Here is a 140,404-nt window from a genome sequence, read left to right as displayed (position 1 = left end):
TTCCTCGTTTATTGTTTTTCTCCATCAGTTAACCGACGTTCTTATTCTATTAGTACATTTGGAAGCTTGTGAATTTACTGCATTCCTCAAACCGATCCTGGAAGTATCCATTTTCAAATATAGATAATATGTATCTGATTCACTGTTGGATGGATGCGAGTATTTTGAATGGACAGCTTCAAATGCGTTTGATACATATTTAAGCCATGGCCTGTACAAGGATGGACACTATGCTCAAAGTTTAGCCTCGATCATTAGCTAAGTAGCAGTCACGGTTCTCACCGGGCACGCACACTACGGCGCTCACCGGCGGCCAAAGTAACCAAAGTCTACAGCCCAGTCACGGGTCCATATTATCACCCCTGCGAAGAGACACACAGCTGATACGTCCAAAATTGCAACCGCAAATCGTAACGGTTCACACTCCAGTAATCCGTAGACGCGAAATTTATAACCGTGTGTCCGATTCCGAGCAATGGCTTTGGGGAGTCTTAGCTCCCCCGTGGAGAGCTCCGGGGTTCCGATAACCGATTGTGAACGGATTTTGTGTGATTGATAAGATCCGATAACGATATAACAAAATCGTGGCCCACGAAGCACGGTCCGGTCAGTGCTGTTCCAAGTGTGGCCGAAATCGGTACGCTGCCTTCATACAGCAAGTGTAAAAACAGTGAAATCAAGTTGGGTGTGGATTGAAGAGTTGCTTCCGGAGACCGACCGAGGATCATCTAAACATGATCCTGCACGCGCTGATCGTGGGTGTGGTGGTGTTCGTGGTGATCACGCACCTGATCGAGCGGAGAAAGCTCCAGAAGATGGCCAAACACTTCCCTGGGCCGAAGCCACTGCCGGTGGTGGGCAACTTGCTGGAGTTTGCCCGACTAGATATTCCCGGTAAGTGCCGAATTCCTCAACTTGGACGATTATTACTCGTTAGATGTTCCTTTTGCCCCACATAAGTTGAGTTGCATAGTTGCATACCGTACCCGGGGTTTTCATTGACCGCCGGCTGAAGGGTGCCAGCCAACGGGGCACCCGTTACGAATACGATGCGATAAAATTAACTTTTCCGACGTGGACGAGGATAAGCGCGGTATCAAGGGTCCATTCTGCTGGTTCTGCTTCGTCATCGTCCTTAGTGAAAGGGGGCAAAATGTAAACACCCCGCACCCGGATCTCTTATCTTAAGGCGTCCACTCGAAAACACAGCACACGAAGAGCGACGCGCCTTACGCGTGCGCTTCAAGAAATCATTTCTCATCTAATCTGGCTTGACTAGCGGCCCTCGCAGGGTGGTCAAAGATGACACCTAGAGTCGAACGGTCAGTCTGCATCATTCTCATCGGGTGGGTTTTTTATTTTTTTCGCTTTCTTCATGGCTGCCACCGGCACGTAGGCGTTTTCGAACGGGTTGTCAAACTGCACGAGGACTACGGTCAGGACTACATGATGTGGTCACTTTTTAACTGGACCATCATCCTGATGACTAGCCCGAAAAACGTGGAGAAGGTGCTGCTGGCGAAGAAGACGGAAAAGGCTCTGCTGTACCAGTTCATCGAGCCGTGGCTGGGAACTGGCCTCTTGATCTCGAGCGGCGAGAAGTGGTTCCAGCGGCGCAAGATCATCACCCCGACGTTTCACTTCAAGATACTGGAGCAGTTCGTGAAGGTGTTCAACACCGAAACGAACACGATGGTGGAGTTGCTGCGGAAGCACGTCGATGGAAAGGAGTTCGACATGTACGACTACGTAACGCTGATGGCGCTGGACAGTATCTGCGAAACGTCGATGGGCACGACGGTCGACGCTCAGCACAACCCAGACAATCAGTATGTCCAAAACGTCAAGAGGTTAGTGCCCGTAAGGTGTCTCGTAGTCGTATCGAACAATGTGACCCCCGTATGCTTCCCCCATGCTTCCAGAATGGCTGTCCTTGTGCTACTCCGCACGCTGAGCATCGTGGGACCGTACCCGACACTGTACGACCTCTTCCACCCGAACTCCTGGGAGCAACGGCGGGTCATTCGGGAGCTGCACGCGTTCACGGACTCCGTCATTCGTAGCCGCCGGGAACAGCTGGCCAAGGACAAGCAGGAGAACGTGAACTTTGACATGAACGAAGAGAATCTGTACTCCAAGCGTAAGATGACGTTCCTCGATCTGCTGCTCAACGTGAACGTCGATGGCAAACCGCTCAGCGATCTGGACATTCGAGAGGAGGTTGATACCTTCATGTTCGAGGGCCACGACACTACGACCAGCGGAATCTCGTTCACGATTTACGAGCTGGCGCGCAATCAAGACGTGCAGGAGCGCGTGTACGAGGAAATCGTGTCCATTCTCGGCCCGGACCACAAGACCGCCGAGCTGACCTACCAGAACCTGCAGGATTTCAAGTACCTCGATCTGGTGGTGAAAGAAGGTCTCCGAATGTACCCACCGGTGGGCATCATTGGCCGGGCGCTGGTCGAAGACTTGGAAATGAGTAAGTGGCACACCGAACGGAGGTTGACCGTATAACCCGAACTGTATCGTTTTTCCAGATGGCACCGTGGTGCCCGCGGGACAGAATATTCTTGTTCCGATCTACGTGATCCACCGGAACCCGGAGATATACCCGAACCCGAACAAGTTCGATCCGAACCGGTTTTCGGACGAGGCCGAGTCGAAACGTGGCCCGTTCGACTATCTACCATTCAGCATTGGGGCACGGAACTGCATCGGCCAACGGTACGCCCTGATGGAGATGAAGGTGAGCCTGATCAAGCTGATTGCCAACTACCGGATCCTGCCGGGCGAGTCACTGAAGAAGCTGCGCGTGAAAACCGATCTCGTACTGCGTCCCGATATCGGAATTCCGGTGAAGATTCAGCTGAGGAAGTAAGCTCTAATGGGTAATGAACACTTGAGAAACCTTTTGTCGAATAAAGTTAAGACCAACCGTTAAATCTGCTGCCAACGGCACGAGTAACACAAGTTTGGTCCTCTGGATTAAGGGGGATAAAGTGGGCGTCCGCAACGTCTACTCACAGGCCACTCAACTCGTGTCCTTGAAGAAGATGATTGATTACCGTTCCGTATTAATTAAATAGCCGACCAGCATTCGGTTATGCTCGGTTCGGCGACTGACTCAGCAACAAGCCATTGCGGCGCTTCCGAAAAGCCTGAACCGCGACCGATTGGCCTTTTCAATCAATAAAAATGATTAATAAATTTTACGCGCGGATCGGGAGGACATCGACGATACATCGGCCTGCAAGGGATGATGACATGATTCAATTAATGATTCTCGCTAACGACTCCCACAACTTACCACGCGAGCGAATGTGGCGAGAGATTTTTGTTCATTCCCCTCCTTTGGGATCCCTATCGCCCAAAACGGGGCCAATTACATACCGGATTTCGTGGTCCTTCCGGTTCGATACGGTCCATTGTATGCCGTTGCCGATTCGGACAAAAATTAATTACTTCCAACATCATCGACGTAATTATGAGCTATTGGAGGCTGTTGCCGGGGCCGATTAACTCTTCGCACTCTGCAGTGCTTTTTGCCGTTTCCGCCACACGATGACATATATTAAAATGTCCCGGTCGCCGTGCTGGTAGACCGACTACAAAGTTGAAAGAGTCACAACGATAAATTATGATTGCTGTAAACATACCGTGAACGAATGAAGTATCCCGAACGCCCGTGAATCGTTGGACCTGCGGAGCAAGCCAGGGCACCGTGCCACCGTGTGGGGCATTTTAAATTTATTGACCGGTAAAAGCCAACCGCTAGTAAACGTGCCTTGTACGAGAAGCAGTCAGGGCAATTTGAGGTATGTTTATGACCGCCTACCAATGACCGATTCATCATTCTTATACAACAAACCATACTTAACGGGCGAGAATTCGGGACGTTAACGTATCGTAACTTGTTCGACACACTTTATTAATTTAATCACCTGTCTTGATTGATGAAAATTAGGAGCATTGTTTACATCTACAACCACCGAAACGAGTTGGGCCAAGTATCAAGATCAGAGTCCCTGTCGGAGCATTGAGGGTCCAAAGTAAAAGAATAAGAAACCGGGGAGGAGTCCGATTCGCTGGAAACAGAAAATCGATGAGACAACTCCTCTGATTCGGAGGCTGACTCCGTCGAATTCTCGGAAAGTCCTGATTCTGTTGAAAACTCTGGTTCTGAAGCTCCTGACTTTGACTATTCACTGTCGGACAGATCAGGTGACCCATCGGAACTTCCTTGGGAGCGTAATAAATCTTGCCAAACGGAGTCGGACTGCGATGATAGCGAAGACGCTGCAGATGCTGAAGATTCTGTCAAGGAAAATCTTACTTTACAACGACTTTTCTGCTGATGATCGTCCCGGTCGGTGCTTGCTTCGTTGCTCAGAAAGCTACTTTTAGCGCCGTCAGAGAGAACGCTTCCTATTACACTACTTTCGAAAAGCAAGACAATTAAAATCGATTTTTCAGTCACTTCAACAACTGCTGCGTGTATATTTCGTCTGGATAAAACCAGTGATTCGCACAACTCACGGTACACCCGGGCTGGGTGCAAAACTGCTGTTGTTGCTACTGCCGTTGCTGCTGCAGCAACAACAACATGTGATGCAGTATTTGCTGCTGTTGTTGCTGCTGCCGCTGCTGCCATTGCTGGTGCTTTTGCTGCTGCTGCTGCTGCTGTTGTTGTTGTTGCTGCAGCATCAACAACATTTGGTGCAGTATTTCCTGCTGTTGCTGCTGTTGTTGCCGTTGCTGCTGCTGTTGCTGCTGCTGTTTCCGCTGCTGTTTCTGCTGCTGTTGCTGCTGTTGTTGCCGTTGCTGTTGCTGATGGTCTTGCTTCTGCTGTTTCTGCTGCTGTTGCTGCTGTTTCTGCTGCTGTTGCTGCTGTTGTTGTCGTTGCTGTTGCTGCTGCTGTTGCCGTTGTTGCTGCTGATGCTTCTGCCGTTGCTGCGGGTCCGTTAGCGTTTCGAACGCTTTAACGAGCACCTTGAACGCGTCCACTGCCCCGGGAGCCTTGTTTTTGTCCGGGTGAAGCTGTAGAGCCAGCTTCTTGTAGCATTTCTTTACTTCCGAGTCCGGTGCTTCTTGTGAAACGCCCAGCACCTCATAAAAGTCTTTGCACTTTTGCACCCGCTTCACCACGTCCAACTGGTCCTGGGTGTAGTCGATGTTCAGTTTCGGTTCCGATGGCTTGTCCGCTGCTTCCCGATTCACCGTTCGTCGGCGGGCCGATGAGCCACCGTTGGCAGCACCGGGCGCTGTCCCGTTGGTGGACTGCGACTGCGTTTTGACGCGTTTCAGCAACACTTCCGCCTCCGGAAGCGGATACACCTATCATCCTGGCCTCCATGTGACTTGTTGTAGGTGAAGCCGCCGTGATCGTCTGTAAAATGTCACTTCGAGGAACCCGGTGAAGGTCTTGCACGGTCCACCGGTGGGTTTCCACCTTCGGAAGATCCACGACTATCGTAGTCTGCTCGCCGCTCATCGTCGCTCAGTGTTGCGAATACCTTGTTCACGATTTTGTAAGCTTCAGCCGACCCAGGGGCTTTAGCTTTGTCCGGGTGCACCTGTAATACTAGCTTCTTGTAATGCTTTCTTTCGATGCGTCTATCACAACACACAACACTTCGTACAAATCTTTAGACTTTAGCACGCGCTTCACGATGTCCGCCGGCTTCCGACGGCTTATCTCCTCCCGGATTTGCCGTTCGTTGGCGAGGTTTATTGCTGCCCTTCCCATTCTCCGTTCGCTGCCGGGGAACCGACTCTTCACTCGTTTGCAGTGACGTTCGTGTGCTGCCTGACCCGGAACTGGACGCGGTAGGCTTCATGCGCTTCAGCAATGCTTTCGCCTCTTCCAGCGGATACATCGATTGGGATTTTTTCAGCAACTTCTCTGCCTTTACTAGATTTCCTGCATCAAAGGCACCCGTTGCCAGCTCAAGGCAACGTTTTGCTTCGTCTTTGTTAGCCTCCATTTATGCTTACTACCGTAACTGGCTATTGTAACACTTGTGCACTCCGCTAACCACCGTCGATTAGAAATGAATGCAAACATTCAATCGGAACACTCCTTTAAATAGTGTTGATAACAGCACCGACCAATGGATAACGCTAATCAACAATCCTCTATTGTTGGCGAGATAAAACGTAACATAATAAAAACGTGAATGAACACTGCTGTCGCCTGCAGTTCTAATATACATTTCTGAAAAGGTGTGTCTAAATTGCAAGATTTGAGCTACATCTTATTGGTTAGATAGTAACCAACAAGAATGAATGGATCCTTAATCGGCTAACAACTCCTGGTAACCATAAAGCTGTTTTATTGCACGAGCTATTAAATTGAAAAATTTGAGACGATAAGCAACTGAACTGGCCAGAGGATCAATGGGCGGCGAGAATAACGTTGATTCGAGCAATGGTCATCGATCAGTCGGTGATTGTCAGTGATTGGAACGTTTTCGTTCGAATTGACCGGTGATAAATACGCTCCTGGGACGGAAGTAACGACGGAAGTTACACTACTTTCGAAAAGCAAGATAAAAACGAATTCTCAGTTACTTAAATAACAGCTGCGTGTATATTTCGTCTGAAATAAACTAGTGATTCGCACAACTCACGGTACACCCGGCCCGGGTGCGGAACAGCTGCTGTTGCTTCTGCTGTTAACGCTGCTGTTGCTGCTGCCGTTGCTTCTTTCGTTGCTGATGCCGTTGCTGCTGCTGTTGCTGATGTTGTTGCTGCTGCTGCCGTTCCTGGTGACGTTGCTGGTGCCATTGTCTCTTTCGTTGCAGGTGCCGTTGCTGGTGCGGTTGCTGCTGTAGTCGCTGCTGCAGCACCAACATCATTTGTTGCAGTATTTCCTGCTGTTCTAGCTGCTGCTGCCGTTGCTGCTGCTGCCATTGCTGCTGCTGCCGATGCTGGTACCATTGCTGTTGCTGTTGCGGCTGCGGGAAGCCTCCGCCGAAGAATATGTTGAACGAGTCGTTCGGGTACCCCTCCGATTCAAAGTCCGGCCGAAAGGTGAACTCGTTCTGGCCATAGGTAAAGCCAGCCCTCGGCCTTTTACGGCCCGGCCCGGAACCGTTGTTGGTCGTGCGGTTCAGATCGTAGGCTTTCCGTTTCTTCGGTTCCGATGGCTTGTACGCTGCTTCCCGGTTCATGCGTTTCAACAACAGTTCCGCCTCCGGCAGCGGATACAGGGTTTGTGACTTTTTGAGCAGCTGTTCCGCCTTTGCCAGATTTTCTGCGGTCAGCGCGGCCTTAGCCAGTTCAATGCAACGTTCCGCTTCGTACTTGTTTATTTCCATCGTAGCACTGTCTGGAAAACGGGCCACCCTCGGGCAGTTTTGACAGTACACCAGTTTCTGCGAATCGTGACTTGGTATCTGTTGAATTTCTCGTCGCCAGATGTTATATCTGTATGTATTTTTACTAAGTAATTATGGCTTGGTATTTTATGATGCAACACTGAGTAGATCGTAGAACAGCGTCCGGTGCGCACAAGATCTCTGAATTGAATTCCTCAGAATTCGGTTGTCAGTTCAACACTGTTGCCAGTCCAGTTGAAATGTGCTTTGCGTTTTTTTTAATATTTTGACGCCTGATAGCGTTCCTCCGCCAGCGGGCGCTGGTGTCGCAGGAGGGATCATTTGTTGCTGTCACGCGCACGAGGAGATCGGCGTCATTGGCTGATAGTATGATGCAATCCGGACAGCGATTCTGATAGGTCACATCGAAGCCTGCGTTGTGCGGATTAGAGACGAATGTTAAGCTATTGCAGCTCAAAGTCTCTATAATCGATAAGAAAAAAAAAATGCGTTGTGCGGATAGCTACTTTTAGCGCCTGCAGAATTTCTTCGTGGAGAACTCGGTGGAGGATCTACGAAAGGTGGAGGTGATCGTCTCGAAGACCTTGAATGATCGCGTCTATTGGTTTACCTATCGTCCTGGCCTCCATGTGACTTATTGTAGGTGAAGCCGCCTTGATCGTCGGTAAAATGTTATCTCTCGTCGCCGCTCCTCGTCACTCACCGTTGCGAATGCCCGGCCCACCATTTTGAAAGATTCAGCCGATCCAGGAGCTTTATTTTTGTTCGGGTGTAACCGTAATGCCAACTTCTTATCATCGGTTTCGATGTGTTTAACGAAACACTAAACACCTCGTACAAATCGTTACGCTTCAGCACGCACTTCACGATGTGCGTCTGTTCCTGGCTGTAGGTCCTGCTCGGAACCTCGACGTTCAGTGTCGGTTCCGAGGGTTTATTTGAGCTACATCTTATTGGTTAGATAGTAACCAACAAGAATGAATGGATCTTTAATCGTCTAACAACTCCTGGTAACCATAAAGCTGTTTTATTGCACAAGCTATTTAAATTGAAAAATTTGAGACGATAAGCAAGGGAACTGGCCAGAGGATCAATGCGCGGCGAGAATAACGATGATTCGAGCAATGGTCATCGATCAGTCGGTGATTGTCATTGATTGGAACGTTTTCGTTTGAATTGACCGGTGGTAAATACGCTCCTGGGACGGAAGTAACGACGGAAGTTACACTACTTTCGAAAAGCAAGATAAACACGAATTCTCAGTTACTTAAATAACAGCTGCGTGTATATTTCGATTAGATAAAAACAGTGGTTCGCACTACTCACGAACAGCAGTAAGTGGAATCTATAATTGCAAATGCCCAACTGGTAGTGATTGGTCTCAACCAGGAAAACATCGAAAACGAAAGGAACGTAACAAGACATACATATTTAGTGCTGGTACAACACTCCCTAACTGTCCTAATAATTCGGCCTGCCGATGCCTAGCCGGTACAAGATATCGCACGAGGGCATCTTCATTTGTTGCGCTTGCTGGAACTGAGACCGGCCGGCCATGAGGCTCTTGGCCCGGCCAATCATTGCATCACGGTAGGCTCGTTCGTTGCTACACGCCCGCTTCATATACGTCACGTACTCTTCCTCGACCGAATACTCGAGCCGCCCGAGTGATCCCTGGTAGTCGCTGAGGAAGTTGGGCTTTACGTAGTACGGGATCTTAAGGTTGAGCGTATGGCGACCGACCGAGTACTTGGTGGTCTGCTGCAGAGCGTAGAGCGGATCGGTGGCAAACAACGTCGACAAAAGTGATACGACAATGAAGCACAGTATCAACCCAAAGACCAGACTAGGCTGGCTGCCGGAACCGTCACCGTGCTGTGAGCTACGCCCAGTCCGGGTGCGGAAGTAGTGGTGTTGCTGCTGTTGCTGCTGCGGGAAGCCTCCACCGAAGAACATGTTGAACAGGTCGTTCGGGTTTACCTCCGATTCAAAGTCCGGCCGGAAGGTGAACCCGTTCTGGCCATAGGTAAAGCCACCCCTCGGCCCTTTACGGCCCGGCGAAGAGGAACCGTTGTCGGTCGTGCGGTAAAGATCGTAGGCTTTCCGTTTCTCTGGATCCGTTAGCGTTTCGACCGCATTACCGAGCGCTTTGAACGCTTCCATTGCCCCGGGGGCCTTGTTTTTGTCCGGGTGAAGCTGTAGAGCCAGCTTCTTGTAGCATTTCTTTACCTCCGAGTCCGGTGCTTCTTGTGAAACGCCCAGCACCTCATAAAAGTCTTTGCACTTTTGCACCCGCTTCACCACGTCCAACTGGTCCTGGGTGTAGTCGATGTTCAGTTTCGGTTCCGATGGCTTGTCCGCTGCTTCCCGATTCACCGTTCGTCGGCGGGCCGATGAGCCACCGTTGGCAGCACCGGGCGCTGTCCCGTTGGTGGACTGCGACTGCGTTTTGACGCGTTTCAGCAACACTTCCGCCTCCGGAAGCGGATACAACTATCATCCTGGCCTCCATGTGACTTGTTGTAGGTGAAGCCGCCGTGATCGTCTGTAAAATGTCACTTCGAGGAACCCGGTGAAGGTCTTGCACGGTCCACCGGTGGGTTTCCACCTCCGGAAGATCCACGACTATCGTAGTCTGCTCGCCGCTCATCGTCGCTCAGTGTTGCGAATACCTTGTTCACCATTTTGAAAGCTTCAGCGGACCCAGGGGCTTTAGCTTTGTCCGGGTGCAGCTGTAATACTAGCTTCTTGTAATGCTTTCTTTATATGCGTCTATCACAACACACAACACTTCGTACAAATCTTTACACTTTAGCACGCGCTTCACGATGTCCGCCTGCGCCTGGCTGGAGCTCTTGCTCGGAACCTCGACGTTCAGTTTCGGTTCCGACGGCTTATCTCCTCCCGGATTTGCCGTTCGTTGGCGAGGTTTATTGCTGCCCTTCTCATTCTCCGTTCGCTGCCGGGGAACCGACTCTTCACTCGTTTGCGGTGACGTTCGTGTGCTGCCTGACCCGGAACTGGACGCGCTTCAGCAATGCTTTCGCCTCTTCCAGCGGATACATCGATTGGGATTTTTTCAACAACTTTTCTGCCTTTACTAACTGCCTTACTTCCTGCATTGAAGGCACCCGTTGCCAGCTCAAGGCAGCGCCTTTATTGGCCTTTTGCTTCGTCTTTGTTAGCCTCCATTTATGCTTAATGGTCCGGCTACTGTAACACTTGCGCACTCCGCTCAACACCGTCGATAAGAAATTAACACAAACATTCAATCGAAAGATTCTTAAAATAGTGTTGATAACAGCACTGACCAATGGATCATGGTAGTCAACAATCCTCTGTTGGTGGTGACTACATACTTACGGTTACCCGACATTTCTGGTGGCGCCAAATTGGCGCATTTTATCGATAAATTATTCCCCGTATTCACCTGATCTGACACCCTGTGACTTTTATCTATTCGGAAAACTTCATTTGCCAATGAAAGGAAAACGTTATCCTGACATCGATGCTTTTTGGGCACTTTCCAAGGCATACTTGAGAAAACAAGCCAACCAACACCATTGAAATATTCGCCAAAGATTGGAAGAAAGTGCCCAAAATGATCGGAAATCGGTCTGTACAAAAGCTAATGCGTAGCGTTCGTTCAAAAGTTCGATCATTGGCATACCGTTAACAGAAATGTAATTTTGTAAAAACGTACTGTTAAGTTAGATAACAGAGCGTTAAATAATGAAAAAAAGTGGAGTTTACTTATAATTTTAATTTTTGGCGTTCATTTAAAATCGTGCTTAGACATAATGAAACAGTCTATAAGTCAATGGCAGCGAACACTGACAATCCCTCCATCTTTTAAGTAGCAGACCAACAAATTGACTAGGTAGAAACCATTCAATATCGTATTAGCTAGACAGCGCCTGATGGGGGTACCAAGAGCGATATAGCCACACGAATCAGGAAGGCTAGGGTTGCCTTTGCAGGACTACGGAATATTTGGCGCTCAAACCAGATCACTTTACATACTAAAACCCGGATATTTAATTCAAACGTTAAATCTTTATTGCTATACGTCTGCAAGACGTGGTGCGTATCGACAGAAACAACGCAAAAACTGCAGGTCTTCGTTAATCGCTGCCTGCGTTATATCGTTTGGGCATGGTAGCCTAACAACTGGATTGGAACGAGGAACTCCAACGTCGATGCCAACAGCGACCGATTGAAACAGAAATCCGGGAAGCTAGATAGAGTGGATCGGGCACTCCTTAAGAAGAGGAATGAACGAAATTTGCAGAGAAGCTTAACGCAGAAGAGGCAGACCCAGAGGCTCTCGGCGACGAGGTTTGGCTGTTCACGCCGAGTTGACGAGGTTTGGCTGTGAGGCTGTTTAAAACAATATTTCCTGGTGCCAAGTGAAGGCAATAGCGGGTAATCCTCAGCGGGTTGCTGATATAGCCACTGCAGCACCAACAACAATTGTTGCTGGAACTGCTGTTGCTGCTGTTGTTGCCGCCAATTATGGCTTGGCTGTTGCTGCTGCCGTTGCTGCTGCCATTGCTGCTGCCATTGCTGCTGCTGTTGCTGCTGCTGCTGCTGCTGCTGCTGCTGTTGCTGCTGCCGTTGCTGCTGCTGTTGCTGCTGCTGTTGCTGCTGCTGTTTCCGCTGCTGTTTCTGCTGCTGTTGCTGCTGTTGTTGCCGTTGCTGTTGCTGCTGGTCTTGCTTCTGCTGTTTCTGCTGCTGTTTCTGCTGCTGTTTCTGCTGCTGTTTGTGCTGCTGTTTCTGCTGTTGTTTCTGCTGCTGTTTCTGCTGCTGTTTCTGCTGCTGTTGCTGTTGCTGTTGCTGCTGTTGTTGTCGTTGCTGTTGCTGCTGCTGTTGCCGTTGTTGCTGCTGATGCTTCTGCCGTTGCTGCGGGTCCGTTAGCGTTTCGAACGCTTTACCGAGCACCTTGAACGCTTCCACTGCCCCAGGAGCTTTGTTTTTGTCCGGGTGAACCTGTAGAGCCAGCTTCTTGTAGCGTTTCTTTACTTCCGAGTCCGGTGCTTCTTGTGAAACGCCCAGCACCTCATAAAAGTCTTTGCACTTTTGCACCCGCTTCACCACGTCCAACTGGTCCTGGGTGTAGTCGACGTTCAGTTTCGGTTCCGATGGCTTGTCCGCTGCTTCCCGGTTCACCGTTCGTCGGCGGGCCGATGATCGACCTTTGGCAGCACCGGGCGCTGTCCCGTTGGTGGACTGCGACTGCGTTTTGACGCGTTTCAGCAAAACTTCCGCCTCCGGCAGTGGATACAGAGTTTGTGACTTTTTGAGCAGCTTTTCCGCTTTTGCCAGATTTCCCGCCGTCAGCGCGGCCGTAGCCAACTCAATGCAACGCTTCGCTTCGTACTTGTTTATTTCCATCGTAGCACTGTTTCGAAAAGGGCCACCCTCGGGCAGTTTTGACAGTACACCAGTTTCTGCGAATCGTGACTTGGTATCTGTTGAATTTCTCGTCGCAAGATGTTATATCTGTATGTGTTTTTACTAAGTAATTATGGCTTGGTATTTTATGATGCAACACTGAGTAGATCGTAGCACAGCACTTAAAGCGCGTCCGGTGCGCACATAATCTCTGAACTGAATTCCTCAGAATTCGGTTGTCAACACTGTTGACAGTCACCCTGCGTCCACACTTGCAGCAAGTTGGGCCAGCTTTTTGCCGTCACACTAGCAATTTCTAGACGTCAAATCTGTGAGCTCCAGTGAGTGAAATGACAGTTCGTTTGTTTATGTTTTTAATTTGGCAGTTCACCATTTCATTCTTTTGCCAATTGTAGTTTTGCAGCGAATAGGCTTCTTCGAATAATAAAATGTCTTTTTAAAATAATAAAAACAAATCTAAATCGCGAAAACTATGTTTAGTTGGTGCGTCTGTGCTTGTTGCATACGCTCAGTATTTGGATGCTGAGCGTGTATCACGACGTTGTTGGACGCGAGAGCTCTTCGCGGAGGCTTCGCACCACGGATTACATTTAATCGACCAGCTGAACGATGGAATAGGGTTCCGGAATTTCACCCGAATGACCGCAACAGATTTTTGGCGCACCGCTTCCATTGGTAGCTATAGCTGGGCAGTGGTTCCTCAACAATTCCGTTATGGTTCGCCATTCTTTTCTGCGGATAACATGAACAACGACTTTTTCTTGTACCATAAAGCTGTTTTATTGCACAAGCTATTTAAATTGAAAAAATTGAGACGATAAGCAAGGGAATTGACCAGAGGATCAATGCGCGGCGAGAATAACGTTGATTCGAGCAATGGTCGTCGATCAGTCGGTGATTGTCAGTGATTAGAACGTTTTCGTTCGAATTAACCGGTGGTAAATACGCTCCTGGGACGGAAGTTACACTACTTTCGAAAAGCAAGATAAAAACGAATTCTCAGTTACTTAAATAACAGCTGCGTGTATATTTCGATTAGATAAAAACAGTGGTTCGCACTACTCACGAACAGCAATAAGTGGAATCTATAATTGCAAATGCCCAACTGGTAGTGATTGGTCTCAACCAGGAAAACATCGAAAACGAAAGGAACGTAACAAGACATACACATTTAGTGCTGGTACAACACTCCCTAACTGTCCTAATAATTCGGCCTGCCGATGCCTAGCCGGTACAAGATATCGCACGAGGGCATCTTCATTTGTTGCGCTTGCTGGAACTGAGACCGGCCGGCCATTAGGCTCTTGGCCCGGCCAATCATTGCATCACGGTAGGCTCGCTCGTTGCTGCACGCCCGCTTCATATACGTCACGTACTCTTCCTCGACCGAATACTCGAGCCGCCCGAGCGATCCCTGGTAGTCGCTGAGGAAATTGGGCTTTACGTAGTACGGGATCTTAAGGTTGAGTGTATGGCGACCGACCGAGTACTTGGTGGTCTGCTGCAGAGCGTAGAGCGGATCGGTGGCAAACAACGTCGACAAAAGTGATACGACAATGAAGCACAGTATCAACCCGAAGACCAGACTAGGCTGACTGCCGGAACCGTCACCGTGCTGTGAGCTACGCCCAGTCCGGGTGCGGAAGTAGTGGTGTTGCTGCTGTTGCTGCTGCGGGAAGCCTCCACCGAAGAACATGTTGAACAGGTCGTTCGGGTTTACCTCCGATTCAAAGTCCGGCCGGAAGGTGAACCCGTTCTGGCCATAGGTAAAGCCACCCCTCGGCCCTTTACGGCCCGGCGAAGAGGAACCGTTGTCGGTCGTGCGGTACAGATCGTAGGCTTTCCGTTTCTCTGGATCCGTTAGCGTTTCGACCGCATTACCGAGCGCTTTGAACGCTTCCATTGCCCCGGGGGCCTTGTTTTTGTCCGGGTGAAGCTGTAGAGCCAGCTTCTTGTAGCATTTCTTTACCTCCGAGTCCGGTGCTTCTTGTGAAACGCCCAGCACCTCATAAAAGTCTTTGCACTTTTGCACCCGCTTCACCACGTCCAACTGGTCCTGGGTGTAGTCGATGTTCAGTTTCGGTTCCGATGGCTTGTCCGCTGCTTCCCGATTCACCGTTCGTCGGCGGGCCGATGAGCCACCGTTGGCAGCACCGGGCGCTGTCCCGTTGGTGGACTGCGACTGCGTTTTGACGCGTTTCAGCAACACTTCCGCCTCCGGAAGCGGATACAAGGTTTGTGACTTTTTGAGCAGCTTTTCCGCTTTTGCCAGATTTCCCGCGGTCAGCGCGGCCGTAGCCAGCTCAATGCAACGCTTCGCTTCGTCCTTGTTGACTTCCATCGTAGCACTATTTCGTAAAACAGCACGCTTCAGTCAAGCAGATTTGATTGAACAAAATCAGTGCAGCACTTTCTGCAGATCGTGACTGGGTGTTTGGTAACTTACGGCGAAACGTGATTGTTACACGTGTCCTTAAGCCTTAGTAATGTCTGACAGTATGATGAAATCCCAGCGCTAGCCAAACAAACCGAACCGAGCGAGTGGTTTGTAAAAATCGATACCAATTACATTCAGTTACACGCACAGGCTCGCACCCTCCTTTGGTCAAGGATTCCGATGGGTCACATGGGCAGCTTCGCAGTGAACAACAAAACAAACAGGCGGTTTAACTGCCAGCAAATCGTTGCTCCTTTCGGACTGCTGATTGTCTCTGAAATGTTCCAAACCACTTTAGCAATACATTTCGTCAGAAATTACTTAACTTTACTGAATTCAATTGAATATTGAAGTGGAATTTCGTTCGAGTGACAGCAGTAAACAACACAGGTCTCTTCGTATATACTGCTTACTTCATTACTGAAAACAGGGTGACACTGTGAGCTCCTAGTTTTAGAACACGAATCAGAGCCAAGACTTGTGTACCGATGGGCAAAATATATAAAATACTTGTTTGAGCTCAGTAAACAGATTATTGTGCCTTATTAGTGTTTCAAATGCAATTATTATTACAAATTGTTCATGGGTTCCCAAAGGCAAAGCTCTGAAAGCTTTGAAAAGCTTTCTTTTTCGCCTTCGGCTAGAGATGCCCATAGCAATTGGAGATATCGATTCAGCATCAAATTTTATATATGGTCATCCACTTCAGAAATTATAAAAAAATACCAATAAAGTGCATGAAAAATGCAAGATAACTTCTGTGTGCTAGTTTGTTGGTTTAATTGTGAATTTTACGTTAGTGTTAATTAATTTCAACAAATGTGACTACCACACCCACGATCGCTAAATGTGTTCACAGAAATTTAAAGTGATCGAATTAGTCGCATTTATTCTACTTTTTACGATGGAACACATCAAACTTGGATGGAACAAAGCAAAGCATTAGGATGTATGAAATTCGATCTGAATTCGCAAATCATTTTATTCCAACCTAAGGTCACCGACTTACACTCGGTACACTTGCACTGATCCATCATCGATGACTGCTTTCTAACACCCGTTGATCGATGACGACACTCACACGACACGAATCTCTCTTTCTCACTCTTCACTCTCTCGTTCACTCTCTTTCTCTCTAACCCTATCGATCTGTCTCTCTCCCGCGCCCTCCTGAAGATGTGCTCTCATATTTTCGTCATTGAGGGATTGAGGGATTGAGGGGTTCGTCATTGAGGGATCTCGCTCTAGCAACGCTTTTCATTGTTAGCCGTCTCTTTCGTGCATCAGCTTGAACTGGAAAGATTATTCAACGGCGGTTCGGTACAGCTGCACCGGGCAGTTCACGGCGCGACCAGCAATCAGCTGTTCCAAGTACACTTGTACCGAACGGAGGGTTGACTCACGCCGCGCGCTGGTGTATTGCGTCGTCGTTCCCTCGCGTTTATCTCTTTCCTGCATCTCGTCTCGCATCTCATTCCTGCTTCCGTGCTGCGTACCCAGGCTTCGAGATCGTCGGTGTATGCGTCAGAGAAGGTTTATGAAATTTTATGATGCTTCCACCAGAGTGCTAATGGCCGCGGTAGGTCAATGAAAAAAACAAACTCTTGGATGACTGAACAGAACAATAAACCAGACTTCGACCTCGTAAGGGTAAATTATTTTTTTTAACGAAAAGTCGATAACCTTATCCTGTTTTTTTTGGGACGAAAACTTACCCGAAAAGTGTTACATAATTAAATAACTTGGCCGTATGCGTCTGCTTGAGCTTCTGCGAATACAGTGCTTTACTCGATAACGTTTCCTTTGTTAAGAAAACATCCACATGCTCGGTCTGCAAACATGGTACGTCATTCGCAGCTTCCGCCGCGATTAGCTGACGGCATTCCGCGGAACGAATTCGCGAAAGCAATTGCCAAGAACTCACGCAAAGCCATCCAACAAAGAACAAACCCGAGAACTAGTACGGGGAAGGCGAAGCGAACGCAGCAGTTAACCCGGACGTATCTGTTGAACTGCGAGACTGGGATGATTCAGCTGATTTCGTTTGATGATCGCCTTCACGGTCGGCTCGTCGTCTCGCACGAACTTCCTCTCTTCTCAGCGACGACCCCCGCAACACACAACACAGGGAACCTGATGCCCGGATAGAGAGTCAAGAGTTTTCCGTCGTTGAATTATTTTGCACACCCCACATCAGGAGGTCAGACACAATCAGGCGAATGGAGTTGTTTTTTTCTCTGCTAATTTATCGCACATCCGAGAGGACGATGATAGCAGCTCAAGGCGTGCTGCTAGGCCCGTAGTAGATGAACACTTTGGACCGTATTCCGGCCTCGACACGCCCAAGTCGCTGAACGACCGTCAACCGGTACAACGAGCTTCCAGGAACGGATTTCTTTTCGTGCACTTTGCAATGCAAAGAAATGCAAATCATTACCATCCTTTTGACGACCCGTTTTAATACGATTCTTCTGCTCAAGCAAAAAGAACCGTTTCCATTTGGATGGCAGATCTGATGAAACCCTCGATTTCAACTTCCGAAAAATAAAATATCGTGCCAATTTTACAATACCTGCACTTTGCATTTGAACTTTGAACACAACGAACGCGACCTTCCATCAGGGCCGCCGCACCCCTCAAAACGAAGGGCCACTTCCGTCGGCTGGACTTTGGACCAGCACCGTACGCACGCACGACACGCACGCCACACGCATCATCTCGTCGCACCGTCGTCCGGTTCGTCTTGTAAACTTGGGCTAAATTAACGTCAACCCGCATGCCACCGTTGAATGAAGTTATACCAGCATCGTGGATGGGAAGTTTGATTGGCCCACTACCCCAGATATTGGATAGAGCTATTTTAATCAGCACGAGCACTACGTTGTTTGCGTATCCCCAACTCGATGCCGGCAACGATTGTTTGTAAAGCAAGTAAATTAAAATTGTATGGTATTGTGGTTCATTGCAAATGGAAGCGAACGAAAATAGACTCAATTCGCTGGACTAACAAATTCCGAACGTTACACAATGCGTTGCATCACCGTCGGAAATGGTTAATCGGTCGGCAACCTCCGCGAATCTCAATCTCAGTCTAACTTGATATGATGCAACACAAAGCCCAGGGTTGTCGGGACAGGGCAGGAGTTGCCTTGTGACACAAACAGAAACGCCCCCACGAGGATCTGAGGCTGATGGTCCAGGCGGCAACGGAAAGAAACAGTTCAAGTAGTCATGTTTACGGGTTACATCAGTCCGGGGTGTGATTGTGCTCGACTTGTTGCACAATCCCTCGGAGGATACGCCTCCAAACACGAGCCCTCCTGCAGACATCGTTACTCCCAACGCTCCCAGAAATAAACACGGAACTCTTTCACACCCACTTACTATTGCCATGGCATGTCAATTATGGTTATCTAATCGCAAGAAAAGGACATCTTTTCCTCGTTTATTCCGAGAAGTATTGTCCGTGTCTCTGAAAATAGCACAGAACGAAAGGTGTAACAGTTTGGAATGCCGATCTGGCATTCATTGGTTGTGCAAGGACGGACTGTCATAATCAGCTGTTTGCGTGCTGCAAATGTCACCGATTTCGCTTTCGCGACGTTCGAGATCGACCATAGATAAGGCATTCGAGGAGACATCATTTTCAAACTATTCACATCAATCATTTGCGAGTTTTTAAGCGGATGCAATATTTTACTCGAGAGCGACACGGAAATGCTAGGACCCTTGCCTTGGGACATTAGCATTTCGAAGTAGTTGCCTCAGTGACTGGATCCATCGAAAGCAGAAAAAACTGCAGAAGCCACGAACAAATCGTTCTTTGTCTCGAAGAGCTCCACATTCCGTGCAATGGACGCGCCTCATCTTAATGGGGGTGGGGAGAATAAATTGTCCCTCACTTGCACTGTGATTATGTTTGCTCCACGCTACGGTTCTTGAGCTCCTTCGAAGGCGCAATGCACTCCTTCATGGGCGTCGGTTGGAGCTTATCTGTACCGCCGAGCTTAGGTGGGATAAAAATAAGGGCAACTTTCGTTAATTAAAACCACCAAACGGTGCTGCTGATGATGGTGTTAAGCATATCGAACAGGTCAACCCGCACAGCCATTCCGGCTATGCTCTGTGTTCACCCAAGACGGCCCAAACAATCCGTGGACGGGTCAGTTCAAACGAAATAACTGCCGCAGCTGTCCCGTAAGCGTCCTTGCCGCGGAGGGGGCATGCGCGCCGATCGCGCTGTTGCTCTTTCTCGCTCGCACACACCGGAGCAGATTGTGTATCTTTATTAATACTAGCAAACTCTTTACTCCACGCAAAGGCCGCTTGGCGAATATGTCCGCTCTCTACGTGTTTATCGTGGCTCTCTTACCAACCTCTGCGTCTGTGTGTGTGTGTGTGTGTGTGTGTGCGGCGGTGCTAGCCAACCCGCGACAAAACTCGCGACTGCGAGTGCGTTTGCAGCTTTCGTACTGGAAAGCCGCCGTCGTCAGAGCGGCGCGCGATCGAAGAAGGCAAACGGACAAAGCAGGCGCTTCTTTTCGTCTCACCTCTCCCTCTCTCGCAGCGTGTTTGTCACACATTTTCACAGTGAGCTAGTCCACCTGTGTGTGTGTGTGTGTGTGTGTCTATTGGGAAATGGTAAGTTCCAATTCCGTGTTCCTCGTTGTGCTAAAGAAACTGGATGCTGAACCGTGTTTCCGTCACAAAGCACTCCGTCGTGTTTGAACCGTGTGTGTCTGTGTGTTTATGGACCCTTGTTTTCTTGCGTGTGCGGATTGTGGCTATCCTGTTCCGTCTCGTCTATTGTTTCCGTCCCATCGCAGACGCACTACTTGCTATGCTTAGTTTGCTGCAGTTGTGTTCCTCGTGTTCCTCCTGAAAGTGTCCTCCGCAAGTGGGGTGCCTGAACAGGTGTGGCCATAAAACAAGGATAACCGTGTGTGTGTTGGGTGGGGTGGTTAGCACGTCAATTTTGCGGAACCAAACAGTGGCCGCCGTGTGCATTAGTGGTGATTATTCTTGCGTTTTTTTTTTTCGCGTGCATCAACTTTTTTGTTTTCCTTCCGTCTACTTTCGGTCGCTGTCTCTCTGACGCACTCTTTATTTAAGCTCTCTCAGCTCATAAATTCTCTCCGGTTCTCTCCGACTCTCTTGCTGTCCATCTCACTAGCTTTGCACCGTTTTCTCCTGCTCGAAAAGGCAAGCCTTCTCTGTTGCGCTCTCTGTTTGTGTTTTTACTCTTTTTCTCCGCCAAGACATTGCGCCGAGACGCGAACGGGTGGTCCGCGAGCAAACTCAACTCACACGTAAATTATGAATTCAATATGAGAACCACGGTGGTTTTTTTCTACCGTTTCGCCTGTTCCCCGTTTGCCGCCTCGTCTATCCCGTTTCGCAATCTTTCTTATTTACTGTGGCTGTGGCTTGTGGCAGGATTGTTTGCTGCCCTCAACTAACCCATTCGCTGGCTCTCCCTCCCTCTGTTCCTGCTCTGTCAGCTGGTTCAATCGGGATCGGAAGGCACACACTGAAATCATCTGCTGCACACTGTCTCGCTCTCGCTCGCTCCTTCAGTTCAGCGGTACACAACACATTGATACCCACACAATGACAGCCACAGTCAGTTCCCTTCGTGAGATGAGGCAAATTTTCTTTCGAGAAGGATGATCTTTTTTCCGCTCATCCCGCTTTTGTTGCTCACTCCCGCACGTGACCTTCAGTGGAAGAAGTGTGTGGCGGCGGCCACTCTCACACTGATGACGCGCTGATTTTGATGATTCAGTAAAAATGTGGAGTTTCCTATTAAACGCTGGTTTTTCGCGGTTTTCGGAAAATTGATTGCCACTTGTGCGATCAAGGCCACCGGCGTCCGAGCGAATGCGCTGCGACGAAAAGGAAAACTCTTGGACCACGGCCAACAATCATGTTCAGCTGGCGAATATGAAGAGGAACGTATTCCGTGGCCGCGAGACAACAGATTATAATTTTTTGCTTCCCGAGGATGATCTTTCTGTGGGCGGTTTGGGATGCCCCGCGCCCAGATTACGCCGTTCCGGTTGCAAAAATGCAAAAATGGTGTGTCTAAATTATGCCCTCGCGTGTGACTCTCACAGAGATTTGGTTCTCTCCCTCGCCGAGAGACTCTCGAGGCGGCGGAGAGTCCATTTTTATGTAGTTCCCCACCGCCCAGCCGAAGATGCTTGCCTAGCTCCGAGTTCCCGGGTGGGGTGGCGGTGCGCTAATGATCTGTCAGATCAGAATTTGGGTGGCCACGAAAGAAACCAGCCTCCACCGGTCTTCCCGGTCCCCGATCGGCCGGATAGTGCTTCGAACGCCGTTTACAAACGTGACTCACGGCAAACACAAACACGGTGCAGAAGAATTGCGGATCTACCAGTGTGCTGCTGGGTTGTGTCAGTTCTCGCCTCTCAGCCTGAGAATCACCTAAAGCATTGCTCTCTCTCTCTTTCTCTCTCTCTGTTTCTCCGTTTGTCCTGACGCCAGAGTGCGCCCGTTGGTTTCCATCAAAGTGATCGCCGCCTGATGTTGCTAGCCAACAGCTAACCCTCGTGACGTTCTTTCCCGTGTAGAACTCCGTCCGTCCGTGTGCAGGTCGAGCAGGCCGAGCAGCGTCGTGCGAAATCCTTCGACCATCCGCCGCCGCCGTGCGATGAAAAGTTGATCGAAATCGATTTTCCCGGATTCGTTACACACACCCGCACGTGTGTGTGTGTGCCTCCGGTGCAATGTGGTTCCGGACGACGACGGATACACAACACAGCGCAGCGCGCGGTGAACCCCGAAAGTGATGTGTTGAATGAACGAAAAATGAAGTGGTAAATCTTTTAGCCCGGCCTAGTGAGCCAAAAAGAGGTCTGTAGTATATTGCCACGTTCTTGTTCGTCCCGGCAAACATGGAGAGACAGTAGTGTAGTGTGTGTTTGTGTGTGTGTGTGTAGAGTTCTAGTCCTACATCTACAGTGCATTGCCGCTTTTCCCGTAGCATACTGCGGTTAGGAAACGCAGCCAAGCTTCAACTCGCAGCCAGCTACCCAGCGGAAGTAGTTAATGTATGTGCGCGTGTGTGTGTTGCAGTGGCCTATGTTTACGCGTGAAAGCGTTTAAATGAAAGATCATCATCTTTATATAAATAAGAAAAGCAAAAAGTTCCCCAAAAAGCAAACGAGCTGCGCCACGGGCCCGAAAACGGAATACAAACTCTGCGCGAGTCTGTGTGTGTGGATCTCACAATCTGACGCCGAAAACGTCGCTGGTTGGTCGGGGTGCAAACAACAACAGCAACAACCGAACAACAACGTAAGTCGTGTGTGTCGCTGTTTATTGTTGCTGAAAAGTAAATCAAGAGGCTCAGTGGACAGTGGCCGACCCAAACCGGCCCAAACTGCTGTGGTCGGGGGGAGGGGGGTCGCAAACGTCGGGGAAACATTGACGATGCGTCGCTAATTAAATGGCCACCCAAAAGGGGGAGAAACGCATCGGGAAGACGCGGAACACGAGCGCGAAGACGATAACAATCGATGGGCCGTTACGGCCGTAACCAAGGGTGGCAGTTATGCGTGCGGCTCTCTTACGCCAATCGTGTGTGTGTGTGTGTGTGTGTGTGTGGGAGGGGTGGGTGGTGTGCTTATGGGCGGTGAAAGCGGTGGCGACTAAGCAACAAAGTTTCAGCCGCAACGAACCCGAGTACGGTCAACCCAGTGACCATTGATTTTACAGCATTTCTTTTCTGGTCTCTTTCGGGGTAATCATAAAATTAGCTCAATTATGAAGCGAAGCGCAGCATAAAATCCACAGCCCTCCTGTGTGGGGCCCCCAATTCCAACGGCCGAACCTTCATAAACGCAAATTGTTGCAACCCGTAAGCGTTTATTTGCATAAAAAATGCGCGTTACGTGCGTGCCTAGGAACGGTGTCATCGTCTGGTTCCTTTGGCCTCATCACATCACATGCCTGCGGTTTGCACAGCTGAGTTTACTGAGCGTCTTCCGTTTGGTTAGGCCGTCTTCGCTCGGATTTGTCGTTCGGAGTGTGGCTTTCGGTCCCAGGTTAAACTGTCGACAGGGGAGAACTCACAAACACAAACCTTCCTGTGGCATGCTCTTCGGGTGTGTCCTTCCGGGTTCAGACCTCAAGCGATCTCTCGAACACGACCGCTTCTCGAACCGGTCGGCAATGAAATGCAATAAAGCGAATTTCGGTCAAAAAAACAATTATCAGTACAAAGTCCCGAAGTAAAGTCCTTCAATGTGCGCGGTAGTAAAGGTCAATTCGCGTCCCTGATCGGCCACCGCCATCGGCGAGTACATTTTGATAAGCCCAAAACGCCCCAAACCTCCCTTCGCCGGATTGCCGGGCTGGCCACCGGAGCGAGTACATTCGTGAGGTTTATCAGGTTATCACACCCCATAAACGAATCGTGCTAAAACTGGGACATCTTAATTGCACGCCCGGCAGGTGTGCACGGCGTGTCCAGTGTCCGTTTGTCGATCGGCGGCAGATCGGGCTTCCCCCGATAAACCCCCAAAGGTGTGCGTCTGAGATAATGCTCCTGACGTCGACGACGACGCCGATAACGAGCCCCCCAGACCGTTTGGTGACCTTTGCCTATAGGCCGAGTGCACGGTGCACTCACACGCGGTGGCGTTTCCGGCGTCCACAGACTGACAGCTGACAGAGCGGACTGATAGGGCGACGCCATGGTGCCCATCTTCACCCGGTTCCCACGCACTCTTGACGCGGGCGTTTGTTTGGGTTCCTTGGGTAGCCACGGTGAGAACGAGACAGATAGCAAACAGATAACGCCTGCGAAAGAGGGACCCACTTTCGTGGCACACTTTGCGGCCGGCTCTTCACCTCACTACTGATAGCTGGTCGAAACACGCCGAAGCAGTTATCGGAGAGAGTTATGGGTCAAAAGCGTGGCCCGTGCCGACCATTAATGGCCACAGGAGACCACCAACACGCCAATCGGCGGTACATGCGATTCCACTCTCCTCAAGAACGATGGGTTCAAGCACTTCGTGACGGATGCACGGAACGGAACAAGTTCCGTGTCAGCCGGTGGTGACAGCAAATCGATAGTGGGATTGCGCGTTTAACTGCCCCTCCGTCGATCCGATGGTCGAATAATAACGACCCCACGAGTGTCTGTCTAGGCTGGCAAATCGGTGCTCGAAATGGGAAAAGTTGTAAATCCAGGCTCAAGCGTGTCACACGGCAGAGGCCGTGGCTCCGATGCCAGGGCTTCGATTGGATCAAATTCGATTAGGCCAGGCTCGTGTCCGTACGGCCCGAAACGTGATCCTTCCGGCCGCTTCGAATCACTTCAGTGAATCAGGACTCCAATCCGCCTCTCAACCGGACGACAATTATCGTCCCGATATCCGTCCGGGTTCCGACAACTAAACAATCGGCGCCGTTTGCGCGCATGATTGATCTGAGGGGCAACCCCCGAAAAAGGCTCCAAAACGGGTTGCCAGCGCCGTACGACGGACAGCACGCGGTTACCACGGCCGGCCGTACCGTAATCCGTAGGTCTGGAGGAAATGGCGCATTAATCGATTTTCGGTGTTCGGCATCGGGCGGCCGATGGTATGATTTATCAAACCAATAATTCACACTCACACCAGTGAACGTCTGATCCGGATGATGGCGTCTCGTCCGTACGTCCGTCCGTTCCGATCTAATACCAATTTCGCTCAACCTTACCTGTCAACAATGCGCACTCGCCGATGATGGACGACTCTCGGGGTGACGCTGATTGACTATTGTTTTCGCCCCCTTTCCCCCCTTACCAGCCAGCCAGGACTGTGGCCAAATGTTCAACGAATCCGCTTCGGTTCATGCTCCCGAAGTTGGGGGCCCTTTTGGTCACTAATCCGCTACATTTCGCGAACCACTTCGCGGGAAGACCTTCCCGATCGGTGAGTGCATTTGCACTTGACACACACAGAGGCCACGCGCGGTGCCACCTTTCTTTACGTAAGTACGCCGGCGCTTCCCGGTTTCATGGTGGGAGACGGGTGTGGCGCTCGCGACGTAAGTGGCACGTTGTCTCGTAAGGCAACGTTTCGCGCGGAAGAAGCCCTCCCATGTTCGGTGCTGTGTACGCAAGTAATTCCTTTTTTGTGGCCGATTCGGGTACGGTGCGCCAGCGTAATTAAGTGTTTGGCGGCTCGGCAGTGGGCAACAATATTACGCCATCGGCCTGTGTCTGTGTCGTCCATTAGGCGAGAACGACTTCTTGGAGTGGTTGGTTCAGCTAGGACTAGGAAATGTCTTACAAGTGGCTTCACTTTCTATAATTTTTTGCCGGAAACTTTTAACATGTTGCTATCAGTGGCTATCAATTTATCTTGACTCGTACGCAAAACCCACGCCAATGGCCACTGAATGCAGTTCCTTTGAACATTCAACAAGTTTTACATCAAATGTATCGATCTCAAGCAGGACGAACTTCATTTGAATTCAGAAGCACAATTCGAATGGCAATAATAAAGTAGGCAAACGACTTTCAATTGAAATATAAACTCTTTACGATAAAGTCTACATCATAATACCTCAAAACGATGTTTTGGCGATCGCTAGAGTCAGTTTGTACATTGTCCTGCTCTTCGTCCAATAAGCTCTATAAAAGGATTGCGAATAAAGGCTCAACTCAACCGTGTCCGTTCGGGAGAACAGTAAAACGAGAGCATAATTTAAGTCACACTGCTCCATATCAGCCGCCACAAATTGGTTTAAACAAATGAGGGAAGGTGGTGAAAAGACATAAATTAATTTGCACTCCACCGAGCGCCACCGATATTTCACGCGAAGGATTGAATACCCGCTGCCGGCCCGGTGGAAAAGGTAGCACTCGAAAATCCGAGGACTGGAGAACCAAAAAAAAAACGACAACGACGGAAAACCCATAACCAACACATGGCTCTGCTCTGCTGCCCAGCCAACCGTCGCGACCAAATCGCGACCAATTTATCGTCCGAGACCAAAAAAAACAGCCGCGCCACAGAGCCAACCGCTAACCGGTTGCAGCGGTGCAAGTGCACTTCAAGTAGGAAAAAAGAGAAACCTAACCACCCGTCTGTGTGTGTGTGGGGCGGGGCGAGACCGGAGACAAATTACTCGCTTCGCCAAACGTTAATGATTCCCGAGTGCCACCGGGCTCGGTGTTCCGGCTCGACACGGCCACCCGTCCTCCACCACAAAGCCGACTCCACTGGCGTTCTGTTGCATCAGCTTAAAACTGCAGCTGGTGCAGCTTCGATGGGGATGCGCAGTCGGGATGATAATGCAAGAATGCACTTGCGTCGTGTGCAGCTGCCGGGCATTGTGGAACATTGCAACATCAGCGCCCCAGGCCATCCATTCAAGGCCACCAACTCAGCGTGAGCAACGGCCCGATGCAGCTGAAGTTTTGCTACTGGAGCTGGTTCGTAGTTCGTGTTTCTAAAACGAATCTTACTTTCTATTAGCAATCTGCTAACGAGTTTTGGAAATTAGTCAACCAACGCTAATCGATCGCTGGGTCCAGATCAGTCCACTGACGTAGAAGTCTCCCTCAAGGTGATTCTAAAAATCCATCAAAAACAATCTAGGTTAATGAACCGACCCGTGTCCGGAGGATGATCCCCGCGGACAGCGTATTGATTTTCCGCTCACCTTTTCACCATCAGCTGCCGGTTAGACGCGGGAAATCACGAAGGTGTTAGTCGGTGGGAAGCAAAAATCAATTTAAAATTTCCACTTAACTCACTCGAGGACGTTTAAATATTCACCGGTGTCTTCCCTTTGTCTTCCATCAGTGGCTTTCTCTTCCGGTTCGCCTTACAGACATTAAAACTTTCAAAGGGGACCGCCTGGTTCTCGTGGCTTATTCGGCTTTGTTTAGCACCTTTCGAAGTTTGACTGACATTAGCAGGAGCGCTCAAGAACGAATGGCACCCTCGCGGGAATTTATCATTGTCAGTGTCATTCAACCACTTCGGGCTGGAGTGGCGGCTCCGGCTTCTGGTTCTCCGGCTCCTATCGAATGTCTGTCAGCCGCACCGAGAAGTCCACGGGAGGAGATATACGAATATGCTGGGAAAAGGTCCCGGCCGACTCATTTACATCTTTAGGGTCCCCGCCAGCCGTTGCTTGTCAACCTATCGGTGAGCGAGGATTATCCTTTATCCGTTTCTTCTTTTGCCGTCACTCGTTTGAGCTCTACGGATGTCCTTACCATTTTTTTTCGGGAGTTCTTTTCAATATTGTGGCGGCAAACTCTTTAAAGTTCATCGTTCAAGGGCGGGCCCCAAAGAAGGAGCAAAAACCAGTCTTTTCCAAAACCCACACACGGCGCGCTGCATGGGAAATGTTGTACCGAGCCAGCGCGGATGATGTCGAGCAAAGGACGACTTCCCACGACGCGTGTTGTGGGTCGTCTTCAGGTGATTCGCGTGTAGGCGTCCACGCCTTGGAACCGGGCAGAAACTAGGCCACAGAACGGCTACAGAATTGGCTCCGTCGCTAGCGTCGAAACGCAACGTCGCTTCCGGCCAGAGCAAGGTTGAAGCGACGAAAAGTGTCCCTCAAAGAGCCATCAGAAATGCAGGGAAAAAAGGATGCGCTGACGATAGAGATATCTCCCGCTCGCAACGAGCCGCGTGGGAGCCGCGTAGATATTACGGGCTTCATTTGACGGCTCTCGGTCCATGAAAAGTGGAAAACGGTAGACAGCGCCCTTTCCTAGGCGGATAATTACGGGCACAAAATTATATTTTTCAAGCTATGATTTCGGCCGCCGGAGCTTCACTGGAGACGGTTTCAAAACCCTCCAAGGGATCCCTTTCCCAAACTGGGAGCGCCCTGCATTCAGTGGCAACCCTTATGTGCAGCGTCAGCCGGAGGCCGAAGCTAAATGTCACCACACTCGGGGCAAGTAAATCGATATGCAAATGCCGACGACGACGCGCCTTCTTGTTAGTTTTTCGTCTCGTCCCCTCACCGGCGGTCACCGGTTCTGACACACGACGGTACACCTCCCTTGAGGGATCTCCCGGATGGCGAGCGCCGGATCGGACGTAGCTCACTTCGGCCCAAACTCCAACGGTTGTTCGCCATCCGTTTAATGGATGGCATTTCCGGCCGTGCAGGAAGCGCCCTGCGAACCGGTGGCCCCCGGAAGCGACGTCCACCATCCGAAGCGCATGTAAAAAGTCGTCCCCGCGGCCCCCTCGGGCGCATCCTTACCACGGCACGACGTAGACGAAGGTTGGGCTCCCCTTTCTTCGGGCACCGGTTTTAATACCACCCGGTCTCCAGCAGCGAAACAGCGAGCGGCCAGCAAGTTACGTGCCACGGTACCGATGCCGGGCCCGGCACAGCAAACAAGTAAAACCGAAAAAGGCCACATTAAACGGCGGCGGCGGCGGCCTCGCCGAACTCGGGCACTCGGGGTAAATATAGATGCCTTTCGTTATCGCAAAGTTTTCCGCTTCAACATGACACCCACCGGGCCGGCGGTTCGAGCTGTTTTTTTTTTGGGGGTGGGAAACACGGACGAAGGACACCACAACGACGACGACGATCGTTGCCACTATTTTCCGGCCACTAAGGCCATCCGGTCCTGCACGCGCTGTCGCAGTGTCACCCGTGTCGCCGTCCACTTAACGTCTCGCTGCGGTGACGTAAATATTAAGCGAGCGGCGGAAAAATTAGTGGAAAACCAGCGCCGGATGGTGCGGGAAATCGGGCCAAAGTTTCGAGTGGCGATGCAGCATGCAATCGTGGTCTCTCTCTCTCTGTCTCTTTCGTTTCCATCCATTCCGATCACCAGCGGGGACACCAGTTGAAGAAGTTTTAAGTCGTAAAGTTTGTCAACATTACTTACATGGCTTGTTAGCTCTGTTGGAAGCGGATTGAGTGTGGCTTTCCGACGTTCGCCGACGCCTTTGCTATGAGGGTGAGAAACAACAAACCTTGATTAGAGCGTCGAGACATTAGTGCATTCATTGCCAAAGTTGTGGAAAAGTTCATTCCAAAACAGCTCAGCAGAGGTGCAACTGAATTATTCAAGATGTATAATTATTATTATAATAAATATTCGAATCACTATTATAAACTGTAAGCGCAGTGATGCTGAAAGAGGAGGATTATCGCAAAACAAAGTTAATTTCATCATAAAACCTGAGTTTGTTCAATTTTTAAGTAAAACAAGGTTCATAAGTAAGAGATCGGATTCTAGGTTAGGTCTAAACAAGTCAAACTGAGCAAGGAGTGTCGGCAACTCAGCACTGGATGTCAGAATCTTAAATGCGACCTGAGCTGACCCTCTACGATGCTCAAGTGACCTACGGCCAAGTGTAAGGCAGCGCGTGTCATAATGAGGCAATTGATTAGCGTCCGTCGTCGGCAGCCAGCGGCAGTGCTTTCTACTGCCCTTAGGTGTTACTATTGACCAGTCTGTTTTAATTGAATAAGCTAATTCGGTTAACATGGAAGTACTACATGGGAGTCGATGGGCACCTCCATGTTAGCTCGATGGTTGAAAGGTCTGCCTATAGATTGCTCCATGGTCCGGTTAAAGGGTTCTAAATCTCCTTCCGGAATGTTTGCTTCTTTAGTTTACGTAGGATTTTCAGACTGGCCAGTGTTTATATTATTAAATTTCACAATGTTTGTTGTTTTACTTCAAAGTCGGACGAAGTGGTTCCCCTCAAGTCTTACCCTGTGTCGGCAACTCGAATCGATCCCAGTTCCGTGAAGCTCGAAACTCGTTGACCACATCACGTAGTGGTCATCTCCACGCTGCTAATGAGCCCCATTAGCAAGCACCGAATTCGACACTTGTGGCGCCGGGCCTTAATGTGATGGCAAGGTGGCAATGTGGCAGCAACTCGTCGAATCACGCTTGGCTTTGAAGCAAGCTTTTCGTGGCATTTCGGAAGCCTCGCATTATTTGTCGACGTTACGACGAAGGGTTTCGAAGGTAAATGACGTTGCATGGATCGGGACTAATCGCTGCATCGCATTCAATGAATCGGCAAACGATGTTGAGTCACACGAAAGTCACATAAAGTGTTTGGGGAATAACTCGGTGCTTCAAAAGATAAGGTCTTTCGTAGAAACTTGCAATCCAGAAGTGACTCAAAACGGAGGAGGAATAACGTCCTGTTTGATCGAGTCCATTGGAAAGAGCCACAACCTACCCTCTAACGCGTACGCCATTTTCCCATTCCTCTAATTCACAGCCTTGAACGGGAACTGAGCGAAGCGGACAACGAGCCCGTTTCGAGCCCGACAAGGAGGAAGACTCAATAAAATAATCGGAAAAGCACTTTCCGAACGGACGGCGACGATGGACGGGGATAGAATGGCCGGCAAACCGAACAGTGACAGTGCCATGCTCGGGAGCATAAGTCATGGCCATAGCCATCACTCACACAACCACCCTGTGCCACGCCATCCCTCGCACCAGCAGCAGCAGCAGCAACAGCCGATACCACACCATCCGCACCATCACCACCACCATCACCACCATCACCAGCATCACCATCGTCCACCCTCGGACAGTCTGACGGAGGTTTCCGTGGTGGACATTAACGCCTCGTTGGCCGCTTCGGCCCCTCTGATATCAGCCCACGGTGCGCCGCCGGCCGCGTGCCCGCTTCTCACGTCCAGCGGGACCTTGGCCGGCGGTGGCCCGGTTGCGGTCAGCTCGACCAGCACCACCACCGGCCACGTGCCCGGCTTCTGCAACATTCTCAACGTCTCCAACAGCACCGACCTGCAGGCCGTGGCGTACAACTCGCTCACGCAGAACGTTCGCTGCAAATCCCCACCGACGCTGGTCGATAATCTTAAGAACGGTACAATCGGGTAAGTGCCAACGCGGTTCCCGGGGGTTCGCGGGGAGGAATTTTGCAGACTTGAACGATACCTTAATTGACTAGCTCTACAAACGATACTCTTCATCGTTTACATAGCGAGGTTGCCATGAGGCAGCTTAACTAGCCCAAATCCAACGAAATAAATCCTTAATAAACCTCTCTTATCAGTCAGTCCTTTCGCGATGGGGTCTTTTGATGTACCGGCAATAGTCACGGGATCCGCCACGAAAAATCCACAAAATCCGTGAGGATGTCGAAATCTTTGTACGATCGTTTGTTCAATGACAAAAATGGCCACTCCACTGGGCACCGAAAATATGATGCAATCCACCTTCGATAGCTGGTTAGATTGATATAACAGTGTCAATTGGCTCCGAATTGTGGTTGGTCCACACCAATAAATGATAACGCATGCCTCCGAAAGCCCGGAACACAGAACCGAATGGAGCCGCCTGGTGCCCGGTAGACTACGCCGGGCGCAGCCACCGAGTTTGTCGCCAGACACGTCGCCACTGCCAGGCAGTTCCCATTTTTCATGCTAACTGCATTTATGGAACCAGGGTTTCCTGGAACGTCACAAAAAATGACCGCCCTGCGAGTAGCGCACTCGCCGACGGCGGAGACACACAGTGGTGACTAACGACTGACACTGAGAAGCTTCTGGGCCTAGGCGGGGATACCAGCGGGACGGTTTCGACGACCAACCAGCAACCGCGATTCCCCAGCAGCTCCGGAAATTATGCCGGAGATGCGGCCAAGCGATACCGGGCCCGGGGTAGGTCAAAGCTGACGCACGGCGGTTGCACGGTGTGGTGCAAGTGCAATTTAATTTAAAGTGCACTCGTGCACCCGGTCACGGTGTCTATCAACCCGGGGAGCTTCCCGTCGAGAGCCGCATATCATAGCGTTGTTGGAGCCGAGCCATAACTCCTTGCAGTTGAGGGCATTCGGGGCGAAAAGCTTGGCCGCCCGGGACAACTTTTTTCCAATAATGCGGACCCGCCGGATTGTTACTTCTGGCGTGCTGTTCTTCTTACAGTAAGGTATATAATTGCCCATCTCTCCGCGAATCGGAACTGGGTTCTAAGCATCCAAGACACAAAGGGTACTTTCTCGGCCTCCGGTCGAATGTTTATTGAAATAATGATCCTTTCGCCTTGCAGCCAGCTATTAAGGTCAACAAATTGCACTCCACTCTACTGGAAGCTGTTTTGGCCTGGGACTGGTCTTTCTCGGCGACCGAACGCCAGTCAGCTGACAGGTTCTGGAGAAACCTGACCCACCATTAGCACTCACCCGGTCCACCCACTCCGAGGCTCGGTGGCGCTCCGGTGATGAATTAAATCGTAATTGAATTTAATTGACTCGAACATCAGCGGCTGGGCGTCGGCCGCCCTGCCGGTGACAGTCCCGCAAACAAAGGTGCCGTGTCCGTCAGATGTCAATTACTTTGCACCGAAGCATCGCCGAGCATCATCCGTTGCTTGTCCGGCACCGGGAGCTAGTTATGGTGCTAGTTGCCTGCCTAGCATCTCGCCTCTTCCTTGCTCAGACAGTTCTCTCGAAAACGCGATCCGGACACCGAAGAAAACCAGGCCTCCCCCTGGTTGGCACGCTTAATTGAATAAAACCAAACCGAACCGGACCATCGGGGCCGGGATCGAAGATCTAGAGATCGTCGAATTGATGTGGGACCCCGAGGGCTGCATCGGCAGGTCCCGCAGTCAGTCGAACGCTGGAAGCGACGCTCGATGGTGTTTAGTTCCGTGTGTCGGGTTTACTGTGACCAGCGCCGAGTGTTTCGTACTGAGAAATGGCCACCGAGCGGACGGTTGAGGCGGACGACGGTGACGAAGTGTCCGGTCGGAAGTGCCCTCCGGTGGGTGCCCTGTTTCGCCTCGGACCGATGCCACCGCCGTCGGGCTGCAGCAGTCTGGAGGATTTGGATGACAGCGTCGAAGGGACGACCATCTACCAGCTGAGCTGCGACAATAGCTACAATCTGAACTTCTACGCCAACCGGTGCGACTCCGGGTCGGAAACGGGCAGCCTGAAGCGCAACCACAAATACCCGGTCGTGTGGGTGAAGAGGTACGGACGGACGGAGCTGTTTATGTTTCGGGGTTGGCCCCTTTATATACACGAAACTAAACACACAAACTCGGAACTCAATCGAATTAATCACCCTTCAAACGAAACGACCGCCAATATGCATAACAACAACAGTGAAGTTGTGGTGCACCGGTCGACCGCTTTTTGGACCGAAATTGGGGTAATGGGTGAGTCAGTAACATTCCGCGGGCCACCAACAGCGGCGACCTCCAGAAACGGCGTCGCGTTGTAATGCAATAAGCATGTGCCGTATCGGGAGTGTGTGTTTATCGAGCGATGGCGTAAGAGTAACACAGTCAACAGGAACATCACGGAACAGGCAAAAGCTCTTCGGAGTGACCCTGCTTTAAAAGACACTTCACAAAAGCCATACCCAAGTCGTGGTGTTCGGTTACCCAAGAGACACTTTGGCGGTCAGATTGCTGAACACTAAAGCAAAATGTTGATAATCCGTTTATGTCTCAGAATGTCTGGCGAAATTGGGTTCTCAAAGATGGCTTCCTCGATCGTTTGACTGGTCTCGGATTCGCACCCGGAATTCGGTGCTAAAAGCTGACCTTATAATCATTATAAGACCCACGCAGTTGTCAAAAGTTCTTAAACTTAAACTGTTGTGTTGTGTTTTGTTTCCGCCCCAAATTTGACCCCATGCCATCATGGAAAGGTGAGCTCAGAAGTGGTACGCAGAAGCTAACGCCAACACTACTATGCCGAAGGACTGCAACCTTCCACACACTTCACAGAACTGTCCATCTCTTACGATCGTGCAGCGTATACGAGTTCTATTCAAAAAGTATCATACGATTTTTGTGTTTTTTCGAAAGTTATTCGTTCGTTCGAAGTTCGAAAGTTCATGAATATCTTTTTTGTCCCCTTTAAATTGATCCTTGATATTATACACTTATGTCAGCGTTTTTTGCAATCCTCGAACCACTTGTGAAGAAAATGTTTGTGATCTTGTTCAGCGCCTCCGGCTATGCAGTCTTCATCTCCTAAATCGTAGCGTAGTGTCGTCCTTTCATGGCCCCTCCGGTTCCTGAAACAAGAAACAGTCACAGGGACCCAGATCTGGGAAATACGGTCCCTTTGGCATCATTAGTATGTTGTTTTGGCCAAAAATTCGCACAGAAACAACGATGTGTGATCAGCGCCGCAAAAGTCAATTTTTGTTTTCCAACAAATCCGGGCGTTTGTGGCGGATTGCTTAGTGCAAATTGCTTCGTATAATGTGCAGGTAATATTCAATATTGACCGTTCTATCCTTTGGCAGCAACTCGTGATGCACCACGACTCTGCAATCGAAGAAACCTTCACATACGACTCAACCCAACGACCCAATAGGCTTGGCACGGCGTGAGAATGGCAGACGATGAACTATTTCGTAAAGTCCTTCTCAGGCCGTTCCGGAGGACAAACGGGACTCTGTTGCAGACTAGGACCTCCCGGCGGTTGTAGTTATCGGATAAGTGAATAAGTTCCAAACTAAAATGGAGCTGTTCTATTATTTGTATTTAGGAGGTTTATGGGGCCCTTTCTCCGCCTGGAGTGTCGAACGGTGATTGAATCGATCGTAAGGAATCGAAATAATGAAATCAGGCATGCTTTCCTAATAATGTTCGAAGATGCCGGTTCTAGTGTGCCCGAGTATCTCACAAACACAGCCGCCGATAGACGAATGAAAACACGGCGGAAATTAAATAATACCGCAGATTCCGAACGAACGAAATACCAAATCGCAACGCGCTGCTGTAAACAAAAACACCCCAAAAAAAGAGACTTTAATCGATTTTTATGACGATCACGATAGCCCAGGCGCGGACCGACCGGCATCAGATTTCATAAAATACCTCTTGGCACAGAGGGTGGCACCTCTGGCACCGCGGGAATGCCACTCTCTGCCATCAACGAATGCACCGCACCGTGTAGCATGAACAGCGGAACGAATATTCCCCAAAAATTCGGTACCAAGCCGCCAGAGCGAAGGAAGTTCGCGTGGCGTGGCTCAATTTTCGGTGGTTTATTTTTAAACTCACCAACCCGCGTCTCGCGTCTCGCGCGGGAGGACTCCGCCTGGCGAGCGGGCGTGCGCTGAGTACAGCTGTACCCCGGGACGTCATTAGTCCGACCACGTTGTGCACTGTCGACACACACACGGTTGATAACTCGCGGTGGCTAAATACACTCGAAACATGTAAACCCCGAAACGAGTTCAAATCCGTGCCACGGTCGTGTGAGGGTCGCCGAGTTCGCTGATAGCCGGCCATCGGCGGTTACCAGCTTCTTCCTCCGAACCTTCGGCGGACTTTGTTTCCCACAACTGGGTAATTTTCGGCTTATCATCTCGGCGGCGGCGGCGGCAGACCCTTAAACGTGTCACGAATCCGTCCCGTAGCGGCCAATCGTTCCTTTGTTCCCGCTCGCTTCGATTTCGATTTTGGTGCACGAGAACCCGAACCGAATGGGGAATTATTGCTCGGCCTTTTGTCCACTGTCACCAACCAGCCAATGACGAGGGCAATTCTCCGACAATTCCGGCTGTCGGCCGCGGACAATAACTCATCAAGCAACCACCTGGCAATCGTTTCCCGGAGTGCTATCAGTAGCAACACCATTGGACGCGTCATTACGTCATGATGATTATCGGCCCTGAAATCTGAGCCCTCATCGCTGGGACCCCGTCATTATCCCCCGCCGTTCCGTTCGGAAGAAAATCTGTGGATGACCGTGCTCCCGTGCGCAAGAAGCCCGCTGCTTCCGTGATGCTCCAGTTCTGCTCGCGACGATCGTACGTTCAGTTCTCGGGCGACTGCTTCACGGTGCGGACAGATCCTACTCCCCGGGGGTGGCCAAGGTTGCGGCACAATGTCCAGTGTTGTTGTGTATGTTACGCGTCTCGAAGCCGTACCACCGCTGCCGCCAGCTGTCTATAGGTAACACCGCAGAGACAGAGTCAAGTAGTGGCCGGCGATGGACGATCGATTAAAATATTAAGTCACGTATCAGGATAATCACTTAAGCTTTCGGCTTCCTGTTAATTAATCAACAATCGGAATCCCAACAGTGTAACTGGACCACGGTCAGGCAACTTCTCGATGTGCTCTGCTCGATCTTTTGGTGATCTTCAACCCGGTGTTGCGTCAGAAAGTTCAGGAGCTTGGATGGAAAGTTTTAATGCATCCACCGTATAGTCCGGACCTTCCACTAAGCGATTGATACCCTTTTCGCACATTACAAAATTTCTTGAGTGATGAAAAACTGAGATCAAGAAAGGATTGTGAAAATGGAAAATGGATCCTCGGAAAATGGATGGAGGCGAGTCACTGAAGACGTGCGTAACATTTCGTTGTCCTGGTGGAACACAAAACCTCTTCCGTTGGCCGATTCTGGTAATTTTTGGTCAATTGCTAGCTTCGAACGGTGCAGTAATTGATAGTAGAGATCTGAATTTAGTGTTTGGCTACACGGAAGTAACTCACAATAAACAGTTCCTTTCAAGTCCCACCATATACCTAGTAGAACCTTCCTAGCCGTTTTTCCTGGTTTAGCCACCGGTTAAGCAGCTTACCACGCTTAGACCCCGACCGATTTCACACAATATTGTCGTAAGTGACCCATTTCTCATCCCCAGTACCCATCCGTTTAGGAAATGGGTCGATTTCATTCCGTTTGGACAAAATTGCGAAGATGGAAATTCGAGCCATAATGTTTTTTTTATGTAAATAGGTTGGCGCCAAAACATTGAGCTTCTTTGTGAACCCAGCTTTGCGCAAATGGCTTAAAACTGTTTGATAGTTAATCTTTAGCTCCTGGCTGATGCCCCGATTACTAAACTGCTGATGAACTGTGGTTATTTCTGTGATTTTATCGACATTTTCGATGGCGGGTCTGCCTGTGCGAGGTGCAACTTAAACATAAAAAAATAGCTGAAACGGGTCAACGAAACCAAAATTTGACCTAGCTAGCTTATAAAGTATCGGCACCACAAACACCATGCACAATTTCAGCGGTCTAGCTTGAATTTACACCGTTTTCTAAGAAAAACTGTAAAATGTACCGAATTTTCTCTTAGTTGACCTCCATTGTTTACCCCCGGCAACTCACAAACTAATGGAACAAACAATAAACAGTGAAAGCAGTTTTTTAAGTGTAAAGTATCAGCTTTAAAACGAGCCTAAACTTGAAGCTGTACGATCGATACTTCACGAGATATCGATCACAAAAGGCAGCTGTTGTGGAAAACGTCGATTACTTTTTTCCCAACCTGATATTAATTAGAAATGGTGTCGCTTCCGTAAAGTTGTGTAACGTACGCGGAATGGTGTTCCTCGCCACGTGTGCCATCGACACAAACGGACTCGGGTGCGGATATTTAATCACCTCCGGTCACGATTGTTGCTGCTGGGTTTTTTTGTTTACGGTTCCTAATGCCCGCTCGCCCAAGAAGCACCAACAGGGTGCGATCGTCAGTTGATTGGGGCACACGTTTCAGTGTTAATTAAAATGGTCCAACTCGCACCGTAACCGCTGCTGTCGGCCTTGAAACTGATTTGCCGTAGAACGTGAAGGCACGCAGCAAATCGATGGCCTTAATCTGGGGCTTGTGTAGATTGAATTACATGTGACACCTCAGGAAAGTGTCTTTAAAAACATTACGAGACTGCGGGGCGCGCCGTGTTATGCTGCCGCTTAAAGTATCGATCGGCTGTTAATTTACTGTCCCGGGCGTCGTCTACTCACTTTTAAAGGCGAATGATCGTTAACGAACCGTCTTCCTTCACAGAAACTCCCAAAGCGCTCTCTGCAACGGAGCCATCATGACAAACGGGCAGACGAAGGACTCCAATCTGGCGCACGGGCTGGTGCGCAAGGTGCTGAACAGTAGCGACGTCAACGGGCAGAAGAAACCAATGGTGAGTCAAGCCTGAGTATTGAAAAGACTTACGAAACTAACCTTTTTCCTTTCCCCCGGTGAAAAAGGTATCACTCACGCACCTACCAAAGAGGCCCCCGATCGATATCCAGTTTATCGACATGTCGTACTCGGTTTCGGAGGGCCACAAGCGGGGCTACAAAACGATTCTCAAGGGCATCAACGGCAAGTTCCGGTCCGGGGAGCTGACCGCCATCATGGGACCGTCCGGTGCCGGCAAGAGCACGCTCATGAACATCCTCGCCGGTTACAAGTAAGACGACGCGTGGACCACCGCAAAGGAGACAACCTAATGAACCTAACCGTGAGCGTCGTTTTTGTTTCCCAGAACATCACACCTCAGCGGGTCGGTGCTGATCAATGGCAAGGATCGTAACCTGCGTAAGTTCAGGAAGCTTTCTTGTTATATCATGCAAGATGATCGGCTGCTACCGTATCTGACGGTGCGCGAGGCGATGATGGTGTCCGCCAACCTGAAGCTCGGCAAGGACATCTCCGTGTCGGCGAAGCGCGCCGTCGTCGAGGAGATCATCGAAACGCTCGGCCTGTCTGACGCCGCCACCACGCTGACGCTCAACCTGTCCGGTGGCCAACGGAAGCGGCTCTCGATCGCGCTCGAGCTGGTCAACAACCCGCCGGTGATGTTCTTCGACGAACCGACCAGCGGCCTGGACAGCTCGACCTGCTCGCAGCTGATCGCGCTACTCAAGTCGCTGGCCCGCGGTGGCCGCACGATCGTCTGCACCATCCACCAACCGTCGGCCCGCATCTTCGAGCTGTTCGACAATCTGTACGTGCTGGCCGAGGGGCAATGCATTTACCAGGGACGCGTCAACGGGCTGGTGCCGTTCCTGGCCTCGCTCGGCCTCGAGTGTCCGAGCTACCACAATCCCGCCAACTATGGTAAGTCCAATTAACTGGGTTCTCTAGTTCCGACACTGACCGCACTCGTGTCCTTCCCACTCTTTCCAGTCATGGAGGTGGCGTGCGGTGAGCACGGCGACTGGAACAGCAAACTGGTGACGGCCGTCAACAACGGCAAGTGCAACAACTACAATCAACCGCTGGCCCAAAGCAAAAGCTCGTCCCAGAAGAATGTGTCCCTGGAGCATCCGGGCACCCTCCTCCAGACAACGGTCGTGTCCGCGGTGCCGGCACCGGACTGTGAAGAGGATCTCGCACTGCTCAAGACTGTTGTCGCCACCGGGGGGGACTACACCGCCATCAGCATGCCACCGCCGTCGACCGCCGCTGAGGCGCAGTTAAACAACGAAAGCAAACCACTGTCCGCCGGCGACCGAAACAACCATCCGAATGGAGCTTCTACGGGGAGCTTGGACGCACCCACCGCCGCGGCAACCGTCACGATCGGTACCAGCGCCGGACCGGGAACGGATGCGGCGACGGGTCCACTCCTGCCGACGGCGACGCTTCCGCTCGGTACAACCATTGTCCCTATGGCTGCCAGCACTTGCAGCAAGGCCACCTGCACCACCTCGCTGCTCGACTCGACCGAAAGCGTCAGCATCACGGTGCCGAAGAAGCAGGCCGGCTTCCCGACGTCCGGCTGGATGCAGTTCTGGATCCTGCTCAAGCGCACCATGATCACGATCATGCGCGACCAGACGCTCACGCAGATGCGCCTGCTGTCGCACGTCATCGTCGGCGCGATCATCGGCATGATCTACTACGACATCGGGAACGATGCGTCGAAGATCATGAGCAACGCCGGGTGCATCTTCTTCACCACCATGTTCACCATGTTTACCGCCATGATGCCCACGATACTGACCTGTAAGTAGCCCCAGTGTTTCCTTGGTGTGCTCGATGCTAATGCGCCTCATTCCGGATCTTTCCAGTTCCCACGGAGATGGCGGTGTTTGTGCGGGAACACCTCAACTACTGGTACTCGCTGAAGTCGTTCTACTTCGCCAAGACGATCGCGGATCTTCCATTTCAGGTACTTCCCGGGCACGTCGTCGTCGTCGATCAAGCCCTGACTCACTGACTCACTTTCCCTTCAGGTACTGTTCACCAGCGTTTACGTGATCGTCGTCTACTATCTGACTTCACAGCCGATGGATCCGGTGCGGGTCGGCATGTTCGTGCTAATCTGCATCCTGACGTCGCTCGTCGCCCAGAGCCTCGGGCTGCTGATCGGCGCCGGCATGAGCGTCGAAACGGGCGTCTTTCTGGGGCCGGTGTCCACCATCCCGATCATCCTGTTCTCGGGCTTCTTCGTGAACTTTGACGTCATTCCGAGCTACCTCCAGTGGGTGACGTACGTCAGCTACGTCCGGTACGGCTTCGAGGGCGCGATGGTGTCCGTGTACGGGATGGACCGCGCGAAGCTCGCCTGCACCGAGATCTACTGCCACTTTCGCAGCCCGAAGAAGTTCCTCGAGGAGATGTCGATGGACAACGCGGAGTACTGGATCGATGCGACCGCCCTGTTCGGGTTCTTCATCTCGCTACGCGTCATCGCGTACTTTGTGCTGCGCTGGAAGCTGCATTCCATTCGTTAAACCGTGACCGTGACGTCAATCGTCCAGTGCGCCGCTAGTGATGTTCCGCTTGTAGTTCACGCTCACCGGCGGCGACCACGCTCGCTATTGAGCCCCTTACTCTCTCTCTCTCGAACATGTGATGTGTGCTTCTTGTGCTAACCCCCCGTTCTTGTGGTCTCAACTGCAACGTCCCCGCCGAAAACCCGAACACACCGACAGACACACCGTAGACAGCAACGTAGCAGCAACAACGTAGTCTAGCCCGCACGGCTCCACGGCCTCTTATGGACTGCGCAGCTCGGCCCGAAACACGCCCCGCCCGAGTAACAGACCGCACCCGGCCACCAAAAAAGACACCTCTAACTCTAAGCTTTCCGCGGACCCTATCTCGGTAGATTGATGTCGATTTTTTGCTCGTTTTCCTGGTAGAGTGGTGTGTATTAACTACAGTTTTACAACCGTATACAGGCCAATCCCCCAGTAAACAGTGGCTGCAGCAGCAGCAGCAGCAGAGACAGTCGGTAGACGGATAATATACACATCTTTTCCTATTCTCGTATACAACAAGCGCGCTAGGCCAGGCTTTATAGTGGATCCTCGCTAGCTTTAGCACGTAGAGGGCGTAGGGCGTAGGGCAATCCGTGTCGTGGTCGTGACTTCACCCTTCCGAACACATTTCCCCCAAACGCTCATACAGAAACACACTGTACAACACACACAGACACACCCTCCAGAGGGTCAGAGCCATCCACAGCCATCACTCTCAATACGCAATCGCAATCACCCCGTGTCGGTGTCCTTTCAAGCAAAAGTATTACTCCCGTAGTATTTATACACACCGGTCCTAAGCTCCTGCCGAAAGCCTAGTCCGTGCCCCGAGTGGCGCTGCGCAAACGCAAGAAGAGCACGTCGCGCTGCTTAGTCAAAAGTTCTTCAGTTCCGCGGTGCTGTACTGAATCGAAAGCAGACGCGTCAAATGGGAACGCAAACACTACACAAAATTAAGGCGAATTAGTTACTAATTAGTGTGCAAAGGCAGTTACGTTTGCAAAACCCAGCGCTCAACGGGACATTAAATTCGGACAGCCGCTTGCGCAATTGGAAAACAACACTTCTCGGAACCAACCGTCAACGGGGGGTGGAACTGAGAGAGAACGAACGGCGCAGGCAGGCAGATTGTGGAACACTTGTTTAACGCGTGGATGATGATATCAGGAATCGCGCCGAACGCGGCTCGGTTCCAATTTAGTTTAGGAAAAGTTTAGTTTAGAAAACCTTAGAAAACCAATACGACACACAACATCACGAGAAGAGGCGGCCACCCCCGAAAGCGTGCGAGACGAGCGTAGGTTTTTAGTGAACGAGGCGAATTGAGTTCGGACCGGCGAGAGTTCGGGTTGATCCCGGATGAGCATAACGTTCATTCTTCGCACCACCTAGCACAGTGGTCCGAGACGTAGATGCTGGGCTTTTATGTTTATTTTCCGGGCTGGGAAATTGAGGTATTAAAGCTCATTTTATGCTCTTCTCTCACGACTCTTTTTGTTCCTTCTCAGGAGTGATAGTATTTTTTATTTACACCAATAATCAGAATCAGTAAAGTGGCTCCGAAGTGAACGACGTGTGTGCGTCGGAGATAATAAGTGATATTATGTTTCTTAATCGATAAGGGAAGCTCCACCACTTGACAAAGTGTCCACCGACTCCACCGGTTTACCGACCACCCAGCCGGAGGTCCTGGCTCGGGACGGTAGCATACTCTTATCGTACCGCACCGAATGAGTGGTTTTTAGATCGTATGAGTTTATATTGTAAATTTTTGTTCGTTTTCATCCCAATCACTCTCGCGCTCTCTCTCGCTCTATCTATCTCTCCTTCTTTGTCTGGGTGATGAAAATTCGCTTGCTCGCGTGGATGATAATGAGACAGAGTGGAATAGAAAGGGGGTTGCAGTTTCTTTCGGAAAAATTACGGCCATTCAAGAACACAAAAATGTGAAACGAACACGAACTGGGTAGGTTAAACCGGAACCGGGGGACACAGCTTAGGAATATGGGAATTTAGAAACGGATGAAACTACTGGTGTGTGTGTAAGTGTGATAAGTGATGTGATTTGGCGTAAGAAAGGAACCGAAACCCGTGGGCGTGTTCGCCAGGAAGCGCGAAGGAATGGCGCACCGTGGGTAGGCAGCCCCCCGGGGTATGGATGGGAAAATAAAGAACTCAACTTTTGAAATAATAATACGCTAAACGAGTCGTTATTTTCATTCGTCTTCGGACATCCGCATCGGAATGGTTTACATAAGAAATGTTGACACCCGTCATTCATTCACATCCATACATCCAAAAATAATCAATCAATAATCTGTTCCGCTAACAATAAGTACGAAAAAATATTATCGGCGAAGGGGACGCGCATCAGGCAAACCCACGCATCGAAGCGCCACGATCCGGGGACGAATGCTCCAAGCGGCAATCTGTTAAGCATGCCTGGCCGCACACGGCACCCGTCAACGACTTTGGTCACGTTGCACCAGACGTGAACCGCGGCACATTTTTCCACCGTGCCCTAGGCGACACGCCATCACCCACCTGAGGGTGCGCTTTCCTGCTGGAAACCCACACACACTGCCCCAGGGTTACCCTTGGCAGTTTGGCGATACATAACAGCTCCAATGCCGGGAAGCAATACGTAACACAGATCGTATTCACCGTTTACTGTGCTAATCTTCCCAATATCATGTTCATCCCTAGGGTTTGGCCCATCCTTGAGGGACGCCATACGTTCCCTCCAGGATTTGGTCTAAATTATTACCATTTACAAGTATCCGTCGGATCCAACCAAAACTTTTGCCAGCTGAGCGGACTAACGATTCTGTCGAAGTTCATCCCCGAAGCGATGAACATCGCCCTTTCTCATTCGGCCGCACACTCCAGCAGCCTAGCTGAGCAGTTCCTGCCTTTCATTCGGTCCGGTTCATTCGCAAACATGGTGGGCATGCGGGCCAGAAACGTGCAACTCGCAACAACGCACTTCAACAATCGTAGCTGGTCGTAGTCGCGGTCCGTTGCGGACTGATCAGTTTGCGGTGAATGTTCGCTCGGAAAGGATCGAAAAATTTTAGTGAGCACGGTTCGTGGAGCTACGGGTAGGTGAAAGGACTTCTTCTAGGACTCTCCGCTCGGTGCTGTTAATATCTTCGTTGTGTGCTGTGTGCCTTGAAAAGTGTCTTAAACATAAAACTGCACAGGTTCCTGTTTAAGTGACATCAATTTAAAACAAACACGGGTCAGCTGGCTGCAATCCTGATAAGCTCACCTCTTGGTGGACTCTGCGCTGTGGCTCATGCGATATTCATGCCAGAAGGCTGACTGGAAGTGATATAAGCGACGGACGGTTTATGAATGGATACCGTTTCGATTTAAAACGGAACCGTTGTGTGTATTTGCGACAAACTCAAGCCACCTCCAAACGAGTTGCCCATCTACGGTTGGGAACGTGCAAAAAGCAAACGAATAGGTTTGCATCATATTAAAGGGTGGTTTGCCATTGCGGGTCCCGGTTAGACAGTGATGAAAGTTGAATCATTCTTAGCCTTATGTTGATCGTGACGTTGGGAAGACGGTATGAAGTGACTGTTCGTAGCCGACAAGTCGGGCCAGTCGGACCCCATCGTGGCCTCCGTCTGCTACTAGCTGGTTGAATTTCAAATTAGGATCATCTCCAGTTTGTCTTCCGTATTTCATTACAAAATACGCCGTGCGTTGGAAACTGCCCCAGATATCGTGCTTGTGAAGAAACGGCGAATCATATTGGACGTTTGTACGTGATCACTTCTACAGCTAGACATTAAGCGTAGTTTGTTCACAGTTCCGTTGTTATGTGTAAGTAAAAAAATCTGGGATTTGGGGTTGGAATATACAGGAAACCCCTATTTCTTGCCATGGCCGGGGACGGGACAATTTACAAAAACCCTCATATTTTGACAAAGCCAGACCAAAGGTCTTTAGGGCCCCAGAATGTAATCAACGGTGGGAACACCTACAACGGAACCGCATCAACTTCTCGTCTGAATTTGCTGCCATTTTCTTAAAATAGCCCTGAAACCATACTGGAAGAAGTTTAGTTTTGTTTAAACACCAGAGAACTTTTCCGACTGAAATGTGTATGTAAAAAGGTCCTCTTACGAGACACAGCTCAGAAAATAGAACCGTTGCGGTGTTGTTGCATCAACCGTGCAGTTGGACGTTCGGTGTTCGAGTCGGACAATTTCCCGTGTTCATTTCACCCGGAAGTGGGTGGCACAAACTGTCGCCACGGCCCCATCCTTTCGGTCGTCGTACGGACAACGGTTTGGTGCACGAGGTTCAACATGCCTTTTTTGCCATGTTTCGAGCTCGTGGGGCGGTCCGGCGTTGAGCCTACCACCACCCCACCCGTGGGCGTAACAACCATTGGCACGTTTTCCAACCAACGCGCTCGTTGTCTAACAGCAAGGGGAGGGAGACAGCCAGGAGACAGATAAAGAAAAGGATCGAATTGCGTGGCGAAATCAATGGTAAACCGACAAAACAGTTACGCTGAAATCCGCAATAATCCGATTTGCGCATCGAAAGCACAAGGCAGAGAAATTTGTTTTTAATACTTCGGTTTCGGTGACCGAAAATTGAAATGAAAAAAAAAAATATTTTGAGTACCTGGAGGCGCATGGTTGCTCACCTTATTTTAATCTCATTGCGTCAACTATGGTTAATAATGGATACGATTTCTAATCAATATTAGGTCAATGCTGGATCAGCTTTAAAGCGAGGTCTGTTAGACAAATCTATTCTACAGATCGTTTTCCAATTATCAAAGGGCGTAACTTGCTCTTAAACCCTTTTTAATACTCATTTTGAAGGGATGTTTTCTAGCTAATCGAGCCAACTGAATTATGTATTCCTCTAATTTATCAGTTTATTTTCAGTTTTAAACACTTTTCAACTCGCCTGCCGACGACTGTCTTAAATAATCGAAGCATAAGATTTGGTTGATGAACGCTTTCGAACGTACAATTTACATTCGCACATCGTTTAACATTTAAATATACTAGCAACCTTGGTACGAGCAGATCCTTGTGAAGATCGTGATTTGGTAACAGTTCCATTGATCGATCGGTCCAGTATCTTGGCATCGACGAATGTCTCTCGGGCAATTATTTCAAACCTTCACGCCGGAGGTCGTTACCGACCGACTGGAACCACCGCGGCCGCCACCGCCACCATCCCGCGGGGCCATATTCTCCGCGGAGTCGCATTACGACAGTCTCTCGTGGGACAACATGTGACTGGACCCCGCCGCCGGTCTAGCACCCTCAGCCCCCGACCGACCGCGTTGAACCAAAACAAAGTGGAAAGGCCTACCGGAGCCCCCCGAAAGGCGGATGAGCGCCGAGCGCGGTGGGTACCGGAGCGTCTCCCCCTTTGCAATTGTTGACTGTTTTGTTATTTGCATGCTGTAGACGTGTGTGCGTGTACGTACGCTTCCACGCGATTGTAGTGTCGCCACCCAACCGAGGGGGCGACTGGCATAGACAGGGTGTGGGCAAACTGTTATGGCCGGCTAAAGTTCACTGTGTCGCGCGCGAGTGTTGGTCTTTCCGGCGGCGAAACGTGCATCGCCAGCGCCGACAGTGCACATCGGTACGTCGTTCAGTTCGGAAGTCTTTAAAGCTCACCGGAATGATGGGATCGCGGATCAGCGTGTGTTAATCGTAAGGCTTTTGTGTGTGATATTTATCATTTTTCAGAACATACAAATGTAAAACAAATGTTTAAAATTTAGTGCTGGGCCGTCAAACGGACAGTACAAATACTGCTCTTGAGCAATTTTATCACCCGCCGATCATGTAACGCGGCTCCGGCTTAGTCAGCTAGCCCTCGAGGCCGAGAAGCCAGGGTGCACATGCCGCGCCACGTGAGATGACGCGCGCGATCGGCGTCTCACAAACACCTACGCGTAGTCTGCCAAGCGCCAAACGCATACGCGCACTGCATCGTGGCACAAATTCCACTTCCCTGGTGTGTCACATATTCTCACGCCCGGCTTGGTGGCAGAATTTCATGGTTAAACGGTGTCAGGCCGTTAGACAATTGCTCGCTGGAATCGCTGGAAGGACGCTTCGGTGTATCAACTGCAAACCTGCATTGCATAAGTGCAGCAAGTAGTGCACTCGAGGAAATAAATGCAATTGCAAGATTCACGTGTGCGCTGCGTGGTTCGCTCTGCTCGCGATGCGTATCACGGCCCAGAACCGTGTACTAAATGTGTTGCGATATAAATGTAGCGATATGGTGAACAAAATGTTACCGTCCGACTTTTTTCCTGGTGACTTCCGTGTTTGGGCACAGTGAACTAGTCTCTTAACCGTTACCGTTTCCTTACGTTCGTTCTCATTCTGGCCGTGTGGTGTCGTCATGTTTCCGTAGATCCTTTAAACAGATGTTCCATCCAGATACCAGGAATCACTCCAAATGCGCAATGCGTAAGTGTAAAGTTTCATAAAGACAAACGCCTGAAACAGTGAAAACAGCGAAAAAACGGTTGAGCTATCAACGTGCCTTCAAAAAAGTCACGTTGCCGTGAACGGGAGCACGGGCTTGATCCAGTGGCCGATGCTCGCAAAAACTAAACCTACGATTCTGTGAAGCGTTAGAAAAGCATTCAACCAAAAACACTAGAACGAAGAAACCAACGAAGTGGATGTGAAATAAAAAACACTACAGCGACGAAACCAGATACAAAATGTCCGCCACCGGAATGGAAAACTCGGAGGGGGCCGAATCGACGCACAACACCAAGGTGTCCGATTCCGCTTACTCCAACAGCTGCAGCAACAGTCAGTCACAGAGAAGGTAAGCATAGGACCCACCTTAATAGGGTGTCCACTTCGGGTGAATGGACTGGAGCCGTGCAGAAAGTGCCTCACTTTGTGCATAGGCTTTGGTTAACGTAGCATATATGTTTTCTTGTCCTTTTCGAAAGGTTATTCAGTTTCTTAAAATTTTTAATGTTCAAATAAAACCATTGTGCTGTTAATGATTCTTCGAAACGAAAGATAGTTGAGTTGAACTAAGGGAAAGGCCTAGCTTCTCTCCTTTCCAACATTGCGATCGAAGCGGCCCTCCGAGGCTCTGAAGCGGAGATTTCGGGGACCAAGCTTACATAGGCATTGAGCAAGCTGCGGACGGTCTGGAGATAAACGATGACTAAATTTAGTTTACCATCCGTGGCTTGCTCGTCTTGACCGGAATTGAAGAAGGCTTTGATTGAATACTTGCTAACGCTGAGTGAGCTAATGAGATGAGTTTCGTTCACAGCTCACTTTCGGTGAGAAAATACTGACTGTTTCAAAACCTAAAATTCACTCCGCTTGTTGATGTGCATTTCAGTAAGATGAATAAACGACGAACTGATCTTTCAACTAAACAATTGTATTGTAATCCCCAAACGTTTAGCGGAAGTTCAAAATCACGCCACAGTGGCAGCAACTCGTCCGGCAGCAGTGGCTACGGTGGGAAGGCGTCAACCCAAGCCAGCAGCTTCGCCCCTCTGCCGCAGCCGGCCATCAAGCGCACAAAGGAGAAGGACCGCAAGAAGAAGAAGCTGAAGACGTCCACGGACGGCAATGGCGTGTGCGGCGGTGCACCATCCTCGACATCGACGGTCGGTGGCGGGGTCACCACCACCACGATCGGTCCACTATCTAACGGGAACACAGGCGCAGGTGAAGACGACGACCAAGGATCATCGGTTGGGCCAGCACCGGGGACCACAGTGTCAGCTGCTGGTGTGTCGTCCGTTCCCAGCACCAACAGCGAGTCGTGTGACGGTGCCGCAGTCGGAGGTGCGAACGGAAACTCAGCGGTTCAGCAAATGAACCACGAGTCCTCGGCGGCCATGTCGACGGGCCGTAGCAGCCCGTGTGACGGGGCGTTAGACGAGGAGATGAAAGCGGCCGCAGCCGGCGCTGTGGTTTCAGCTCAGATCATGGGCGAGGAGCAAGGTAAGCAAGCAACTCCTGCGCCACCATCGCCACAGTGTCAGCATTTTGCTTTTTCATCACATGGCACAGGCAAGGGAGACGGTCAGCAGACGGCACAGGATCGGCAATCGTCGGTGGGTGCGTTCGGAATGCACTCCTCGGCAAAGCTCGCCCATAGCATGCTGCCCGGCCCGGCTACACTGCCGGCCGGGGTGGCTTCGATCGTCAACTCGATCGCGGCCGGTGAAGCCATCAAGCTGCGGGGCTGCCAAAGGCACGGCCCCGCGGCGGAGCTCCCGGGATGGAGTGGCGGTGGCGGGCTACTGATGCGGGACAAGCAGCAGAACACGAGCACACAGCACGGGGCGCAGAGACAGCAGTACCTTACCCCATCGCTCCAGAAACACGTGTCGGCCCAAGACAAGGTGTCACAGGATAATCTCCATCACCATCATCAGCAACAGGGACACCAGTCGAAGCACCAGCAACAGCAGCACCAGTCGGTTCCCCAATCGAACACTCCACGAACCAACAAACCGGAGGTGGAGGACGGATTCTGTTGCGTGATCTCGATGCACGACGGCGTGGTGCTCTTCACGACGCCCAGCATCACGCACAGTCTCGGCTTCCCGAAGGACATGTGGCTCGGGCGGTCGTTCATCGACTTCGTCCACCCGAAGGACCGGTCCACGTTCGCGAGCCAGATCACGTCGAAGGTGGTGGTACCGCTGGGTGAGTCGAAAAGCGGCCAAAAGGACCAGAAGAACTCGCTTTACGTGATGCTGCGCAAGTACCGGGGCCTCAAGTCGGCCGGGTTCGGCGTGACGAAGACGTCGGTCAGCTACGAACCGTACCGGCTGGTGCTGACGTTCCGCGAGGCGCCGGTCGAGAACGCGGAGCTGGTTAGCGGCCGTAGCATCCTGCTGATCGTCTCGGCCAGCCCGGTCAAGAGCGTGTACCGCGAGCCGAACGAAGCGCTGTGCGAGCGCGAGCTAAAGTTCAGCACCCGCCACACGACGTCCGGTGTGCTGAGCTACGTCGACGGGAACTCGGTCGAGTCGATCGGCTACCTGCCGCAGGACATTCTGGGCCGCTCGATCATGGAGCTGTACCACCCGGACGATATGCCGATACTGCGCAAAACGTACGAGACGGTGATGGTGAAGGGCCAGACGGCGGGCGCCTCGTTCGTGGGCCAACCGTACCGCTTCCTGGTCAACAACGGGTGCTACATCGTGCTCAGCACCGAGTGGACCAGCTTCGTGAACCCCTGGTCGCGCGAGCTGGAGTTCGTGATTGGCAGCCATCGGATTTTGCAAGGCCCATCGACGGCGGACGTGTTCGCGTCCGGCTTCTACGCGCAGGACCAGTGCCCGGACGAGGTGCTGAAGGAGGCGAAGATGATCGAGGAGCAGATCCTGCGGCTGCTGAAAGAACCGGTGGCCAAACCGTCCGACATGGTGAAGCAGGAGGTGTCGAAGCGCTGCAAGGCGCTTGCCTCGTTCATGGAAGAGCTCATGGACGAGGTGGCCCAGCCGGAGCTGAAGCTGAATCTGTTGAACGAATCGGACTTTACCTTCTCCGAGCGGGACTCGGTGATGCTCGGGGAAATCTCGCCGCACCACGAGTACTTTGACAGCAAGAGCTCCTCGGAGACGCCACCCAGCTACAACCAGCTCAATTACAACGAGAATTTGCAGCGGTTCTTCGACAGTCGGCCGGCGATGAACATCGAAGAACCGCTCAAGATGGACTCGTCCGGCGGCGGCACCAACACGGAGACGATCGACGACCAAACGCACGTCAGCCCGAACCAGCGGTTCAGTGCGAGCGGCGGTGGCGGTAGCGGAGGGTCGGCCGGAAATTTTAGCTCCGAAAGCAACGCGCAGATGGACAGCACCACCAACACGACCAGCAACACCGGCGGCACCGGGACGGGCACCTCGAGCGGTGGCGGCAGCTTCCAGCCGCCGACCCTGACCGAGGAGCTGCTCTGCCAGCACAACGAGGACATGCAGAAGGTGATGCTGAAGAAGCACCGGGAGGCCCGCATGGTGGCGCGCGGCACCGAGAAGAACAAGAAGGGACCGCCGGACAAAGCGTACGCCTCGAATGCGCCGCACGGCGTCAAGCGCGGCTCGTCCCACTCCTGGGAGGGTGACCCGCACAAGGCGATCAAACATCAGCACAATCCGGACGGTGGTGGCTGCGGTGGAGGGACACAGCATCAGAAGGGACCCGTGGCTTCGCAGGCCTTACAGCAACAGCTTCTGATCCAGCAGCAACAGCAGCAGCAGCAACATCAGCTTCAGCAACGGCATCACCATTCGAGTCATGGCCTACTGCTGCAGCCACCGCCGATGCAACAACAGCACTCGTCCTCGGCGCTGCACCAGCACGCACAACATACGCCGCAGCATCAGTATCTTCAGCAGCAGCCGTTCCACCAGCAACCACCACAGCAATCCACGCTTGGGGGCCATCAATCGTACCTGGGCGAAGCGATGGGCAACGGGGCATCACTGCGGCAGCCAACGATGGCCTACGGGTCCAGCATAACCACGGCCACGTTGAACGCCCCCCAGATGAGCTATGCCACGCACACCGCCGGGCGCACCGGTGACCTGTGGCCACCGTTCAGCGTGAGCGTATCGGCGATGCAGGGCTCCGCAGGGGCCACCAGCTTGATGCCGTCGCCCAGCATCTTTCCCACGCTTTACTACATTCCGGCGGCAGCTGCTGCGGCCGCAGCCGCCGTAACTCCGCCATCGGCGGTCTCGACAGCAGCCACCGTCAATCCGGTCACGGTGCCGTACATGGCGGCTGGCGTGATGTACCCACATCCGCAGCTCTACCAGCAGTCGATGCTCTATCCGCCGATGATGTACCACGCGATGCCGTACCAACCATTGCCACCGCCCTGTGACACACGAAACGTAAGTGTTTTCTCCACACGATCCTAACCTCAACCCGGGTTGGGGCTTACTAATCGTGTCCACCCTCAAACCTACAGCTTCAACAGCAGCAACAACAGCAGCAACGGCACCAGCAGCAACAACAGCAGCAGCAACGGCAGCAGCTCCAGTCCGACAAGCAACAATCGGGCGTGAGTGCCCCGTGTCAGTCCGGGGGCGGCCCATTAAGATCCGGTTCCGGACAGCAGCAGCAACAGTCGCTAGACGACGCAGCGGGCACTTCAGGCCCTGGCGGCCTGGCCGGTGGCGGAAACAAATGCCCCGGACACCACACGGTGCCACCGTCGGCCGGTAGTGGCTCGCTTTCACAAACCCCCTTCCAGCGGCCCTCGTCACAGGCCACTTCGGTTAAGGCCGAACCCGGTTCGGCCCTGGGCAGCATCGCGTCCACGTCGATCGTCGTCAATCGGGTAAAAAGGAGGGTGCCACAAACTTGCGCTCCGTGTGGATCGGACCGAAAGTCTAACTCTGGTTCGTTGCCGTTTGGTAACACATTTTTTTCCAGGCATTCTCGGAGTCATCGAAGAAGGACCTCATCGACTCGCCAGTCATATCGATCGTGGACTGTGCCGACTGTGCCCTGGACGAAGTACTGGACAAGCGCGGCGGTGCTGGTGCTCGAGGTAACGGTTCCTCTGTCGGCGCAGGACGCCTTCTGGCCGGGGAGAAGGGAGCGAATCGCGATAGCCGAACGGATGGCGGACGGCGAGAAGCTGGCTGTGCGGTGGTGGTCGGGGGACTGTGCGAAAACAGCGACGATATGGACGAGTCGAGCTTTTCCAGCTTCTACTCGAGCTTCCTGAAGACGGACAACTCGTCCGACGGGCACAACGGGACGGACAAGAAGGACTCGAGCGAGATGTGCTGGGAAACGAGCTCAAACAATGCGCTCAATGCGATCGGCGATGCGGCCGGTGCGGCCTTGCCCGAAGAGGGTGGTGCCTCTGCGCGCAGCAAAAGCAGCGGCGATGGCATCCTCACACGGCCCGCTAACACCGGAATCGGATGCCGAGCGAAACGGCGCCCGAATCCGCCGTGGCTGGATAACGTCTGCCAGACGAAGGACCTCATCTACCGGTACCAGATCAACGAGCGGTCGCTCAAGGAGCTGCTCGCTTCGGACAGTTTGGCGCTGAAGAAGATCAGCCAGGTAAGTGAGTGATTCGGCGTCGTGTGGTCGCCGCCCGTTTGCTGCCCGTACCCCGTTTGCTTACCCTCTCCGTTTGCATGCTTGTCCGCGCGTTACCACGCGACAGCCAATCCTGGTAAATGATCAGCTCGGTCAGTTGTATCTTGACCTCGAGCTGGAGGGCCTGTCGGCGAAGCTGTCCCTCAGCGAGGCAACGTCCGGGAGCAGCAGCGACGATTGCGACGTGAAGGACAAAACCAGGGTGGCCAAGCGCAACATGAAGTACAGCAAGCTGGTGATGATCTACGAGGAAAACGCCCCGTTCCCACCGCCACCGAACGAACCGTGACAACCGTGTGATGAGCGGCCCAAACCGGCGGCCCGCCAAATCCTCCGTCTGGCCGTTGGTGCAGTATTTTAGACAGCTAAACCCAAATGGCGCACACTTTAAATGATGATGCTAGCGAAAGTAGCCGAAAAGTATCCGGCCGAGCCGTTGATCTCGAAGGCGCGCGATCAAGAGCGCGTGATCGCAAAGAAAAGACTTGTTATTCGAAAAGGTCCGATGGCGACGTTACGTTAACAGTGATAAAGCTTAGCAAAGCATGTAAGAGTATTTGGAATAAAGTAATATTTGTAAGAAAGTTGAAATTTAACACTTAGTCTTCTTGCGTTTCTTCTCCGGAACTTGCTTCCCACTGTCGGGTGACGTTTGCCCGTTGCGTTCCTTGAACTGACGAAGATCCGAACAGAAGAGCACCGTTTGTGCCCAACCAGCGCAAGGTCCGTAAATTTCACGAAATTTGTCCGCCACCAGCCCGTACTGTTTGTCTGTGACGGCTTTGGCCCCCAGCCCGGGCAGGTAGTGTTTTGCCAGCTGAAACACGTGTGTATCAACCGGAATTGCCTGCAGGTGGTTCAACGACATCAGGCAAATGCAATCGGCCACCTTTGGGCCGACTCCCGGCAGAGTCACTAGCTCCCGGTGGGCCGATTTGTAGTCCAGCTCAGTGAGCCGCCGGAACCAATCGAGGCCCCCGAGGGAAAGGATCTTTTCTGCCGACCGTTGAATGTACTTGGCGCGATACCCGAACCCTAGCTCCCGGAGCTTGGCTTCCACCGATGCGTCAGCCAGGGCAGCGATCGACGGGAAACTCCAGTAGGAGGTGCCAGCGTACTTGCCAATCAGCACGCCATAGTGGATGCAAAGCTTCTCCACCAGATCCGAGATTCTGCGAAAGTTAGGAGAAGCTGATGAGTAACGCATTTTTGATCGCAAAAAGCCGCAGCAGCGTTACCGCGTGATGTGGTTGTTCTGGGAACAAATAAAGCTGAACAGATTCTCAACCGGGTCCTGATCTAGCTGACGCACGGCGTAGAACTGATGTGCGCTGTTGGCAAAGTGTTCGTGGCATTCCGTCCACTGTCGGTAATGCTGCTCGAGGTCGACATCGAGGCGAAAGTAGATTCGCAGCAGCTGCTCATAGTACGACGCTGGATACAACAATTCGCCGTTTGTAGCTTGTTCCTTCGGTTCTGACAACTTCATGCGCACCTGGGCCACTTTCGGGGCCGCATCCACCGGAGAACCGGCCGTTTGTCTGTCCGAATCACTCGGATACGGCTGCTCGGCCACAACACGGTACTGCAGCTCACGCTCTGTTTGGCGCAGAATCCATACAATGTTGGCAAACACACCGATAAACTCTGCGTCAACCACTTCCGGGGACGGATGCGGTTTCCAACTGAAACAATGCCAGCTCATGGTGAGAAAGATTGTGCAACGTGATCCGATCGCTAACTTACCGAAAACTTTGGCCACCCAGCAGAGTTGCTTTAAGTTGCAATTGCTTGCACTCACAAGAAACCGATCGCCATCCGGGGGTGGCCATACTGGAAAATGCTCTCCAGAACGTTTTTAATGCGCGCACGTGCTTCAGGTTATTAAACGGGTTTTAAAGAGATGATGCAACGAACAGAATCCAGTAGAGTTTTTTATTTGCGCGCCCTTTGCAAGTAAACAAACAAACGTCTGACGGGCGCAATGTCAAACGGAATCCGAACGTCGTACATTGTACACAAGTTTGCAACCATTTGTGTACAAGCGCTAACGTCTTTTTCTAAACGAGAATTTTTTTTTCTATAATAGAATTTTACAGTATAACATGTACGACCGTTGTAAATAGATAAAAATAGCATATATGAAATGATTGGAAGTAAATACAGAAACACCAAACGCCTATGTTTCAAGATTATGTTATTCGGGAGTATGTTTTTTCTTGTATCTTTGCAACCTTCAAACGTCAAATGGGTTGGTTTGGTTCAAAGTTGAATGGTTTGAAGTATAATCAATACACACGAAAAACATGATTAACGTCTTAAGTTAATTTGTATCGTTCCACTGGTTTAGATGGCAGCGTGGCCGAGTGGTCTAAGGCGCTGGTTTTAGGCACCAGTCAGAAATGGCGTGGGTTCGAATCCCACCGCTGTCAAAATTATTTTTGCATGCCGTCTCATCAATCCAACTGTTGGATGATTTGAATGCGGAACACACTCTGGCATAAGTATTCGCCCTGCTATATTATATTCCTCTATTGCTAGCACAAAACACGGCGGCAACTACCAAGGAATTTCGATTTTGCACATCACAGACGCTTTAGAATGTTACTAAAGGAACAAAAATTGAACCAATGTCTTGTGTGGAGATACCGGGGATCGAACCCGGGGCCTTTCACATGCAAAGCGAACGCTCTACCACTGAGCTATATCCCCCCTTATCAAACTTCTTCAATTATCAAGACGGGTCGTCGTTCCATTGTTAGCGTCTTAATGTAACAGAGATAGAAAGTTATGTAGAAGAATCACTATCTTAAAATGTAATTTTAGCTAAATTTATAGATTCTTGTACATCTTAAGTAAGATATTAAAAAAGGTTCAGCTACAGATACAAAACATAGCAAAAAAAACAAAACATAGTACGTGTTTCATCATTACAACCAACACTCGTCTAGCATAAACCACAGCCAATCAACGCAATATGATGAATTTACCAACCGCGAATACACACACAGCCATTTGCTTAATGTTTAGGACATATTCGTATTGGTACCATCGATGCAATGGTGTTTTAGAGAGATAACGTAACGAGAAATTGATCCCTAGGAGAGCAGCCACATGAGGTGAACTGCAGTTGCCCAAGAACAACAACGTTAATTGTTTCCAGTTTCAAACCTCTTTAAATTGCGAACAGAGAAAGAGAAACAAAAGCAGTAACAGATTCTATTTCATAAAACAATTTATTCAACTACACATCTTTCCTATACTTAACATGAGCATTGTTTTCAGCTTGCCCAAGAGGGGATGTAGCTCAGTGGTAGAGCGTTCGCTTTGCATGTGAAAGGCCCCGGGTTCGATCCCCGGCATCTCCAATTCTTTTTGCTCCCTTTCGACGACACAATTCGAGGAACTTACCCACTGTATTAAATAATATTTTGCCGTAATGTAATAGTTGTTTTCATGAAAATAGGATCTGACATTTACATTTCAGGTAATTTGAACATTTCAACGACGATGAAAAATAAGCTCTACTTTAAATGAGAATAAAAATCCCTACACGTTAACTCTCCCATATGGTCTAGTGGCTAGGATATCTGGCTTTCACCCAGAAGGCCCGGGTTCGATTCCCGGTATGGGAAACTTTTTTGCCTCGTCTATACTAAATGGATGACAGAAACCTCTTCCTAATAACCGCAACCAACATAAGCAAACAATGCCAAACATCCTTTTGCTCAATAACCTTCGGCACAGAAACGCTATGGCAAAACGTAGAAGGCCTGTTTTTGTTTTAATTTGAAGCCAATTCAACAACACAGTAAACGTGCTCTTTACTTTCGAACCGACTGATGTTCTTGAAACCGATTACAAGCATTAATTTCGTTGGTGACCAACGAAAGTCCGTTTTTATGTTATAACTGTTAACTGTATAACTGTTATAATCTGGTCAATGTTCAAGCATTCCTTTGATCCTACCTTGTGTCTGCAGTCGTTGTAAGGACCTCAAGGGCTTTATGCACATATTCGGTTCGGAATAACGTTACGCGCATGTGCCCAACAATCCCTAAAAGGCTCCTCGACACAGAACGGAAATACACAGGACAGAATACGCCACGCGCCTTCTACCTATGAATATAAATCGTCACGGCCAAGTGCCACCAACGCAGAGCCTACGAACCGGAACACCGGCTATTTTCCGGCACGAAGGAGTGACAAAGGGAATTTGTCTGTTGTAAAATACAATAAAACAGAATGTGTGTATTGAAAGAACAAACATCTTAACATTTAGCTGATTTATTGTAAAACTAGATAAACAAGCACACAATCCAACTTTCCAACCGCTCATGGTGATTGTTTCACATTAAGAGGGAGATAATTATACGTATTGTCTCAAACAGGATCACGTAATCGGTTGGAAGTTCGGAAGCACCAACCTACGGAGGACGCGAGAAAAAGTAGAAGGGACATTCCATACTTACAGGTCTCGACGAGGGTGGGGGACCGACGAACCGGAACAGTAGGCGATAATTTTAATTACCGCATGGGATTTTCAATGCACAGCGCACACACATACACCAAAACCGTAGCCATTGCCTGTATAATGTTGAGCGTCGGTTTATTTTTAGTATGCAATGTCTATATTTGAACACGGAAACATACATCGCAACACGGTCCTGTGGCGCAATGGATAACGCGTCTGACTACGGATCAGAAGATTCCAGGTTCCAGGTTCGACTCCTGGCAGGATCGCGCACTTATAGTGTGGTGGTAGTCACACTTTTTTGCTCCGATCGTACAGCTTTCGCCGTTTTCTCTATAAACGCATTATTTTTTTACTCACTATACGTTTTAGATATTTTTGCTGAGTATTGAGCACTAATCTTCGCGCACTACAAGACACATTTTTTGCACTTTCATGGCTTCATTTACTGCGAACTCCTTAAATGACTGGCCATAAACCAAAGAATTAACTATTTGAGTTACACACGACGTCTCTTCACGAATATTCACGTATTTGGAACCAAAGCAGAACAAATATGAACACCTTACACACGATTCACCGGACGTCGCAGCAATACCTTTGCGAACTATTTGTGCGATATGTGACCCGAACGATACAAATCGACACCTCGTGTGCAAATGATCCGGAATCGGAATCGTAGCTTACCTGTGAAGCCGGCGTTTCCAAGAATGAGCGAGACACCGATACAATTGGTGTACCGATCGGCTAACCACAGACCACAGATATGACAAACCCACAGAGCGGCAAAACGAATCAGTGCCACATCAGTCTGCGCCGAGAGCTTCCGTCGAGGCCGGCGCAGCAAGGTTATCACTTTCTCCAGAATTTTTATCCTTGGTTCAGCAAAGAATGTCCATTTGTGTGTCCCGGTTACTAGTAGAGCGTTGGACGCTAGGTTTCACGTGTCTGTAGTGAAAACTTGCTCTGAAACTGAACAATCCGCACTAAAACAATACTAAAACCGGACCGTGTGCGCGTGTGTTGTGAGTCAATTGGTTCCGTTCCGAAATTTCTTTATCATAACCTCAAACGAAAGCGAATGGCGCGTGTAAAGGCCAACGGGTTCTTCGCTACGCAGCAAATCGTTGGCGAGATATTATCACGCAGAAAAGTGTCGCTTCATCAGCACACTACCACCGAAGCCGAATGGCAGCCATGTGTAAGTAGTCTCAATTACGCACCGAACCATTTCATTAGCAAGCTGTCAGCCGCGGCCGATTGAAGCCGATCTTCTGCCCTCGGGGCACAGCATGTGCAGCTCATTTACATGACCTCGGTGCAGAACGACGCGGCCACCGAAGAGGACAGTTGCCAACGCAATGCCACCTCGGTACTGGAGAACGTTTTCGGAGCGTCGTCGATCGAGTGTCCCCGGGCCGAAAAAGCCCAACCACACCTGTTGTCGTCGTCGTCGTCGTCGACATCGGTGCGTTAATTGTGGTCCGGTGGCGATTGTGACACACGCCGCCAACCAGATGGTCCGTGCTGTGCACCGTGGCACCCGGCTTTGGGCCGTAATAAGCGTTGAAGAATGACGAAAGTGCACCGAAATCCTAAGCATCTCCAGATCGCCGCAGGCTGCCGACAGCAGTAGCGCAGGTGCTGTTGGCAGAAAACCGAATACGGCCCCAAAGGGCCCTATCGCGCCCTACAATCATCGAGACCAGATTCTCTAATACCTGGGAGAGGAATTTTCCGAATCGATTACGCATTCAATCCACCCAATCGTTGTAGACGGACGGACGAGGCGGCCATGCCTTTAGCAGTTCTCCGCCGGCTTTGTGCGTTTTATTGCGTTCGGTTCGGGACTCCTAAAATGGCTCCGATGGCTCCAGCACCATTAGCTGATGTCACCAAATAGCTCTGGCTTTGTCCTTGCGGACACTGCGCGGGACAGTAATTGTGGAAGTAGTTTTGCAGGTGCTTTGTCACATAATCGATAGCAGTCAGTGCCACCAATCGAGCGTTTCCGGTTTCGGGCGGTTCCATCGATCCACTCCCGACAACACTGTGTATATCGTGTTTGATTTTATTTTCTTTCCAGAAATGGCTGCGGCTCCTCGAACGGTGGCCTGCGGGTCGGTGGGCGGAAAGGATTTTGTGGTTAGGACACGGGGATCAACAAAGGGACGACGACGCCGAATCCGAGAGCGCGGAGCGAGAGAGGGTAAGTGACGGTTCTTTGATATCCACTGCGAGGTGCCATTTGGGCTTTACGCTATTGAACTCATCACAGTAAATTAAGTTTTAGTATCGGCCCGACCGTTCCGAACCCTGCGTTCAAGGAAGTCGTCAAGTTCGGTGTGCTCAGAGGGCACACTTTGGCAAACATCTTGGCCGTGATCTATCGTTTATGCCGACAGCGGTTTCGTGGGTTATTGCCTTGGGGCGCAAAGGCAAAAGCTGTTTAGCAGCAGCCCCTCCTAAAGGACGGCCAAGCAAATTACTACGCATGGGCAATTGGGGACTTGTTAGGGACGGTGGTACGGATTTCAAACGGCAGCCCGTAAAAGGCGGCAACGAATTTACACTTCATGCAGCGGGTTCACTGTTGACAACAAGTTATTTGCGTATGAAAGAAGGGCGCCCCATTTGGTTGGAACCAATCGGAATATTAGACCGATTGCGTGTGACACGAGTTACTTTGGAGAACCTTGAGGTTCTTCAATCAACTATCAACAAACTATTGGAATTGCATCGACAGTCCCGAAACGATACAGACATCGCTCTCAACACGGAGTGAACAGAGACACAAAAGACCAGAAAGATAAATTTCATATTTTGAAGCGCTGTCTGGTGCATGAATGCTTTCCAGATTGAATCCTGGTTATTTCTTATTCCTCACTGTACACAATTCATGCGGGAGCAATTGTTCCTTTCTCAGAACAATCGTAAACGCGTGCCAAACGGTACGGAATCTCCGTACGGAGACGACCCGAAACCGGACCAAAGAGCAAAAGCCACCGTGTAATTGACATCGTTCCGACAGACAAAAACACGCAGCCCAGAATGGTACAGGCCGCTGATGATCATCACCACCACCATCAACCATCATCATCATCATCATCAACGTCTTCGTGACGCGCGGTAGGAAACAAGAAATCGAATTCCACAACAGGTGCTGACCGAGAACACTTTTATCCGCTGTTCGCCTCGTTCCCGCCGCCGCGAGAAGTGGGCTAAGAAGATGCTCCGAGAGCTTCGGGGGCTTCAATTCGCGGCACGCACCAGGTCCGGGGGTTCTGCATCTGCATCTTTTTCGCCGCGTTCGTCGTTGCTTCAGACTGTGCCGAGCGAAAAAGGGCACCTTCATTTTTCTCGGGCGTCCGCCCCAGCCGGGAGAATGCGAAGCGTTTGGTTCTTTTCTCGGTCAAACGACGGTCGATGTCGTCGTTCGTCGAAGGCATCGTCTTCAGCGGTGCCCCGACGGTGCTCCGGTGTTAGAGTCCGGCTGTCTGCGTCTGGTTTGTTCACCTCGAAGTGGAAACCCCTCTGCAGAACGTCTTTACTTTGCAGCGCAGCCGGGCAGCCGGGTCGCTTCGCTGTGGAAGACGGCGGCGGCGGCGGCCCACGAAGGATGATGAACCGAAAAAACGGAAACCTGTTTCTTCGCTGGAAGACCCAAGGCACTTACACCGAGCCCTCCCGACTGCTGCGATCCACTGCCGTTGCTTGACCTTCTCAACCGGCGTTGGTTGGTGGCTTTGGGGGGGAGCACTAGCGTCTTCGAGTTCTCGGTGCAGCAGCGAGCGGAGCCACCAGCATGTTCTTTACCTTCAAAAAGACGAAGCTCGATGGTCAAGGCAAGAAGCAGCCGATAAAGTTACCGATGTACAAGAAACCCGCGCAAGGTAAAGCGTAGTGAAGGCGATGCCGTTTATAAGCGTCTCGTTGCGGTACGTCCAACAATTTGAGACCAACTTTTGGCAGCATGTTGTTGCCCGGCAGATGTGTAGCTGTTTAGATGCACCAAACTTTCCTAGGTTATGGACGTTACTGTCCTACCATACACTAGTGGAGAGTGACCTAGTCGCATGTGATTAGAACAAAGCAAAGGTCGCAGACGGTTAAAATGTAGTTTGATTCGATGTGCCTGTACATGGTATGTGAAAGGGGGGTTAACCGGATTCGTTAGATCGATATCATCGAAAGGTTGATCCGGGCCTTCTAATCGCAGTAACACTTAACTGAGTTGGAGCTGACGAGACATGAATAATTGAAGACTCAAGTCCTTCTTTCTCTTAAAGTTTTTTGAAACATCAAAAGTGTGATCCGACAAGAAAAATCAAAAAATTTCACACATCCTGCGAAGACAGGCACAAGTCGAGTCGAGAATGTGGAAGGCTCCGGCGAGATTCGAACTCACGATCTCCTGTTTACTAGACAGGCGCTTTAACCAACTAAGCCACGGCGCCAGTTGTGGGCTGGTGGGCGTAGTTAGTCATGATATCCTACTGATTCAAACAAGAATTTGTACATTTTTGGTATTTATATTTCAAATATTGTTACAATTTAACCTGAAATCAATAAATCAGCCACTAGTATATCTAAACTAAGTAACCAAACAATAACTCAAACAGCGGTTAATCTGGAAATCGAAATTAACATTTTAATTCTATGAAAAATAATTTCTAAGTAGCAGCCCAACGTTGGCATTTATTCCACACAGTTTTTTAAAGAAACATAAAATGATCCATCCAACATTTTATAAATATGCTACGATAGTCTGTGTTAGGGCTCATAGGTTCAGCTCTTAGCTTCATAAAGCTATCTTAAGGTCTCGTAATCAAGAGGCGCCGTGGCTTAGTTGGTTAAAGCGCCTGTCTAGTAAACAGGAGATCGTGAGTTCGAATCTCGCCGGAGCCTACGAAATTCCCATCAACTCTGAATTTCAAGAAACTTTTTTGTTTTTCTAAAACTGCAACCTTTTTTTGTTTGAAGTTATTATTTCGAGTTGTAAACTTGTTAATGCATATGTCTTTACGCATATATTCCGATATTTTCCAATTTCAAATGATCGTTAAATGTGTTTGTCTTTGCATCTGTTGATTGTCTGCTTGTTCTATTAAACCCTTTGTTGTACTTCTAGATTCACATTCGACGAAAAGTCAGACATACTGTTCTTCATTAATAAAAAAACATCGATGTATTTTTTCTCTTTTTCAGTCGGAGAAATCCGATGAAGGGGATAGGAAATACTTAAGGCTCCGGCGAGATTCGAACTCACGATCTCCTGTTTACTAGACAGGCGCTTTAACCAACTAAGCCACGGCGCCATCTGTGTGTGTGTGTGAACCACTTAACGTTACTGAACCACTGACTAGCCAATACATTAATAATAAGTTCTAATAAACACAAATAGTGAACGATGCTTTGATTATTACTATCCATTTTCTTCCTGAACGTATTTTGAATATGTTCTGATTCAATAACTGTTTGACTGGTGAATCCCTATCAAGAAAATAATCACACAGCCGGACAAAGAGTTTTTGGCTAGACATGTTTGATACGACTGTAACTCTTAATGAACTTACTCGCGAAGCCTAATATATTGTACACCGTAACCAACTCACCATCGGGAAATATTAGGTAAATATTGTCTAAAATATTTATACTCTTGTTACGAATGAAAAAAAAACATACTTTTGTTAAAGAGAACAAAAATTTTCGCTGTAGACAGGATTCGAACCTGTGCGGGTAGAACCCAATGGATTTCAAGTCCATCTCCTTAACCGCTCGGACACCACAGCAGATGTGTACGGGGTGCCACAGAGAGCTACAAATACAAGCGCCCCCTACTGGTGACTGTTTGCTATCGTTTACGGTTTACAGTTACAGGGAATCAGATTAACTTCAACTTCTGAGCAGTCAGAGAACCAACGAATAGTTAAATCGCTATTCCCAGTATTGTATACTCTTCCGCTTAGTTGACTCTTTCGGTGCTGCAGGGCTTAGCATACTCTTTCAATAGGAAATGCTGAACCACAATTATAACCTACCATTTCTTTAATGAAAAGTCGTAGTGCAGTAAGTTGCCTTGAAGTTAATTTTAATTTGGTATGAGTCTTTTACGAAGGAGTTAGGTATTTAAAAGGAGTCACTGCTCAACACTTACGATGATCTGCGGATAAGTGACGAGTCGAGCTGCTGTCCGCTCCCTGGGGCCGTTTGATCAATTCTCGGACAACGATAGCCCGTGATGGTGCGTGTTGAAACGCATGTTGCTGGTGGCGGAGTGAGCCATCCCCTGGTGATGTATCGATGTTTGTCCACGATACTTTCCGGCCTGTTTTGACACACACAGACGCGCCATTATCTAATTTATTTGGGTCCCTCCTGCTTATACCTTTCGCTGGTTCCACGATTTGTTTTCTCCGGGGCCCCGAGGTCTCCGGGGGTCTCGGTTGTTGCTGACGGTTTTTATGGGCCTCATAAACATAAGGAACGCCAAGCATTGGATCGGTAAGCGAACGAGGAACGATGAGGGAACCCGTGTGAAGATGGGAGCATAACGACCACAAGATGAATGCTTTCTTCGCCACTACAGACGCACACGGCACGGGGTGTGTGACAATACGGTCCCGGAATGGTTTAAATATATTTTGGTATTATAATTTGGGCATTGTTTCTGAGGGGAGTTGTTGCACCGAGATGACACGGTACGTGTCACCCGGGGGTCAACCTGAGGAGGTCAGGAAATGGATACGTAACACAGGGTGTAGGGGTTTTGGGGCGGCGGGGGCCCTCGGAAGGTCGGTTCCCATTTCCGATCGGCGGCGACGGCGAGCGACTTCTGATTTGCATTTGATCCATATGTTGTCACTCGACGGAACGGATCGATGGAAAAACGATAGACACTTCCTGTTTCGCTTGTCACAAACGTGCCCGACCGAACTCACCGACCGGCAGCGGAGGAGGGAAAAAGTCGACATCCGTCGACAAGCGGGCGACGGTTCGAGTGCGTGTCTTCCAGCGACAATTTCACATCGAGCCTCTCGAGGCTTTTAAAACATAGTCTCGGTGCACGGAGGGATTTTTTTTATGGGAGTTTTGGTCAATGGGGTCCGGAACACCGAAAACGGAAACGATTCAACACGGGGGCCTGTTCACTTTTTGGAGTGACGACCGTTTGAGCTTTGCTCAATTGAATCGTTATTTTATACTTCAGAAACGTATCCCCTACGCCACGAGGAACATGCCCCTAAAGTGCCCTAAAGTTTATTTGTAGTGGGTGTATTTTAATTGTACTTAAGCTTTTCGATTTGAGTTTTAATTTTTTACGCAAACCCCGAAGAAAGAGAACGTATTGACGAACATGTTTTACTTGTTGGGTTAAAGCACCGCCAGTTCAACGTTGATTTTTCTTCCGAACTTCTTCTTCCGGAGCGCCAACTTCCGTGCCAATACTACTTCTCTTTCTTTCTCTGTCTTTCTCGCTCTCTCATTCACTCTCTCTCACCTTTATCGTTTGTAGCATCTTAGTGAAGAGTGTCTCGTGTGTTGTTGTCGGGGGCTCCATTCCAGTTCAGGTTTGCGCGGCCTCGGTGGAACAACTTTTAATCAAAGGCGCGCACCACCGTCCAACGATGATGTTGCCCGGGCTGACTGGGCGAAGAAAACTTTTTCCCTGATGAATTGTTTGGATTTTCCCGCAAAAAGCCCTGCTCTGCCCAAAATGTGCGCTAAAAACCGGAGCGACAGCGAGAGAGAGAGCGAGAGACAAAGATAAACGATTGGCGTCCAACAAGTCGTAACTTTCGTCCCTGTTCATCGGAGGCATTATTTCCTTGCCGTGAAGTCGGTAAGGAAATACGCCACCCCACCATCATCATCGTCGTCGTACATTACTCGCCAGAGAGCGAGGCCGTAACCGAGAACCGAGAGAAGAAAAGAATGTGCGGAAAATCGAGATTTCCCGAGGCGTCCGTTGACGTGCGGGGCTTGTGATGCGCGCCGAGCACACTCCATCAGGGCGTAAAGCATAAAGCTGCGAGGTTAGGTAAATGGGAAGACATTTTTGGTTTCTTTTTCTCTGTTTGGGTTGGCTCTTTGTGCGGCCGCCAGGCCTCTCTTCAAAACGCGGCGCGAATATGTAACACGTTCCACCGGCCACTGGGTGGGTTTAAAAATATTTCCCCAACCGGAAATCTCAGTCCACTTTCGCGCATTGATTGGCCAAATACTCTCCCTCTCCGCGCGCCCGTTTGATGGTGTTTCAACCAGAGTGGGTTGTTCTGCGAAGTGGACGAAGAAAAAAAAAACGGCACAACGCATATTGCCCACAAGTTCCTCGGCCACCCAACAGAGAGACACGGGGGTGGTACTTCGGTTAATTTATTAGTTGCGGGCGGGCGGAACGCAACGAACAAGGAAAACTATTTTCAGCCGCACGACTAGTAGTATTTATGGGACGCGTATTTATGGAATCGGAATCGGTATTGGTTTGTTTACACTTCGATATTGGCTGGCGTATTTGTTTTTAACACTTCGGCGATGATTCAGCCCGTCGATGGCCGAAGGAAGAGCGAAATATTTTAATAGCGGCTGCTGCTGAAAATAATAATGCACATAACTCTCGACATTATGGGTAGCACCGCGAGGCGTTCCAAGGTCTCTCTGGTCTCTGACACAAAAATCATCGTCGTTTATTGCTAGCCACACCAGTCTGGGACAATCGCTGCGCACAAACTTCTACGAAGGCCGAATCCCTCCACGACGTAATGCAATGAACAAGGCAAAGAAATGGACAGCCTTGACATGCATTAGAGCGTTCCTAGTGCCATGCCTGTTACTTTGCTCGGTCAAAATTGCCAACTAGTTTCTTCGGAAGGTCCAAGTGCTGGCGCTACTGTTCCCGAATACAGAGGGCGCAGCTCATAGTGGGCTATTCCATACCAACTCACCAATACGCTCTGGAAATGGATCGAGTAAGATCTAAAACTGTCAATCGACGATTTTGGAGCACTAATTCTTTGATTGTGTTGATGTATGGATGTGGATCAACATCAGTGGATGTTCATGGTCGACCTAGCCGTGCCTGTTGAATATTTTGTACCACTTATAAAGTCTTTTTTTCGATAGAGCTTGCCTTTTGCAACATTTCCACCCTTTTTGGCAGCAGAAATTTCATGTTGTTGTTGTAGAATAGTTTCGGATATCATGAATACCGTAGAATTAAATTTAAACGGTTTACAAAAGGACCAGTATCGCGTAACACATATTAGTATTACGACGTATGGTTTGGCACAGATCTGGGTGATAGTGTGGCTAACTTAGAAATTAAAAAAAGTGTCCTTTTTGGAATCACAAACCAGTTCGACATCAAAAGTTTTGATTTTCCCGGCCATATTTTTAAGGATCTAAGAAGCAAATTGTGACTCAAACGTCTCACAGAAGGCATTGGAATAGAAGCAGAACAAGAGCAACCATAGTGAGGACCCAATCGACCACTCTCGGAGCAACCCCCGGCATTAAACTGGAATTCACTTACACAGACAAATCAGGCGAAAAAGGATTCCCTTAATGCCATTTAACACCATCCGTATAGCTCTCGTGGATATACAGTTACAGTAATAGTAACAACGGCACGGAAGTTTTGCTAAAAAAACTGGTGTTTACTTTGGCGAATGACCCACCGTACGACTGCACATTGTTTTCTACCCTCTTTTAGGTTGTATCTTTGTTTTATGAATTGTATAATGAGGATGGTGTGGGCCACTCGCTTCCACGGCAACGCTCTGCCCCTGGCGGCCCCTCGGTGAGGGGCCCGTCAGGTCCACACAGTCTGCCAACTGGCCAAAAAGATTTGCGCAAAACGACGCTACCGTCGCAACCACCGGCGGCAAAGCAACAGAGTCCGCTCGCGCCGGCAGAGAGCAGTCAAGGATGACGAGCGTCCTTTCGGAAGCCCCCACTCGTGCGCGCGGCGCGGTGGTTGGAAATGGAAAACGCAAATATGATTGCGTGATACTTTGTGCCGAGAAGGGCCAGAGTGTGTTGTGTTTGCACACACACACACACACACACACACACACACACACACACACACACACACACACACACCACACACACACACACACACACACACACACACACACACACACACACACGCGCGCGCGCGCACGCACACGGTGGTCCGTCCCCGCAAGTTGCCGTCACCCCGTTGACACTCTCGCTCAAGATTGGCGCCGTATTCGAGAATCATTCCGTGCCACTTATTTGCAGCCGTCCTCGTTGTTGCCGCTGCTCCTCTGGTTGGCCATCGAGTAGTGTCTCCACGGAGAATGGACGAAACACCCTACTCAAGGAAGGAAAACGAAAAGAAAAAACCGCTACTGTAGGACAAGCGGCGCGGGGTATGATTTAGTTGCAAATATGTTTGTGAAAATAAATGAAAATCTACAAAACTCCGATCCCGGTTCCGCCGTCGCTGCCCGCCGGTCGCGCCGCCGAACGCGGAACAAAGAATGGCCGTAAAAAGAGTGGCGAGAAAATTTTTGGGCGAACGCTCCCGGTCTGCCGGCGGGAAAAAGGAACCCCGGCGAAACTTTCGGCCGTGCTGAGAAGGAGACACGCGACGATTGGCGACGCAACAGAATGTCAATGATGCTGATGATGGTGGTGATGGCGTCGCCAGCCTTGTTGGCCATGGCCGCCGGGGAAACGGATCGAGGAAATCTTTGAGCAACAGCGAACTAGTAAGTCGTGTGCGGGGGGCCTCGGGCCCGGATTGCGATTCCCGCACGGCACCCACAGCCCGGTTTTCGTTTCCGTTCGCCTACGCCGTCTAGGTCCAGTTAATGGACCAACTAAAGATCGAAGGCTGGAGGACTATGGTCTATTTTATTAATTTTGTTTGCCTGTCAGCGTGCGTAATGGTCTTGACTTGAATAGGTTTAATATGGGTTTAATAGTTTTAGTGTTAATACACACACAACATTTGGGACACGTTGCACGTCGATGCCGATTAAATGCGGAATGTATCGCATCCGGCGAGTCGAAGACCGTGGAGCAGGATTCAGGACGGAGATTTAAACTCTTGACAGGGACACGGACTCGGCTGGGGACGTTGACAGCGATGCTAGAGGTCTCCGTGTCCTTGAGAGAAAGAGAGTGAAGAAATGGTCACCCGAGAGAGAGGGTTAGTTTTATTTCCCTTCACCAGTAGCTCCATCCGCCGGAGTCCATGTGTTGTAGTAATCAGAAACTACTCCGTATCATGATGTCGGCGACAACGACGACGATGCTGAGCTTCACTACGGCACGAGGACCTCGAAAGGACTCCCGGTGGGTAGAAAGAGAAAGGCGACGGGCAGACATTGGTCTAGCGAAAGGCCAAAGCGTTTGGCGTGGCGTGTACGGTGACGACTCTGCTGCTGGCGGTTGGCTCGCTGCCAACGACAAGTAGTGGCCGCCCCGCGGCCCCATACACGGCATTAATCAACTCGTTTCAGGTCTCGGTATCTCGTGTGTGCACACCGCTCCACGCGTTGCACGTTGCTAATTATTGGTTTCGATTCTTTCGGCTGCCAGGTTCTTGCAGGAGCCGACGACAGACAGAGGAGGAAAGTGTTGTGACCGGGTCTGGGCCGGGGCTAATTTGGAAATGGAACGCTCCAGGGCGAGGCCGCCGTAGAAATGTATTAAATCATTGCTGGGTCGGTACTGGGGGGGGGCTTGGTTTTATGATCGGAGAATGAATATGTCGATGAGTACTAGATTAACGGCAGCCCATTTCGGAACTAATGTGTCATTCGCAAGAACTCGCTTTTCTGTGTGTTTAAAGGTACACAACAAGGTGTGTATAGAACAAGGTCTGTATGAGAAGGTATAAAAAATGGACTTGTTGAACTTACTGACAGGGAAATTCCTGCGGACCTGGTAACTCCATAGTCTATTTCGTAAACCACAGGTTTACCCCATGTCCACTGCAACGACTGTACGATTCCCGAAGGTCTACGTCTGGGCGAAGCGGTAGCGCTGCCCTCCAGTTTCCAGTGCTGTCGATAGAAATAGAAATTCTTTTTCCAACCGAACGGCCACACTGAACCTGACACAAGCCATTGTGAGATTAGTTTCTGCCAGCTTGTTGTGGAACGTCCCGATCGCGGAGAATAGCGTACGGAAGAAAACTTATCTGATGAAGTCCCAAGTCGAGTGGCCAGCGTGTTCCTTGGGACTCAAAATCCGCCCAGAAGACCCCGCAGCTTGCTTTACCCAACAAATTCTGGTCGTGTCTGGACCGGCACGAGGGCTTTTCATTCCAACTAGAGTTATTAAAGTAGGGCCGCGGATCCGCATCGCATCGAACTGTCAACAGTTGGAAGCGGATCAGTTGAGGAGGTTCGACGGTTCGCTGGCACCACTTTCTGCTCTGCCACTCTGCTGCGCCAAATCAGCCTCATTATTGGCAAACACTGGCCGAACAGTGGATGCGAGCCGAACCGAGCCAGACATCGCCTCCTACAATTGGCGTACCATTCGATTCGGCGCAAGCAAAAGACCGCGCTCCGGAAAGGGGTGAAAATTATGATCCTTTCTTGGCACGACGGGGGCACGATTTGGCACGACACTCGGGCGGCGTGGCAGACAATTTACTGATGAGATGAGATGCTTGTTTGTGACAACCTGGGGTGTCCTCGGCGATGGTGTTGGTGGCCCGCAAGCCAGCGTATAATCCAGTGTCGTCGTCTCGGTCGCGGACTCCGGAGGGCGACTTTTCCTTATCGGCTACACAGTTTCCATCGCCGGGTTTCGGGACGGCACTGGTTGTGACTGGTTCGGTCGGGAAGTCGGAACTGAGCACACACACACGCACGTGTAGAGCCCGGACCAAAAGTCCAGACAAATTTACTTTCTCTCATTTTCAATTCTCCCGACCCGACCCGGCCCCTTCGGAAGCATCATAAAAACGATAATAAAAACCCAAAGTCCTTCTCGGGTCGTGGGTGCGCGGGTGTGAAATTATGCTGCCTTGTCGCCCCGTCGACGGCGGCGGCGCATGGTCTTAATGTAGTGCCATCCTTCTTCGCCCTTCGCGACCGCCTCGCCGGGGCCTGATGTCCCATTGTTCGCCACCGTTCGCCGTTCTGTGGACGAGTTGGACCGAGTCGCGCTATCCTGTAGATGTCCTGTTGCTGGGCCAAAAAAGCACGCCAACATACTAGATTGGATGGAGTTGATCGGAGCTGAAAAGCTGTACGGCGTGTGTGTGTGTGTACGGTTCAAAATTCTCTACATGCTGCTCTACTCCGGCCGGCAGGGCAGGACTACCGAGAGGCCCTGCACGTACACAAATGAGGCTAAGGATGTGTGTTTTTTTGCTTGTGTTCTTTCCCTCTCGGCCCACTCGGATGGGACGGGAAAATCAATGGACAAACAACGTGGTGGTGAAGATGCTTTGAAGCGATTGACTGACTGGGAAAGTCGACAGAGGGCGCGAGCGAGACGGCGGCCCGTTGGAGCGAGTCCGAAGCCCACTCGCTGTGTGTGTGCGTGTGAGACAGCGTGTGGGAGCGAGCGAGCGAGAGATAGGAGGCCGAGGCCGAGAAGTGAGAAGGATCGAGGGCGACTCGACACCGCCGACCAAGGGTCCTCGTTTCGGGAAGTTGGTTACAACCTTACAGTTTATTTCATTTTTTACGAACTCTCTTCCCTGTCGTTAGCATTACTGCTGTCACTCGCTCTCTTTCTCTCGTTACCTGTCGCCATCTCTCTCGCACGCACTGTCACGACCCTCCGCGTTTGGTGGAGAACACTTTGACGAGGGCCAGTTTGAACGGGGACTTTCAACGCCAGCAGCAGCAGCAGAGGGTTACACGAGGATATCATGCATGGCAAAGTATAATCTTGGCATATCGTAGATAAAAGATTTTTTTGTTGGTCGGTTCTCGGTACCGGTACCGCCCGGCGACGCCCGGCGCCCGTTGCTGGCCCCCTTTACCCGGAGGGTTCTTTCTGGTTTTTGCACACGCAGACACGCAGACCTTTCGCATAGAGTTAGTGAGGAAGTTTGTGTTGTGGTGTTTCGCACAGAGAGAGAGAGAGGGCGCAAAAAAGGGCAGTTTTCCAATGACTTCCGGTGCGATCATTTGTTCCACGCTGGGGAGGCACCACACCACCCAGCAGCAGTTGCGCGCTTGTAATCGCATTATGAAATGCGCAACACTTTCTTGGTCACGTACCCCCGGGTCTTGTCTGATGTTTGGCGGATGTGAACATAAATTTCGGTGGCTTTTTTCGTTGCTGTGGCGTTACAGACACAGGACCGGGTGCCTCGCATCAGGCTTATGTTGAACGAATTGCTAATTCCAAATTGCGCTCTGCCAAAGGTTGTCGGCTACAGCCTTTTCTTTTTGGTTCTGAGATACACAGAAGGAGAGAGAGAGCAGATTTCTGTGACACTTCAGTTGAGAAGGATCCTTTGCTCGAATCGCTTGTCCTTGCGGCTTTCGCCGGAGAAGGCTTGGGCGGGACAAGTAGGAAACTTCTAATCCATCTGACCGACCGGGCTACGAATCTATTGGCCGCACGTTGGAGTATCATTCGCTTAATGACGTCCTCAGCGGACCATGATAAAGAGAAGGACCCGCGAATGATAGCAAATTTACTCCAGTCCATTGCTGACGCACCATTTTACGTCGATTTTCAGTTTTCCGCTACACTCGATTCTTCGCTTGGGTCTAATCTTCACTTCCGCCGGTCGCTGGCCGCCGTTTTACGATTCAATTCCCGTAATAATCTTTCTTTCACTTCCGGACCCGAACCCTGCCCTGTGGCAAAGTTGACCGGGTCTGATCCGACGAAGGAAAATCGCTAGAAAGCCACCGGTGCAAATCAAGGTTCATTTTTCCGTCCACCAAGTCCGCGCACCCAAAAGTTGGGTAATCGGGCAACACATTGAAGCGACATCATGGACACACTTCCTCTCTCGCTCTAGCCACCAGCACCAGCCGGCTTTGGCATATTTGGCCGTGTGAAAATTTTCCTCCTACCGTGGCGCGGGGGGTGTTGTTTCCATTTTTCGGACGCACGAAATACCGCGAAACTGCGTGGAAATATTCGGACGGACACAAAGAAAATTCAAATTCATGGCGCTGCGATAGGGCGAGGGCGACTTCGCATCGTCTTCGAGGGACGATAGCACCACCATCGTCCAGCATCGTGGCAGCAGCCTGACCTCCGAGCGGCAGTGGTGCTGGCCTTTTTAGGCCGAGGGCTAATCGAGAATTATAATTTAATAATTTTCACTCGAAACCCACCTTCTGCTGTCAATATTTATTACTCATCACCATCAGCATCATCGTCGTCGTGGGCAGGTTGCGGTCCGGGCGGGAAAGGAACGACTTGGGCACAGCTTTCGTAATAAATCCGCTTTTTTTATGGGCGCCACTTCCGGTGCCTAGATTGTGGCGCGGATTTCCGTCGGCTGGCGATGATGATGAAGATTAATTTGTTTCTAATACAATTTAAATATAGCGAGGCAGACAGGCCGACGACGACGATGGAGCAACCGCTTCGCAATCTTCGTTCGCGCGAAATTCTTGAGCTATGCTGGAAGAATATTAAAAATTCTTCTTCTCATAAAGCACGGGCACGGACCCGGTGAGACACTGTTTTAATTACTTAACAATAAAGCGAAAATACGAAGCGGAAGGTCACATTCCAAGAAGAAACGCATCCCGCACTTTCATTCGCCGGACTGAGTGACGCGACCCTCTCTGCCTGCTTTCAAAGGATCATGCTGCGAAAAAGGAAACAAGGGACAACAACAGTCAAATCCTTGGGGCGCGCGTGAAAAACAAGAATTCTGTTTAATGCCCACCGGCATCATTTCCGAAGCTGCCAACACACCGGCCGACGGCGGCGCTGGCTAGCCGACAGGGATAAGGGATAGCAGGGATAAGAGGCGAGCGTGAGCTAGTAAGTGAGAAAGAGCAGCGCACTGAGCCGCGAGTGAGATGAGAGTGGATGAGTTGAGGATGAGATTTTTGTTCCTGTCTTGTTGGCAATTCAGTTTGTTTTTTTGGGCCCGTTGTTTTGAGGAAACGCTATTACTCCTTCAAAGTTCACGTTGGCCCATAAGTTCCACTCCAGACGCACCAGACAAGGATGGTGCGCATTCTCTCACCTCGACCGCAGGATTACCAATCGCATTCTTGTATCATTGAAGATAATCCTTAATTCCTGAAGCCAAGCTGTTTAATTAGGGGACCCAAGAAATGGGTACGCTTCGAGTACGGATCGGGTTAGCTCCTTCTCATGGGCATCATCAGTGTCAACGTCCTGTTGGGTTAACCCAGAGGATCTGGAAAGAGCCGAAAAACCCCCGACTAATGCCCCGACACACAACACGGACACAACCGAAGCCGGATCCGGTAAATTGTTGCCCACCATCATCATCGTCATGAGCGTGTTGTGTTCAGGGAGCCACCAGGTCCGAAATGGGGCCCGGGTTCAAGATAAATGATATTCCGCTTTGGCCACGCTTGATTTGCTGCCTTTCGGCCCTTGTACTCCTGTTTTTTGGCGGACAGTAGCTGGAGCGCTGTGCTGTGTAAACGCAGGAATGGAAGAATTGTTGATAGTGGATCGAAGATGCTGCCGCAAAGACGCCAAAAGATGCGTGTAAAGACCGACACAGAGACACCGGTCCGGACGGCACGGACAAGAATGCAAGGAACACACACACTACCCAGGGGACACACGGGGCCTTCATTCCGATTCCCTCTGCATTGCTTCGCGGCGGCCGACGTGAAATAGATCACGTACGCAGCTCACCGTGAGTGTGAGGAGCGTGCACGAGGAAGGCTCAAGTACGTACTCAGTGAGCCGCCAACGACTCCCGCGCAATGGAAGGATGAGCTGATGATGATGATGATGATGGCTTCACATCCTCCCGAAGAGTGCGACATTCTCTCTCTCTCTCTGCCCTCTCTGTCTCACTCTCTTTCTATTTCTATCCCGCTCTTGCTGTTCGACCTATCGCTTGCTCTTTCTTTCGCTGGTGCCGCCGTGAGTTTGGTACGTGCTCATTTGTTCTCATCAATTTTCATCACCCACCACCACCAGCCCTCACTGGCCCACCTCGGCCAACCCTACCCTTACCCCTACACCCACCCACAACCGGCGGCTGGCCTTTCCGCACGTGCTTTGATCTACGGAGGTTCTCGTCCGCCGTTTACCACTGCCGGGTTCTCCGGTTGTCTCTCGGGGCTCTCGATGGTTCTCGGGCCGGCCACCGAAGTGAAACGGCAAACCGCTCTCTCTTTCTCTCTCTATCTCTCTGTTTGTCTCTCTCGTGCGCGCTCACTCTCTCTCAGACTGTGTGTGTACACCTCATAAAATATAATCTTGTTTGGAATATCAAATGGTGGTGTGTGCGCCTCAGCAGTCTTCTCTGCCTTACGTGCGTGCCACTGCGCTGCTGCTGTGTATGTTGCGGGTTCCGGGCTTGCGTTTAAGGGGCCCCTTCCGCACCATCCCCCGGGGCACCTCGTTTCAGTTTCGCTGCTTTTGGGCGGAATCCAACCCAAAAAAAATATTGGGAAACGAAACGGCCCGAAGAAGAAAGGCCCGCCAACAATGACAGTGAGACCGAGAGAGTGAGATAGAGAGAGCATCAGCATGAGCCCGAAACGGAATGCGATGTGGAGTTTTGAACGGCTTTGTTATTCCATCGTTTCTAACTCGCCAACGCCGCGGTTTTGGCAAATTTACTTATGCAATCTGCTCCACTCCAGAGCAGTTCGCGGTTCGATTTTAGTTGATCAAATCAATGCTGCGCTGCGTCAAAACGGACAGAGGACGGTTCGAGACCTCCACTTTTGTGATGATTAATCAACAAACAACAAGCCTTCTGCTGGACACGCCGGCGGCTGTTGAGGGAAAAAGAGTTCAACCACTTCCTGGACACTGCTCCCTAAGGTCCTTGGGGGCTTGTTCCTGTAGGAACCTGCCGTGTGTTCCATAAAATCGGGCCCGGGTCGTTGTGTCCCCTCGCACTCTCTCCCGCTCTGTTCCACTTTTATATCGCTTCCTTTTATGAGTTTTGCTTTCACCCGCGTGGAAAGCTTGTTGCGGGACCCTCCTCAAAAGCTGCCTCAATGGCGCGTGTCCTTCGCGGCAACGACGTTTATGATGGCACCAGAACCACCACCGTCGGTTTTATCACCGAATCTGTGGCAGTAAATGTTGTTTTCATGTGAAATTGATTTTAAAATGGTTTCTTGTTAACCGCGCGTCCGGGTCGCACCGGCGTGTGAAGGTGGTTCCGGAACGACATTGCGCCAATTTCGGTTCCGTTAACTGCGACGAGCGTGTCGTGCCGTCTTCTCGCCTCGCTTTCCCTCGAACCGGGCCAGGGGCCCGAAAAATTTTATAATCGCAACATGTACCATCTTTTTCGTTCGCTCGTTTGCAGGCCACGCTCGCCGAATTGCACCACGGGAACTGATTGGCAAAGCGAATTAAGCATCGCAAGATTAATTTATTGGACTGTCCACACAGACGGGCCGTGGGTCGGGGTTGTCATAATTAACATTCAGCCAGGGGCAGGCCGGCCGGCCAGCCGACAGACCGGGAGATACACTTTGTAATCAATCTGACATTTCTCCCACATCTCGTCGTCGCCTGTCGTCGCGGTCGTGACGCTCGTTTTGGACGCCTGGACCCCGAACGTCCTCGAGAGTCCTGTTGCGCGCTGAGGTGAGATAATTTTATTCATCATGGTTTTGTGTGTCTTCTCTCGCTCTGGGGTCCCGCTCGCACCGCAGTCAGTCGCTCGTGAAGAGTCATCAGCACGCGCGTCCGTCCGTGATCGGTGGCCACAGAGTGACATGTACCGTGGCGCGGGATAAAGTTTTCCGATCTGCCTGACAGGTTTGATCCACGGACTGTGTTCCGTTTTTATTCTCTCACTCTCTCATTCAGTATTTGGTCTTTTTCTCGTTCAACTCGATCTTTATCTGACCCCGATGGTGCTATCGTCGCTGGTTAAACGGATGAAACACTCGATGGCTTTACCTTTTTTTTCTTCTCATGCTCTTTCTCGTTCCGTGTCGACCAACCGGCCCCGTGGTGGTAGCGGCCAGCAAAAGCGGCAGGGAGGCTGGCCTGGGCACGAGGAGGGGGTACAAGAGAATATTTTATTACCATCCGTCGTTTAACAGATTTATCATCAGGCCCGCGAGGGAGAGCGAGCGTTCCACGCTGCGGAGCTGAAGCCCTTGGAATCGGAAGCCACCGGGCAGAGGATTATGCGAGCGAGCGAGCGAGACGGAAAAGGGACACCACATAAATCTTGTCCCATTTACGGTCGTCCATCGGTCCGTACCCGGTTCGCTCACTCCCTCGAGCACGCGCTCTCTCGCTCACCCAAACCCTCCGGTCGCTCCGAATATGCTGCCGAAGGTGGGTTGGTTGATGGGCGCGGGTCGGTCGGGGTGGATGGTGGGACGCGCGTGATGTGATGAGTGTTTGACATGCATATTTTCTGTTGTTGCGTTTGTTTTCGATGCCCCTTCGATGGGCCCGTTTTCCCGGGCCCCGGTGGCGGTGGACGCGCGGTGTGGGGCCCGCTTTTCCCGCTTGCCGGTTTTCCTCGCCCGGGTCCCCGGGAAAATTCGGGACCAGCTCAGCGGGAAGCTCGTACGGGGACGAAGCGGGACAATGATTAGAAAGCAATTTCCGATGCGAGAATTATGCTGCCCGTCTATTGCGAAGGCAAATGATGACATACCGTACACAACACCTGTCCTGGCAATCTTGACTCGACGACGGCTCTGTAACACGATGGCTGTGTCGCTTCCCCCACACAGCGTCTTCCGTATGAAGTGCTTCCCGCTCGGTGAAGAGTGTAGTTTTCCCTTGGCGGAAGAAGTTTCAATGTTTCAATTGCTGGGAAATCGCTTTCAGCGCGCTCCCAACCAATGTAGGGGCCGCCACCGATTGACATTTCCTCTACCGGAAGAGGGGCTTTCTTGGACGCTCTTAGACTTGGGGACACACCAAGGCCGGGGATTTTATGACTCATGTTGACTTGACTTGTGTACATAAAAGTGCTGCTTAACCCTACGGAGTACTGGGCGCATCGCATGTCGGGTGTTTTTTTAAGAAAAGGCAGCATATTATGCCGTTTTGGTTTCCAGAGTGGTAATAGACTGTAAGGTTCTAGAAAGTGTGACCGCCCAAAATGCCCAATACCCCGGATTGGAGTTTATCCCGATCTTGTATGTTTAAGGCAAATTGCGCCCGAGTGACAGTTGTACGTCAAATTGTTCATCAACCACAGTGGAACCGATCAACAGATGGCGCACCAAGCGTCATCTGTTGAACAGAAATTGGGCGAAATTCGACTGGAATCCGAGCTGAAAAGTTTTACTAATCTACTGATAGATGATGTGAGTGCACTTTTAATGCCTAGAAAGTGAACAATGCCGTACCCGTTAGTTTTTATAGACGCAGATTTTCGTTGATACGTTCGTACGATTTCGTTCGTACGATTCGTTCGTTTGACGATGATATGATCTGATTAACGTGCCTTGAAGCGCTGTTACTGTGTCCTTTCGACTTCATTCCACTAATTGACTGTTTATTGGTGCTTAATTTGCCTTCAATTATTCTCGGTGTCCCAGGCTGAGCTTTGGAGTTCTCGTTTTTGCACTTCAGTCGATCGTCCTTTTCCGCCGTTTAACATTTTATGGAAAATCATAAAGCTACCTGTTTATTGTGCATCACTTTGCATATTGTGCCGAGATTTGTGTCAAACTTAGTAGTGAACGAAATATACAAAATGACATTATATGTACCTCAAATATATGTTTCTCAAATTAATCGAATATCGCCCAAGTTAATAGGAATCGTTTACAATGGCCACACTCGTACAAAACCCCAATTGTAGAGCATCAAAACAACAAACCTTCAGTCTCTGTTCAGTCAGTTAATCTGCACATCATCATCAACATACTATCATCGTTTTTGAATTATGTGTTCCAACCGAACCGCTTACTTCGATAGTTCGCTGAAGCTGCTTCATCACCCCTTAACCTGCTACCCCTGCTGCACCCGTCAATTGCTTTCATTTACTCTTGTCGCCTACTTCTCCTTCCCCACGATCTCTGACGGCGAAGGCGACGGCGAAGGCGACGGCGACGGCGGCTGTGTCGAGTGCGCGTATCAATTCGGTTCATTAAATGTTTACACACGACGCACTTCTCGATGGGATGAACGGCGGGAGAAGGCGACACTGGGGGGGAGCAAGGGCGAGCGGAGCCCCGGGCTATGTCGCGAGGGCTTCCGGGAAGATACACCGCCGCCGCCGCCGACGAAGGTGGGAGAATGGCGCAAAGGGCGCGCAATATCACCCACGCCGGCGTGAGCTGAGTTCCTCGGGTCCCGTTATGGGTGTGTTGGTGCCGAGATGGGCATGTATGCGTGCAGCAAAGCAGTGTGTGTGCGTGAGTGGTACACGGTCGGCTGGGTGAGTGTCCTTCGTGCACGACATGTTCACGCATGCGCCGACGTGAGAAGTGAGTGATTGTTGGTGAGAAAATAATGTCATCCGCGTGAATCCCGAACGATCGGCGTTTCTCTCTTTCGCTCTTTCTCTCTCTCTGTTCCGTTCCCTGTTGTTGGCCCATTTGGTTAAGTGCTATAATAATGCTCGGTAATATTCCTGCCACTTCCCCTGGCCACCTCCTCAGCCGTCCGAGCATAAAGTCAGAGGGCGGTGAGAGAGTGAGAAACTCGCTCTGCTCGCTCCGCCGGCAAGACAAGGACAGTCGACCGGGGACGGCGCATCCTTCGTCCTCACTTCACGTGCAGAGCGCGTCTGTGGCACCCTTTTATCCGGCAGTTGCTACAATCCGGCGGAGACGGATCCTGCGGACGAGTGGTGGAGAAAGGTGCGAGGGGCTCCGTTAAGCTGTGTGTTCGCTCGAATTACAAACCGTGTACGTGGCCACCGGGCGGGACGGGAAGCGGAAGTGAGCCTTTGTTTGGTTTTGCGATTTTTAAACACCGGAGGCCGTTGCCGCTGTTTGGCGCACCGTTTGATTAACCCACAGCCCGTTAGTTAATTAATTAAATCAATTAAAATTCGATCCGATTGCGCCATCGAACGGGGAACGGAGATAGCTTAGACACTTTGACGTATGATGACAAATGAACCTCTAAACGGGAGGCCCACTGCCGGAACTATTTTTGCCTAAAAACAACTCAAGGTTCGGCCAGACCTCGAAGCTTCGCGATGTTTGGAACTCTTGTTAAACGCGAATGTGCGATGAATAACGTGCCTCCCTTGCCGGGTTGCCGGTTCGCAATGCACAACATCTCCATCCGGCCATCAAACTAATGTTATGACTAACGGAAACGGAACGCGCAAACCAGCGAGGTGGCAAAATGGCACGGCTTTGCCCGCCAAACAGTCATTTAAATTAATTTCACCCTCGATTACGTGCGGCCCTCGACGGCGGCGGCGGTGTACTTGTCGGGCGAAGAAAGGACACATCGCCCGAGCCCGAAGGACCTACGCTACGCACCCTAGCTACTGTAGGGGCGACATGCCTACAGTTCGCGCCACGTCGGCCGGTTTCATGATTTTTCTTTCATTTCGCCAACTCCACACCACACGACCTTTCTTTTCCGACCTCTCCCAGGAAGCCCACATACTAAACCGCCTACGACGGGCAAGATAAGGGCGGTGCGGCCGTACAGCGAGATAGGATTAGATTACAGAAGGTTTCGGTGTCGTCGCATTTGCTACTCCCATTGGGTCCGCGGGCGAAAGGTCGCCCGATATGGGCCAGATGATCCGTCCTACGAGACCAGCACCCACGGAGTAGCACCTCGTTTGGCATTTAGTTTTCACTGTCATGTTAATCATATAACGGTGAACCATTTGGCGGGTTCACTCTCGTCGGTGGGTGGCTGGTTTTCACATTCGTTATTCACGCGTTTTTCACCACGCCACGATGATAATTCCTTTTCTACTACAGAGTGACATACGAGAAACAGCGCCGATAGAGAGAGAAAGAGAGAGATCCCCCAAAAGCATAGATGCACATTTCGCCGGGGCAAGGCAGCGCCGTCTGCTGGTTAGGCGCGGCTGCGGAATCGAGTTGATTCCAGCTAATTAACCAATTAGAGGGCGCGCGCCTCCTTTGGGCCATAGAATATCTGCTCATCGTGTGCTGGTGTCGTAGGCGCCAGCCGAGAGCGGACAGATAAGTCCGCTTATGCATAGCTCATTACGGTGGAATCGCTCGCGTGAGCCCTAATTAACTTATTTATCGGCCGGGAATTTATTATTGTGGGCCAAGGGAAGAGCCCCAACAAATGTACTTGAGACCGGCTTAACGGAAAACTTGACGCCCGTTAATCCGGTGCGGCAATCTTAAGAAGCTGGCTTTTTCACCGGGCCGTAGGTGCTGGACTTAATCAGTTCATCATGAATTCCCCGGTTCCTCGCCGGGGAAACTCAAACTCATTTGCTCAGACCGACAAAGATAGACTGTCGAAACACGTCCATCGTCGCCATATTTTGTGCCCGACGGCGCGCCGTATGATAGCTTCTAGTGGCTCCGAAGCGTTGGGGGGCAAAACTATACATGTAAAGTACACACCAATCATCGCATTTTCATTTCGCAACCCCGCCGACGCCGCACACCGGGCTTTATTTCCCGGCCACGAACTAGCCTTGGGTGCGCTCGGTGAACATCGTCCCGTGCTCCGTCGGACCGTCGAACGAAGAGACCGAGAGAGAGACGGTGGACGTGAAGTGTTTGATTACCAGACGGCTCCCAAGCGACGGCTCACACTCGGTTTGGTGAGTTTCGGAGCACAAAAAACAAGGACCTCACGAGCCCCAACCGAATCTCGCAAGCGTTGGCGTTGCATTCTGGGTGGATTGAACAGTTTATGGAACGGCTGGCTTGCGGAGTTTCCAGAGAACCTTAGGTTTGGCACGGGGGCAACACGGCGCCCCCTCTGGTGGGTATTGAAATGAATTATAGAAATCAGCACGACCATCGACAATAAGAAGTGCCAGCGGTGACCGTGTCAATCAATCGTGGAAAGGAACTCCCAGAAAATACGCACCCCGGCGTGACCCCGGCTTCCGGGCGGAAGTGTTGCGGGCCGCCCTTCCCGCTGCCCAACCGTTTATCCCAATCCACATCGGCACCGATGTGAGTTTTCCATCCTTCAACAACAGGAAGAAAAAAACAGGATGGTTGCAGAAAACGGTAGAGAATTTTTGAAGTGTGTCTCGACGGTATCGTTCACTGAAACCTGGGGTCGGCTGGCGCCGGAAGGTGAGCCCGGTGCGGGGGGAGGAGCTCATGTTTCGGCTCAGGGCCCGAGCGGCAGAAATCTCGACAGTTCGGAAATGGAGCCACCGCCGTCTGCCTGGGAGGTGGACGGTTCCAAGTACCGTACGGTACTTTCCGTACGTTCCGCAACGTCAGGACTCGGGAAATCACAATATGGTGGCCCGACCGGTACGGACGCTTTTCAAGGTGAGTAGTGCGATGCGTTGCCGGAACCGGAGGGGGGTTGCCGGCACGCCCGGAAAATGGCAGAAGTTGGGAAAGCTGTCTGCAAACAGTGCCCCCAGGGAGAGGGCCGCCAAAGCCGCCATCCGCCGCCAGGGTTCAGGTGCAGAAACGCGCAGCTCACCCACCCGCGGGGGATGTCAACTCTTCGCTCCTGGCCTCTGGTGTTCGATTGCGAAATTCGAGCGCTTTCAGGGGGGAAATTAGATTTTCCAACGGCGCGTTTTGGACAGTTTAGCAAAATATTTACATTTCCCGGATACGTTTGCTGCACGGACGCCTGGCCCGGGTCCGGGTTGCGTGAGTTTAATGGCCACGAGACAGAAGGCACGAGTAATCAGAGGGCACACCCACACACAGGAAGTCGTCCTTTGTGGGTGAGTGAAATTCGAGGAAAGTCGGAGCAAATGTCGGCCCGTTCTCGGTGGCGCCCGGTCGGTGGTGAAAGGTTGCCAATTCTTGCGACGAACATCAGCAACTCTTGAGGGCAGTGGCAATCAATAGCAGGTTTTGGGCGTTTGCTTTCGGCAAGGTTCGGGCAAGATTTCAGATTGTCAGATTGGCGCATCGATCGCACCCTCGATGTCTTGTTGCTTTAGCTAAACGTTGCCGTGCGGCTCATGAAAGAAAGGAAGGACTCGCTGCGGATAGCACCATTTAGGGGCCCACAAATTGCAAGCTTTAGCGTAAGAATTGGGACTTTTTCGCGTCCAAATGAAAACTGTGGTGCGCTGTGCTAATCGGCTGCCAGGGCCGGAACCACCAACCAGCGAGTCAGCCAGCCAACCTACGGCAGTCTAATCGACACGATAAGACTGCCCGTAATTAATCAAGTGTCAACCGGTGACTCGTTCATTCGACTGGATCAAACCGGGCGGCCCAACCGGGTGAACAAGCACAGCCCCAGCCCCAGCAGCAGCCGGCGGGAAAATTTATGAACCGTTGGCCAAGAGCGGAAAAGTGGTCGGGAAACACGCTGTGTGCGCTCACATGGGCCGGCGTGGTGTCGCTGTGACCGAAAAGTGTAGCAGGCGATCTCACGTCATAAATCATCGGCTGTGTTTTCCCGGGGTGGCGGCCTCTGGCGGCTGATGTTGTGCCGCCGCCGCCGCCGTTGTTGCCGTTGACGTTGTTGATGCTTCATATTTGTATTTCCAGTGCTGCCTCCCCCGGAAGCGCCGGTGTTTATGAGGGTGCTCGGGCTCGGAGTGTGCGTGCTCGCTAAAGATTAAACAAATGAAAGGGCGTCCATCTTGGGCGAGATGCTTGAACGACGACTTCCGATCGCAGTAGATAATGTTGGCCATATCTCTTCTGAAGCGCTACGCTCAACATCGTCGTAGCTGTTGAGCGCGTTCCTCCACCAACCGGTTGATTGGTGATGCTTACCTCTGTTTATGTTAATGCTTCGTCTTTTATTGATCTTATTTTTTGTTTTGCTTTGGTTGGAAAGATATTAGAGGACCGGGAATCGGCAGGTATCGAAAGAGTGGTCAAATACTTATTACTATACGGCTAATATACGGCAGGTGCTATGAAGCCCTAATTTACGAACCGATGGCTCTAGCTGTCCATTTGGCCCTCATCGTAATGCTTTATTGACAACACTGCCTTAGTTTGGGAACTAGCAAAGGGTTTCAACTTAAAACAAAACAAGTTCTGGTCTGCAACTTACGTTTCAGGAGGTCTAAACATGTCGACATAAAGGTGCGAAATGCGGCCGGAAATGGTTTTTTGCTACCGTTTGAAGAAAATTGCTACAGATTCGAAGCTTATGGTGAGTGTACGCTTGAAAAGTATCAGTTTTTGTATATCAGCTGAATGTAATTCAAGAAATCATCCCCCTTCGTTTAAAGCCCATGAGTAGATCCAGCAGGTCGCAAAATGAGTTTCTCATGAACTGAACGAAATACAGCAGGACACCCGAAAACCCACATATCAAATGCTGTTCGTCAGGCACAAATGAAAATAATTTCTCCATCGGATTGTGACTGGCGATGGAAAGTTGAATAATTTTGTGTTTGGTGGGATCGGAAGGGTTTGATCTACCAAGTGCTACTCAAACCTGGCCAACGTGGTCTGGTTGATATGCAACGCTACCGAAAATAAGTGACCCATGTGAAGGATATTTTGGATGAAAAACGATCCGGGGACAACTCACGGTGATTTTGTTGCATGATAACGCTTCAATTGCGCTGCGCTTCAATGAAGCGCTTCAATTCTTATAAAATTGTGACAAAATGGCTTGAAGTTCGGTTTGTTTCGCAGGACGAACAATTCTTTTAGTGAGGTACATACTTTGAATAAAGTAGGAAGTTCGTTTTGATGCAATAAACGTGGTTTGACTGTGTTGTCATAGTTACAGTACATTGCCCCAGAATGGTTCGTTTTCGAAAGGTAGCGAGCAAAGGGAATGTGTGTTTCACGTTACTACACAAATATTCAGAATAAATGTCAAAGAACGGTTAATCATTCAATTAGTAGAGTAATTATAGCAAGTAGAATATATAATAATTATTCGTTGAACGGTATTGGGTAGCCATCATTTTGTAAGCTTTTTCTCATAGATGAGAAACATTGACTGAATTATTTGATTAAGCTTTTCCCTTATTTTATTCTTCAATTATCGTTACCGTTAAGAAAGATAAGCGTTTTCCGTCATGATTATAAGCATCTTTTACCGTGTATAATATATTTATGTAGTTTATAATTATTACCTGAAATGTGTCAAAAATTCAAACCGATTGCAAATTGCGCTGACATCGATGGAGGCGCCTGGTCTTCGAAGTCTAATCAACATTTTGATGTTCGCATAATTTGTTTAAATGTCCAAATCCCAAATCTTTATTGATCGTCATTAGCCCGACGTGTGGAAATCATTCCAAACCGTTTTTAGACAATTCATCAGCGATTCCCACAGGAACACGTGGCTCCCAACTTGCCGTCGAGACCGTGCTGCTGCAGGACTAAACAATATTGATATACTCGAGCCCGAGGCCCAAGCCCGGCCCAAAAACACGGACACGGATTGCCGGAATAATAAATCATGCTCAGCTTCGGCCAGCCGGCCAGCAACATATTGACAGCGGGGCTCAAAAATGGCCACCGTACGACGGGATCGGCGGTGCCGGTGGCGGGCCCCAAGCTGTTTCCGCTACATCACTGTCATTTGCTAGCTTTCTGGCGTGTGGTGGGCCCATCGTTTCGGGTTGTCAAAAGGAGGCAACCAAAGAGTAGAAAAGTGTCCGGCTCAACATCACATCCGTCGGGTCAAAGTCGCGTAGCTTTCCGCAGGGGGCCACGCTACGTTCCTGGCTAGATGCGATGCGAAGGCGGCGCGGTTGCAGGCAAAGTTTGATCAAACGGTGAACACAGTGTGTGGCAGTGATTTTTCGTCCTTTCGATGCATATTTTTTGCGGTTACATTTCTAGGATCCCGCGTGACGAGTGCCGGCGAAGAGAATAATATATTCATTGCACTTCTGCTCGGCATGTACTCGGCGAGACGGCAGACAGGTGAATAAAATCCGCTCATATGCGGAAAGCTTAGGCGCATGATTATAATCGTCAACTTCTCGTCGCCAGCCAGCGCGCAATGTTTGGATCTCGTCACTCAACTTTCATCGACTCCTTCCGTTTTTTGTGCCACTCCAAAAGGACCGTCGCTCCGTCCGTTCCGGGGATCAGCGAGCGAGCCCTGGATAAGCTGTCCCAGGTCCGGGAAAGAGGAGGATGAATATGTAATATTGCGCCGTGCGGCGAATGAAATGGAAATTTTACCATTTGCCGAACCCGCCACCGACACACATACGTGTTCCGACACAGAACGGAGTTTGCAACGGGTGCGCCGGGACCTCCTGTCCCATTTCTTGTCCCGTCCTTGGCACCCGGTTGTGTCCCCTTTTCTCATTTGCATTCACCGAAAGGAAAGTTGGATTCTCACCGTTTCGACGCCGTCCTATCGATCGACACTCTCACGGTCAGGTCGAACTTTAACGATCGGCATTAAACTTTGTCCTCCCTGCCGCGTGTGTGTAGGTGCAGCGCAAAGGTGTGTACCGGTGGCTGGTGTGGTGGTGCCTTTGAAAACAATATTGAAAAAAGTTTTTCCATCTCACCGTAACTAGTCCTGCGAGGCAAAATAGTGCGACACCGGGACATAACTTGAGCTTAGTGATTAGTTCTCTTCCTGGCCATCGCGCCCGAGAGTTGCAGGCCATGCTATCGAGCTTAGATACTACAGCATTATATTCGGAACAGACATGCAGCCCGAGCACTTTGACCAACAGCTTCTTTGCAGTAGTTTGAATAAAATAGTTTTGTGTCAGTCGCATAACTTGCTTTTCGTGACTCGCTTATTCGCTCTTTTGCGTATTAACGGAAGCAACCGATGCTAACTGTTGCCCGAGCCACAAGCAGCGCCCGCTAAATGACAGCTAATGGTGCTGATAAAATTCTCTTATTAGCGCTCTTCTGCATCATCCTGCCGTACGCTGTGCTGGCCACTGAAATCCGGACACCATCACTAACGGGAAAAAATGGGACAAGATAAGAACGGAAAAAACGTGCTCTCCAAATACAACGAAGCCATGGCGTTGTGAAGTCACCACAAACTCCGTCCGTGTTTTTCTGTTGGGTGCTCTTCGGTTTTGTCCTACCTCTTGTCGGTTGCCCTTTTATATGTCGGTTTTTGATGCTCCTTTTTTACTTTAACAGTTTCCAACAATGCTCTTACCGCTTTGAAGGCTGTTTTTAAACATTACACCATTTAAGAGAAAAATCAACACCAAGCACTGTCGTGCAACTAAACAAATATGGAAGCTCTCCGTTTGAAAAGATGTGCAGAATTTCGTTGGTATGGCTGCCCTCACACAGTAATAGCAACGATAAGACAGACAATTTAGCTAAACAGGGTACCTTGGAGGGCGACATGTTCAAGTGAGAACCTTTAGGAATAACTCCATTTCACCTATTGCTAATAAAACTATACACAAATTCCTCAATCTGCTACAGAAAATAAAACATCAATAGTGTTTGAGTAAGTTGATGTGAATGTTGTTTTGAAAATGGTCAAAATCGAGAGTCGAGGTGTCATTAAATATTTGGGTTTGAAGAGCAATACGCTTATGCAAATCAAAGATGAGATAGATTATGATGAGATAGGTTCTCGTCAAAGTTCACCAAATGGTACGACCACCGAATTAACTAAGGAAAATAGCATACAGTAGGCTATGAAGTTATCAACAATTATTTTAAAGAGACAAAGTACTACGGTTTTTTTCCGAGTACTATTTGAACGGAATACAAAGATGGAAGCATATCTAGTAGAAGTATCTTGCATTTTTGTTAGGTTGGAAATTTTTCAATTCAGCCATCAACATTTTACAACCGCACCCGGCCTATCTAATAGTGTAGGAAATACCACATGCATTTTACAAACACAATTTCATAAAGTTCCACAAAGTTAGATTAAGTTACATATACAAATTTATTAAATACGGCCCAGTTTGTTCCTCTCGAATAAAAATAAATCAAATATTGCATTTTTCAAACCGTTGTAACAACCTGTGCAAACCTACCGAAACCGTGACGTAGAGGTTTTCGCATGACCCGACACAAAAAGAAAACGGAACCGATTTTATCACCGATCCAGCCGAAGGCGAAAATCAAATAAACCATCCCACCATCGAGACCACCGAAAAAAGAAGGTTAAACGAAACAAACTTCGGGCTGCGGACCGACCGTTATCGTCACTTCCGCCGAGCCGAGCCACCGACCCATAATCTGCCACCAATGACCGATGGCCACTTTACCTCAATCGCTGACAAAATTGGCGATTGGCGATTCCGCCGCTGTCATCGTCACCGACGCGTGGTGTTCGATGTTCGAGAAAAGTGGGTAACCAGGTTTTCCCCGGACAAACCGAGAGAGAATGAGACAGAGAGAGAGAGGCAGAACGGGGAATAAATCCTTGGGAAATTGGGAGCTTCAGGAGCCCGCCCGCGATTGAAGTCCCTCCGGAAGAAAAGGAGGCAAAAGTAAGACATATGACGCCGCAAAATCGCCCGCAGGACGGAAGGAAAATCGAATCCTACGCAGAAAATAGCAGCCCTCGTCGCTGTCCACCATTCCTTGCCCGTTACTGGGGCAGGCAGGGCGGAAATGTAATGAAGATTTATGATTCCGGAGTAACGGTCCAGGGGCCCGTTCTTCGAAGGGCTGCTGCGTGATGTGGCTCCTGCTTTCGAACGTCTTCGGTTCGATGGCTTTCTGTGGGACGTTGGGCACGACGTGCCCAAAACACACGTTCACCAACACCGATCCGTCGTCGTCGTCGGTTCACGCACCGAGCACAGCGCCACGTGCACCGGCAGTTTCCTGCCGCCTGGCGCATCCTCCGAAAGATTCCTTCGATAGGCCCCAATCTTTCCACGGTTCTCCCCAATTCCTGGTGAGATATTGTAATTATGGCACTAGTTTGACCATAACTTACTTGGAAGCGGCGAGGCACCCGGTGGGCTTTCTGGATTCACAACGCGCTTTTAAATGTTAATTAAGGGAAGCCGAATGGCTTGGCGGGACTCCACTTCGATCAATCGAGTTTTCCGCCCGAATTTCCACGCTTCGCAATTTCCAGTGGCCATTCAAACAGCGCGGCACCCAATTCAACTCTCTCGAGTGTTTTGGGGATTTATTTAAAGCAAAAGCAAGCAGTTAAGCAACTCCGAGTAAGGGTCGGCCTCCGAGGTTTTTCCGATTTCCGTCCACCATGCTGCCGGCGGAGATGGAAACTCTCGGTGGGAAAAGTTTTTAGTGCTCAAACCAGAAAAAGGTACACGGTACGCGGCGAGTTTTTCCGCGTGGAAAAGCGACGAGTACTTCTGCCTCCTTACGGCTCAGCAGTTGGCTTCGGTGTTCAGTTCCTCGAAAGACGGCCCAAAGGTTGTCACAGAGCTGGTTCCAAACAAATTCGAAAGGTTCCAAAAAATTCACTTCATTCCTAATGCCCGGCGCGCGCGCTCCGTGTTTTCCCGGGATGCGGCTTGAGAATCAATTTTCCACCAACGAGCCCGAGCCCAGCAAAGCGTTGCCCGGTCCGAGCCGCCGGTGCCGGCGGTCTAACTACCAACGGCGGTGGTGTCGTCGTCGCCTTCAAGGATCCATTTTCTCCTGTCCTGCCTCGGTGTCTTGGGAAAAGGAAAAACGAGGAAAACCAACCCATTCGATCCGCAACAACATAAAAGCGGGTGCTGTCTCCGTAGCACCGGCACTCCAGGGGGAACGAGGACACCTCCTTGTGGTGGACCGTTACCGTTGTCCCCGTCGGGCGAAAGAGAGAAACTTTGCGCGCGCGCGAGAGAGAGAGAGCGCACAGATGGATAGATTGAGAAAATAGCAAAATAGGAAGAGTAAATAACGGTGGAGCAGCGAACCGTTCTCGTCGGCGACTGAAAAATCGCCACAAGGACACGACACGGGGGATTGGGTGCCGACGGTCGACCGGCTTCCGAACAGATTCCGAACCCCTTCACCAAAGCGCCCGCGCCGTCCCCAAACCGGAGCGGAGTGAGACCACACGGGGCCGGGCTAAGGAGTTTCGCTGGAAGAAGGATCCGAAAGTCATCCGTATCGACCTTCCAGGATTTTTCCGGCCACTGCTGGCCTCTGGGGTGGGGCCCGGGTGGGAGCTGTGTCCCGAAGGGCGCAGGCCCTCCGGTTCCCCGTGTTCCCGTATCACTTTCCGGTTGTTTATTGATGTGATTAGGGAAGGAAAATTCGCCGTTTTTCTGTCGCTTTTCACTCCAGCGCGCGCGCACCCGTGGCCCCCGTTCGGTCCGGAGTTGACAAAGGTTCCGCTGCCGCGAAATGCCGCCCCGACACAAAGGCACCGGAATTGAACCACTTCGCCGTCGACGTCGTCGGCGGTGTTTTATTGGCATTCGGCTGCAGGGCTGGAGGCGGTTATTATGTCGGTGTCCGCGGCCGGGGGGCCACCGATGTGATGGGGATTTTATGCTGTGTGGCTAAATTACTTGTGATTAATTGAAAACCCGCTACCGTCGACGGCGCCGTGGCCGATTAATAGACGCACCAGCGCTCGCTCGCCGGGGATGAATATGATCAACTTCCGCACATCTGGCTGGCTCTAGTGCCCGGAAGTGTGTCATCTTTACGAGGTGACGCGCAAATATAGCTGGTGTTTTAGGCGTTTATGATGATGATGATGAAGGCGATAAGGGTTGACGGGCGCGGATGATGATTTTGGGAGCGCAGAACTTGGAGCACCAAAATGATATCGTTTCGGGAACGAGTGGTCATAAAGCGTGCCAATCCTGTAATGGCCAGCTAGTAGAGCACACTCTTCATATCGTTTTTAATTGAGCAAATATTTACCCTTTCCAGATGTACCTCGAAGGTTCCAGACTACTGCCAAGTTCAAATGATTGGAAATGTTACTTTAACCGAGCTACTGAGCAATTAAGTTTTATGTACTTCTACTTTTACAGTTAAGTACTTTACTGGTTCGACGCGTTTAAGACAGCTTGTTACACCTTGGAAGGTTTAGCAAAAGTACTAAACATTTGATTCGAAGTAAATTAAATTTTGATGCACTTTTCGACCCAGAAACTCAGCTATCGCAAAAGTTTCGCATTCAAAAACTTCTCATTTTCTTGAAACTCTCCATTAACTCTGCATACAATTGTTACTTCAATGAATGAGTCGGTTTGAAAGAAAAGTCAAAAATCGATTGTTGAACTCAAACCCTGGCGCATTTTATAAAAATGTAACGATAATTGGATTAATGGTTGGCCCCAGTAGTTGCATTGGGAAGAATGTATATGCTGGCATTATTTATAAGCATTGATTCCACCAAAAACAGAGTGTCGCTGGCCGCCGATTGATTGCCTTGCCATCGCCAACCAGGCGTCTCCACGGATTTGTGGGCTTTCGTTTTACGCCCTGCCACCGATTCGAGATACAAGTTTAGTCCCTATGCCATAACGCTAGCGCGTCGATAGATATCAGCGTTAGCTCCTATCGGGAATCGGCCACTTCCGCTATCGGCAACGGGTCGTGTTCAACAAGCCGATTACGACGAATCGTTACCCAAAGTCCCGCACCAGTGAGGCGGGTGTGAGTAGTTTATCCGCACATTCTGATGGTGGCAACAAACTGGCCAATAAAAATGCCTAACCCACGCCAGCCAGCCATGTTGCGATTCTTGTTGTTGCGTAAACTTTAGCTCTAATCTCGGACCGCATTGGGTTCACTCTAACGAACGAGCGAGACGAGTCCGCGCAGACCAACCATTTCAATGGTTGGAAAATGATTTTCCCGACATGTTCCTCTCATGCCCGGTGGGTTGGCTCTCCGGGGACATATGTGGCCATCGTGTGCTCTCAATCCATTCAAACATTCTCTCTTCCTCTCTCTCGCTCTCACTGTCAGTTTGATTACACAAAACTTGTAGGATTATATTTCCCAGTTTATACCGAAAGCAGTGCAAACACTGGCGAAGGCACACTGGCGGGACATGACGACGCGCGAGACCCACTGTGTGAAGCACAGCGCACAACCGGAGAGGATTTTCGGATGTTCACAAAATCAAACTCATTTCCGCAAATTGACGCTCGGACGGAGGATTTTCCCCTGCCGACGAACACACACAGCCGAGAAAACGGCAAGGGTTCGGCAGGGCTGTAGGACCGTCGGTGTTGCACCGACCCGACGCTGAAGAAGCTGGCAAAACCGTAGGGATAAAGGACGCCCCGCATCGCATTGAGCCGCACGGCCGGACGGCTACGACGAGGAAGCCACATTCGGCTGAAGTGCTTTGTTGATGCCGCGTTCTTCATCTCGACGTTCAGCTTCATCCCGACGCCGTAGCCATGGCTATGTGTTGGCTGCATATTTAATGTTGCTCAAATATACCTGTGCCTGTGTCCCGGTACCTGGTTACCGCCAGAGCTCGATGTTCCCACCCTAAACTTTCCGCAGTTCGCATGTGGAAACTACTCCACTTGCGCCCCGTTCCGAGGGAAAACATTCGCCATTTTGTGCCACGAAAATTGTGTAAAGTTTCTCTCCGGCATCGGTGGGTGGGTAGGCAGCAAAACCTGAAGTCAATCTTTGTCATCCGGGAGGCCATCCAGGCCAGGCCATTGTTTTTGTAACTTTTTGGTCGTTTCCAGTGGAACCTTAATGATGGGACGGGGTTTCGGGCCGATAGCTCGTGTGTTCAATACGGTGTCACTTTAGTCGCATTGCTGCTAAAAACTGTTTCTGTTTTAAAATAAATCTGTCACCTTTTACTAAACAAATCAACGCGCCCACTTTGTGGGGACCAAAACAATTGTTTATCTGTCTTTTAACGATTGTTTTTAGTGGATCTTGTTGCAACATTGAACAAACATTCGCTTTTACCCTGCGTCTTGATCATCAACGCTTGATCACTGGCTACGGATGAGTTACACCGATTTCGTTACAGCGATGGAATAAACAAACGGTTCCCAGCAGCGCCGGAACGTTCCAAACAAAATAAAAAAACAAGATTAACAGTGAATGTTAACTCCTCCGTAGCAGGTGAGAGCCGGGTATTCGGTTCGGCCGCTGTCCGGTAGCGATGTGGCGAAGGGTGTGTCCGTATTCCGTTCCACTTAGCAGTGCCGATGTGTAACGTGACGCGCCTTTTTTGGAATGCGTAAACATCTTTCGGGCTTCTTTCGGAGAAGATGCTTCATTAGCGGCAGTCTGGCACAGGGAAGCGGAGTACCTTACGCGTTGGGCAGTAGCGGAACCAGGAATGTGGGTCCGAAGCGAGACAGCGTGTGACAAATAACCCAGCATGATCGGTTTTCTGGTGTCTTTTCATATGTTGGCACGTATGTTGGAACGCCTGAACGGCTTGAACTACGATAAGCCTTCGTAATCTACTACTTGAAGTCTAATGATATTAAAGTTGAAACGCAAATCCCAGAAGCAGACATTGTTGATAACACAACAATTATCACCCCAGAGCGAAAAACATAAGCCACCAGAAACGAGTCCATCAGTTTTAGGGGCTGCGGAACCAATTTTATTACACAACTCTGTCTCTTTTGCTCACTCAAATCTTGTCCCATTCTTTCCCCTTTGCGAGTTCTCTTACTTCTTCTACCATTTCTCTCACTGTCGCTCTTGCTATCGAACGGATTCTTCGGTCTCTCGTACTGCTTCCAACGCCCATGCAGCTGTTCCCTGGCCGTGGCTATCCGGTCCGCGGTGGGTGAATGAAGAGGATGCTGCCCATTGATCAGAGCAAACAGCAAAAAAGGTACCACCGTCAAAAAGCGGCCAAGACCGCAGCAGAACCACATAAAAAGTTATTACAGCGCGGCGTTAAGTACAGTTAGCTCGCAGCCTTACTTTTGTTGTGTGCCACCATTTTCGCTGCGTACGCGCGGAACGCTGCCGGGGCCAAGATACCATTGAGCTTGCGGATGAGGATTCGGACGTGGCGCTTGAGGTGTTTTAATTTGAACCGATTCGCATGTTTTTCGGCCGGTTCATCCCACGTCTCACTGTGTTCCATATCAACACAATCTACCTGACCCACACTGGTTTCCACTTCTTAGCCATCCCGTCGATGACCCAGGCCGGCGGGGCGTAATAGATTGTTTTTTTTTTATCATATTAACCTTTTATTGCGCAGGTGACGCAGGGGTTTCTTGCATCATATGAATACAGAGCATAAACCGTTAGATCAAAAGTATAAAAATGGCAGATATTCACGAACGCGAAAGGTTGAGAAAAACAATTTGAAATAACAAAAAATAATAACTCCACCAGCTGCTACGCTCTTTGTTACAACGTTTCGGGCCAATTACAGACAACAAAAACTAAAACTACAGTTATGTTTATCAGCTGTTGCTTGCCTCAAAGTACCTTATCATGAACGCTATCGCCCCAACGCGAGATGATTTTAATTGAGCGATAGGTTGATTAAATAATTTCGTCGTACTATGGACACCAGCCGTACCAACCTGCTTTTCTTTGTGTCGTGAGGAGTCGTTAGTCGAAGGTTAACTCACCGGTTAACTTGCGCTTCATCAACAGCTCTCCAATTACAGAGTCACTTGAAAGTACGGGTGTTTAAAATAAATGAATAGTTGGCTACGTAATTTGCGTATGGCTGGCAGGTCTGGATAGCCGCCGAGGGCTGGCTCAGCAACAAGGGGGTGTAGCTCAGATGGTAGAGCGCTCGCTTAGCATGTGAGAGGTACCGGGATCGATACCCGGCATCTCCAAGAATTCGTTTTTTGCACCAATAGACTTCGTGATGCAGTAGTTTGGCTTCTTGAGAAAAAAATTAAGTTATTTGCTAAAATAAGCAAACGAGTTCGCCTTGTAGAACAGCAGTTCTCCGCTTAGTTATGGTGCTTCATGACACGCTCTATAAATACATTCGTTGCCCAACTCAACGGACGTTGTATTCACATAGAAAAAGGCTTAGTATGTAAAAAAGTTCTCCATTTTGCTTCACGGTTTATCTTTTCCATTGATCTCATTTCACGGTTTTGCTCGAAGTTCTTAACCGCACTGTAAATCGCGTAGTGCAAGCGGCTCAATGGTCTAGGGGTATGATTCTCGCTTTGGGTGCGAGAGGTCCCGGGTTCAAATCCCGGTTGAGCCCACACTCTTTTTATTAAGGATACCGAACTTAAACAATAATGCAACAACGGTATTCTTCTTTTGACAATTTATCTAGACTTCGGTCGAACAACGATCGTAGGAAATATTGCATTGGAAAACTGTCAAGCAATTTCTGTCTTTTTGATACTGTTTCCCCACAACCCTTCCTTGTTAATTTACTGTTGCTTCTATTGTTTGTATCGGCTCAATGGTCTAGGGGTATGATTTTCGCTTCGGGTGCGAGAGGTCCCGGGTTCAAATCCCGGTTGAGCCCTTGTTGTTGGGATTCATTTTTGTAGACCAATGCGCGAAACAACCTCATCATAACAGTATAACTTTTTCTTAAATTGCACCAAATAAAGATACACGAAAACAAGTTATATAATAAAAATTTGGTTGAAGTGGCAGTTCGTTTAACGTTCCCTAGAGGCCCTCACTAAGCCGCAATATGCTTCGTCTGTACTACGCTGACGGGTATTATTAGACATACTTTAAATAACTGACAGAATAATATTTCATACACTCGTTTCATCGATGCAAAACATTCTATCAGAAATAGTAGATAGCACGAACTTTATAATATTCATGGGGCATAAAGCAAACCTTTAATTCAAAGAGTTTCACTGTTTTATTTATTTGTTAGTTTGTCTAATGTTATACAATGTTTGAGACAAAGACAATAAGGTGTCTGAAATTATCACGTAAATAAAATGGAATGTAAATGTACTGACGATTTATAACAAACAACAACACATAATGAAGACTATGTGGCTCAATGGTCTAGGGGTATGATTCTCGCTTTGGGTGCGAGAGGTCCCGGGTTCAAATCCCGGTTGAGCCCGTTGGCTTTTTTTTACACTACTCTTGTTTCCTTCATTTCAAATCTTTTCAACGTTTTTTCAACTATTGTTCAGCAGTAGCTCCACTATGGAACCATGCTAACTCAGTGAATACGTTTATAATCCTATTTTAAAATGGTTGGTTATTGCTTTCCATGGCATTGAATTTACTTTATTTTGCATTAGTTAAAACACTCTGGCACTGCGTTTGGAAAACACATCCAATACTAATTTTCCGTGTAGAGGGTGACTATTATTTGCCGGACCCCCCTTTGATGTGAGCTTGAAATGTGCTTAGAGATTAGATCAAATTCTGATTTCACCAATAATAACTGCAATAAGGATATTCAACCTACAATCAGTGCCCATTGGAGCAACTTACTACAACAAAAATATACGTTTACCTGATTTCTATCAGATCAAACACCTTCCGTTGTACCGTTTGCACGCACCTCTCCACGCTATTCTTATCATTCGATCTCATTACGCCACGAAATACAAGCTTTCGTTACATCGGAAAACACGTGGCATGATCCGTACAGAAATTCGTACAAAGTTAGACGTCGTATTATAAGATGGAGTCGCATGACACGTTCACGACACGATCCTTAAAACTGCGAACGGATGCACGAGGGTATAGGGGCTCACGATAAACACACGCGTCTTTATGGAGGCTGAAAAGTACATAACCAATTATTGTTTGCGTGTTCTGTGGAGGTTCTTGCTTCCGTGAAGGTTGGCTTAGTGTGTAGGACTAGCAGGACAATCGAGATCGAGCTTTCGCCTTCAGTTTTGTGCACTAGCTTAACAATGAAAACGTTATGCAGAAAAGTGAAAATTCGATAAAACTAGTTTACTCGGACAAAACACCACAAAGAAAAGGCGATCCTTCAGAAAGTAATCACGATCTATGTACCAATCTTTGACCAATTCCGAAGTGGGTTTGGAGGGTTTCCAAACTTGGCAGCGAGCTGATTAGCGGGTGGATAAAAAGAAACGGCGCGGGCTCAACCGGGATTTGAACCCGGGACCTCTCGCACCCAAAGCGAGAATCATACCCCTAGACCATTGAGCCGCCTGGGGGGCAAATTAATAGACCCCATGAAAAAATAGATACCCCACCACGGTGTGACACACTTTCCAGCAACTCAACGCAAACCCGATCAAGTGCGAGGAGCGCCAGTTATCAATGGGCTATCGATTACAACCCAAACCCCGTCGAGCAAACCGAGTGAAATGGTTATCTTATAGATACACGCGACAGCCATAACCATTAGTTAAGAAAATAGCATGTTAAGAACTCATAAACTCTCTCTCCCTCTCTCTGTGGAACATGTAGGAACTCTGGCATAGCATCATCCGGCCCCGTCAGATAGCCCACCACGGCAACGGCCTCGCGCGATCGCGCTGCAAAGGTAAATAAATAAAGATAAAGTTAAGTACCTGGTTCCATTTTCGGATATCAACAAATGACCCACTAACTGACACAAAAAATAACTTCCTTTGCACGGGCACCAAATTTGTGTCGTCGCTTCGGAGGAACGATGCTATCGGCACTTGTTTCACAAAAATACATTGAAACAAAATGTAGCATCTCGCGACTGGTGACTGGTAAAACGCAGTTCAGAATGTTGTAAAACGCATCAGGTGGTTAAAAAAAACTATTATTAATACACCAAACCTTGCGACAGCGACAACATCCAGCGACGATAAGTAAAATATTCGCGAGAAGCTGATTTACTGGCAAAGCAACCGGCGTAAAGTTGTTCACCTAAAGTGGCCCATTAAAAACGGCTGGCTTGGTGGAGCAACAATTTTACCGTCCGTGTTGTGGCGAGTGCATCACTATACGAAGTGCAACGAGGAAATTTAAACAGCTGGAAAGTGTAAACAATAGCTCCCGCGGCGGCAACCCCCGGCGGGGTTGCATCACTGTTTGATACATTAACCGTTGCTGCGCGGGTGCCATTTGACTCGAGTCGTCTCGGGTGTTCTCGGGATTTGGAAATATTGCCTCGATTCTACAACAACTAACCCATCCCGGTTTCCGGTTGGTTCAAAGTTGATTAATTTCGATCCGATACCGAACCGATTCGAGTTGTTGTTGATCGGTCCGAATCGGTAAATCGGTTGACTGTTGTGCGCCTACTGTGGTGCGCCATGATGGGGCAAACATTTGGATATTTAAACAACGCAACGCGCGCAGGCAACGCGAGAAAGTGAGCCACCCTTTGCCCCTTCTCCTTGGCTCAGCGTGGGGCCAGTTCGGGTCGGTTATGGTTTATTTAGCGGCCCAGACCATATCGGGTGATGATTTGTTACGGTCGCTCGGAATGTGGTGCGGCGATATAGGTCACAGCCGCCATGTTCCGGGGGCTGCACGCCACCGTTTGATGGTTTGATGGTTCGTCCGTGAAACATTGCTACGCCCATTTGATCGCTACTGTCCCTGTGGGTTTTTTCCCAGTCTATGGTCGATTTTCTTGCAGTAGCGATTAATAGTAAAGTTTCGCTTCGTTAGATCGCTCCTTTGAGGGCACGTTTAACTAATGGGTCAGAGTTGCAGGTTGCCGGTCCCGCGCCACCTGGATTCCGGGACGTCCCGGCGTCACCGGTTGTGGTGTCCGAGCGGTCAAGGAGATGGGTTCTACCCGCACAGGTTCGAATCCTGTCCACAGCGCGCGAGCCGCGAGAAGCTCCGCTCCAGTTCAGCTTTTTGGTTCTCTGTCGTTTGGCGTTTTATCAAATAAATTGCAAAGGTCAGCCCCGTTGAACGTTCCATGCACATTGTGCGTTACCCTTCTTGGCTTCTTCCGGCTCAAAGTTATCGTTCGCAGGCATCGCTGTAATTGTTTATGTAAAGGCTAACTGTTGACATCATTGCAGCAACACCGAACAGTTGAAGGTCACAAGGACCAAATGTCACCCTATTGCGCGTTTTTTTTACTCCCCCTGTTTAATGTCTCTACAGTTTCATTATTCTAATTAACCTATCGCGAACCTCTTATTGTGACCCAGCGTGCTCTCTCTGTCGCGCCCTCGCACACGGAAAAGCCTGATGCCTGCTACATGAGTTACGGATACGCCAACATTCCTCGAACATCCTTGCGCTTGCGTATTTATGAATGAAATGGACCCTCCGGAAAACGTGTAGCGTATTTTCCTACGCCTTATCGTAGCGTCGGCGTCGTCGTCGTCCTCGGCGAAATTTAGACATTCCCATCACCCGGCCCCCTCGCGGGTTGTTCGGAGAAAGTCGACGCAACAATGCCCACACGGCACACATTTGGGTGCTGGTATGGTGCCTACGACGCTGCCTACGCAACGGATCTTTGCCATGACCTATGCTGGCGCCAACGCAGCGCACCGGGGGCCGTGTGGGTGGATGGATAATGTTTTTCCGCCCACGGCAAGGGAACAGACCGCGACGCGAAAAACGCTCACCGTGCCCGAAAATGCGGTTGAACCGTGCGTAAATTCGTGAACTGGCCTGTGGCGTGGCTATGGAAGTGATCTCAAGGATTCCGATCATAACTGTCACCTGTCAATCATCGCCCGGAGGAGCCGGTGGGCAGCCTCTTCTGTTGACGAGGGGGAGCTACAAGTTCTGGCGTTAGTCGCGAGGCGAACACAAAGTCACGGAATATCCACCCTCTCGAATCGATCGATTTTCCCGTCGACCGCGCTCGGCGGCAGCCTTCCCAGTGGCTGCTGACACACACACACACATCGGTTCGAGGTTTATTGCCGTAGCATTATTAATCCAGTGCTCGAAAGCCTCTCCAGCGATCAGCTCACACTCGAACAGGAGGCTCCTCGATTTCTGGGATTCTGAGCTCTGGGACTCATACCAGATCTCATTTGGATGAGAAATTTTCATAAATGCTCACCACTACTCGATGTAGTTTAATTTACTTTGATACGCGAATCCGCGAATATTGCGCAGCCAGCAGCGTGGCAAGTTCGCGTGGTTCAATAATCCCCTATGGGGGCACTTGGCCCGTTCAATGTTACTCCCCGAACCGGTGCCCCCTTGATACTTGATACCGCAATTAACTAACTACCAGCATGGCATGGGTAATCTCTCTCTCTCTCTCTGTCTGTCGCGGCCGCGTTGTCTCCCTCCGTTCCGGATGAAAATGGATCATTCAGGGAACCGGGAACCGGGAAAACGGATCAAAATTGCAACACTAGCGCATGGCGGAGGGTTCACGACGACCCCTACACACACACACACACACACACAGGCCATAGTATTGTCAGTGGAGGGGTGCGCAAATTTTTTTTTTTGTATTTCCGCAACGCAAACCGACGGAACTGAGACCCCGGTTTGGGTGAATTTTCCATTGGGTTTTCCATTTAATTTCAATTCTGCTTCAATACTGCACTGATACCCCACACTTTAGTCGTTTATGGTGAGGATGCGCCAAGTGGATGTGCGCCTCTTCATCGTCGAAGAGAAGAAGACTTTTGTGGCCCACGTTAAATCCACCCCGGCTAAGAGGTCCGTCGCGCAATTAGCTGCAACTTGTCAACCGTTGATCCTCTTCTGACCGGGGATATTACGTTGACCAATTGACGTCGGCCACAAGGCTACTTTGCCTAACACATTAACTTCCGAGGGCGCCGCCGTATGCTTCAGTCGGGATATTTTAAAAAGAGCCACAGGGAAAACGCGGTGCATCGGGGCGCGCGTGTCATCGTCGTCGTCGTTGGGCCAAAGAGGGTCTCTGCTGCTCTGCTCGGGTTCGCGTTCGCCCTTCGCCCATCCGATGTGGGAGAGGTCGATGAACCAGCCTTCCGCCTCTCGCGACGCGGCACGGACGAAAATGAGCCTGTTGAAGGGACCGAGGTTCCGCTGCTTCTTCACCAGCCCCGACGATGGGCCTTCCAAATGAACCATTTGTACCGAGTCATCTGCTGCTGCTGCTGCTGCGCCGTGGACACCGTGGCCTCCGTCGACCGGCAGAAGGATAACAAAACGGAGGCAAAATCACTGTGCTTAGGGTCGACCGCGGGCGCGCTCAAGAGAGAGAGAGAGAGAGAAAGACAACGCAAACATCATAGCGTGCGCCGTCACTTCGGAGACGGTCCTTCAGACGGAGAACCTGGAGGGCCAGGGGCCCCTGTAAATTATCTGTCGATGGGAGCCGAGAGACGGAGAAAAGTCGATATGAGGGTCGAGGCGAGGCCGCGGCACCGCTTGGCCGAAGGACGAAGGACATTAAAGGAATGAGCCGTTTATTGAAAAAGAAAGAATGATGAAACCCGTGTTCTTATTCGCTCCCGGAGCCTATTGCTTTGGGTGTGTTTGTGTGTGTGAGCTAAGGGCCACCGCACCACCTCATGTGTCTCGGGGGTTGGTGGCCTAACATGCTGTCCATCACGTACGTAGAGATGCAATGCAAGCAGAACCCAGCGGCGCTTATTGTGTTCACCAGTGTTTCTTCGCTTTGTGTGCTGTTGAATCCGCTCCGGAACTTGGCAAAAGGAGCCACACATACGGCACACTCAGTTGTTTGCATCACATTAAATCGGGGTTAAAATGAGCAAATGGCTACTCAAATCAATCGGGAGATTGGGGAGAGATTGGTATATTAAAACCCAAATTACAGAGCATCACATCATCACCCCACATCCATGATGACGTGGGTGGCACAAACAATGGGCGGTGGTGGTGGGCTTTTGTGCGAGCCATTACAATCATCATAATCATCCCGTATCCCGCTCGGAAAGAGACGGCTCCGTTTGACAGCCGTCCTTCGAGAGATGGTTGGCCGCCCGTGGCGTGCGTTGCGTGTTGTCCATTTCGTCGCGGCCGTTTCGACCGGCCGCTGTTGGTCCGTTGGGGAAAATAATCGATTACGGACACTGCTGGATTCAATTGGAATGTCCCGCAAAACGGAGCGAGCAACAAGATATTTGGCATAATAGAAAGGAGCATCCTTCTGTTGTGGTGTGCGCAATGTGGAGTTCATGTCGAGTTCAACGTCAGCTTTAACTTATACAAACCTCTTTTTACTTCGATTTTCACATGGAAATAGTTGAAAAGTATTTGATTTTCAGAAACACAAATCAACTAAAGTTGTGACATGTTCTCTACAAAAGACTTAACAATGACTTACTCCGTTTCAAGCGTGACGGACCAACTCACAGATTTGCTGGATGCTGACTCTTCAGAAGTCTTCCGGTTGTTTGGTGTCAAACTTTCACTCGCAGTTGTAATTCACTGCACTCGACTCTTCTCGAGCTGTCACGGCTCGAACGGCGGCTTGTTGATGCTGACAACCATATTAGTTGCGATGTGAGGCCTCCTAGACTGCTAGATGAACTAATTTTGTATCAACAGCATTGTGATCCTTTTTGAATGTTTACCCAAAATGTTTACGTTTCTATTTGGCATTTGAAAGTTTAAAACTTTTATAATGCAGTATTTTAACACAGTCTTCAGTTAGGCTTCTTCTAGTTCAAGAGTTCACGGTTGTATAGGTCACAGGAAAATTTCCAGCCCTTCAAAGAACTAGAAAAACGTGCGACTTATGCAGACTAAGATACTGTAATTGAATGATCCAACTTAATGTTAAGCAATTTCATTCATTTCATTCTCTATTCAAGGTCTCTTATACAACTTTTGAAACGGTTTCTGGTCCGCATCGCCAACTCTAGCCAGATGCCGGCGCTGGAACTGCCAGGCGGGTTCCATGGTGTAATGGTTAGCACTCAGGACTCTGAATCCTGCGATCCGAGTTCAAATCTCGGTGGAACCTCTCTTCACAACTTCGCTCGAAAATGCGAGTCCGAGTAGTCGCTATTTCTTTTTATTAAGGGCCAATCAGCGATCAGTTAAAATGAGATTATGCCAAAAACAGTCGATAATTAACAAACCCCGGAACCATGTTGTGGCCCTCTCACCTGTTTCGGTTCGCTCTCCGGTCCACGAAACGAGCCGCCGTTGCCTGCCCAAATGAGGATTACAGGGAGAGTGTGGTGTTTGCACAAAAGGAAGCCCTTGGTTTTGGTGCCGCAAAGATCGGTCATTCATCTCTTTTGCTCGTACAGCACCACCAACAACAGTGCAGTCTTAGGAACCAAGGCTCGTCTTCGGCGTTGTCGACAGTTGTCTTTTCTTTTCGGCCCCGAGAACTCGATACTCCTGGGCTGGGCTTGGGTCGGCCCGATTGTCTGCCGAAACCTCGACGGCGACGGCAGATGCACCATCATTTTTTTGCTGTTTCCACTTTCCACATGTTTATGCGAGTGTGCGTGTGTATGCGTAACCCATACGTCTCAGCCGCAAGAAAGGGTCTTTTTCGGTCGGCGGGAAAGGATCACCCAGGAACCCGACCACGACGACCTGCGCGGGACCTCCGTTCCAGATGTGAAGATCCCAACGAGGGAGGATAATAAAAAACGACGCACACACACAGGCGCAGACACAGTTGGGTTACCCCAAGCAGGGGTTCGCGCGACCTCCTCACGGATCAAGATTTATCGGTGTCCGTGTTTTGTCCTTCTCTTTCAGCCATTCAAGATCGTCCAGTGCTACGCAAGCTACGGCAGGATCTGTGCTTTTCGGTGATCGCTGTCTCTCGACCGTTCGTGTGTGTGTGTGTGCGATCGCGCACCCCCCTGCTGGTGCGGGGTCATTCACTTTTTGCGTCCTCTCACCTCTCGGTCTCGGTGAGAGGTGTTCCGTTTCCTTCGCGTTCCCGTTTAGGCGCCCGGTGCGGTGCTTCGGCGTCGTTCTTGCGCTTCGATCACTACCCGATTCGTCGATTCGAGGAAATTAATCTCTGGCGATTCGGCCGCCGCCGGCTAAAGCGAAACGGACCATGATGCTGCCGGGGAATCGTCCAGTGGCGACCTGACTGACGGATTGGATTTGGTGGCATTGTTTGTTTCACTCTTTCTTCTCGCTCTCAATCGGCCCCGAACAGTCCCTAGAGAGGTCTAATGCATGGGCTGAAAAGTCTTGGGCTTAACGCATAGATGGCGCTAAGTCTTCGAAAGCAAGCTATTCAAATTTTGTGATATCCTACTCATAACTTTGTGAGTTATGGTACAAGGTGTGACACTGCTTTTGTTATTTTCAAAACATCCACAGCAATTTTGTGTTTTTATTTCTCAATGCATCTTGTTGGGAAAAGCTACCGTTCAAGCGAAGTAATTGGTTGAAAAGTTTTATAAGGACTCACGTCCATAAGAAATAACAATAAAACGATAGTTTGCTGACTTGAAATAAGGTCGTAGATATACCGATGATGCTGAGTGCGAAGAAACGTTTAAATAAGGTGGTTTAACACCAGAAAACATGAAAAACAAAATCAATTGAAATGATCAAAAAGTGAAGTTACGTGAGTGAGATTGCATGAACATTTGACTATGAGGAAGCTCTGTTCGAAGTGGCATGAACGTGTTGATGATTCTGAGCAGTGTTTGGCCATTTCTAAACGTAATACACCGAATTTTTTGCGCCGATATGTGACAATGGATGAAACATGGATCCATTACTTTACTCCAGAGTTAAAACGATTATCGTATGGGTGGACTGCAACTGGCGAACGTAGTCCAAAGCGCCGCAAAGGACAGCAAACGGCTGGAAAGGTTGAGCTGAAGTTGAGACCCGTTTTGAGGCAAAAGATAAATCGTTTGGACAGAAATAGTATTGAAGTGTTAGAGCGGCGTCGAAATGATTGGTTCTCGATGGAGATTCCGTTGATGGATGGACAATTTTGAGCAACACATTTTCTTTCCTAGGCCCGTGACTTTTCAGCCCATGTGCTGCTTTTGGGCGCGCAAAAGTCGCGCCCATGTTGATTGCTTCCACTTCTTGTTTGCCTGTTGCCCTCCTAACATCGCTTTATTGGGAATTTTACTCGTTCTCTTGCCTCATTTTGCCCGTCTTCGTTCAGGGACCTCCGGTTGGATTTATTGACCGGACCGACACCTGCGAATCGATTCCCGGTTCCCGCTCCCGGTCATGGGCCGATCCGTAAGTGGCCCAAAAACGATGATGATCCTCCAAAATGTCCAACTCCAACAATCCATAGGTAGCTCCTCCATCGGGGATCACCTTCTGCTCGGCGTGCTGCCGCGGCTCCCCACATTCCAACAACCACCCGACACGGCTGAGAATGTAAACCCATCAACCACCTCGCCGTCGTCGTTGGGCGGGAAAATTCCCACCACCACTGCGCCACGGGAGTGGGAGCCGATGAATGAAATTCCCGCTCCCCGGTCCGTTCGACCGTCCGATTTCGGTGGATTCGATTCGGCCGGCCCCCGGAGGAGGAGGTTGGAGCCGCTGAAGACGATCATCCGTTCATCGATCATTCTTCATTCGCCGGTCTCTCGGTGGCCAACATTCTACGAAAGGCCGCCGCTGCCGGGCGCCCTGATTCTGAAGAAGCCGCGCCCAAGATGCGCTGCCGGCCGCGCACTCCGCGGGCAATTACTCCCGCGTCCGGTGTCCGAATTCCTGCGAGTTCAGAGGGAGCACATCTTCGCCGTTCTCACACACAGCCAACGAGCTGGCCAGACACATGCCGCGCTTCGTTCCGGCACTTCATTATGCTCGCTTTACGAGGTATGTGAATGGAGCCGGAAAACGATGCGGTACTTCGCCAACCGGCCAGCCGGGCAGCTGTGCCAGGAACCTCTCGGTACCTACTCCCGGTGACCGATGCGCCGATGAACTGATAAATCCCACCGCGCTCGGGGGCTTTCTTTCGGCTGAGAATAGCGAAACGAATTTAACTGTTCCTTGACATAAATCCGCCACCCGGTTGTCCGCTCGCAAGACCTACCTCGCGCGCATACCGTGGCGTCCGCGGTGCATATGCCATCGGTGGATGACGACGACGGTGACGGTGGGGGGAGGTCTTTTCATATCTCTATTGCGGCGTTCTCAACCACCCCTCAGCGCCTAGGCTCTCGGTGGCCGTTTTTCCGTTTCAGTAACATAACTCAAGTCCGTCCCGCTCTCTCGCTCTCTAGCTCTCTCTCTCTCTCTTGGTCCCGTGCCACTCGCTGCCCCGCATCGTGTAGAGCGCGGCCCGTGAAGGTTATGCACCAAGCACCAACGACGACGGCTGCTACTGCTGCTGGTGGTGGTGATGGTGGTAGTTTTGCAATCGACGACCCTTGAAATGAATTTTCGCTTTTCCGAAGGGCGGCGCAAGACCCTCTCTCCTTCGCTGAGGTCTCCCCGACACTTCGCCTTCTCTCTCTCTCTAATCTACCGGGTGGCATTCAGCGATGTCGTCCTGCCAGTGAAAATTAATGAAAATTTTGTAGCCCACCGCGTGCCCCCGACTTCGCGTTCCCGCTTTCGGTTTGGCTCTCGACGGCGGGGTTTGGTGCGACACGGACGACGACGCACTTTATGGCCCGCGAGAAGAACGAGGTGAAGGTGAAAGTTACAAAGTAAGGAGCGTGAGAGCGAGAGGGAGAGCCGCACGAAGAAGTGGAAAGAAACGGTGTCACTTTGCTGAGGGGCGCAACGTGCGTCTTCGCGTGGCTTTTTAAACGGAAGGCGCAGAGTCGCCAGAATCCGGTAGCCTCGTCACACTCTGCCTCGACTTCCCTGCGCGGGAAATGATGGAGTTGGGCGGGCAGCATAAAAGCTTCGTCAGTACCCGAACAAAATGGTAACTCAGTTTCTCCATACTGAGAAGAAAAATTTCACGGCGAATTGTTTTCTCGCCAAGGGGCAGAAAGAGAACGCGAGAGTGAGCAGTATTTTCTCTCTCTGTCACGCTAATATAGCGTCCAGTCCGCCACTCAAACTGTTAGAAGAAATTTTCAACAGTTCAAATTTTCAGCGTAGAAGGCACGACGTCAAAAGGAAATCGACATCGCATCATCGACGTAAAAATAGTGTTAAATAGTGAATTTTAAGCTGTTGCTTGTTTCGGTAAGTAAATTTAAGCATCGGGAAGCATTTCTCGATAAGTATTTACTTATAAATAATGAAAGTGCACCGCATTTGTTTACATTTTTAGCCGAGCAGTGTCATCGTGCCAGCGACGCAGCGAAGCCAGCGAACGATGCAATTACGATGCAGCGGATGATAAACGATGCTGGGAAACCTGCGATGTAGTGCTAAACTTAGACATAGAGTGTAGCAAAGTGCATGGCGGAAGCCAAAAAGTTGAATTATTGCAGAATAATTGTTAAGTGTGATACTGAATAAATGAAACATTTTGTTTACAACAGCGAACCATCTGACAGTTCAATGTGAGAGAGAGGAGAGAAAGAAAGAAAAATAAAAATATAGGGGAAATTTCTCCACCCAGGCGCTCACGGCGGGCCCTCAATTTTAGGGCTGTAAGGGCCCGTTTAGTCCTATAACTGTACGATGACGTCACTTACAGCCCTAAAACGGCCATAGTGAGAGGGACTCTCAAAAGTTGAAATTCTGCGATTAAAAAAATGAAAAATTGAGTGAATTTTTCGTTCGGGTAATACACACAAGCCTTACGCCTTTCCGATTCTTTCGCATCGATTCCGGGAACCCTCTGAACTCACTGCAGTGAATCGTCGTGAGAAACGCACGACTCGTTCCCCGAACAAAATAGTCGCTCAGTTTCTCCATACTGAGAAGAAATTTTTGAGAGGAAATTCTTTTCTCACCAAAGGCCAGAAAGAGAACGCGACAGCGAGCAGTATTTTCTCTCTCTGTCACGCTAATATAGCGTCCAGTCCGCCACTCAAACTGTTAGAAGAAATTTTCAACAGTTCCTGGCGAAGCGTCCAAGATACGACGTATAAACAAATCGACATCGCATCATCGACGTAAAAATAGTGTTTAAAAATGAATTTTAAGCTGTTGCTTATTTCGGTAAGTAAATTTAAGCATCGGGAAGCATTTCTCGATAAGTATTTAGTTCTAAATCGTGAAAGTGCACCGCATTTGTTTACATTTTTAGCAGACCAGTGTCATCCTGCCATTGAATACCAGAGACGCAGCGAACGAGGGAAAGACGATACACACGATACATGGAAAGCGGCGAAGCAAACCTTAACATAGACGTGAAGTGAATGGCCATGGCCGAAAAGTGCAAAAGTGATGAATAATTGTAGAAAAATTGTATTTTGTATTCCAATAAACACAACTGTTTGTTTACATCAGTTCACAACTGACAGCTTGTGAGGGGAAATGAATTGAGAGAAAGAAAACATAGAAATATATAGGGGAAAATCGCTCACGGGCTCTCAAAAGTTTTTGGGTTAAGAAGTCAATTATTGGGTTAAGAGGCGAGTTCTCAGTATGGGGATTGGGTTAAGCGGGGACCATTTCAGTCTCTTAACCCAATCCTGGCCATAGTGAGAGGGACTCTCAAAAGTTGAAATTCTGTGATTAAAAAAATGAAAAATTGAGTGATTTTTTCGTTCGGGTCGCCCGAACGAAATAGTCACTCAGTTTCTCCATACTGAGAAGAAAAATTTCACGGCGAATTGTTTTCTCGCCAAGGGGCAGAAAGAAAAAGCGATATCGAGCAATATTTTCTCTCTCTGTCACCCTAATATAGCGTCCAGTCCGGCACTCAAACTGTTAGAAGAAATTTTCAACAGTTCATATTTTCAGCGTAGAAGGCACGACGTCAAAAGGAAATCGACATCGCATCATCGACGTAAAAATAGTGTTAAATAGTGAATTTGAAGCTGTTGCTTATTTCGGTAAGTAAATTTAAGCATCGGGAAGCATTTCTCGATAAGTATTTAGTTCTAAATCGTGAAAGTGCACCGCATTTGTTTACATTTTTAGCCGACCAGTGTCATCCTGCCTTTGGATGCCAGCGACGCAGCGACGCAGCGACGCAGCGACGCAGCCAGCAAACGATGCAATGACGATACAGCGGATACATGAAATGCTGCAGCGTAGTGCTAAACATACACGTAGAGCGTAGTGAAAAGTGTATGGCGGAAACAAAAAAGTTAAACGATTGCAGAAAAATTGTTAAGTGTGATTCTAAATAAATGAAACATTTTGTTTACAACAGCCAACGATTTGACAGTTCAATGTGTGCGAGAGGAGAGAAAGAAAGAAAACATAGAAATATGTAGGGGAAAAGCGCTCACGGGCTCTCCAATCTTTTTGCGTTAAGAGCAGCGTTTTTACGTTAAGAGGCGAGTTCTCAGTATGGGGATTACGTTAAGAGGTGTAGATCTCAGTCTCTTAACGCAATCCCGGCCATAGTGAGAGGGACTCTCAAAAGTTGAAATTCTGCGATTAAAAAAATGAAAAATTGAGTGAATTTTTCGTTCGGGCGGCGATGGTTCTCACAAATCAGCTGTCGACACGCGCTCTCACTTCACTTCTGCGGCTGGTCACTCACTTCACTTCACTTCTCTCACACCGCAAGAGCTGCGATGTGTGCGTCGCACACACACGCACGCACGGCCCAGGCAGTTACCACCACAGCCAGGCGAAACCAGCTGAGCGGAGGTTTGTCCTCGCGGCCACTACCGCACCCACCACACAACCCCCGTTTGCAGGTGATTTGCGCCGTTTTTTGTTTGTTTCGTGCTCGTTTTCGTGCTGCTGCTTCTTCCTCCCTTTGCTCGCTCACCGATTGTCCACGGACACGCGGGTGCTGGTGGTGTACGTGCGGGGAAATCTCGTGGGTGACGGAATTCGCGTGCACCGCACAGGGTGGACGGAATGGGAAATCCCGTCGGAAAGGAAGGTGGTGGTGGCGGTTCGTGGGGACATTCTGTTTGATGACGCGACATTCGTCGCCAGCCTAACTACGTCGCCTTATCGTTGTTCACGGTGTTATGTGCCCGCGCACCCCGGACCCTTGCGCCTTCCCCCCGGGGGCTACAAGTTGACCCGAGTTTAGGTTTCAGTCACGCAAGAAGGCCCGAAGCGAGGTGCGATAAAGGCGACCCGTCGGCCACCGACGGCAGCACAAAAACCTATTTTGATTAAGTAATGACCGTGCGTGGTGCGCGAATATTGCGCACGGAATTGTGCCCGGAATTATCGGCAAAACTTATCTCGTCCAAACACACAAACAGACACACCGTATCGGCCTCAAAACACATATTTAGGCCGTTAAACACAAACTTAAAAAACATAACACAACAAAAATTAGGCGAATCGTTTAAAAGAAAAGGAGAATTGACAAAAAATAATCGCTCTTCCTTCTATTCGCAGCCGGTAGGATTCGAACCTACGCTCCCAGAGGGAATCTGATTTCTAGTCAGACGCCTTAACCGCTCGGCCACGACTGCCTTTGCAGTCGGCAATTCCATACGCCATCACATTCTACCGTCCGGTTGCTGTACGTTTCAGTGTGACTCGTAATCTGCGCGAATAAAAATGCGATGAAAGGCTCGCCAACGGGCACGAAATGTCACCGTGCGTAGTGCATCTCGTGCCATGTCGACCGACGACGACACCCGACGACGAGTTATCAATCGATATCTCGGGTGCCGGGACCCGGCAGTGGTGGTGATTCCACGTGGTGTTACATTTTCCGCCCCGTGGAAGCTGCGCCGTAATTAAATCGTAATAAAGATAAGCGAGAAAACCAAGTGACAGCCCGAGAGAGAGAGAAAGAGAGAGAGAGAGAGTCTCACAAAAACGTGGACCAACACCAACCCCCGTCCGATTTGTGTGCGAGCAGACAAAAAAGAATCTCGTCAAGAATCCTGGAAAATCCTGCTCAAAGCGGTGGCAATCGTTTAAAAAGCCATTTTGCGACGCGTTTTTGGGGAAGCTGTCCGTCCGATTGACGTCTTCGAAATTTTGGGCAACCAGCCCAAGGAGGGGAATGAGTACGGGCGAAGCCCGGTGTCCTCGGTGAAGGTGAAGGACTTGTTAACCGAAGTCTACGCCACAGACAGCCGAAGTGTCACAGACATGTATCCGTGTGCGATGTCGAAGAATGAGGAACCGAGCATGGAAAAGGACAAAACACAGTGTTGGGTTGGTTGGTCGGAAGCCATTCAAAGGATATTTTTGCACGCTGTGTGTGTGTGCCACTATGGAGGAACTACTGCTGGGCGAACATATTAAATGACGTTTACGCTCTGAGGTAATGCGCATACCTTTAAAAGCTTGCATTACATTGCTCACCTTCCCGAAGGTTGTTGAATATTCACTTCAGCCTCAATCGATGCATCAACTTTGCATAACTCATTGGGAGCAGAACCAGCCGATGGCGGTGGAGAAATTACAGCGAAAGTGACACGGCGGGGCGCCTCCGGGTCCATTGCTGCTACTTGACCGAAAGAAGGCAAATATTCCCGGCAAAGCCCCGGCAGCAATCGGAGGTATGGCCAATCAACACAGCGAAGGAAACAGCAGCTTCGGTAGAAGGCTTCGGAGGCTCCGGAATGGACGCCGGCCGGGGAGAGACAGGGACCTTCAAAAAAAGGGCCCGATGTGGAGCACAGGGATTCTGTGTCTTGGAACGGCACGCACACAGCCAGGCGAAAGTTTCCAACAATCGCTGAGCACGAGACGCGAGATGATCGGAGCAGCGCTCACCTTGACGGGCGCGACATGACGGGGCCCGTCGGTTTCTCCTCGGCCGGCCGGCCGACCAGACACAATGGCCGGTTGTTTGTGGCAAGATTTGGGGAATCCAAGATGCTGGTGAAGTCTGCAGCAGCAGTTTATGCGACATTTCGTTCGGTCCCTTTGGCCCCCTGCCTTAGGGACCCTCCTTTTTGGTGGAGTTTGGAAAGTGACGATTCCAACTGTAAACCACTCCACGCAAAAGGTACTACCGCACCCACACATAATGCGAGCTTTGTGTTACCCTTCTGGTTAACCCGACCGACAAAAAGGATGTTGTTGTTCGGGGAGTGCGAAGGCTTCATATGTTCGCAGAGTTCGTGCCTGGTTGTGGTGGGACCTTGTGTGTTTCACGATGACAATTAAATTCCAATAAAACGAACGTTACCAGGCGTGCAACAACCGAGACCACCGAGAGGGTTGCCGTTGCTGGCGGGTGGCTTTTCTTTGTCTACGCCCGTTGCGCCCACTGGCCGGCAACACGTCCGTGTGCAAGACAAAGATAGGGTCTCCCGAACCGTTTGCTGACAGGGACTGAAATGCAATGGAGGTCGATAAGGAAAGCCACGGAGCCAGCGAGAGTCAGAGAGGGGGACACGGTTCAAAACTGCGAAAGCTTGGCGATGGGTTTTTGCATTACTTTCCCGCCGCCGGGGCCAAGCATAATCGATCACCGGGCGCCGGCCAACCTTGAACGGTTTGAAGGATTTTTAATGTGTTTATTTTGGAAGGAAAAGGTTGATAGAAGTGGGCGCGCTCGCTACCACGACTACGGCGACGACGGATTGGAATGGAAAGGAACTCAATTGTAAAACAATGTTGGCCACCACACAGAGCACCAAATCTCGCTCCATCCGAGCTGAGAGCCGCCCAACGGCCAAAAACGCCAAATTCATTTGAATGTTGATAATTTAATTAGGCAAAGCAACAATCGCGCGCGTTGGGACTGGCTGGGTTATGACCCACCAGAAGTCATGAGGCCGGACCTGGCCCTCCGTTCTTGTTTTTTGCCGCCCTCTCCCTCAAGTGGCCGCGCGCTCGTCTTGTCGACTCTGGTCTTTGTTGTGTTTTCATCGGCCGCGGTTAGGCCCTTTTTTTGTGGACGGTACCCCCCACAGGAGTGTGCCTTCGGAGCACCACAGCACATGACGATGGAGCGTTTATTGCGACAAAGTCACATAATTTCGGTATGTCACGTAATCGTCACACAAACGAGGAAGGACCCCGCGCGCGTCCCCCCGGGGTGGCAAGTGCGACATTGTTTCAGATCCATCAAAGCCCGGAGTGGCCCGGAGGGGTTAGTAATTGCTGCGTGAGCCTACCCGGCCTTCTTTGTTGACCCCTCGACCGCGGCCCACCGCGCTGACAAAGCGGACAAATAAACCCTTGAAGAGCCCTCCGCGTTGCCACTTACCGCGGAGGGTATCAAAACGCACGGTGGAAAGGTTCAAGGGTACCCGGTTACCCAGTGGTCTGGTCCCAGCGGCTGGACTTCTGGATCGCTGATAAGAGGGTGCAAAATAAGAATCTATCGGTCGTCACATCGAGGTGACATCGATTCTACTCAGAATGCGTTAACAACCGTTTTGAAGGCCACAAAGCATATTGTTGTTTGTGAAGATAATTCCGGGGTACAAGAAAAAAAGAACAATCCTATTTTCTCCTCTCGCTGTCTCAGAGAGTCGCGCGCGCAGTCGGTAGGATTCGAACCTACGCTCCCAGAGGGAATCTGATTTCTAGTCAGACGCCTTAACCGCTCGGCCACGACTGCTTATGCTGCCGAGTTGCCCCAAACCTTCCAACAAACGGCAGCGAGAGCATTATCCTGTTGCGGGCGATCGATCGACGTAGCGTTTGTTAATAAAGTCGGATTAAAATGTTTAAATAAGTTTGAAGAAATTTCCTATCCCATTACATGACTGATGCGATGTGTTGTGCGCCCCTCTCTCTCTCTCTCTCTCTCTCTCTCTAGCGAACTCCATTTATGCAACGGTCTGCACAAGAGCAGTCTAGCGGCTACTTTGTTCACTCGCTCGCTCGCAGTGCACATCTGTCTAATGAAAATCGAATCGAAATATGTTGCTTATCGTCGTCGTCGTCGTTGCCGCGTGTGTGGAATGGGGGGCACAGCGGGTGACGACGAGCCAACATAACATTCTCGTTTACTGCCTCTGCTCGTGAGTGAGAGCGAGTGAGCACATGCATAGTCCCGTTTCGCTCCTCGCGGATCGGAATCCACCACCCGAAGGGGAAGCAACCGCACAAAGCGCAGCATAACCCCGAACGCGTGCGTGAGTGTGTGTGTGCGTGAGAGAGAGTGAGTAACAGAAGTGAGACAGTGTGCTGGTGCTTTGGGTTTTCGGTAAAATTGGATGTGATTACGGTGGCTTCCTTCTCGTTTCTATGCTGGCGTGCGGCGACGGTCCTCCAGCATATACAACAAAACGGGCGGAAGGCGTGAGAATGCGAGAGAACGCGGCCAGAGCAGTAACGCGCGCAGCACGCATGTGTGTCTGTGTGGGAAGAATGAGAGCATTTCGTCATCGTGTTTTCGGGGGAAGATTTCGAGCGAGAGCGAGAGGGCTAAACGAGAATCCTAAAATCGGGGTCGAAATTGTTGTCAAAACAGTCAAACACATCCCGCTGCAGGCCTCCCCCCAAACACCCTCACCAGTAGAGCATGGTCATGGCCTGGTCTTCGCGCAATGCTGGATTTGGCGAGGATTTTGTTTGATGGGATTTTATCCGTTTCCGGTGGTTATCGATATGGACGTGCCTAAGAGAGTGAGAGAGTCGCGGCTCTTTCTGTAAGCACCGCCGCTGTTAAGAAGTTAATTATACAGTTTATAGAAGGCTGCCTCCATTTCAGCTTTGAAAACTTCGTCCGTCTACATTTTGACATTAATTAAATGCTCTCTTAGGGAGATGAGCAAAAAGGTTGATTAAGCATTAATAGCCCCTGTTGGTGCCACAATTAGATAGAACATAATTTTCGATAATCACAATTACGGACAGGCTGCGAATGTCCGCACGCACGAGATACGCTATACGCCACACGTTAATGTCAAGCCAAGTGGTCGCCACCGCCAAGTGGTTAACTTATTCATTGCGTGTGAATGCGGCCGAATATGCTCCCCGCAGGCCGATGGTAGTGTGTGTTCGCTCTCGGCGCTTTCCGTCGTATTAAATCGAGAACAACCCCAACAAGGGCCGAAACCGGGAAGTGCGTGTGTTTGGTAACACTACCGTGTCAAGGTTCATTTTATTACTCCCCCCCAGCGCGGTTCCGCCGACGCTGCTCGATGGAACAGGATGAGCACAGCAGGCTTTTGCTCACTTTCACTCGCCGTAGTGAGTTAGAGACTGCTCTCACAAGCGCGTGAGAAAGCGCGTCGGTTTTGCGGCGGCCGGAAAAGTCACGGAAAGCGCCTCACGTCACGGCGTCGGTGATGTTTGTTTTGGGCGATTTTATGTTTATGGTTCAAAATAAATCATTTGCCGTGCCGAACACACCCAGAGCACACTGACGGCGGCGGCGGGCCGAGAGGACTTATCTCGTTAATGTTGTGTACATATTTCGGAACCGTTTCACCGGCAAATAAATGAATTCACGTAACTCACCTCAGTAGTGTAGCGACGTGAAGAATGTAAAATGGAAGGCACACGGGGCCCGCACCCCCAGCGGGGACCGGAAAAGGAAGCATAAGACGCGCCGCGCCGCGCGCGTTACGCATGGCCGACCCGCACGGCGATGGATGTGAGGAGCGGCCGGTTTATTGATTTTTATTGATTTTCACGGAGTTAATTCGATTTAAAGCACCGCGCCAGCAGCCAGCAGTGGTCAGAGTGGTGTGCCGGCAGAATTCTTGCGCGCCTCCCGCGGCCCCGGTGGGCACTTTGGCCTTTCTTTTCCCGTTCTCCCGGGGGTTGTTTGTTCGTTCGTTTTTTTTTGCGTTGCCGAGCGTTGCTTTTTAGTTCTTCACTTTTACAGTTTCATCGGCCGCGGCGAGACGCGTTCGTGAGAAAAGAGCCACCTCTTGTCTTGGCGCTAGTGGCCATCGCGGGGCCCCGCCGGTAGTCCGTTGTCCTATTTTCTTTCTCTCCCTATTTGCAGTTATGCCGCCGCGCGCCGGCGACCTACCGGTGGCGGGGCGCCCTCTTATTTCGAGTAATTATTTATATCATCATCCCCGGTGCTGGTGTGGTGTGTTGCTTTATGTTCGCTTTTATGTTTTACCGGCCGCTTTTGTGTCCCGCTTCCCCGCTTCGGCTGGCCGGCCCTTCGGCGGCGGCAGCGAAGTCATCGGATGCGTTTCTTCCGCTTCCAAACCGGGTTCGTTCTTTCCGTTCGCGCGCCAACCCTGTGTGTGTGTGTGGGGTTGGATTGGAAACAACATTCTTCTCAACCGTGCTGCTCGGGGCAAACCTCCCTTACTGCCCGGGTTGTGTTGCTGCTGTTCCTGCTTCTTCGTGCGCTCTCCCTCTCACGCTCTGTTTGAGGCCTAGTTTTTGTTCGGTTCAATTTTTGCTACTCCGGCCAGCATAGCCGATATGCTGCCGGCCGGTGGGCCACCTGAATGGCACTCCTCACCCTTGGCTGGCTTCATTATTTCTATCTTCCGCGTTGGATTAAGGAGGCCGGCCGGATGGAGGACCAAGGAAGGGAGCGCGCGATCCTCGGTGCCCATTATTTGCGCGACGTTATTATTATTTTTTTAACAATGAACGACAATAACTATTTGTTATAGACACTCACAGCTGAGCGGCGAATGACTTTTCATCCGGCGGCTCGTCGAATGTCCTGCGAATTAATACTCCGAGTGGTGGCGCCCGGTTCCTGCTTCTGCTTCGGTGCTAGTCATCCATTGGATTCATCTGGACCCGGGCGGGTGAGATATGCGCTTTTTATGCCTTTCTAACATTCTTCTCCATCGTCAGGTCAATGCAAGGGAAACCAATTACTCTACCGATGGATGGCTTTAATGCTCCTGTGTGCTTTAAATGCGATAGGACTCTTTGCGGAATGGGTCGCTCGGGCGATAAAACTTTGTGCGAATAGCTGACACATTCCGGCAGCGGATTGGCACGGCATGGTCCACTATGAGTCAACGATTCCGAAGGCTTTTGAAGGACAAAATCAGTCAGAAGCTTTTTGACTACCAGAAGACCAAATCGTGGAACTTACTGGATGTGTTCCAATCCCTTACGGGCGCAGCCTGCCCACAAAAGCCTCACCACAAAAGAAAGGGCTTCGGAATCGGATAATAAGATCCCGATCGGAGCGAAAACCGGATTACAGGAGGGTGCCACTTCGGGAGTTGGATTTCTGTTTAAGCGCAAACAAATCCATCACAGAGTTCCGTGGACTCTGAAGAAATTGGCCTCCCGAGCGCCATGAAAACGGATTGTGCCAACACACTCCCGGGGGCTCTTATCGCCCAGGCGACGGGCGTCGTCGTGCTCGCCGACAATGAATGCTAATGTCCGCATTTCATTGATTTTTAAATTTGAAATTATCCTCTCGCGTGAAGCGATGCTTTTCGCGCCTTACATTTATCTCTCAACCCGCTCGACGCTCACCGCGTGGCCGCGGGTCCCCACAAAACAAACGGAAAAAGGAACGCATCGCACACTGCATATGCTGCCAGATTGACGGAACAAAACACGGCTCTGACACAGCTCTGATCCCGGGCGTGTTGGTGGGCATTGATTTTTATGGCATTTTCGGCGTCTGAAAGACGTGCGCGACCGACCTGCCCCGCCGGCGATACGCTGACACACTCCGACCGCCCGCCCGCCCGGCCCGCCCGACGTGTGAGCAGAATTGATGAGAGAATTGGGTGTTCGCGGCCCGGAGTCCTGGAGTCGCCGCGTCGCCAATTTGGCCACGGGCTACGGTTTTATGTTTACGCTTTATAATGATATCTTCCGCCCGTTTTGCTTGGCAACAGTTTTAACGTCGTTCGTTAAAATATAACAAAACCAAAAGGCCGGGAATGCCACCACATAGAACCGAGACGGGGACGGAGAGACCCCGATTCAAGGCAAGCGAAATTCCGTTAGAGACGCTTCTTGTTGTTGGGTTCTTCCCGGCGCTGAGCTGAAGATTTGAGCTCATTTTCGGGTGGGCGCCCAGGAACGAATTGGATCGAACGCAAGAATAACGTGTGTCCGCCACCATCGCCATCAGCGTGTCACATCGGCCGCCGGGCGCGTTCCGTGCTTATCATCCGTTTCACAACCGTACTTGGCCACTTCTGGCACACCAGAAAAGAACGCGCTACTGCTGCATAAAACCCCACACTCTCTGACACTTTCTCTCGGTGGAGCCGAGCCGGTCGACGGTGAACCTAATATGCGCGCCCCATTGCTTCGCTGCTAGGCGTCCTCTGCGGAGGACCCATCGACCGTGGGCCCGGCCGAGTGCAACGTGTGCGGACTGCAAATGTGTGGCCGCACAGCCACACAAAGCGAACAGAAAAAGGATCCCGCTCCCACAGACGGAGGGGATGCTGCCGAGCGAGCGGTCGGTCTCGTTTCCCTCGATGCCGACGTTCCGCGGAGTGCACGCCTGTGTGCGTGTGTGTGTGTGTGGTTCTGGACCAGCACATGAGCCACACACGACGGACGAAAGGCTCGTCGCTGGCGATGGGATTGCCGCCAGGAGAAACCGAAAAAATAAAGCTTCCCGCCGTCAATCGTTTCCCTTTTTGTCGGGCACCACCAACTTTGCCGATTTTGACCGATGGAACCGATGCCCGGTGTGGCGTGTTTCCTTTTTGTTTGTTATGCCTTCGCTAGGGGGCGAAGAAAAAGCATAATTATTTCGTTATTTCTTTGGGCTGCGCGAGTTTTGCGCGCCACCCATTGGCATCATTCTCTGAAACCGAAGATTTCCTGTGTTCCTTTTTTGCCCCCCTCTAGTTTGACAGATTTCGGTTCGACAAGTCCGATCCCTTCGGGGCGTTGCTTCCGAGATTGGATGGGCCCCGAGGGTTTCGCTGGCTGCGCTGGATGTCACAAAAATTCGCTTGCGTTTTATGCAGGAGATTTTGCCTAATTTTTCCTTATTCAACAACAGGAAGAGAACGCAAATGAAGTGTGTCCTTGATTGGAAACCGTAATGTCGAACGGATGAAGGCACGCGTCCTTAATTCAATACAAGATTTACGGCGTGTCAATATTAGTTACAACCGAATTGGTTAGAGTTTTGCGTTTGAAATGCTCGTCGAAAGTCGTCCGACTAAAGGCTCTCAAAAAAGTCTCAAAAACATTTAATTGTATTTCAGAACGTCGTACGAAGTCACATCATGGCACTGAATCAACTGAATCAAATATGGCCTATATTTCAGGAAATTCACGAACTATTCTGTTGTTCTGATATATTGAGGCCGCTTCGTACATTTTTCGGCGTCGCTTTACGATCGTCAGATGTGCCAAAACTTGTACTTTTTCCAGAGCAATCTATGATTCGAATGAAATGCCCCTGCCGTCCGATGATCTGCAACAAACATTCGTCCGATATTCGATGTTCGCCTTTTGCATACAACATCGACAAAATGGAGAAGAGAAAAATATGATGAATTTCAATCGATTTCCGTAACACTTCTGAGGACTACATGATTCCTAGCTTCCTAATTTTTTTCAAACGAACGCTACACAAGATTGAAAGAAACCGTGACCGATCGGAAGAAAGCTTAAGCTGTACAAAACAGGAACTGCTTATCAAGTTCATGATAAAGTGTTTCAGTAATCTTGACGTAATTATCACTTCGGTGATCCGCTAAAGTAGGAGAAGCAACTGCTTCAGAAGCTAGAGAGCGGAACTAAGTTACTTTGGTGAACGTGTTTCGGAAGCTTCCTTTTGCCACTCGAAACAAGCTTCCCGGCTCGGCCAGGCGCGCACTGGAACCAGTGAAAAAAATGGATACCTCCTGAAAAATGAGAGAAAACCCGTGCGCGCACGAAGATCCGGGGATCCCGAGGCCACGGAAAACATATGTCGGTTCCACGTGCGTAGTTCCGACCCTGGGCCTTGGGTCGACCCGGTGCCGCTGCCCGCAAGTGCCAACACAACTGTCGCTATTTGAAAAGTTTGTTTGATTTCCGTTCTCTTCCGAACAGTTTTTTTTGTTTGGTTTCTCGCGTCCGAATAATGTTCTCGCATCCGTCCGTCCGTCCGTTCGTCAGGGCGGAACCGGCGGGACCTGCTGTTCAAATTTCACAGTATCGTTTAAATGTATGTTTTTATTACATTTTTTTCTCTCGCGGGTTGAGCCATTTTACCCCGTGGCCGTGTGTAGGTATTCCGCCGGACACCCCCGAACAGGAACTCGAAAGATCGGTGCCACTATGATGGTGTTGGTGTGTCTGCCGCCGTAGAGAACCGGGGACCCGACCAGGATGTGTTTTATATTTCATCTGTTGCAACGCACGGCAACAATGGCAACAAGCGTCAGAAACCATAAAACTCGACACGACGCGCGACGTGCTGATTTCGGCCGCTCGTTTGCATCGGGCCATTCGTAATAAGCTTTTATTTTTTCCCTACCAGGCAATCTTGTTTCAATTTGCGCCACTGACCACACCACGCGGCAGCATAATTAATCTTGTGCGCGGCCACCGTCACGTCGCGCTTATCGATTCAATTAACGCAACACGAAAGGAGCAGAAAACACACCGGGCAGCATAGGCCAAAATCATAACAAATCCGCGACTACAATCCCGATCGGAGGCGGGAGAGTTCGTTCAACTGGCTCGCTAACCGGAGCGACAAAAAACACACGGCCCAGAAGAAGAACAGGCTGCCGATGGAGGATCATGAAGCACCCGGACGGTCCGTTCTACCGCCACCGCTTTTTTCTCTCCAGATAGCAACTTTTCAACCGGTGACTTAATTGAATTTAACTTTTGCCTCCTCCGTTCTGGGTGCTGCTGCTGCTGCCTCCCACCGCGCTTAGCTTAGGGGTCAGCAGAAGTGGCAAAGTCGGCCGCAGTCACCTGGAGCAGCAGGTTGATTTCGCAGTGCCCGTGCGATCATCAATCAGTCGCCCGACCAGAGAACTCTCCCGGCCAGTACAACACCTACACCGGGCCGAGCGTGAAATGGCCAGATGGCGATTCCTGGACGGGGACGTGGAGGTGGCGGAGCCGGTGCCCGGGACCAGAAAACACCGTTTTATGGTATCATAAAACCGGATCTTCGTGCGAAAAGCCGATCAACGGACACCATCAAACCCACCGTTGGTGGGACCGTGAAGTCGGCTCTCGTCCGTGGTTCGCCCTACTTTGACCCCATGCAGAGAGAGGTTGATCGTCTTGTGTGGCGGATTAGGCACTCTACACGTGATAAAGTACAAGCTCCAGTCCAGCGTGGAATCTTGAGCGGTGGACAATGATTAGAGCTGCTAAGAAGGCCCGCTAGAGCCATTAGCCTGTAAGTCTGCTGTGCTGCTGAATGAAGAATGTGCTGCTGCTGAAGAAGAATGTGCTGAACTGTGAATTCAGTCTGGCCCGTCATATCCCAAAGACACTTTTTGTTCACGAGGTTGATTAATTTCTCCTTTGCACATGTCTTGAAGTCATGGTTGTCTGCCGGACCGTTCATGATGGAACGTCTCAGAAACACAAACGTCCGTACGATAAAACTGGTTAGGCCTCAACGGTAAAAATCATAGATGTTCTAAGTAATAGGTCAGCAAAAGTTCTAGACAAAGCAAGATGAAAAGCATTATAAATCCTGCGAACGTGATTCTTGATTTGCATTTAAAATATTTGATTACAGGCGCAGATTTTGAGTATTCGTTGAATCATTCTCCGTCGAAATACGATATACAGTCATCTCGCTATAGCACTGGACGCACAATAGGGTGACGATTCAACCTAAAAAAAGGACCAGGCGTTTCGACACATTTGGATGATAACGTTATCAGAACACAACATTCGAATCAGGACGCACGGACGTTCTGATGTTCTGATTCCACCGATCAGATCGTCGCTTATTCGAAGGTTGTACGGTGAAGTTCAGTTTAAACATGTTGATCAACTTAAATCATCGTTGGCTCAATTCTTCTCCTTAAGTTGCTTGCATAAATGTGGCACGTATGCAGGAATTTTTTTCCAAAATAGGTCCGAACATACCAAGAATGTATTGTCGTGTTTTTTGTTTATCAGTAGGAATCAACTGATTGAAGAAATGCAAAATGTTCATCTGTAGCAGCAATCATTAAATCAGTAATTAATCTTTAAATAAAGGGTTCATGCTGCATGCTACCAAACGATTCAACACTTTGTGGAAATCCAATCGGCGGAAATCTAACGGAGCGTTTCTGAGCGCGTTTGCATTTTCATACGAACGAACGTCCGAACAGTTCCAGTTGGTGGTGTAGTGGTATGTTCGTACGAAAACTCCAACTAACGAATACTGTGAGCGCGCCGTCGCCCCCACACCACTACAGGTCGCTGGATCGTCAGAATGGGTTTTCAGTCGTCAGCGGCCGCTGTATGCGTTTCGCTTCGGACGAACTTCTCGGGTACGCGCTTCGTTCGTCTCTTTCGACTCTCATTCGGACGACCGACCGTCGCTCGTCGTATTAGTTTCGTGACGTTTGTCTCTCTGAGCGGGTCTGGTCGGTGTCTAGCTGCGATGGGCGGTAAAGAGTTATCCAACATGAATGTCCCGAAATTAATTGACCTCGTGCGTCACAGGAAGTGTCTATGGGACGCGGCGGAACCAGCCTACCATCAGCGCAAGAAGACTAGCGCCGAGTGGAAGAATGTCGCGAGCGAAATGGGAAGCTCCGGTACGTACGTTGTTGATTGCTACTTTACATGTGCGGGGCTGCAAATGGGCTTCTGATTGGTTTTTCTGATTTCATTGTTCCTGTTTCAGTTGAAGTGGCGAAGATTAAATGGCGAGGACTCAGGGACACGTTCCGGAAAGAAATGTTTAAACACGCCAAAAAGGCACGCAGAGGCAACGGAAAAGAACCGAGCTGGATCTACTATCAACAGATGAAATTCGTCAGCAACCATTGCCGTAAATCACAATGCGGCCCGCGGAACAAGAAGGAATTGAAGTACCAGGCGCCAGCGGTCAAAGAGGAGGAATTTGTACATGAAGTGCAGGACTCGGTTGACTCCGTCCGTTCATCTCCTATCATTTTCGAAATGTGTGAACCGGCTGACGAACAGCCTAAGGCAGAACCGCGGCATCAGTCGGTCGGTCCGGTAAACGCATTCGCAAGGGAAAGCCACGCCGTCGCACCGTATGAACCGGAGCAGACCGTTCAGTCGTTACAAATCAATAGCTCTACTTCGATTTCCGAAGAAGCCGATTATTATTTCCTCATGAGTTTGCTGCCCTACCTCCGAAGGGTGCCGGCCCACAGAAAAATGTTGGTTCGAACCAAACTGCAGCAGGTGTTTTGCGACGAAGAAGAACGCTCCTAACACTGTATTTCTCAAACTTTCAGTTCTACTACCGAAAACGTTCATATAAAATATACAATTTTCAAGCGAATTAGTGTGTTGAAGTGTTTCGGTTTCTGTCCGAAAAAAATCCAACGTCGTGTGTTCTCCTCAGTTGTCCCTCTTTTCCGCCTGTCAGTGTCAGACACAGCCATTGCACTTCGTCAGCCCAAGGCATTCGTTCGCATTATTTCTGCATCCGCGTGAAGAGTGCGTACTCGTGGTTACTAAGAAAGTCTGGTTGTGTTAAGATAAAAAATAGGCCTCTGGAGATACCGGGGATCGAACCCGGGGCCTTTCACATGCAAAGCGAACGCTCTACCACTGAGCTATATCCCCGCGGTTGAAAATCCTCCGGATAATTACATACCGGTGCTGGAAGCGGAATCGGAATGGAACTCGGAGCAAAACGAAAAGGAATGCCAGAGCAAAAAAGCGAAAGAGCGGGAGATAGAGAGAGAGAGAGACATCACCCATCGCGCGTGAGCCTCGCAGATGCTATGGATGCTGTTTTTGTAACGAAGTCTGGTTTCGGTTGTTTTCGCTCGCCCCACACACGACCGACCTGATGCAGACGAGATGTTCGTCGATGATTTACGCCAGTTATACGACCCGGCACTAAATTATGGACGATCATTGATGATCGTTCATGTATCCGTGGTTTCTCGCATTTTTATCTGTACCGCAACTCACTTCTCCTCGAGTGCTCTGAAAGCCAAACCTCCGTGTCTTCGTCGAATAACTAATTTGGTGTGAGCGGGAAAACTGGAGCAAGTCCTCGGGGGCCATGATTATTATTTTTCAAGGCGAAAGAAAACATACCAAAGACTCCGCCGGAATGCCCGCCGAGGACACCTTGACATGTTTGACAAGCTGCTTTGCATTAAACATTAACGGCACCCAACACTCTTGTTTGATGTAATCCCGGAGCAACAATGAACAGTGGTTGAAACTTTCAGCCGACACAGCGGAGATAGTCCATTGGGCTTCGGTTGGCCAACGTTCCTGTCGGAAGAAGGTCTCCCCGTATCGATCGTCGTTCCTTCCGATTTCATTTTTTCCCGAATTTGTCGGGAAATGCAGCGGCCTAGGGTCGGGCCGGACGTGTAGCTATGTGTGTAGACGACGTAGACGCCAGGGGCTTATGGGGGCTCTTCGCTTCGTGTTACACCTTTTTTCGTGTTTTCTGTTGCTCTACCTATACTCGTAAGGTTATGTAGCTGCTGCATCATGTACCGTTCCCTGTGTCGTTCTTGACTTCGTACCGTTCGTGTTCCTTCCGCGCTCTTGTGGAAGGACAGAAAAATGGTCGAACTTCTGCCGAATTCCCACTGGCGAACCGAGGATGAGGATGCGAAGTGAGAAAGCAATGCAAGAGCGATTAGAGGACACGGTGAGGTGAGCGACAATATATATCGGAGAAACCCCATCGGACGCCGGTCGATTATCCGTTCCGACGGGGTAGAATTGAAAATCAACATGATTGTATCGGTGTGTGTGTGCGTCACGGTGCCGGGTCTATTGGAAGGGTCGAGCATAAGGACGGGGGCACGATGGCGAAAACGGATCGGAACGGCGGTGGTGAGCAAACAAATAAATACACACCGTGCGTGATGAGAAGGGTGGCGAATGGCAGAGCGAGAGGCAAACTCGCCTACTGTGCGCCGGTAATCGGTGCTGAAAAGAGATAAGCTTGACGGCATAATTTAAATCACTTCACTCTCACTTCACCGGTCGTTCGCCACCGTTTCACCGTGAGCGGAAGACTCACTTGCTCGGCTCATACACACGCACACACCGAGCGGCTTAGCGCGGCAAGTGTTCGGGGCGCACTGCTTTCGGGATGCTGTAGAGATAGCAGGCATAAAATCCGGCATAGGCATTCGCACCGTTAAAAGTGTGAGAAAGTGTTTAGGAAAATAGCAACAGTCCGGGTCTGTCCGGTTTGTGTTTCACGCAAAACGGTGACCCGGACTCCGATTCCGGTGATCGACGACGGCGATGGCAGGTGGGATGGATGACGCTACCAACACACGCGAAGCCGATGTGCTGACATGAGATTAAAGCCACCAACCGTAGTGAGTGAGTGAAAAAATGATTTCCCACTTTTTGCGACGGCGTTGTTTTGGGATTATGAAAGGCTTCATCGTCGGTGCTCGGGGGCTCTTTCTGTGCGCTGTGTTGTCCCATTGGCAGACGCTAGCAGAAGTGTCGTTTAATTTCCTTCCATATTTTGCCTCGGGTTTGCAACTATCCTGCGCGCCGAGCGCATGTTTATATGTTTGCGCCCCAAACCCGGGAACGCGGGAATTGCAGTAACACACCAGTTGTGGTCACCACCGCCGTTTGATAATTCCCGTTGCTCGATCGGTCTTGGTTGTGGTCGGTCGGTAGTTTCTTTTTTCTCTCGTGAAAAGAAGATTACACGGGACCGCTGGCTGGCTGCAACGATAAGAGCCTGGAACGCGCGCTCGTCTCTGTCGATGTTGGATGGCATATTTTTTGCTGCCTGCAGTTTCATCAGTTTAAAATATAAAGTTATCGGAACAGATCTGCGTCGATTTGCAGTCGGACGACGACGACGAATAAAGAGTCTGGCAACACTGTCACGCCAAGCAAACACGTTGGTTCCGATGAAAGTTCCCCCTTTAATTTCCAGGAATCAACTTTATGGGGAAAGGAACTCTTGTTTTATTATAACTCTGCTTATGCTGTAATCCTTGATAAGTTACGCGAACAGCGTGTAATTTAATCGCGTTCGATAGGCAAATTGCTTTAACAAATTAACATTAAAATTTAAAGATAACGAAAATGATGAAATATTTGCAGCAAACCAAAAGAAATATCGTAACGAGCGTTGCTCCAAATTCCCGTGATCAAGAACCGCGATCCTGTTGTCGGGACTAAATTAATTATTATCTGCAATCGTGTTCCACCGATTCGGGCCGGTTTTGTAGATCTATTTAGTCAACTTCCAAGGTCCCAATGGTTGGGCCAGCACACAACACACCGCGGTCTTATCTTATCTCTCTACCACACGGAGCAGCTCTCACTCACTTTCTTAGTCTCGCTGTGCACCTCGGCTTCGCGGGGTTTTTTGCTTGCCGTTGGCTGCTGACGTTTGCTTCGAACCAGTACGGACGCGCGGACCCTCGAACCTTCGGGTTGGCTGCCGAACGACCGGAGGGAAAGCTTTTAAGGTTTCACAGCAACAATGCACGGTGGAAGTGGAACTTTCCGCTGGAAGAACAGGAGAATCGCCAAGAAGGAACCGCACAACGGCCAAAGGACGAACAGATGTTTCGCTGCTGCACCGCTTCGTGTGCACCGCCATGTGTCCCAAGGTGTTGCGTGTGTGTGTCTGCGTGTTTGTTGGTGCCACGACGACAACAACATAAGCCGTGGGACACACGGGGAGAGAGCGCACACACATGGGCCAGCCACCGGGCACGGGGAATCGGAATTATTAAAATCGACCCCGTGGGGTGTTTCTCAGGTACTTATGAGAGGTTGGTGTGCCGCGCTCCGTGCCAGGTGCCCTGCGGACGGAAGATGGTGGGAAAAGACGTGCTTGCCGTTTGCCCGTTCGATTCGCTCGGCTCCGTCCGACTCGTTGGCCCTGTGGATGCAACGGATTTTCCCTAGCTGTGAGGGCTTTACACTGGTCCAGCCCCTAATTGTGGACTCTTTCGGTGCCGAACCGACGAGCCTGTTCTGGTTCTTTGGCACCGAAAGGAAATGGGAAAAAAGTGTGGACAGAGCCCATGGGGACATGGACCGTTCGAGCATGTCCTTTAGCAACTCAACTCCCTAATGAAGAATTGAGCCGATACCCGCCGAGGGTGCCAAACCGAAAGGCGTGACGCGTGAGAGCGCCATCGATACGGTTCCCCCGAGATCGGATCCGTTCGGCGTCGGTCGATCGGCGTCCTTTGTCCTTGGTCCAAGGATACACCGTATTGAGTGCACCCGATTAGCGTAAGCGTACTCAGACAACTAGCGCCGCCGTCGCCCTACTTCGGTCCGAACCAGGTCCTTGGCCAGATCAAAGACGAATTTGCAGCGCCCGCCGTCCGTGTGCTGACCTCAATCTGTTTTTGACGATTGGGGCCGCCACACCAAGAGAATCTTCTCGCCCGTCGTCGTCCCCGTCGTCGCTTTTCGCTTGGCCAACACCAACGCCAGCGACGACCACGACGACGAGGTCACGTTTCGTGTATCTCGTCGCGCCAACGATGTTCCGCCGACGGCCAAATTGCTTTTCCTTCAACACGTGCCCAACTCCCGGTGACCGCCGGAGCCACCGCCACCACCACCACCCTTGAAAGGCTCACGGAACGATCGTCGGTTGGAAGCGAACGCGCGCGCCAAGGACATCTCTTGTGTTGGCTTCTCTCTCTCTCTCTCGCGCTCTGCCACTCTTCTTCTGTCAGCTGACGTCGCCTTCGGTAACGACGTCGCAATGTGGATTGACCTTTTTTTCGGTAAACCCAGCAACCGGCACCACGACGTGTAAGAGAGAGAGAGAGAGATCAGACACGAGAGAACCTTCGCTTACTGACGATGTCCGGCGGGGCCACCGTGCACACAATCTTACGCGTAGCGAGCGGCGGCGGCGGCCAGTTCAATGCAGTTCATCTGCGAGGCTGCCTTCGCGGCATGCCTTTCTCTCTCCCTCATCGGGAACGCTTCGCGCGGAGTGAGCGAAATGGCGCGCAGCAAAACCGGAACTCAACCCGGCCGCCTGCTGCGGCGGCGGCGACGGTGGCCACGACATCGACCGGCCTAGACCTGGAAAAAGCGAGGCATCATTTCATCACCTTACTCACTCGCTCGGTCACTCGCACACACGCACGCACGCACGCGTGTCTCACCTGACGCGCGGGGACGCGCAATCTTCGCGCCGGACCCGGAGCACGTTGCCTCACCGCCGCCGCCGCCGCCACCGCTACCTAGACCGAAACGTCTGGACGGACGGACAACCGGAATTGAATTCCTTGTACCGGTTTTTGCCGTCCCCGGTCGGTCGTCGTATCAGTTTTCCAGTCGGTCCTCTCGCGCAACTGCACTCTCTGCATGCGGGTGCATTGCGGACGAAGGCGAAATGGCAACGGAAGGAAATCGAAAACAATCATCGCCCCGGCGGGAAGGGTCGATGGGCAAAACTTCGCCCAAACTCTGCCCTGCCGATGAAAGTATTGCGGAAAAGCAGTCCAAAAGTCGTCCAAACCTCATCCTGAACATCTTGGTTTTTGGCCACGCGGCGGACTCATTTGTTCTGCTCACACAGACTTGTGCCTTTTCGGTTTAGGTGGGGAGGCTTTTAACAATTTATCAAAGGGTTCGGCCAAGGTCAACCGAAAGAATTGTAGAATTATGTTTATGTCTCTAGCACTATTTCCGATAATATTCATTCTATGAAATGTACCTTGATGTTGCACTAAACTTTCATTCAAATTGGTAAATTAATTAATTGTCTAGATAATCTACATTTAAAGGAAGGCATCGACTGAACCTTCACCAACTTAATCTAACTTAACAAGATTATCCTAATCAATATGTGGCATTTCCTCCACTTCAGAATAGCCTTATCCCAGGCTAACTCGGCTGTAAGATGCTGAAAGTGTATGACGTGTGTCGGTTTACGCCGAATGTGGTTGTTTAACTGCCAACAGGTTCCGTGAAGCATATAGCTAATTGTAAAAAGTAATAGGTGCTCGATAGCTGTATATTGTTCCGGTAGTTGCTTGTGCTTGTAGTTTCTTCAGTGGCTATTGGTGGTATTTCTATTTGGTAGTGGCTTCAGTGGTTGTTCTATTGGGAGAAACTAGACATGAGAATTGTGTTTTCATCAATCTCTTTAGTGGCTCTCCCTGTGGGTGGCCATCGTTGGTTTTCCAACGCCTCGAGGCACTTGAGGCGACGGTCTTCTGCTTGTGATTGTAGCGCCGGTGCTAAACTACACACTAAACTAAACCTACACATTAAACAGTAAGGGATGATAAGGAAAAAGGGAGCACATTCATTGTTGGCAGCAATGAAATACTACTGTGGCCTAACAATTACGGGAACTTGCTTGTAACTCAAAAACTATTTTTTTATTCTCCTAAATCTATGGCCTCACCTATAAAGCAATTCTTACTCTAAGAATACTTGAAAAGTTGTATTTTGGAATAGCCTTCAACATGTTCTTTGTTTCAATTCTCTTCTCCACTAATCAGTCCACGGAGCTAACCATCCAGAAGCCACATGTCAGGTGTTAAGTCAGACAAATACAAGAATGGCCTCTCCACAGATCAGATACTCACCTCGTTGACAGTTTCAGTTCAGGTTTTCTTTCTTCAAATTCGTCTTCAATTTTCTTTGTATTGATTCGGCCTAGTCTTAGAAGTAGATTGCAGTTATGTTGTCGGTGGCGAACGTAGTTGTTTACATCCTTAATTGTTCTAGAATTGTTTCAGTGGCCCAGAACGTCTATTGCTCAGACGTTACTAAGGCCAGATGCGGCGATGTCACTTATTGGAATACAACACACCTAGATGTTAGAACTTTGTTTTCTTTGTTGACAAGACCAACAGAACTCATCGCATTGATCTCGGCCAATTTGAATCCTGGATAATGAGCATCAGCGAATGTACATTATTTGACACGCCAAAGATAGTTACCAACAGGTTCGTGAAGTGACCATTTAATTCAACAACATCCACCTGCAAAGTGTTAAAGTCCCTAAATCCCATTCAAGTGGTGGGACACTCATTGGGACGTGTCTTGTGGACTGGCCTCCCACGTGTGGTTTGGGACGGTTATCGCTTCGATTCGCCTATCGGTCAACTCTTGTGCCACTGGCGAGCGATAAAGGGCCACCCCGTTCTCTCGCTCCTCCACCGACGAAATCAGCGGTTGTGGTCCCGGCCGAAGCTGTGGTGTGTGGTGGGAGCGAAACGGCGACCGATTAAAAAGTGTGTACCCCCGAAGGTCATTTACTGGCCCGCGAGCGCCATATGATGTGAGTGAGTGAGTCGATGACACCGCGCCAAGCGTGAGATTGGCGTGAGACAGCGACACAGAGAGGCGAGCGACTGTGTCCGACCGTCACCTTTCCCTGTGCACGGGGTCCCCGCCCGTATATGGTGAGGGTCCCTCCCCACCCGCGCCCCACGCTGTGACACGGTCGCGTTTTCCCGCTTTCTCTCTCACTCGCGCTCTTGCACCGCGCCGCGCCGGTGCCGCGTGAGTTTATTGGTCAGGGTGAAGGTCGTACAAATCAAATGCCGCGAGAGATCGCCCCTCCCGACACACACACACGCAGAGTTTCGTCGATACGCTCATTATCGAGGGCACCCCGTCTGTTTTGGGGATACTTTGGGGCGGTCGGGTGCGAAAAAGGATTAAGGTTTTACATCGCACTCACCCACTTTCAAGCGACCGCCTCCTGATGGTTCCTGATCTGTCCCACTTTACTAATCCGGGGCGTCAATTCAGTCAGTCACTTCTGATTATGGTCCAATCCCTATTTTTTTCCGGCGTATTTTCCGAGATGCACTGCTCAGCTGGCGACCGTTTTCGCGTGCTGCGCGTGGTCCGGTTTCGACCGAAGAACCCGACGCGGGACAGGAAGTTCGAATAGCGGACCGGAGATTTGCTATCGATTCCCTTCCCCGACGCGCGGTGGGCAATCGAGACAAGTGGTTCGGAATTCGGTTCAAGTGAGGCTCAATTAGGGACGGGACCGGAAACAGCACGCAATAGCGCTGGAACTTTAGCCGGCGCAATAGCGCAGACGGCCCCGGAGTTAGCGTGTTTCGTCAATTACTTTTTCGAATGTACTTCGAAGAATCGTGCCTCGTGGAAAAAAGGGCACTTTTTGAGTTGCTCCCCGTCCACCCGAAGGACGTGTAGTTTTTCAAGAGCTCCAGTCTCATGACATGACTAGCCCACCGGAGCCTGGCGAGACCTACCCGTAAACCTCACGAACATTTTATTTGATCATCGAATTAAAACGGAGATTGTTCGAGCTGTTCGTCCTAGGTTTTGGACTTTGTCAAATTCATTACCCTAAACCCTTAGTCTGATCCCTTTTGGGGTTGCAGTGCTGATGGAAACAAAGCGCCCAAGCCGGGGAAGTCGCTCGTATGCCACGATTACACTATCGGCCCATCGGCGACGTGCAGAGCGTTCGCGTTGGCCACCCCGCGACTGACCGCACACTGCTGTTGTAGTTGGTGGTGTTGGTTACTCGCTTGGCCGCCGTGTGTGGGTGCCCTTCACAGGCGCGCTCCGCCCCACAACTTGCACGGTGTGACGTAATGGGCACGCGGAGAGGCACAAATCGCGCCCTGTCATTCGCTGTGACTCGGGCACCCGCTTATCAGGTGTTACGTTGTGGCGTGTGCGGGGATTGGGTTCGTCGTTCCTCCGGACCGCCGGTGCATTGCGGTGCCCTTCGTCCGGGCCGGGGATGCATAAGAGAAGCATAAGGCGGGCGCCCTTTCGGATGACGAAAAAAACTGGTTCAACACTGGTTCGTTTTCTGAACCTGCCACGGTCCTTGCGCCACCTGTTATCCGCCCTTATATATGGTCCGGGCCCGGTCACTCTGTCACCCGGCAACATTAGCCACTGGCCCCGGACCCGTTTTGGGAAGGGGCCTAAGTTTTGTGGTGTTCCAAGAAATTGGAACCCGTCGGACACGTCGGTCGGCTAGAAGGTCATTAGTTCGACCAGCGTTAAGATGGACCACAAACGAGAACGAATTGCGAAATGAATGCCGAAAGTGAAATGAATCAACAAACTAAATCAAATCAAGTGACTCCCGAAGTGTTTGTTTTAATCCATTGCGATCAATGAAACATTCCTTTTTTGTGTCCATTGTTTTGGAGACTTCTTCTCTTCTGAAGCGCGACTCGGAACGCTATTCAAATGATTTATTACCTCAGCGAGCGCGACCCGGGTCTTCCGCGTGAGGATTTTCCTGTTACGTGTGGCCCCGTATACCCCCGTTCGTGTGTGTGTGTGTGTGTGTGTGTGTGTGCGTTGGTCCGTTTTCCCGCCCGCCGCCACCCTTCGGCGGTTCGATTTCGTTCGAGACACAAAGACGTTCCTTTGTTTTTGCATCTTTTGCGCGGGCCTTTGTCGAAGGGGTGTACGTGTTGTGTCCGCGCTCCCCTGTCTGTGTGTGCGTGCGTGCGCGGGGTTATTACCTTCGCGGTGCGAGGTAGCCTTCAAGTGAGCTGCTTGCGCGCAGCTGCGCGCGCCGAGCTTCGATCCGCTCTCCGTCGACTCCGCCAATCCGGGGGCCGCACGGACCCCCCGAAAGTGCAGCAGACACGAGCGCGGGCGCGCGCGCGCGAATGTGTTGCAGCATCGTGCATTCGCATGCAAAACCCGTGTTCCCTGTCTCTCTCTCTCTCTCTCGTTCGTTCAGCTTGCGATGCCGCAACGGACCACCACCTGAACGCGGGGAGCAGTTCCGTGACGGGGATGCCGAGATGCCGTTGGAAGACGCGGCACGCTCTTTATGCTGTCTACACACACACACACACTCAGCGCGGCGCACGGCACGCGCTCGGATCGGCCAATTGTCGGCCACATTTTCGTCACCCAATTCCACACGATCGTGTCACCATCGGTGGCGGGCGTTCTTGAGCTTTGCTCGGTGGGAGGATCCGATCGAGTTCACTTCTTTCTTTTAATAATCCTCATTCGTTGAACAACGCAATCAGAATGCCATCTTTGCTGCTTCAATGGCCAGTAAATGAACAGGAAATTCGATGATCTAATAGGTGGCCGATGCTCTTCGGTTACTTTTCCGAACTTCGCCTGATATCTGAGCTTATCCTTAGGTCCGCTTGGTGCACCATGGACCACAAGATAGATTATTATTATTATTATTATTATTATTATTATTATTATTGTTTTTATTATTTATTACAAAAGAAAATCAGTTAAAGGGCAACGTAGCCTAATTGACAATTGACAACTCATCTTAACTTAGAACTAGAACTAACAATAACACAAAACAAAGCTGGCGTAACGAACGCAGAGCCTGGTAACCAATATTTAAAGGGAACCATACACGAATACAAAAATTAAACAGTAACACGAATGAAATAAGTTACTAAGAAGATATGAAAGGCACAGGCACAACAATGAACAAAGCGATCAAGCAATGCTTGCAGATTAAGTCAATTAGACGGGCTACGTGCAGGTACAAACAAATGAAGATAGGCAGCACAAAGTAAATGATACTCAGAAGGAAGCCGAAGAGTCAGATTATTGATGAACAGCAAAAACAAAAGCGGACCCAAGTTGCTTCCTTGGGGAACACCGGGGACATTTGAGAACACTGAGGACAAAGTCTGATTAGCCCTACAACACGAATGACAAACGGTGTGATAGGTAAGAGGCGAGCCAACTTACAAGCAATGAACAGACATCCCATTTGGCCAATTTCGAGGTCAATAACTGATGTGAAACTCTGTCAAATGCTGCCTTGAAGTCAGTATAAATCGTATCGTATGTGAAAGACTGTTAAGGCCATTAAGCAACACTTCACATTGGGTGTGACAGTGACTAATATTTTAAACATGATGCGATGATTCCGTTGATTATTCTTTCGGTTGTCACATTATTCACCATGAAAGACACGGGTGTCTAGAATAATTCCGAGGCTTTAAGCTCAGGGTTAATTTCAACTGACTGCCTTGACAGTGAAACACAATAAAACAAGTACCAGTTCAAAATTTGTACAACTCAAGGACATTTCTGCATTGCTGTTCAGACGCATTACAATCTTTCGCTGACCGTACACGATTGTTGACCTGACAAATGGACATTAATGGATCACTGACTGTCCGGTGACTGTCCGGTGCAATGGCAACCTTATCACGTTGCCTTAACCAGCCCTTCCCCTTATACTCTACTACTCCTCCGCTCGAAGCCACAAGATGCACTACGGATAGCAGAAATGGAGACTCAATCAATATGGCAAATAATAGATAAAACAACTTAAAACAGGTACGCTTCAAGGGAGTCAAGCGATTGTTGGCGAACATCATCTTCTATCGTTCGCTAGCGTTTTAAATCCCAATCTCTGGAGGCCTTCTTTGGTCAGGATCAGCCAGCCTGAGAGCGAAGCACTCCCTATGCCGGGGGTCCTCGCTGTTCCGGCGTGAGTTGCGCCACTCGCTCGTGTTTCACGATCTCACGCCAACACCGCCAGCAACCTGGCTGTGGAGCAACTTCCGCGAATCTCGCGTGCTGCACACCCCCTCGGCAATGGCAACAAGCACACCGCGCGAAGGCCGAGAGGATAAGCTCATCTTTCCGCGGGCCCAACCCCCGAACGCGGGCCTGTGCGTGTGTTCCGTGCTCGTGCTCAAAACCTACGCCACCACCCGGCCGCGCTCCTTCGCGGTCACGTGTCGCGGATCTTTGGCACGTTTCCCCCGCACGAACGGCGTGCCGGTGGGGCGGCGTGGCATGGCGTGAAGCGGCGGACGGTGGCGACTACATACGTGTCTTACGACATGAACCCTAGAGCCGCACGCCGGGGCCGTCACTGTTCGAGTGTGGGTTTTATTGGCGGCGATCTGTTGTTGTTGTGTTTTTGCTTTCCGCGTGTGCGAGATTCGTGCGAACCGGCCGGAGAGGGTCTCTCGCGCGCGCGAGAGAGGGCGGACGAATTTGGTTACCCCGGACCCGAGCCCCGCGAGAGGTGAAGGGCGAGTGTCACACTTTTTCGCGACGCTGCGAGGCCTGCGGGCATCCTGTAGCGGGAAGCACGTGGAGCACATGGAGCACGTGCGATTTTGGAGCCCATCACGAGTTCGAAAGCGAGAGAGGGAGAGAGAGAGGTTATCGAGACGGCGCGGATGATGACGATGCTGTTGACAATGGCACTGAATAAGTATTAAACTATAATATTGACGGTCTTGGCGTAGGAATGGTTGCGCTTCGAAAGCAATTCACCCCAGACCTTGTCTCGACTCGAGCGAGGTGCTTAAACGTCCGGATCGTTCCAAGAACCGCGCGGTGATGTCAACTGGACTGAAGTAACTTTTCGCTGAGAGCTTCCATTCTATTTTTGAGCATCCTCCAGTGCACTGTATGAAGGTTTATTACTTCAACAATTGTCATTCAATCAAGGGTTATGGAACAGAAATGTCAAATGGAACATTCTTCAGCCGATGTGTCTGAATAATGTTCCATTTCCATGGAAATGGAATAATGAAATAATGTTCCATGTACAGCATATCAGGTAAATGTATAACTATAGCAAAGCAAAACAACCAACTTGGATATCAAAGTGCGTTACAGCCTTTTTGGGTAGGTAGAGAGCCTGCCAAAGAGATTCGAAAGTAAATGTTCATTCCGAGAGCAGAGCCCATTCTACCTGATCTAAAAGTCGAAAATCGGATTGTTTTTTTTCAAAGAAATCTTATGTTTCTGGTATTGAAATGAAAAACTCTATTTGCAAAGTACTAAACTCTATGCAAAGTATGCGTCATCGCTGGTTATACATTTCTCCCATCTCTCTGCTAATACGTGGATGCCGCACCAAAAGAATTGTTCGACTTTTGAAGCAATCAGTCATCCAATTTTCAACATCCGTGTAGGAATCGTCTTGCTGCTCAGCCAATACGTTTCTCATCTATGAAAATAAATGATAACCGGAAGGGGCCAAGTCTGCTGAAAACAGCGGTTAGGCTAGCAGCTTCCTACCAAGTGCTTTGATTGTATCTTGAACCAGTTTTGTTTTGTGTCCAGGCGCTTTATCATGTAGCCATGTTACCTAACCGTGTCTTGTTGCTCATTTTGATCATTTTTCGATCAATGCATGCTTCAAATTGATCATTTTTTGTCGGTAGCGATCTGTATTAACTGTTTTACCAGATTTTAGGAGCTCATGCTACACCACACCTTGCTGGTCCCACTAGACACACAGCATTGTCCTTTTGCTGAATCGAACTGGTTTTGCAATCGAAGTTGATGATTTCCCAGGACGGACCTAGGTTTTTTTTCTTTTAAGAGTTCCCTAAATGAATCCACCTTCCATCCCCAATTACGATCTGATGGAGAAATGATTTTCTTTTGAACCTGGAATTTCACATTTGGTTTTTCGGTTTTCCTGCTGTCTTTCGTTCAGTTCATTTTCCAACGTTCTGAATAATTCCCAGGGCCTTCAAACGTAAGGATATGGCGTATTGAGACACATTTAACTGATCCGAGAAGGAAATGACCGCCAGTAAAGTGATGGGGCCATCCGGCCCCCAACTCATAGCTCCTCTTCCTCAGCCGTCGGCCCTGCTTCTCGGCCGCTGCTTCGTCGTCTGACGTCGAGCACTTTGTTCTCTTTCGTGTCGCCAGGAAATCTGGAAAGCATCATCTTGGGCCCGGTAAACGGCGAGACTGGCGCGATGCCGCAAAACAGCATCACACAATGCAAATAAATATGTTTGTTATTGTCTTGCGCGTCGGACGCGAGTTTGAACGATTTTGCGTCTCGCCCAAACTCTGATGGGGCCGTTTGTTGTTGTTGATCACGCTGGCGGCGACGGCGCGCGCGTCAACTGTCAGCTGTCAGAGGGCAGTGGAAGCAAGCGTGACCGAGAGAGAGAGAGCGCAGGTCGAGCGTGCGGGACAGAAGCTGTTTACGCGTGCGCTGTTTGATAGATCTCTCCGCGAACGTGATCGTGTTTTGCAAGCCTCTTCTCGATGTTCGTATGTGTCCGTGTTCTGCAAAAGGGGTACGCATGATGTTTAGCGATCAAAAGTGGTACAATTACCCGCTCGTGTGATCGCCGATGGCTTCAATTACCTCGAAAACGAAGTTTAATGCAGGCGGTGGTGGCGAACAGTAAAAAAGAACTTACGATATTCCTCGGGAATGCGATCCTGCCAGGAGTCGAACCTGGAATCTTCTGATCCGTAGTCAGACGCGTTATCCATTGCGCCACAGGACCCCGTTGACTTTGGCGCTGCCGATGCCAGTTTTGGGATCGTTTGCTGCCCCGCGATGCGATCGCTCTTGATAGTGTTGATGTAGATAGTAAAACTGTAACTAGTTGGGTCCCCAGAATCGCCGGTTCCGCTCCGATCTGCCTCGTACGCCACGATTGTTTCTCACCATTCTCTCCGACGCGCGCTGCCTGCCTTCCGACGGGGGAAGTAATTAAACTTCGTTCACTTGTGGCCACTACGGGTGAGCAGAATATTAACGATTGTTGTCATATGAGCGTAATTGTCGTTTTCTTTGGTAGTGTCTTCTTCACGCCGTCGGACTTTCCCGTTACACGCTCTGGCGCCCTCGACGCAGAGGTTAAGACACCATTAGAATGGGTAATTTGTGTACAGCAGCGTGTGGGCCTCCGTCAACGACACGAGGGAACAAACAGAGAATCTAGCAACGGGGTAACGGTGCGGTTTTATCAAGATGTTATCCTGTCGCACTGTGATTGCCAACCGTCAAACGTGTACTCTTAGCCTCTTAGACGTAGTGGTAAGCCACAAAGCGAAATAGTGTGTCAGGCAGTAAAGGCAAAGTTTGAAATTGATTTCACTTTTTTGCCCTCACCGTCACAAGTAGCTTTTCTCGCAGTTCCCAAAGTTTGCTGTGTGGCCGGCCCCGGGACGGGACCAGAAATCGTAACGCGCCATAAATCACACATCCGGCGCAACCCAACGCGCCACGCTCGATTCGTAAAATTTATGTCAATGTCAACTCTGTAGTCTCTGCCTGAATCCTATCCTCCCGTTTCGCCGAAAGGATTTCGAAGTGGAAAAGTTGTTGGCACGGTGGGAATCTCGCGCGTAGTAAACCCACACTGCTGACCATTCACTGGCAAAGGGGTGGTTTCTTAAGGATGGGAAAACTCCCGGGAACGTGTCGGGTTTCAATTTGGCCGTCATCTGTCTTCATCGACCTCGGACGGACGGAAAGCACAGCCGATGTTCACAAGATTTCCCGGCCGGCAAAGGACACGCTGTGATCTGTTGCGAAAAAGTCACCGAAGCCTTCCGAATCCGTCGTCTAACGGAAGACGGATGGCCGGCCGGGGGAAAATTATATGCTTGCGCTACTGGCGGCCAAAAAGTTTGCCTATGTGGCCCAGGAGTTAGTCCGAAGTACAAAATTAAAATCAATAATCCCGAAACATCGTCGCCCGTCGCTGATGATAATGCTCCTTGCCGACATTTTCCCAATCATTGCCGTGTTTTCTTCGGTGCTTCCGCTTGACGTCTCTCGTGCACCGATTTGCTGCTGCTGCTGCTGCTGCTGCTACCGGCGGGCTCTAACGGGGTGCTCAACGTTTGATGGCTCAAAATGTTGCCGAGACTGGCGGCCACAAAAGGAGACCGGTAGGTGGGTGGGAAATTTATGCAAACACATTCAATCTGCTCGTCGCCCTTGTATGTCGGTTATGCAATGCCAGTGGCGACGGCCTGTGCTTTGTCCTTTTCGCTCCGGGTGCAGTTTTCCATCTCGAGAGTAGCGAGTTGGGCTGGCGAGGGGCCGAAAGGAAGGCAGACCTTTTTTATTGTTCTCTGCGGCAGCGGGGCGCCTCGGGAAGGGACACGGGTTTTTGACAAGAGCAGCGAAATCGTAGCTTTGCGTGTCCCGTGTGTTGTTGGGCCCGCTCGGTTTTTGGGTGGTGATTTCGATACAAAATAGGAGTGTTTTTCACATGTTCCGCTCGCTGCCGCTGCTGCTGCTGGCTTCCTTTCGTTTGCACATCGCCTCATTAGTCAGCGGGGTTTATGTGTCTTACCTTTACGGGTGAGGGAGCCAGCGTTCCGTCTATCGATAAGAAACGAAACGGAGAGACCCAACAAACGAAGCCAAATTGAATCCGAATTTGTCGCCATTTTCGATTATGGCGTGTCGAACTTGTTGGCAGATTGAAATACATTTGCTACCGGTGGTCATCCGGATGCGGCGGTTAAGTTTCAAAGGGCGCCAAGGGCCAATCTTTGGCTGATGGTATTTGTTCGAAGAAACCTACGAATAATCGTTGTAATAATCTTTGGGCGAACTCGGCCTTCGTATTGATAAGTCTTACATCCTTTTAGTCGTACAAATGCTTCAGGGCTTGCAGGGCACTAACACGGTGATGATGTGAATCCGTGAGGAATAGATTACCCATTTACTTGATTTGTCTTTAAAATATTGAACCTATCGCCGCATAGCTTTGTCAGAAACAAAACAAAGAGTCTCGCAACATTGTCAAAAGTTGGCTTTAATTTTCAAAATCAACCTCGGTCTGACGCGTTCGCATGTCAGGTGTGGCCGAATATCCACCAAATATCCCTTGATGGAAAGAGAAGCATACTGCGATAATCCGATTCACGCGTAACGTTGGAAGGAATCGATTTGCTCACGTCAAAGTTCTTAATTACTATGATACAAATGTGTGGTCCACACACGAGACCAGACCGATACACACCATCCCGATTGCTCATCGCTCGCAAGTAGGTTGAAAACAAATATCTAATTAGCAGATCCTTCCGAACGGACCAGGAGCCCAAGTGATTTCATTATGACCCCCGTGAACCGGTCGGCCCGCTGCGTCGAATAATGCGATGCTGGCCGCCCCAGAGGTGGCCAGAACCAGAACGAAGCCTCCCGAAGAGGATCGGACGAAGAGCACACCAAGTACGGCACGTGGAATGAATGGGAAAAGCGGCTACCATTGTATGCAATTATTGGCCCACCACCGCGCCACGATGGGCGCCACTGAGCTTTCTTCGCGCCCGCGCTCGTGTGTGTGTGTGTAACGGTAATCGCGTTCTGAGCCGAGTTGGGAAAGTCACGGAAAAGAACGGGAAAAAGCCGGTGGCCGGTGGGCGTACGTGACGCGCCACGGTAGGGTAGGTGTGTCGTGGTGTATCGAAGCATACGCTTCGGGAAGCCAGCGGCCCTTCGATCTTTGGCGCGAGCCCCGGGCGCGAATGGAAGAGAAAGGAGTCCACAATTTTCGCGCCACTAAATTGTTATTAACTTTAGAAACGCCTTCATTAGTGTGTGAGTGGTTTCGCTTACACACCACCGCTCGGGGCCCTCGAATTTAAGGCCAACAGTCAGTCAGATATTGTTCCCCAAGTTTTACGTCTCCATTCGGACATGCACATTTAAATAAATTGATTGCTGATTTTAATTACCTCCTAACCTAATTCAGTAATCGGTGAAAAGCTTCCAACCAGCTGTTGTTCTGGAAGTTAGTCCGCCAACACACTTTGTGTCCGCTGGTTCCACCGAATATTTATCAATTCACAAAAAGTTGAAACAAAATACTTTGATGCTATTGCGAATCGAGCAGCGATGGCGTACATCATCCACCCGATGATGAGAGGTGCTAATACAAGGTGTCCCCAATCCGCCCGGCAGATTCAGGCGGCCCAGGCAAGGTGTGTCGCCAGTTATGTTCGTCGTCCGTCAGACTTTTCGCGTCTCGTTTGGCCGGTTCGTCCTTTTGTCGCCCGCGTGGGAGCCACAGTTAATTTAATTGGAAATTTTAAAGCCCTCCACACACACACACATTGCCACACGGTAGCTCTGTCGTCACATGGCGCAAGCCGGTCCCGGGTTTGTGACGGATTTGGACGCTTCCGAAAAACTTAGATTGACACTGAATTATTAATGGGCACATCAAACACTATCAATAGCGCGCGCCGTCCGGTGTAAAACCAATAGAAAGCAAATTAATAGTTCCCTTCCGGTGCGCCAACAACGACAAATCGTCCGGCCGAATCCAACAACGGTTCCTTTATCCAACTCCCTTGCCGATAATTATTGGCCCCACACGAGGAGGCGGTAAGGTTCTGGCCCGAAATCTTATGTTTTAGTCAGCGAAGAAGCCATCAATGTTGACCAGGAATCTCTCGCCCACAAGACGCCTCTTTCCGAAGAGCGAAGCAGTTCTCGGACCCGGGCTTTTGGGCAGCAGCTAGTTGGGCAGGAAATTACCGCCCCAATGTGTGTGTGTTCGCTTTGAT

The 140,404-nt window shown here is 50.2% G+C and overlaps 5 protein-coding genes, 19 non-coding genes and 1 pseudogene across 25 annotated transcripts; 13 read left to right on the top strand and 12 right to left on the bottom strand.

The window, feature by feature from the left end:
• The first annotated feature begins 734 nt into the window (after positions 1-734).
• On the top strand, positions 735-2,884 carry LOC128274300 (cytochrome P450 4d8-like). Its single transcript, XM_053012447.1, has 4 exons — positions 735-894; positions 1,397-1,850; positions 1,923-2,485; positions 2,544-2,884. Exons 1-4 carry the CDS (start codon positions 735-737, stop codon positions 2,882-2,884), a joined length of 1,518 nt encoding a protein of 505 aa, XP_052868407.1.
• Positions 2,885-8,634: 5,750 nt separating this feature from the next.
• LOC128272639 (dnaJ homolog subfamily B member 14-like) lies at positions 8,635-10,538 on the bottom strand (annotated as a pseudogene).
• A 3,252-nt stretch (positions 10,539-13,790) lies between these two features.
• On the bottom strand, positions 13,791-15,533 carry LOC128272428 (dnaJ homolog subfamily B member 14-like). 2 transcript variants are annotated; one of them, XM_053010235.1, is made up of 2 exons: positions 15,208-15,533; positions 13,791-15,129 (listed from the first exon to the last, which is right to left on the bottom strand). In XM_053010235.1, exon 2 carries the CDS (start codon positions 15,100-15,102, stop codon positions 13,963-13,965), a length of 1,140 nt encoding a protein of 379 aa, XP_052866195.1. In that variant the 5' UTR covers positions 15,103-15,129; positions 15,208-15,533; the 3' UTR covers positions 13,791-13,962. The 2 variants fall into 2 exon arrangements, with proteins under 2 accessions (XP_052866195.1, XP_052866194.1); XM_053010234.1 differs by having other exon boundaries at positions 13,791-15,109.
• Positions 15,534-30,553: 15,020 nt separating this feature from the next.
• LOC128273640 (ATP-binding cassette sub-family G member 1-like) lies at positions 30,554-41,614 on the top strand. The gene is made up of 7 exons (XM_053011654.1): positions 30,554-31,083; positions 37,987-38,116; positions 38,184-38,389; positions 38,465-39,039; positions 39,109-39,930; positions 39,996-40,096; positions 40,161-41,614. Exons 1-7 carry the CDS (start codon positions 30,563-30,565, stop codon positions 40,659-40,661), a joined length of 2,856 nt encoding a protein of 951 aa, XP_052867614.1. The 5' UTR covers positions 30,554-30,562; the 3' UTR covers positions 40,662-41,614.
• A 5,813-nt stretch (positions 41,615-47,427) lies between these two features.
• LOC128269876 (period circadian protein) lies at positions 47,428-53,330 on the top strand. The gene is made up of 6 exons (XM_053007281.1): positions 47,428-47,537; positions 48,141-48,688; positions 48,758-51,609; positions 51,681-52,052; positions 52,148-52,792; positions 52,899-53,330. Exons 1-6 carry the CDS (start codon positions 47,428-47,430, stop codon positions 53,118-53,120), a joined length of 4,749 nt encoding a protein of 1,582 aa, XP_052863241.1. The 3' UTR covers positions 53,121-53,330.
• Positions 53,331-53,423: 93 nt separating this feature from the next.
• On the bottom strand, positions 53,424-54,663 carry LOC128269875 (N-glycosylase/DNA lyase). The gene is made up of 3 exons (XM_053007280.1): positions 54,578-54,663; positions 54,070-54,516; positions 53,424-54,003 (listed from the first exon to the last, which is right to left on the bottom strand). The coding sequence occupies exons 1-3, from the start codon at positions 54,661-54,663 to the stop codon at positions 53,424-53,426; spliced, it is 1,113 nt and encodes a 370-aa protein (XP_052863240.1).
• A 520-nt stretch (positions 54,664-55,183) lies between these two features.
• On the top strand, positions 55,184-55,263 carry Trnal-uag (transfer RNA leucine (anticodon UAG)). Its single transcript has one exon. It is a non-coding gene; the product is annotated as a tRNA-Leu (tRNA).
• Positions 55,264-55,471: 208 nt separating this feature from the next.
• Positions 55,472-55,543, bottom strand: Trnaa-ugc (transfer RNA alanine (anticodon UGC)). The gene has a single exon. It is a non-coding gene; the product is annotated as a tRNA-Ala (tRNA).
• Positions 55,544-56,127: 584 nt separating this feature from the next.
• Positions 56,128-56,199, top strand: Trnaa-ugc (transfer RNA alanine (anticodon UGC)). Its single transcript has one exon. It is a non-coding gene; the product is annotated as a tRNA-Ala (tRNA).
• Positions 56,200-56,394: 195 nt separating this feature from the next.
• Trnae-uuc (transfer RNA glutamic acid (anticodon UUC)) lies at positions 56,395-56,466 on the top strand. Its single transcript has one exon. It is a non-coding gene; the product is annotated as a tRNA-Glu (tRNA).
• Positions 56,467-57,494: 1,028 nt separating this feature from the next.
• Positions 57,495-57,574, top strand: Trnar-acg (transfer RNA arginine (anticodon ACG)). Its single transcript has one exon. It is a non-coding gene; the product is annotated as a tRNA-Arg (tRNA).
• Positions 57,575-61,688: 4,114 nt separating this feature from the next.
• Trnat-agu (transfer RNA threonine (anticodon AGU)) lies at positions 61,689-61,762 on the bottom strand. The gene has a single exon. It is a non-coding gene; the product is annotated as a tRNA-Thr (tRNA).
• Positions 61,763-62,139: 377 nt separating this feature from the next.
• Trnat-agu (transfer RNA threonine (anticodon AGU)) lies at positions 62,140-62,213 on the top strand. The gene has a single exon. It is a non-coding gene; the product is annotated as a tRNA-Thr (tRNA).
• A 336-nt stretch (positions 62,214-62,549) lies between these two features.
• Trnat-agu (transfer RNA threonine (anticodon AGU)) lies at positions 62,550-62,623 on the bottom strand. The gene has a single exon. It is a non-coding gene; the product is annotated as a tRNA-Thr (tRNA).
• Positions 62,624-63,015: 392 nt separating this feature from the next.
• Positions 63,016-63,097, bottom strand: Trnas-uga (transfer RNA serine (anticodon UGA)). Its single transcript has one exon. It is a non-coding gene; the product is annotated as a tRNA-Ser (tRNA).
• Positions 63,098-94,112: 31,015 nt separating this feature from the next.
• Positions 94,113-94,185, top strand: Trnaa-agc (transfer RNA alanine (anticodon AGC)). The gene has a single exon. It is a non-coding gene; the product is annotated as a tRNA-Ala (tRNA).
• Positions 94,186-94,499: 314 nt separating this feature from the next.
• Positions 94,500-94,571, top strand: Trnap-ugg (transfer RNA proline (anticodon UGG)). The gene has a single exon. It is a non-coding gene; the product is annotated as a tRNA-Pro (tRNA).
• Positions 94,572-94,772: 201 nt separating this feature from the next.
• On the top strand, positions 94,773-94,844 carry Trnap-cgg (transfer RNA proline (anticodon CGG)). The gene has a single exon. It is a non-coding gene; the product is annotated as a tRNA-Pro (tRNA).
• Positions 94,845-95,339: 495 nt separating this feature from the next.
• Trnap-ugg (transfer RNA proline (anticodon UGG)) lies at positions 95,340-95,411 on the top strand. Its single transcript has one exon. It is a non-coding gene; the product is annotated as a tRNA-Pro (tRNA).
• Positions 95,412-96,412: 1,001 nt separating this feature from the next.
• On the bottom strand, positions 96,413-96,484 carry Trnap-ugg (transfer RNA proline (anticodon UGG)). Its single transcript has one exon. It is a non-coding gene; the product is annotated as a tRNA-Pro (tRNA).
• A 5,620-nt stretch (positions 96,485-102,104) lies between these two features.
• On the top strand, positions 102,105-102,176 carry Trnaq-cug (transfer RNA glutamine (anticodon CUG)). Its single transcript has one exon. It is a non-coding gene; the product is annotated as a tRNA-Gln (tRNA).
• Positions 102,177-109,568: 7,392 nt separating this feature from the next.
• On the bottom strand, positions 109,569-109,650 carry Trnas-aga (transfer RNA serine (anticodon AGA)). Its single transcript has one exon. It is a non-coding gene; the product is annotated as a tRNA-Ser (tRNA).
• Positions 109,651-112,630: 2,980 nt separating this feature from the next.
• On the bottom strand, positions 112,631-112,712 carry Trnas-aga (transfer RNA serine (anticodon AGA)). The gene has a single exon. It is a non-coding gene; the product is annotated as a tRNA-Ser (tRNA).
• A 9,965-nt stretch (positions 112,713-122,677) lies between these two features.
• Positions 122,678-122,749, bottom strand: Trnaa-ugc (transfer RNA alanine (anticodon UGC)). The gene has a single exon. It is a non-coding gene; the product is annotated as a tRNA-Ala (tRNA).
• A 13,552-nt stretch (positions 122,750-136,301) lies between these two features.
• On the bottom strand, positions 136,302-136,374 carry Trnar-acg (transfer RNA arginine (anticodon ACG)). Its single transcript has one exon. It is a non-coding gene; the product is annotated as a tRNA-Arg (tRNA).
• Positions 136,375-140,404: the final 4,030 nt, after the last annotated feature.

This window comes from Anopheles cruzii, chromosome 3, assembly GCF_943734635.1.
Source record: "Anopheles cruzii chromosome 3, idAnoCruzAS_RS32_06, whole genome shotgun sequence".
NCBI classification, from domain to species: domain Eukaryota; kingdom Metazoa; phylum Arthropoda; class Insecta; order Diptera; family Culicidae; genus Anopheles; species Anopheles cruzii.
Note: the sequence above shows the minus strand (reverse complement) of the source record. Positions and strands in the feature narration are given on the sequence as shown.

Excerpts from the sequence above, each read along its gene's own strand:
- LOC128273640 (XM_053011654.1), top strand. The coding sequence starts at position 30,563 with ATGGACGGGGATAGAATGGCCGGCAAACCGAACAGTGACAGTGCCATG. Across the intron at positions 31,084-37,986 it reads CTTAAGAACGGTACAATCGG|AAACTCCCAAAGCGCTCTCT; the intron begins GTAAGTGCCAAC and ends CTTCCTTCACAG. Across the intron at positions 40,097-40,160 it reads TCGCGGATCTTCCATTTCAG|GTACTGTTCACCAGCGTTTA; the intron begins GTACTTCCCGGG and ends CTTTCCCTTCAG.
- LOC128269875 (XM_053007280.1), bottom strand. The coding sequence starts at position 54,663 with ATGGCCACCCCCGGATGGCGATCGGTTTCTTGTGAGTGCAAGCAATTG. Across the intron at positions 54,517-54,577 it reads CTGGGTGGCCAAAGTTTTCG|TTGGAAACCGCATCCGTCCC; the intron begins GTAAGTTAGCGA and ends GCATTGTTTCAG. Across the intron at positions 54,004-54,069 it reads CAGAACAACCACATCACGCG|AATCTCGGATCTGGTGGAGA; the intron begins GTAACGCTGCTG and ends TAACTTTCGCAG.
- LOC128274300 (XM_053012447.1), top strand. The coding sequence starts at position 735 with ATGATCCTGCACGCGCTGATCGTGGGTGTGGTGGTGTTCGTGGTGATC. Across the intron at positions 1,851-1,922 it reads TATGTCCAAAACGTCAAGAG|AATGGCTGTCCTTGTGCTAC; the intron begins GTTAGTGCCCGT and ends CCATGCTTCCAG. Across the intron at positions 2,486-2,543 it reads GGTCGAAGACTTGGAAATGA|ATGGCACCGTGGTGCCCGCG; the intron begins GTAAGTGGCACA and ends TCGTTTTTCCAG.
- LOC128269876 (XM_053007281.1), top strand. The coding sequence starts at position 47,428 with ATGTCCGCCACCGGAATGGAAAACTCGGAGGGGGCCGAATCGACGCAC. Across the intron at positions 47,538-48,140 it reads AACAGTCAGTCACAGAGAAG|CGGAAGTTCAAAATCACGCC; the intron begins GTAAGCATAGGA and ends CCAAACGTTTAG. Across the intron at positions 52,793-52,898 it reads CGCTGAAGAAGATCAGCCAG|CCAATCCTGGTAAATGATCA; the intron begins GTAAGTGAGTGA and ends ACCACGCGACAG.
- LOC128272428 (XM_053010235.1), bottom strand. The coding sequence starts at position 15,102 with ATGGAAGTCAACAAGGACGAAGCGAAGCGTTGCATTGAGCTGGCTACG.